The sequence below is a fragment of the Synchiropus splendidus genome, chromosome 9, assembly GCF_027744825.2.
Source record: "Synchiropus splendidus isolate RoL2022-P1 chromosome 9, RoL_Sspl_1.0, whole genome shotgun sequence".
Classification (NCBI taxonomy): Eukaryota; Metazoa; Chordata; class Actinopteri; order Syngnathiformes; family Callionymidae; genus Synchiropus; species Synchiropus splendidus.
The window spans coordinates 14,769,313-14,878,722 of record NC_071342.1 but is presented as its reverse complement, the minus strand read 5'-3'; the positions used below and the strand labels follow the sequence as shown (position 1 = coordinate 14,878,722).

Sequence of the window (109,410 nt, the reverse complement as noted above, 5' to 3'; positions counted from 1 at the left end):
CGAGGAAGACGTCATATGCTGCGACTACAAATTGGTTCACATATAGACGCAAATGTTTATTTCTATTTTAGGCTCTTATTAAAAGCTGTCAGTCACATCTAAAAAATAAAAATAAAAATAAAAATAAAAATAAAACAGTTATTTACTGCAGTACATTTGTACGACTAATTGAAAAGAATGGAGGAATTCGAACCCCTGACCTTTCCGCAGCTCCTTGCCATAATGAAACAGTGAGTGAGGCTGCTGACCTGACGACCTAACCCACTTCTGGACCAGCAGTCCACTTCAAAGAGCAAGCTGGTGCTAGCACCTAGCTAACTAGGCAGGAACAGCGCTCTCTCCAGCCCAAGACAAATGAAGCAGTATGTCTGTTAATCGTCTGAATAAACCAGGATTACTAAAGACCTCTCAACTAGGTGGGTCACTTACACACTCTCATAAAGCTTCATTCCGAAAGCCTCGGTTTAAGACAACATGCATTTGTGTTCTGCCGAAGCCTGTGACGGCTCCGCTTCATCAAAAACAACTGATAGAATCTTTAATAATTTTTTTCATCATGTGGGTTTTGTGTGGTCTTCTGCACCCTCTGACCCCGCGTGTTCAAATCCCTGCCAACGAAAGGTCATCCAGTGTGCCTGGCTTTAAAACCTGGCTGATCTAAGCTCAGCTTCTGTGCGTGTTCACGCTCCACCTTCCGTATATATTTAAACCATCATCTCTTTGAGAGATTATAACAAACACTTGTAGCACTTGTAATAGTTTATAGATGAAAGAAATCAGGCATCTGAACCTCATTTCAGATCAACCTGAACCTTTCCACCAAACATTTCGGACCAATGGAAGAGAAGATTTATAAGCAAGAGCAGCGTTTTTCAACCATTGAGATTGTTAAGTGTGCCGTGGGAAAATCCAGTTTTACCTAATATTTCCAAGATGATGACATACAATTATGGGCAATCTGAAGGTGTGGACAATTAAAAAAAGTGAGGCGGTTACATGAATTTGGTCACATTTTTTCTATACACTATAGATCTATGCTGACGCGTCGATTGGTCCATAGCTCTCCCCTCACGCTCACAGAGAAGAAGCCGGTCAAATGTGCAGCGTCAAGCTGTTTTTAAAGCTGATGCGCCTCTAACTTGACCACACATCTTCACGGCAGAATGATGGAGTTGGAACCGCGACACCAAAGTCTGTTGCTAACAATGCTAGCGGCTGAGGTGACAAAACTTTATTGACACTTGTTTCAAACAGAGGTGCTGATCATCATCTCAACAGCCTCATGGTTGGAAACAAGCAGAGCATAGTGAAGGTCAAGGACAATTGGAGCAGCAAAATCACTTTTATGCCATAAAACTATAAGATGTCTTAAGTGTAAAAATGAATAAATAAAAACTTGCCTAAGACTGTCACGCCCTCCAATAGTGGGCACACAAGACACACAGAGATGGTCATAGGAAGCGACATATGAACCTATTTTACACTTCCTGTGTAAAATGTCTCACACTAACAATGACACAATAAAGCATCACTGAATAAAACATATACAGCTGGATTCCCTGGGTGAATATTTGCATACTCGAGATGATTTAGCACTTTACACATTTTCCCTGTTTCCCAAGATTCCTGATCTTATAATCCCTCGACTGCGACAGACTTTAGCAACACAATATCATGCTTGTTCCCAATCCAAAGCTTTGGCATGAAAAGCTGCAGGTGATGTTGCAACTGCAGCGTGACAAACCAAGTGTGGGCTCAAGATGACGGCAGGATTTCATGCAATTCACACAGAGCTGACCCGACAGGTCAACAACGCAGAGGAGTCCTCTTATCTCAAACAAGTAACTGTTTGTTATCTTTAAAAAAAAAAAGAAGTCAGCGCAAAAATGAACATTAACTGGGTCAAAACAGAGGTACACGCTCTTGTTTACGTTCTCCTGATATTGATGACTCCAGAACCGAACCAAGTCTGAATCTTGTCATGTGTTGCACACATGGGCTTGTCTCGTTTTTATTCTACCGCCATGTCTCTTGTCCCATGCCAAAGCTTTTTGAGAGGATGTTTGTCTTGGGTGCAGCAAACAAATTCAAATAACAATGTTTGTTAACACAATGGTTTAGAAACTACATAGGAGCTTGATAGGTGCTGGCTACAGTTGACCTCTAGTCCTAATCATTTGGGTGTTTGGACAGTTGTGTGTTATCTGGAAATAAAAAATAAATTAAAAAAAAAAAAAGTCAAATTAAAGAGCCGTGGAGCACATCTATCGTAACCTCCGACAACAGCACTGCAACATCTTAGCTCTCGCAACATTTAAATAGACAAACAGTTGAAACCAAATTTGTCTTCAGCTTCATGACTGCGGTCCAATGTTATCAGACAAGAACGGTCTGTGGAACCACCTGCTCGTCTGCACACCAGACCACACAACACACTGGAGCTTCTGAAGGAGAGAAACACAGCCATTTTCCCAAGTCATCTCAAAAGATTTTACACTTTTGAACCAGAGACACTGTTGACATTTTCATTTGGGTCGTATTACAGGTTTAAGAGCTGCCACTCGTGTGTCAATAATGGAGTCAACTTGTGACACAGCCGCAGTTTGGAATGGCGGCGACAGTATAGTGTTTGACTACTGGGGTGTTAACTAGACTTGACTATATTTAGTTTATATTTACACCACCTGCATGGCTTGATGGCGAATGTTCTAATAGTTAGTAGAGAACAGAAAAACATGAGGGAAAAGACCTTAACTTATTTATACTGTCAACATAGCTCCAAAACATGATTAGTCAACATTAGTCATCTGAATTGTTAATAAGTTATTCAAGGAATTCAAATGACATTTACTGGGAAAAAAAAGATCAAATGAGTTGAAACCACTTTTTAATGGTTTTGTGCAAACAAAAAGTATGTTTCAATGTAAACACAGCCCATTTCACCACACAGTATAGTTCAGTTAATATTGTGTCGCATGTGTGTAAAGATTTCAGTATTGTGTATGTAGGCAAAGACTCTTGAGTGTCCCTCTGAACAGCTGCGTTACTGGGACACACACTGAAGGTGAGTTGCTGACAAAAGAAGCTCGACTAAACACACTGACTAGACTAAGCTAAAGAGAAACTCATTCATTCCCTGCTCAGATTTGCACAAGTTTTAGTGGATTCTCAATGTAAATCAACCTAAGTGTAGTACTACAACTTCACTGGTCTTCGTTGCCACTCAGTGTTCTAGCCAATCCCATGACAGTATAGTGGCGTAGCGTTTAGTATAGTGTAACAGTGTATAGTATAGTATAGTATAGTATAGTATAGTATAGAATTTAGAGTTTTAGAGTTTTGTACAGTTTACAGTTTTGTATAGTTTCATACACTAGTAAAGTGAAGTATATTATTGTAGAGTACAGTATTTTATTGCACTGTATAGTATAGTATAGTATAGTATAGTTTTATACAGTAGTAAAGTGAAGTATATTATTGTATAGTATTGTATTGCACTGTATAGTATAGTATAGTATAGTATAGTATAGTATAGTATTGTATTGTATTGTATTGTTTTGTACAGTATACAGTTTTGTATAGTTTTTTACAGTAGTAAAGTGAAGTACAGTACGGTACAGTACTATAGTATATTATAGAATCGTATAGGACAATACAGTTCAGCATTGTACTACATTGTATTCTGTAGAGCAGTATAGCATAGTACAGTACGGGAACATAGTAGAGTTGAGTTGAGGATAGTATAGTAAAGTCGTTGCATAGTAGTATAGTCGAGTAAAGTGCAAGTGAGAGTCCATCACAGTAGAGTTTAGGAAATGGCAGCATAGCACAGATGTGTATAGGACAGTTGCCACTGTGTTTTCACTGTGTTTTTCCCAGACTCCACCATGGGGACTGGGCAGATGGGTCCCTGAGGAGAAGGTGTGTGGGATGAGGGCGCAGACGTCAATCATGGTCAGCCCCTCTCACCCCCGACCCGAGACAGAGGGGGTCTTTAAGTGGCTCCTTCAGCAACAACCTGCTGCTCCTATTGTGCAGAACCCAGCCTCCATCACAGCAGCCACTCTCAGTGTGTGTTCAGCAGTAGGGACGGGACCTGCTCTGAGCAACCATCAGTGTAGAAGTGCACATTATACACCAGACTCATTTCAGCCAGAGCATCATTTCCTTCGGCGTGAGTGTGAAGTATATGACTGGTTGAGAGCCATGGTGGAATGGAGTGAAAGGTTGTGAAGAGCGATTGACGATAACAGTCGGAGAATCCAAAAAATGCCGAGTGTAATCCCTATCATAGATCCAGACCTCCAGTTCCTCATGCGCTGTATGGAAATGCTCCTTTCATAGAGATGCACTCTGCTTTTGTCTCCTTCTTGTACGCCAGGTCACGTGACCCCAAAGCCCGAACAGACGGAGAGCAGCAGCTTTATCTCCACATCCCTCGATGCTTGGTCACACTCAGGTTAAAGTGAACGTTTCCACCTGCCCTTCCAGAGAGAATCACCTGGACCAGTCTGCGCGGGTCGGGACTGACGCTGACAAGCGCAGGTCGCGCGGACACCTGTTGTGTTTCTTTAACCGGAGCAGCATCATCCCGCGTGTCGCCGCCTGACATCAGCAGCGACACACACACAAAGGCTTGTTGTGTAACTAATTGAAGGGGCTTTGCTGTTGCGGTGCGCAAATACGCTTTAAGGGGGCTGCGTCGTTGCGTGTGTGTGTGTGTGTGTGTGTGGTTATGTTCATTAAGACATTCCTGCTCGGATTGGGGGGGGGGATTTACATAATAAACTGCGCGCCTTTCACGTGAAATGTCCCTTTAATAAGCGCGCTGCGACCACGCACAATTTAGGGCCATAAACGAGCGGAGAGAGAGACGAGTGTCAGCAGCCGCACTGTGCTATCGGCGTCAGGATGGTGTCCTCTTACCCTCTACCGGAGGGCTTCTCCGAGTTTGACGTCTTCTCCCTGGGATCGTGTCTGCTGGTCGAGGGTGAGTCTGTCCGTTTGGTCGCGCTGAAGCAGCCTCCATATTGACGAGCCCTCGTTCCCCGTGCAGGTCTGCTGGGCTTCTTTTTAAACGCGGTGACGGTGGTCGCCTTCCTCAAAGTGAGGGAGCTGAGGACCCCCAGCAATTTCCTCGTCTTCAGTTTAGCGCTGGCTGACATGGGCATCTCCATGAACGCCACTGTCGCAGCTTTCTCCAGCTTCCTGAGGTGAGTCACCCCGCGGCGAGAAGAATATCGGGGGCAAATAATAGGCATCAGCAACTGTGATCGTGACCGGAGTGGGGCCACCGGGGACCCCAGACTCCGACACCGTGCCCTTAACGCGCCACTTACCTATAGCTGAGGTGCTGTGATACTAAATAACGCGTCTGCAACTCTTAAAAAATACCTGTAACAGAGGTTAGTTTGTCGGTGTCTGCAAACGCTCTCATAGAACACGGGTTACTTTCATAACTGTAGCAGTCAGAAACATAAACACACACAAGAAGGTCACCAGGAAGCAAACACAACTACATGATGGCATTGTGTATTCAAGTGTTTCTGACGAGTACAGTGTGCTACAGTCATGTTATGATCAACATAACATTGCTGGGATCAGGATATAACATATCACTGATCCATTTTCTCTTTATTGTGATTTGATCATCATCAGGAGAGTCACCCACATCTACAGGTGGCTGTGGAGCTGCGGGGTTGGTTTGGTTCTCCAATCCCTGTAGGTGCCCACGTATCAAATACACGTTAGGGGCCTACAGTATTTTGAGGGGGAAAATAATCCTTTTTAACAATATGACTATTCATAGCCATATGCATGGGGGGAATTAATAAAAAAAACGTATACTGTAGGAAATAGTTCGATGCCTTCGCCGTTAACTCTTCCTACCACTTGTGTCCGTTGTTCCAGGTGGTTGTCAATAAAGAAGCTTCAACATGTTCTCCTTTTTGGTCGGGTCAGCGGGTCATCCTGAGTGCAGACGTTTGTTTCTCCATCGATTAGTCAACTTCTGCAAATCTGTAAATAATTCTGCACACGCTGCAAACGTTTGATTAAGACATACTCACGTTGCAGAGACACGTGCACCATGTGTCCCCTGTACTTCATTAGTATCACACAATATAATCAATCTATTCCCTTTAATACCAAAAAAGAAATAAAATAAATAATATAATAATAATAATAAAAAATATTATATATATTTCACATTTGTTTCTTTTTTTTGAGAGCATATTAGTAGTTAACATACAGTGTTATTACTGGTGAACCATCGTACCCAAGGATGAAGCCCTGACTTTAAACTGCAGACACTTGAAGCTATCATGAGGAGCAACCTTCAGATTCAAGACCCTCACCCCCAAAACCTTCTCTGCTTCCTCATCCCTGCTCCAGCTTGTCATCACTCAGTTGAGCTCGCTCACAACATACATAGTCATGTGAGCCGAAAATGAAGCTGCTCATCAGGGCCTTGCATATTAGGAGGAAATTACTTAAACTAACTCCCAAAGGGAAAATGAGAGTCAAATATTTTGCTGCCATGACAACCTCATTGGTATTTAGAGCTGCTTTCTCCATGATTTGGATTGTCTTTCACCCCGTGCACCTTCAGCCTGGCTGCCACTGCTCATTGTCACTGCTGGCTCGACATACTGCGCCCTTGCTGTTATTTTCCAACATCCCATCTGAGCAACCTATTATTGGGGGTGGCCCTTGACCACGTTGAACCGCACGGATCAATGACATCTGGAAATCCAGCGCGACGCAGCCCCGGCCTGTCGATGTGAGACGAGGGATTAATAGATAACGTCGATAGATGGATCAGCGCAGGAAGTGGGGGGAGGTCATCGCTCAGCCACTGTTGTCATAAACTGAGGATTTTCTAGCAGTAATCAGTTGATCGAGGAAGCCGCTCGCGGAGGGCTACATCTCCATGGTGACTGTTCCACCAGAGCAAGCTCCGACTGGGCTTCGTCAGCTGTTTTAAAATGCACTTCTGGACTAGTCTGTGCCCAAAGCTGTTCCAGATATATCGACTTTCTGACCAGGCTCGCTTGATCAACGTGCCTCTGTTTTAAAAGTTTATGTCCTGTGTAGAATAAACCTCAGTTTTCCTTTAAAGTGCCAAAGCTTATAAAATGCCATATAAAACAACAGCTTAATCTCCCTGCAGCAATAGCTTTTAGCAACAAACAAAATCTTCTGCCACATGTTTAGAACTTCCTGGCTGCTCTTAATCAAACTGACTCTTTGATTTAAGGACATGTGACTGGGGAAGTAAATGACTCACTCCATTGATAGATAGCTCCTCTTCATCAGATGCCAGAATTAATAAATCTAGCAATTGAGCTTTGATTTTTTATTTTGCATTGTTTTGGCTTGGAGGACAGATTCCGACTGCTTCCCACTCTGTTTTCGTGGTTGCAGGTATTGGCCATATGGCTCTGAGGGATGCCAGACTCACGGATTCCAGGGATTTGTCACCGCTCTTGCTAGCATCCACTTCATTGCCTCCATCGCCTGGGACAGATACCACCAGTACTGCACCCGTAAGCTTCATCTGGAACAGCAAAGCAGTTGTTGTCCAAGTTAAGACTGACCATCCTCCCCGCCTGCGTAGGAACTAAGTTGCAGTGGAGCAGCGCCATCACCCTGGCTATCTTCATCTGGCTCTTCACTGCCTTCTGGTCTGCTATGCCTCTGATCGGCTGGGGCGAGTACGACTATGAGCCTCTCAGGACCTGCTGCACTCTGGACTACACCAAGGGAGACAGGTAGAGGATCGAAGCTGTCAGGGGAGTAGACAACAGGTTGTGGAGCTCTTCTCTCTCTCTACACAGGAACTACACCTCCTACTTGATCCCCATGGCCATCTTCAACATGTTCATCCAAGTGTTTGTCGTCATGTCCTCCTACCAGTCCATCGGAGAGAAGTTCAAGAAGACAGGAAACTACAAGGTGAGTGTTTCTGTCTGTGGACAAGCGACTGTATCTCAGCCTAGTTTTTATGAGGAGGAAAATCGCATTATTTTTAGTAATGGATTAAACTTAAGGTGCCACTTCTGGGGAGATCGTTGGTTGCAAGAAACAGGACAAAAGTCATTCCTAGTGGACAGTCCATGTCGGTCTTCATGAGCTGAAACAAAATATGTCACATATTAAACCATATTCAAGTGTACATTTTTATTTTTCATTCAATGTATATTTTCTGAATTCTAATTTAATACTCTAAAGTTATATATGGAGAGAGAGAGAGAAAGAGAGATAATAATAATATTATTATTATTATTATTAATAATGATATTATTAATAACAACAATAATAATAATAATAACAATAGCAATAATAATAATAATAATCTCCAGATTTAAAAACAATTAAAATGATATATTCTGAATTTTTTTTTTTCAGTATCTCTCTAGAATATAGCAAATGTGCACCAAAACTGAAGGAACATGATGACGAAAAAGTATGCAGTTTTGAATTGGAAAATGTGGCATCAATTGCCTAACTGTGCTCCTTTCATTTAAAAGAAATCTTGAAAATGATGGCAGCTTCTTAAGGAAGCAGGAGCAGCGAGCAGTGGTTAAATGCGCAACAGTGTGTGCACTGGGACGAAATCCTGGTGAAAACGGTTGGTTATAGCAAAGCTCATGTTTCAGTTAATCTACCCTAAAATCATGTGCACTCTCCCTGATAAACCGGTTAAATTCCCAGTGCTCAAATCCTTGTAGTACAAAGTCCACGTCCCTGCTTTGAAGTTGCGGAGGGATTTTTAGGTACATCTGAGTAATCTCTGCGTGGTGTTAGCACAAATTCCTCATGTGGTCCGTATTCTGACCCGCACATATGTAGGTCATCGCTGCAGGCGTGAGCTCCTGTTTCACATCACTACAGTAGCCAGAGTGCTGTTTTTCTTTTTTTTTGTAAAGAAAATGCTGTATGGACATGAAGCATGCTGAATAGCCAAGCACAGCTGAGATTCAGTCTCCTGGTCTCTGTTACGTAAGACCATTACTTCCAGTCATCTGAGTTGGCTGGCACTTTCATGACAAGCAGAGAAAGCTGCTGTGATAAAACCAGCCTGTTGAGTAATTTAATAAACCAATCAAATGCTCCCAACTTGAAAATCACAGACTTGAGGCTTCATTCTTAAAAGAGTTTTGATCTACTGTACAGTTGCTGGTAAAGATATGGGACATCTAGTGGAGAATGAGGACATTGCACCCAAATAAATATCTTGTTATGTCTATTCGAAAAGCGGCGCTACAGACCCACTGTGCATTTATTAATAAAACATACATCATAAACACAATCAAGAACATTAAAAACAGCCACTAATCACAAGGATGGATCAATGATAAACCTGTTTGGTCAGCAGTGAATATGAATTATACATCCTGCTTTTAAATATGGAGCGTTAAAGGACAAGGACAATTAAATCTTTACATTTTGTCATATTCTATACTCTAGAATAATAAAGAACAATGACAAAAAGTTCGGCGAGCATTTGGGTGACACATTCAATTGTGAAAAAAGCTACACACTTTTTTCACATATATTTTAAGAAACATCCTCATTAAAATAGCAGATGAAGGTTGGAGTAAGTGAAACATGCATTTGAATCTTACCTGTTTAAGCAAGGATGTGTTTCTTAATGTTTAGATTCAGTGTTGCCGTTGGACTATAATGTCTGAATAGCTTTCAGAGAACAAATCATTTCGGTCACGATTTAGACTAGGAATCATTAGATTTTTATAAGATTCAAAAGAATCCCTGTCAGAAAAAAATGAAATCAAAAGTCTTGAGATTCTTTAAAGATGTTTTTAGCATTAGCTAGCTCGCATGAGTTTGTGATGTGAATCATGCAGCATGGACTGCTGGATTACAGCCTCTTTACTGGACTGTGGTTCTGTGGTTTTAGTGAAGCTGAAACTGTTTCTCCTGCAGACTTTATCCCTGACATGTGACTCGCCCTCACATGGAAAGCCACGTCACTTATTACATAGTTGCAGGTGGGACCTGTTATTGACACGCTCTAAATGTGCCGTTTTGTCTGCAGTTCAACCCCAACACTCCTCTGAAGACTATGCTGCTCTGCTGGGGCCCCTATGGACTCCTGTCTTTCTACGCTGTGGTCGAGAACGCAGCCCTGGTGTCACCAAAACTCAGGATGGTGAGGACACCAATATTATCAAAGTGCTTTGATGAACTATGGAGAGAAACACTCTTTTTGAAAGTATTTTAGAACCAGCAATAGCATGAAAAATTGTTGCATATTCAGGGTGAGATTTATAACAAGAAAGGAACAGAAAACGTTTTTTTAAATAATAATAATAATCGTAATTGTTGCCAAAATGATTCATAAAAATGTTAATGAAGGGTTTGCTGTATTGAAACTGTATATTGCATGAAAATTTATTAATATCAAACAATAAATTTGAAAAATATAACAATTATTAATCAAAACATTTGGAGGGAGATGATGAAGTAAACATTTTTTGCATATTTTTGCCCTACATCTGAATTGTCCCTTCATTAAAAAGTTGGAGGTATATCTACTAAATTTAAATTTGAATTCTGTAAAATCTGAATGCATAATTTTCAAATAAAAATATGAAATGCATTTATATCATGCAGATAGTGCGTTAATTTTACCAAATATAATTTTCTAGTATATTGAGTATTTTTATTTTAAAAAAAAATAGCAAAGCCAGCTAAAAAAGTGCCATAGTATTTTTGGGGACTTACCACTTGTTTTCATTCCAGATGGCACCAATCCTGGCAAAGACCTCCCCCACCATCAACTTCTTCCTGTACTGTTTGGGAAATGAGAACTACAGAGGAGGCATCTGGCAGTTGCTCACTGGGGAAAAGATTGAAGTGCCTCAAATTGAGAACAAGTCCAAATAAACTAAGCATGCAAAGTTACCCTCATATTCTGTTGTGGTGCTTTCTGCAGGTACCTCTGTGTTTGTGTGTGTCGGTGTTGTCTCTTCAGCGTTGGTTGTGGCGTCTGCAGTCAGCTGTGGTGAAACTGTGGAGTCACCTTTAACTGTTGTTCATGTCGGTCAGCAGAATTCATCTGGTTTTTAGAAGCAAAGCAGTTGTTTGGGCATGTTTGATGTCACATTATAGTCAGAATCTGAAGCACCTCACTGGTCTCTGGTAGATGACAAAATACCTCACCCTTTCTCTAAGGGAGATTCCAACCTCTTGCCTCAACCTTTTTTGCCTTTTAGTCAGGAGTTCAGGTGAGGAAGAGAAGAGAAAACTATCCTAGAATATCACACATGCAGTCAATAAGTATGTCTGAGTGTGCACCTCCATGTTTGAAGTGTGTTCTGAATTGTTTTGTGTGAAGATCTGTGTCGCTTGTATCATGTGAGGAGGATGACTTTTAAAGCTTCTGCATGACATTTCCTGTCCTCAACTGCACAGCACTTCTGTCAATAACATCAGACGTCCTTAACGTAATGAAACTAAAGTCAAGCCAGTGTTTGGATTTTAATCTTGTGACTAAAACCATGACTCAATACTAGCCAACTCCAAAATCAAATCTTTGTCACGATATTTAAAGAGCTGCTCCAATTTATCCTTGAAAATTCAATTATATCGGGTCCCGTTTGCGTCCAGTTACTCCTGACCGGTCAGTGCGTGGGTCTGGACGTGCTCCATAAAGCTGCAACTGATCTCCACTGTACTAATCCCACAAACAACAGCACTATTCTTCGTTCTCAGCCCCCACGACAAGTTAGAGATTAGTCGGAGGTTATAGATTAAGTGGACACACTTGCTACACAGAATAAGAGCCTTTTCATGTCGTCATCATCCAAACTTTTGCTCTTCTGTGACCTAGACCAGCCGTATCATTATGACCATCTGCTTATGTTGTGTAGGTCACACCTGCAGTCTGCAGTAAACATACCAACATCAGATGATGTCTATCAGCAACAACACTTCCTGGTTTACACTTGACAGAAGCTAACTGTGCGCCGTGTGGTCCCATCACACCTGATGCTGAAACTATGGAGGCCATTATGCACATCTGTAACAATTCAGTAGCGCTAGAGTCAGCTTACTTTCACACTGATATAAACTCAGAATTATTACTGTTACATATTCAATATAGCGAACATGAAAGGACGATTGTCTAAATCACGTTTTTCATGACGGTAACATTCAGATCATTCATTTACATGCATTTTTAGATCAGTATTGCCATCAGATGAACTCTAAACTCTGAATTCTGGATCATTTCAAATCAATAAATATCTTTTCCAATGAATAGTAACTTGGTAGTTACAGTTCCCTGTCTCTGGATTAGCTGCCGCTCCATGTCGTGAAATAAATTGACTGTACATTTTTTTTTTTGCACATCTACCGTTACATGCTCATTTTAAAAAGATCACTTGATCCATGGGAAAGAAATACAATGATCACTTTTGAGGATTATGTTTTTGGGGTTAATGATCTAAAAAATTTGATCTGAACAATGAATTAGCTTTGCAGTTTTGACACGTCAAACAAGCGTTGCATCAAAGATATGGTTATGAAATCAACATATTGCAAAGCAATTGTTTCATTTCTTGTATGTTTTTTTTTTTTTTTTGAGAAACTGTGTTTATCATGAACAAGACTGTGTTCAATGTGATTCTGTCCATGACTATGTGAAATTGTCTCTTATTGGTGTTGAACGATAAAAAAAAATCACATAAATAAATTACCTTATAAAATTGTTTTTTTTTTGGAGATTCTATAAGAACGGTCCACAGAGAGTCTGTCGACACCATCGCAGGGTGGTTGATGACAAAGACGGTCCCACCCTGATTGGTGTTAAGCAGATTAATACACCCCAGTCCGTCAGGAGAACAGACTGTTGCACCATAGCCTGGTGGTGACACGTGGGTGGAGGTCCAACACAACCTCTGTCAGATAATTCATTCCCTACGTGTGATCCAGATTACACATTCAGACATCAGGGGAGCCTGTATATGTATTGTAACAACTGCTCATGCATCATGACTTCACCAGATGGACCTACAGTACAGTATGTTGTTGTCATTTGCTGTTGAACTGCTTCTTACAGCAACACACGATCAACTGCAAAGGCATAATTTCTATGAATAGTGACATCAAGTTTGAAGTCAAACGTGGCTTCCAAGTGTCTTCTCGCTTCACTGACCTTGTGGTGAGAGTGTAGCACTTACACCAGAACTTTACAACCTCAACATCGCTGCAGGACCCAGACAGGAACTTAAAAACTGGAGAAAGGTCGATGCGACGTTTCATGGCTGTCAGATGTGCCTCCATCACACCAAACAGATGTCTGGTACGGTCACAGTCACAACTGTCAAATCAACAACACAAGAGCTCATTTGAATTACAGTCAGAATTACAGTGGGATTATTGCGTCACTGCTTTAATTCAATAGAATGTACAGCAGGGAACTAAAATAAAACCTAATGGCGGCTAAAGATGGAGAACCTATTGCAGGACTAATGGTGTCAGAAGTGGGATGGCCGAGTATTTGGCCGAGAATTTTATTTTTTTTTTAAGTTTAATTTATTTATCTTTGCTGCAATGGCGACACCATCTGCATACTGACCTAACAAAACAGCTCCTAAACAACAGCTTCCGTCGATGTTCTTCATATTCGTGATGGCACAATGAGAAGACGATTAACTGTGACCAAAGGTCACATGCTCTTATTTATAGAGCAGATTGAATGCCAGCAAATGTCTACTAAAGGTCACACATGTGCATTTCGGCCGCCGTAGTATGTTCACATGCAATCTCATCCACATGAGCTGCTGTGGCAGCTGCACACTTGCTTGATTAAATGGACACAATTGACACATGGGGAGGACGTTGCTGTTAATCTGGTCAGACACATGGATTATGGTTATCAATCAAGGTGCCTTGGGTCAGCACAAGTGAGGGAGGGGCCGAACCCAGGGGCCGTTTTCAAGTCAGCAGTGGTAGGCAATTACAATTGCCCAAATTTCAGGTTAAATAAATCTAGCCTAGTAATACTTTATTTTTTAATAACAATTGGGGTTATCTGCAAGTTTTATTTTGCTTATACTGAAATTCATTTTATTTATTAAAATAATATTTAACATCCCCACACATCTTTATTTGCTACCCAAATCTTGTGTTTTTCACCAATAATAATGGATAAATTAATAGATATAGTTTGGTTAAACATTTTCCCCAACATAAATTAAAGTAAATTAATTTGATCAAATGTTATTTAAAATTCTTAGATATTTAGTTACAGTTGGTTGTAAATAGCACCCATATTCAACTGAATAATCTGAAAGATTTAGGAGTTATGCCTGTACTTTCATGGAGTCTGCTCTATATTATACGATGATATGTTCCTCTATGTGCACATCTGTGACAAACAAATATCATTTTGAACTCAATAACTTTCTGTTTTTGATGAGACAAAAGACAGTTACAGGGTTTAAGATTCAGCGTCTACATTTGTTTGTCACCAAAAACCGACTTTCTAGTTTGTGAATGAGGTTATAATAGTGCAACTAGTGATAACCTCATCTCTGGGTATTTGGGTATTTGGCCCCAGTCGCCCAGGATTTTACTTGCGTGGTGAGACATTAATACTTTGGCAGCCGAACAAGATTACATGGTGAACTTGTACCTCCTGGTTTCCAATTAGATCGGAGATGAGTTGCTTTATGAAACCAGCACAAAAATGTTCAGGGGCGAGGACTGATCAGACCCCAGACAACATTATTTTTAGAGCAGGGACAAGGGGGCGGCTGTGCACAGAGTCATGCTTTGAGTTCATGTATGAGAGAGAGGGGGAGAGAGAGTCTCCTGGGTGAAGCAAAAGCTGATAGTTCCGGCCTCCGTGCCTCTGCTTAACCTCCGCAGCTACAAAATGTTCAGCGAGGGAAATAAATGTGATTATTGAAAGCTGTTCTTTTACAAATGTGACGTAACAGTGGGTCTAAAAATACAACTGAAAATGTTGAGCCCTCGTTTTGAATGGATTCCAAACATTCATTGCCCTGATTTAGCCCTCGAACAAAAGCTCTGGAGGGTCACGGCTGCCTGAAAAAAAAAAAAAAAACTTGTTTTCCGAGTTTGCAAAATCTAATCATCTCCCACTCACTCTGTGTGAGTTGATCCAAGAAATCCTGGATGTTTCGTCTGGTATTGAAGCATGACTACAAAGGTTTAAGGATTTATGTGTCTCTCAAAGGAAACATCCATGTGTAACATAGCTTTGCTCAAATTGATCAGAAGTAATACTGAATATTCTGTAACTGTACAGATCAGTGTGTAATAGAGCACTCCTAATGTATGGTTTGATTTTGATGCAAAGGTTCTTCATATTATTAATGCACTTCTAATTCACGATTATTCAGTCGACAGCATTTACTTTTCCACTCCTTCTCCAACCATACAAATATGATATTTATTTATAGATTGCACGTCACTACATAACCAGAAAACATTGCAGCACTGATGCGTTGTTTTTATTATAATAAAAAGATGTCGGGATCCTCAAAGGGCTCACAACTTTAAGGTATTCATTTTCAACACCTCTATATGGTTGCATTGATTAAAACGTATTTCCTTTTTTTTACTTATTTTTATGATAGTTTTTGTAGTTTTTAATTCCAGTATTTGCTCCCTGGGGTTTAGAGATGATGTGATACCATCTGCCGGTAGAAAGAAGCAACGACGCATCAGGATTAATACTCGTTTGGTGACTTCAACGTTTCCTTAAAGACGCGACTTTGTTTTATGTGCCTGTATTTTGGTCCGAGTGTCCACAACAAGCCCCGCGCTTGCCACAATTGGGACACGAGACTTTATGAACACGTCTAAACTACGTTTGGAAGTCATGCCATTTGACGGAAGAGTGGTGTTTGTTTGTTTTTTTAAACACCACAGATGGAACCCAGAACATGTCTTAATTTATAACATTTAAAATACGTATCTATTTCCCATCTTCAGGATTTTTTTTTCAGTTCTCGCGAGACTTTCTGCCAGTCTAAACGGCGCTAACCTCTTTATACCGCTAGAGAGCAGCAGTGTTCCGTTTCAGGTTTCATATTGGTGCTGAATAATGTGTGATATATTACAGGAAATGGCACTAAAGTACAAAGCTCTGTATCCATCCAACAAAACTTTAAATGTACTAATTTGCCGTTACAGATCTGCCCCATCTATTTCCAAATTCACTATAGCACGATCTAATTCAGGGCAACACAAAGAAAATATTAACTTATATTAACATTTGGAAGCAAAAATAAATGAAAATGTATTAATGTATATCATGTTATAGGAGCATAAATTGTAACCATTAAAAGTATAATTAATCATAGATTTATCAGTTTTCTTCAATGAGTTTATTTTTGTTTCCAAATCACTGGTTGAAACTAATGCGCAAATAATCAATACTACGTGAAACCAACGTATTGTAAAGTGTCCATTATTATTTCTAACTTGTAACGTCAAACATTTTAATTTTGTAGCCCAAAAATGACGCGCACAGAAAGAATAATGTGAATACACGGACAGCATTGGGAAATTGTGTTTTTAAAAGAACAACAGTTATTTTTAATCACTATTCTTCCTGCTTCTATGGTGACTGTGTCAACGTTAAATGATAATTTAGTAAGTGGCTTTAGTAACTGAATGAAATCTGTTTTTGCTGTGTGCGTAATGTTCCGTTTCCTGACGCCAAAAAATGTGGAAAATAAGTGACAGACTTCGGTTATCGCAGTTAGCTGTATTCGCTTGTCACATGTGCAACGATGATCTGATTCGGAAAAAGAGAGGAAACATCTGTTCACGTGGATTTGGAAGAACTTTCTCGGCAATACATGGCGGAGCTGTCCCCTCAGTGTGGTGCTGAAATGTCGCGCTTAAAAACGCGCGCTGTCTGTGCTGACTGTCGCCTGGGACGTTTAACCAAAACACAAGCCTTAAAAGTGAACCTGTTGGAGTGTGACAGCGGCTGAGAACGCATAAGTGCGCGCTGGGGGTTTGCGTTTAATTAGCATAAAAAAAGTGCTGGAGACTGTGCGTCACAGCCCCCAGTGAAGGTGGGAGGAGGGGGGCACCTAGGGGAGTCAACAAGCTGCAGCGTGTTTTCCATCAGCGACTGACAAAAAGCAGCGGGGCAGATGAGGAATGATGACTTAGCTCGCTGCGTTCCAGGTGACCGGAGACAGACGGAGAGGACGCCCATGGATCCGCCGCCACTGTGAGAGCCCGAGCCCGCAGGTGCTGTCCGGGACCCTGAAAGACCAGAGATGAGGCAAGTAAGCAGAGCAAAGACGGAACCTGAAGTGGAGTGAGCGCGATGTCGGAGCGGAGAGGCTGAAGTTTCCCAGAAGAGCAGGTGGACACCGAGCGCGTTCTTTCCAAGTGATTCACCTTTTTTCCACAACAAAACCGACACCATGGAGCCGGAGGGAACCAAAGAGGGACACGTGAATAGTATGGCGAAAACCGCCGCCGCCAAACTCTCCCAGATGGGCGAAAGAACTAAGCAACTTGTCATCCAAGACCCAGCGCGCCAGAACCGGATCATAATGGTGATAGTGTGCGTGGTTCTTCTGCTGGACAACATGCTGTACATGGTGATCGTGCCGATCATACCCGACTACCTGGCGGAGCTGCAGAAAAAAGCGGCACAGGCTTCGGGTCTGGCGGCGCACGGCAACTCATCCAACGCCTCCGTTGCCGACAAGAGCAACTACGACCTCCAGATCGGTGTCCTGTTCGCCTCAAAAGCCATAGTCCAGCTCCTGGTCAACCCGCTCAGCGGAACTTTTATAGACAGGGTGGGCTACGACATCCCGCTCTTCATTGGCCTCAGCGTCATGTTCCTGTCCACAATGACCTTTGCCTTCGCGGAGAACTACACCACGCTGTTCCTGGCGCGCAGCATGCAGGGGGTGGGCTCGGCCTTCGCCGACACGTCCGGGATCGCCCTGATCGCGGACCGCTACACCGAAGAGGCCGAGAGGAGCAAAGCGCTCGGTATTGCCTTAGCCTTCATCTCATTTGGGTGCCTGGTGGCGCCCCCTTTCGGCGGGGTCCTCTACGAGTTTGCAGGGAAGCGGGTCCCGTTCTTGATCTTGGCCTGCGTGTGTCTGGCGGACGGGATCATGTGCCTGACGGTGCTGAAGCCCTTCTCCAGGGCGGAGAGAGCGAACATGCCGGTGGGCACCCCCATCAACAAGCTCATGCTTGACCCTTACATCGCCGTGGTGGCGGGGGCTCTGATCATCTGCAACATCCCGCTGGCCTTCCTGGAGCCCACCATCGCCAACTGGATGGAGGAGAACATGCACTCCAACCAGTGGGAGATCGGCATGACCTGGTTCCCCGCCTTCTTCCCCCACGTCTTAGGCGTGTTTGTCACCGTCAAACTGGCCGCCAAGTACCCGCACCTGCAGTGGTTCTACGGGGCCATAGGCATGGTCTTCATAGGGGCCAGCTCCTGCACGGTCCCCGCCTGTAAGAACTTCGGGCAGCTCATGATCCCACTGTGCGGCATCTGCTTCGGCATGGCCTGCGTGGACACGGCGCTGCTGCCCACGCTCGGCTTCCTGGTGGATGTCCGTCACGTGTCCGTGTATGGGAGCGTGTACGCCATTGCGGACATCTCATACTGTGTTGCCTACGCCATGGGGCCAATAGTGGCGGGCCAGATCGTCCACAGTCTGGGCTTTGTCCAGCTCAACCTAGGAATGGGCCTCGCCAACGTACTTTACGCACCGGCACTGCTTCTCCTTAAGAACGTGTCGCAGATGAAACCGTCCTACTCGGAGCGGAACATGCTGCTGGAGGACGGGCCCACCGGCCTGTATGACACTATTAAAATGGAGCAGCGAGAGAAAAAGAGGAAGGGCTTGTGCACGACCATAGACGAGAACGGCATTGAGACTTTTGCGCAGCGCTCCTGCTCGGAGGAGGAATCCTCCGGGGGCGAGTACGCGTGAAATCCTGCACCGTTCATCCCTCCAGAGCGATCACGCCATTTTATCATAGGAGCCCGCGGAAAACCCAATCAACGACGTTAAACTGAAAGATGCAACTTTAACACACGCCCTTGAAATGAAGTTTAAAACAAACTCTTCAGATGGCGTTTAATGACTTAAATTCACCCGTATCATGCAGCGCAAAACACTCAAAAACCAGTATTTACATCGGTGCGCTCTATTAGAAGGCTTTGAATAAATTATTTAACAAATTGTTGTCTTTTCAACAACAAATTGAGAAATAAATACTATCAACTTCCCAAATAAATAAGGTAACATAACCTGAATTGTAATGGAAGTCATAATTCCGGCACCTCATGAATGCACCAAAAACATAGAGAGTACGATTTTGATGCTATCAGTAATGCCAATTTCCTGCGACCATTTTGACATATGAATTAATAAAAAATATATATTTTTATTCTATTGCAAATATTCAGTTCCAAAAACAAAATGGCCAAAGTGAACACAGCCAGTTACAATGGACGGCCAGTTTACTGTGTTCTTGAGTTGCAAAACGAAAAAAGCCCCTTGGCTCCTGTGATCATAACCATGTAACAATTCCATTGACGTCCAATCAACTCGCTTGAAGCTTGTGCCGTCGAAACGCGTTTCTTTTCAGTGCGTTGTCAACATCGATGTCCATCCACTAACAGTATTTATGAGATCATATTCAGGGAGTAGATATAATGACAGGTCTTTTTTCGTGAAATTTGTGTTGACGTCATTTGCCAGAGTTGCACCGCTGTCGACTAAATATGCAATACTGTGCTGAAAGATAAGACATGAGGTTTGATGTGTGCGTCTCGTGTGTGTGTTTATTTTTGATGATGTAACCATGGAATGCATATAGCCTCCGTGTATGACGTGAGACTGTAAATACATGTATATTCATGTACATAATTAAATGACTATCGAGTGCAAAGTTTGGGTGACATCTCATTTTTGGCCACAGATGGGTTCCTCCAATCTGGGATAAGCTTCAATACTTGTTTTTCAATGCGATTTCACTGCTCTGTCATTTCTGTTAATGTATTTATTTTCGATCGTGTTCCACGCACCAAAGAGAGAAAATGAGATGCCAAACTTGTCACCAAATGGTTGGACTTCTGGGAGGAGCCTGGTTACCGGGGTAGGAGTGGGTGAGGAGGAGGAGGAGGAGGAGGGGGTCTCAACATCCTTCCTGAGCTGGCGAGTTATTCTCTGGAACTGCGGAGGATTGATTATACACCAAAATGAGAAAGGAAGTCAAATTCAATGGGATTACACTCAGAAACTTTTTGTGATTAAAGTTCCAGAGTCTCTTCTCCGGTGAGTACTGCACTTCATTCTCCTTATTATCTGTTATCAACTATCATCATTTTAAACCCATATTTTCCAGCCATTAAAAGCCTGTCACTCTTCTAAGAGTCACAGTTGACTTGTTCCTCCATACTAGTCTTCTGTCAGAATAATGACTCAAAGTTGATTTTAAAAACGCCTTGATATTTATTTGACATTGGTCGATTTGCTTAAATGTCAAACCTGATGTAGTGTAAATGCACTGCAGCTAAAATATGCATTCATGCCATTTCAGGCACCAAATGTGCAAATATTTATATAATATATTCTGGAGCTTGCAGGGTTTTTTAATTCATAACACCGTTGGACATTAACCAGCAGCGTGCTTGAAATGCTCACCTACCTTTCCTATAACTATTTTACTGGTGTTTATTTTAAGGGAATCAAGACTGCCATCCCTGCACGGCAACATGCTCGGCACAGAGCCCTCCACAGGTTCAGGAGATGGAGACGTAAATATCATTTTCATGATAACTATTTATCCAACTTATCAGAGTGGACTACTTGTCTACTAGTTATTATATATATATTAGATAAATATTCCTCTCTATTTCAAGTTAAAAAAGTGCCACATCTGTTGGGTTTATTCTACAATGCATGAATACTAGCCTCTTCACAAAACACTCTCAACAGTGTACTAGGATGTGTTTCATGAATATCTGTCCAGAGCCTGCCCAAGCTTCCGCTGCCGGACCTGGCAGACACACTGGACCTGTACCTGAGGAGCATGAAACACCTGCTGACAGAGGAGCAGTTCTCCAAAACCCAGAAAGCAGTGAAGCAGTTTGCAGCACCAGGAGGAGTCGGGGAGCTTCTGCAGAACAAGCTGAAAGAGAAGAGAGAGAGCAAAGCAAATTGGGTAAAATATTTAGACATAGACCACAACCATTGGTTCATTCCAGTGCTCAGATTTACCATGGTCTTTCCAGAACGCTTGTGTCAATGTGAAACAGCTCCAGCTCCTATGTAAGTCCCAGTCACACCTTTGTCAGACTTTGATACGGAAGAGGATTAGGGCCAGTGAAGAAAAAAAATAATTGGCAGAATTCTGACGTTAATCTTAGAATTCTGACTTTAAAGTGAGAACTTGAGATGTAACTAATAATGAAGGCCACTGTCTTCGTTTAACGGCAGATTTGCACTTTAGAAACATCCATATTTATGTTCCAGATTTTTAAATTAGAACTGATTTCTCACTTAAATAAACCATCCTCAACAGTCTCAGAGTTAGAGGTGCTGATCCTCATCTCTGTCCTTAGAAAACATCTTTAAAAGACACTTCCAAAATCCCACTGGGCTGATGAGAAGGAGATATTTTTGCTCCACTCTGGCTGTGAAACATCTAGGGAACAAGTCTGAAGCAAAAGACGTGGTTTACAGGGTCACAGAAGCTCAGACGTTACATTTGTGACCATGCAGCATGTCAGAGCCCTGTCATGTGCTGCTCCACAGGTGTACGACTACTGGTTGAACGACATGTACCTCAACAACAGACTGGCACTGCCCGTCAACTCCAGCCCGGCCATGGTTTTCCCGCTGCAGAACTTCAAAGCGCCCATCGATTCCTTGAGGCAAGAGACAAAAGCCGTTAACCTGGATCTTTTGTTTCAGATGTTGATCAATAGACAGCAGCGTTTAGGTAACTGATGACCAACACAAACCCTCTGGAGGTGGAACTTATCAATTACTATGACTGGACTTCCTTCCACCACACCATGACGTATGAGGTCATTACGTAGACGGATAAGAGGTCGGGACTCTGGTGAGAGGGTTAACCAGCATCTATGACTGCACGTTCGACCCAAGTGATCGCAGGCGCTTCTTAACCACGATCAATTAGAAATACCAAAGGCTCCTGCAGAACTGTTGAAGCAGCTCCTGGATGCTTTGGATTATGGCCTGCTTTACTCTCCCAGGTTTGCTGCTCACCTGATCTCTGGTGTGTTGGAGTACAAGACTCTTCTGGACGCGTAAGTACACAATATAAATTAGTCAGTTGTCATACATAACTCTAACCTCATACCAGGAAGTGAGTCCATCAAACATGCATGCTACAGTTCATTAAAGCTAGAGCAGCTGATCCTGAAAAAGAAGGAACTGAGTTTGATAGACACATCGGCGAAAATGACTGTACGTTCCCCAGGTGACACCAAACTTTAGATTAAATTAGATGTCCTTTATAATGGGGGGTTTTGAAGAGTATGGCACAGTATGGCTTGAATGTTGTGTTACTAATGCACCTCTTCACTTGCCTCCTTTGGTGGGTGCTGGCAACATTCATCGACCAGTACAGAACATCAATGGCAGCTCCCTGCAGCTTTGAAACTATATGTAATTCATGAATGAATTTTAAATCCATACATTCATGTATTATGCCTCCACTGTAGTTACCCTATTTATTGGTTTCAATTATGAACTATTACATTGTAGTACACATTCACACTGCACTTATGATCATCAATAACTGATGACCGCTAAATGCACAGTATACAGTATTACTAATGGGTGGGTAGTTAATGATCAAGTCAGTTGTGTTTGTGAAATCTATTCCCAGCAATAGGTCAGATTAATTAGGTTTGGGAAGACCTGGGCAAAGTACGGCCCGGGGGCCACTAGCAGCCCCTTGCCTTTATTACCAGTCCTCATGAGGTCTGAGCAAAAATTGCTCATTGTTATTTTTAGGTCTTCTATAGACCTAAAATAACTCATGAGTGTATTTTTGCTTCCCTCAGATCTACTTACTATTATGTTGAAATATTAAATTAATAAGAGTAAATTAATAAAAGTACTAACAAATGAACAGTACCTAAAATATAATATACATAGAATACATACAATAAATAGGAATAAAAAGGCTTCATATCTTATATGCTTCAACCACAATTCTGCATGATCTGTATTGACGATTAAATGTATGTAAGCTAAAGTATATATCATTAAATCCTTTTAATTTTACCTTGTTTGGTAATGCTTTACTCACAAAAAAAAAAAAGCGTCCTTCTGTCTTCTGGTGTGAATGTGGCCCCTCAGGGAATTTAATTGCTGGCCCCTGGGGGTAGAGCAAATATTTTCAAGTCTGAGCTAGGCTTATGGAGCTAAGTCATCTCTCAGATACTCAAAGTAGAGCAAGTATTTTTCAGGTTCCAAATGTCCTGCAGGTAGACAATGAAAGAGACTAACTCATGTCATATCACTGGGTCTTCCTGCGTCATACTCAACAGACTAAAAATTAAACTACATCTTTGTGTCTCGGTAGACATGCGCTGCCAGTGGACTACGCTCGGGGTCAGCTGGCAGGAACTCCCCTCTGCATGGAGCAGTACTACCGCCTCTTCACGTCCTACCGACTCCCAGGACACCAGAGAGACACGCTTGTGGCCCAAGAGAGTAGCGTGATGCCAGAACCAGAACACATCATCGTCGCTTGTCGAAACCAGGTCAGACACGCTGACAGAACAATGCAGAGTCTTATCAGTCATGTGACGAAGTCAGCTTCATCATAAACGGGAATGTCTGTATAGTTCACCGTGAGAGTGAATTTTCATAAATGATCTCATGTGACTCAGATCAGTGGTGAACTCTCCTGTTTTAGTGTATTATTCTGACGGAGTAACAGTGTTCATGTCCATCTAATGAGCCAAACAGGGATGGATGAAGTCAGACAAGCTAATGGCACGTCAACAATATCAACTTGATCTGCAGTGATACATATGGGGCTGCTATTACGGACGAATAGATCATCACTCCTGTGTGTCACGCACGGCAATAAGATATTAACTTGAGTAATTAACACCAGTGGAAAATTGACACCAGCTCTCCGTTAAGTTAATTAGCTGGAGTATGTTTGCTGTTCAGATGAAACCGTCGACAGTTATATTATATTATATTATATTAGATTACATTAGATTGCCTTTTTAAGCAAAAATAAATAAAAGTAAAACAAAATCATGCGAACAAAATGCTAAAATTTGCTTTTAGTTGTACTCTTGTTCACAATGTTAACAAATTTAAAGAGAAAATGAGACCATCTATTCAATCAACTTGTGTTTGATGGGCAGTTTTTCGTGCTGGATGTGGTAATCAACTTTCGGCGACTCAACGAAAGAGACCTGCTGACTCAGCTTCAGAGAATCACCAAGATGGCAGACGGCGACGAGGAAAAGCAGCCACCTGTCGGCCTCCTCACCTCAGACGGCCGGACAGAGTGGGCCGTGTCGCGCAGCGTGCTTATGAGAGGTGAGCTCGAATGATGGGGTCTAGCGGTTCATATTCCATTGATTGTTTTCTTATTTCCTGCCTCAGAGTCGACCAACAGGGACTCCTTGGACATGATCGAGCGTTGTCTGTGTTTGGTGTGTCTGGATGACTCCTGTGGGGCGGAGCTTAGCGAGACCACGCGGGCTACGATGATGCTGCATGGAGGTGGAGTTGCCAAAAATGGGGGTAACCGCTGGTACGACAAGCCCATGCAGGTGAGGGGGCCAATCTGGTGCTGGTCTTAAGAGACAAACACAATAGGAATAGTGATCTGAACTGTCTATACTGTATCCAGATAAACTAGACCAACTTTGTGAAGGGGAACATTTGGGGATGTTGTTGTGCCTGCAGCCATATGGTCGCGCAAATACATCTGGTACATTAAGAACTTAATGTGCTGAAAATTATCCTTAAGATTAAGACTGGCAGTATTCACGCAGGAAAGAAAGACATTTCTAGCAGCTCAAATGATTCCATGCTTATTGATACATAAATACAGATACTTTTCCAGAAGCCGGGATTGAACTCAGCCTTGTGTTTTAGCACAGTATGTGATCTAGACTTTCCCTCTGAAAATAGCGTGACTGTGTCAGTTAGTCGTAGGAGCAGGTGGCTGCTGCGGAGTCGTTTGTGAACATTCGCCGTTCGAAGGAATCGTCCTGGTGCAGTGTACAGAGTATCTGCTCAAATACATGTAAGAGCATAACACTGGAAATACATGAATTGCTGAAGACACCTGTCACATAGGTTTATTCTGCATCCTAGGATTGGCAGCCCGTCGAAGCTGGTCAGGGCAGCAAGTGTGAGTGAACTCCCAGCACCGAGGAGACTTCGCTGGAAGTGCACACCAGAAATTCACAAACTTCTCAACTCCTCAGCTGAAAAACTTCAGAGGTATGACTTAGAAATACTTAGAATAATATAGTATAATGGGGTCAACATTCAACTTGTGGAATCAAAATGCCCATGAGCTTTTGCCCTCTCTGGCCAGGCTGGTTAAGAATCTGGACATGAACGTCTATAAGTTCTGCGACTATGGCAAGGAGTTCATCAAGAAGCAGAAGATGAGTCCAGATGCCTACATGCAGGTGGCTCTTCAGCTGGCTTACTACAGGTAAGAAGAAAGCTGCGGTGCAACCAACTGCACTAGCAGAAAAACCATTCCACCTTCGTCCCTCTAGATGTCATGGGAGGCCAGTTTCCACCTACGAGAGCGCCTCTATCAGAAGATTTAAGCAAGGCAGAGTGGACAACATCCGGTCTGCCACACCAGAAGCCTTGGACTTTGTCAGAGCGATGAGTGGCGAGAAATTAGGAGCATGTGTACGGTGTCAAGTGATCTTAAACAGAGTTTGCAGTTTTCATTTGTGTAAATGTAGACTGTGACTTAACAGGGCACAGAGAAGATGGAGAAGCTAAAAGGCGCCATCACAGCTCAAACCAAGTACACTATTCTGGTGAGAGACCCCACTATTACTGTCATTTCCAATGATGTGGTTTTGATGACATCATACGAACTGAACCTTTAACAAAATTGAGTTGTGTGCAGAAGCGTGTGTGAATCTTTCCCTTCACCAAGATGAGATTTTGTTTTCACGTCTAATACGAGTGCCATCAAACCAGCAAGCATCTGTGGTTGAGCAAACTCAATAGAGCACCGAAATGATTCACTTCATTTCAGGCCATCACCGGGATGGCGATTGATAATCATCTACTGGGATTGCGTGAACTTGCTGCAGAGCTCAAGATGGAGAAGCCAGAGATGTTTGCAGACGAAGCCTATCGGATCAGTAATCAGTTCATCCTCTCCACAAGCCAGGTATGAATCTGTTGCGTGCTAATCTCAACAGCCTGATGGAGCATCTCACGACTCTCGCAGGTCCCCACTACAGTCGAGATGTTCTGCTGTTACGGACCTGTGGTGCCGAATGGATACGGAGCGTGCTACAACCCCCAGGCAGACCACATTATCTTCTGCGTGTCGAGCTTCCGCGAGAGTCCGGAGACATGTTCAGCCGAGTTTGTCAAGTGTCTGGTGCAGGGGCTGAGGGATATGAGGGATTTATGTGATAAATACAACACCATCTCCAGTCCAGCCAAGCAGAGACCAGCTCAGACGCTGGAGAGCCACACACAAACGGGCAGGAAGTGGCAGAGCAAAGCACAGCCGTCTAATCCCACCAAGAACCTGCAGACGCCGCCACAAGTCCTGATGAGGACTCCAGACCAGACTCAAGTGGAAGCTCACACACAAACAAACTTGACAAAGGGAGGCATCCAAGCATGGAAAAACGGAAATGAAATATAGGAGTAGGAATGTTTTTCAAAGTCTGGTAAGAACCTGAAGTGGATGGAGCAGAAATAAAATCCCAAGGAACAGTTTCACTGCAGAGTATGATGAGATGGATTATGAAAATTAAATAGTTCAATTTCAGGGAACAGTGAGAAATAAGAAGAGAAGTAGTGATGAGTGACAAAATGAAAACCTTATTATGGGATCAAAGTTTAAATGATAGGAAAGAAGCTGTGGAAGAAATCCTAACTAAGCTATGCAACAATGGACGCATCTATTAAGCTACATTCAACATGAGCAAGACAAAATTATGCGTCATTACTAGGTTAGATGCCAGATTAATTCTTGTGGATGTTTTAAAATCTATATTAAAACCAAAGCCACCTACGTCACCTGATAACTGAAGTGTCGTGTAACAACCAGTGTGTATCAATGTTTTTGTGTGTTTTTTTGCTTATTCACCTGCAGAGGGCCCTAAAATGAACCAGACGGTAATTTGACGTGTTATTGTAGTGTTTTCTAATTTTCAGGTGCTTCAGGGAGATACAACCGTGTCACCTGTGTCACCAGAAGAGCAAACTGTACTGTACTGTAGAAGTCATTGTTATTTTGCACCAAATAGAAATGTATCAGGCTTTGATTTGTTTATCTGGCCGTGGTCAGTGTGTTCTCGTTTGCTTCCAGTGACAGACACACACTTGTTACCCGTGTGCCTGTCAACCAGGGTAAAGTAGGTGTCATGTGACTATGATGATGAGTGACAGATACTCTCGTGATGTGTCAACATGTAAATTGCACGCTGCTATCAGAGATAGATGATGCGACGTCTTAAACCCACCTCTTCCTGAATCATCTGTTCCCAAAGTGTATTTCTGTCGACTATCATTGCACACACTAGTAGAATGAGTAAAGAGAAACATATTTATTTGATTTAAATTTCATAAATGACATGTATTTGTAAATGATTATGCAGAGTATTTGTTTTTTATTTTTGCATCATACAGCTAAGCGTGAATGTATATCATAAGAGAGGTGTTTTCAATGTGAAAAAAATAATCTGAAAGGTGTAATAAATATGAATATAAGGACAACATTTTTTGACATTTTTGCTTTCATATTAATGGAAGACAGAAGTAATTCATTTCACATTCACGATATAGTACCATGGTCATTGATAACATGAGTGGCATGTAAAAGTGCTATTAATATGTTAGACATATTTCTTATTTATATGTATAGATTTAAATCATCACTTAACTTATCACTTGCGAGTTGGCAGGTTGAAGACGTCGCTCCGCAGCTCAAATAATCTGGCAAATTTAGCAGACTCTCATTTGCACCCACAATGGAGCAGTTATCACTCGGCTTGGGCTTCTGTCTATTCCACTATTGTCTCCTCTGATCTGCTGGAAAACACTAAACAAAGATGTCATCACAGGTGTTGGAAATACTGTACTTCAAAACAAAGACATCAAGTGCCAAGCATACAAAACTTCAAATTAAAGGATGTAGTACAAATGAAAACATCATTATTGTGCTTATATGGCTTCTTCTTTAACTTTTTATGATAAAGAAAATCTTGAATACATTGAGAACCGTGATAAGCATTATTTTAAACAAATTAAAACTTAGCAACTGAATTGGTATCTGTATCTGAATTTGTTTGTGATAACTAACACATTTGTATAGTTGACTTTTATACAACGGAGTCCATGTCCAGTCCAATGAACCAGTCCACATATGGAGTGGACCAAAAGCTAAATTTAAACAACTTAACTATTTTCAAGTTAACTCTCTCTCTCCGGTTCGTAGGAGGGAAGAGGGTTAGGGCCAATAAAAAAAGGTGGCCACACTTTAAAGTCTGACTATTATACGGTAATTCTTAATTTAATCTCAAAACTCACTTTCATCTCATAATTCTGAATTATTATTATTATTATTTAATCTCATAGTTCTCACTTAAATCTCAGAAGTCTTTTTTTCTTCTTGTTCTTCACTCTGCTCTTGCATAAATTTGCTCACAATTAAAAAGGTTTGTTTTGAACCTTGTGAAGAGTTGGCATAACAAAAAGTACTGTACATGGAGGATTCCAAAAAAACATCAAGATACCTTGTGGACATTTCACAATATATATTATGCTTGAAGGTTTTTTGCTCAAGATGTCTGCACAGAAGAACTACCTGACACTGAAAAAAACTACAAATTTGAGCCCAGTTGAACTTTCTATGCACAACAGAAACGTTTATACCCCGCGTGTTCAAAGCTCAGTCCATTGCTGTATATTTAAAATCCAATTCATGCACAACAAAGCTCAGCTCAACATTATCACCTAATGCTGAAATTCATAAGTCAATCTGCTCCATATTCATATTATTCAGTTTTATTAAAACTGTATTTGAATTCTCTTTCAATCGCCGGGATGCAAGTGCAAAAGGTAAGACATAAAGTGGGGAGAAGGAGGGGAGACTACTGACAGCATTTCTTAAAAGATTACTCAATCGTCGAGGGAATTCATTACAAAGAAGCTTCAACATTCCCCGGGATGAATCCAAAGCTTTGCCGTGTCCAAGTGTTGTTCTCAATCTCCAAAGACGAATCGGCGCCTTATGCCCAAAATATGAACGGCGGCGGGAGTCTCTGTGCCAGCTGGCTCACGTCATCTGATTTAGTGAAGTGTGACAGTAAACACTGACTCATTCACCGGCAGAGAGGAACTCCAAACCAAAACCTACTGAAGTGCTCAGGAGCAGTTGTGCCACCTCTCAGTTTTATATTCTCCATTTGGACATTTCTTTCACAGCCCTCACTTTAAAATCCTGAAAATGAAACGTGCATCTTAAACAGTCATTACTACATAGCACATTCAATTCAACTGATTAATGATGGTCGTGGAAGACGACATCCCTCTCATGACATCCCCATGAGACAGAAGCAAAGTAGCAGCTCTCTGATGCATGACTTCACCCCTCGACAATAGCGACGTCACCTTCTGTTATTTAGCTGCAGTCCACTGATCGTTAAAGGTCAGCAGCAGATGACGCTAACAGCACTATTTCATCTACCCACAGTGACTTTTCAGATGTCACCCTTATCAAAAAGACGTTTATTCAAATGTATGAGAATTGTTATTTTATACTAAAATATGAGGAAATAGCTCTAAGTTATTTCATACAAAAATATGGGGAAATAAAAAAAAATAGAAAAAGTTTTAAATTAAACCTATGCATAATTATAAGTTTACTACTGAGATACTACATTTGAAATACTACATAAGTAGCACACTGAAGTATACTTGTACCTATACTCATATACTGCTTTTTTCAAGTATATTACTGAGGCGATCCCGAAGAAAACTGTGCAAAGGATCATGGGAGTGTGCAACCCTCTGCTGTCAACATAGGCGGTATATACTGTCATCTTTAGTCATTAGTTGCAGATGTAATAGGATGATAAGTATAAGTATGGCCAACTGTACACACCTGAGAGGTAAATGTGTACTCAATGGGATAATGTACGCGTTCAACAGAGTTTTTGACTATAAAAAGTGGCGACTTTAAATACACGTTGATTATTATAAATGTGTATATACAGAGTACACTAGTAGTGTAATTCTTGTATACCTGTAAGTATACCTGAAAGTATACATTATTAGACTCAAAATATTCCAATTTAGTCCAAAGAAGTATAAAATTTGTATAATTTCTAGAACACTACAAGTATATGGTTTGGAGTACACTTATAGAGCAAGTATACTCAATTAAATGAACTTCAAGTATAAAAGTTTTTGCTAAGGGAGACGTCTCAAATTGAGACCTATCTGCTTAAGATTAGGAAGTCATCGTAACAACATGGTCTTCAAGAAGACAAAAAAACTGCCCAAAAACTGAACTGCCCCATCCCGGTTTCATAAGTCAGTGGAACACCCTCAGATTAAAAGCTGTGTCAATAAATTTCTTGAGCTCATTGAGGTGTGTTGATTTGTTTCCTGTCGCTGGAGCAGCAGCCGGACCTCTTCCGACATACCTGGGAAATACAGAAATATTTATGGAACCCTCCATATACTGTATATCCTCTGTAATATAAATGACAGTCTAAAAATGAAATGGAATACCAAACAGGTTTCTTGTTGTCCACCAGGGTGAGAAAGCGTGGCCTAACATAGTCGTAGTAGCCCATGTTCTTGTGTTCCTCCTGACACCACACCAGCTCTGCGTTAGTGTATTTCTCAACTTGCTCTCGAACCAGGTCAAATGGGAATGGAGAGATCTGCGCCACAAATAAACACCCCTTACTGTGAAAATACTTTGAGACAGCTGTGTGTGAATAATCACCTGTTCAAGTCTGATGAGCGCGACGTCTTCGTCCAGATTCCGCTGTTTCCGCTCTTTGGCCAGTTCGTAGTAAACTTTTCCGGTGCAGAAAATTATTCTTTTCACATGACTATGATCTTGAGTTCTACTGTCTGGTATCAGCCTCTTAAATCTTGTGCCTGGGGACATTTAACGCAGTCAGTTTCCCGGTAACGTCATGACACATGGATCCAATGTCAAACACACCTTCAGTCAGATCATCAAAACTGGACCTCGCATCTGGGTGCCTCAGCAGAGACTTGGGAGTGAAAATAATCAGCTGCAGAATGGAGAGATTCAGCTTAACAAACACAACAGATTGCAACCATCCTCCAAATCTTCAGTGAGTTAATTTGTAGCTGTCGTATAATACGCAACACTGGCGGTAGGAAAAATACAAAATAAAAAAACATTCCTTTAACAATCAAATAAACAAAAACCCTTCTGATTCAGTCAACCAAGGCCACACTACTCCACAAAAAATGTTCCCCTGTTGGTACCCATGCTAATTTGCTCAGGAAGTCATTTTCTCATGCTCCACAAAGCGTTGCATTTATGTGCGCCGAGGGATCACTTAAGATATTCACTCTGCCTGAAAACCGAAGAAGCTTCTATTATGACAAAAACTTTTTGACACTATTCTGATTTAGGATATAAAGGCTTGAGGTGTACTGTATATGAGTGGTACTACTGATGTTGAAGCAGCAGCAGGATTATAAAAATAATACAAGGATATGTGTCCATCCTGTGTGGCATTCAGACTTCAAATGAATGCCTCATAATGCAAAACCTCTGAACAACTTTCTTTAATATAGTAGCAGACATTCATCAACAGACCGAGCAGCCATAATAACAAATACAAAATTTAACTCAAAACTGGGTCATAAATCAATATAAGTGATCTGTTTATCTATAACAAAGCTCGGTAAGCTTGTGGATCATCTGTTGACCACAGTTTGAAACACTTTAGATCATATAAATGACAATATTGACAACAAAATGAATAGATATAAGGTACTTTAGCTGGAGTTCTATTTTGAGGGAAAATATTCCTGCAGTCTTGAACTCGGCGAAGTCAGATGAAAGATTTCCAGAAAAATCTAATCACAGATGCAACATTATTCATGGAGTTGTGAGCCTTACTGGCTTCCTGAACGGCAGCAGAATCTGTCGTCTGAGCACATGACAGTAGTTGGCAGGCGTGGAGCAGTTCACCACAATCCAGTTACACTCAAGCAGCTGCCGGACTTCGAAGTCTCCGCTGCATTCCTTAATAGAGGAAGGAAGCATTAAACAAGTTGATACATTTTTTTCAAATTCATCCCATGGCAGTCATCCCTGCACAGCAATGACACACATGCACAGACACCCATACATCCCAAAGGGGGCGTTAATCTCTAATAGGTGGATCAATATCCCATCTGTGGATTAATTTGGTCAGACACTGCTGAGTCAGCAGGCTGTAGGCCCCACTCTGACTGAAATGCTTCACCTCTTCATGCTGGATATCAACACCTTTATGTCGTAAAGCAGAGAGTTTTTAGCTGCAGAGGACATGCAATAATCATTTGTGTCTTACAGTAAGTGGTCTTGGTGGTAGAGATGCCAGATCAGCAAGAAGTGTCGTTTAACATGTGAAGTCATTTGAAATCAAAGTTACTTTCCTTTTATCAATGCTGGAACAGCTTAAATGGACTCACCGGGAAGTGATCCGGGTCATCATTGCTCATCTGCAGGAAGCGCTCGGGCCGAGCTGATGAATGTTCGGGACCCTGAGGGAAAATTAAAACAGATATACACAGTCAGTTAAGTAATGCCAAATCCAAAGATGAAAGCAGGTTTCATCTCTTCACATAAATATCTCTTAGTTCATCTGGACAATTTATTTTCATTTGCGTTGAATATCACTGTCACGAAGATTCATTTATAAATGATTTTCTAACCATTCCTTCCATCCCATGTGGCAAGAGCAGGACGATGCCGTTGTTACGAACCCACTTGGCCTGACCCGAGCTGATGAACTGGTCGATGATACACTGGGCAGTGTTGTGGAAGTCACCAAACTGGGCTTCCCAGAGAACCAGAGCGTTCGGACTGGCCATAGCAAACCCCAGCTCAAAACCTAAAACCACACAGAGTTGAAACAAAAAAATAGAAATAAAAAGATATAGAATTGTTTCATTCTTACCAAGAACTCCATATTCTGATAAAGAGCTGTTGCATACGGTGTAAAGAGCCTGGTGGTCCCAAAGGTGGTTCATGGGTACACAGGTACGTTTGTCTACCCTCTGATCATGCAGAACATGATGTCGGTGGCTGCAATGAAACTATATCCATTATCATGATAGTCTTCTTTTGCCTTCCAGAAAAAAAATTAAAATGTCAATCCTTCGTGCCTCATACAGACATATATATACTTTCAGCAAAGTTCTTCAAGGAAGAGTGGCCTGCTATTCTCTCTCAGTCAGTGTGAGGTTCAACTCGAGCTGATAAGAGAAGCCAACCGTTAACAAGTTCTCCCAGTGTACCAAGTGGAATTCAAAACCGAAAGCGACAATCACTTTAAGCCCTTCAAATCACTCTAATGACATACACATGCGAGTACTAGAGTAACACACAAGGTTATGTAACAATAGCCAGGCGGAGGAACTGCAGGAATCAGCGAAAGCTATAGAGATCTATCTGAAACGGTATATAGCGTGTTTCCCCCAAGACGAGACCTAGTTCCAAATGAAAGCCTGTGACTAAAGGCACCACTAATTACAGACCATTTAGATCATGTGATTTATAATTGCATTGTTTGATCCTTGCTCTATATTTGTGGGAATATTAATTCCCATTCTTTGGAGAAAAGGGAAACCAAGAGGAGATTTCATTCATCAAGGAAATATTTGAGTCATATATAGCAGCGCAGCCACTTTGACTTCCATACTTCGGTGTTTCATATCTGCATACGACAACATAAATACCTGGTGGGGAATAATAGGAAACAAAACTGGTAAAACTCAAACCAACAAATGGTAAGGAAGCCTGCCGATGACCGAATCCATCCAAGCGTAACACACCAATATGCTCAGCTTTTGAAGTCTTTGAAGGAAATCACAGAAGTGGGGGATGAAGGAAGAAGAGAAGAGATAAGCCACATGTCGGTGGAATAAGTGGAATGTCCTATTACCCAATTATTATCGTTTCCTGTTTGTGTCTGTTTATAAACTTACATGGAAAATAGTGTCAAGGTTGGGATCCATCTTGTTACTGCAATATTTTAATTTTAAACAACTTTAAACAATGACAATTGCAGGTTCAGTTGTGGATTTGAAGGTTTTAGTTCACATAGATGTCTATTGATGAGATGCTGCGTATTGCTGTGTGATAATAAAATATATTACAGTTAAAGTAATGGGCAGCGACTGTCATAAATATTGGTAAACAAAACATTTTAATTGCATTCATAGACAAACTCAAGCATCTTTCAGCTCAGCACTGCACCTGAGCCGCCCTTGGGGAAGGCAAATGTGATTTGTAAAAAAAAGAAAAAAAAAGATCCCTGTATCCATTGGTTAGTTAATGTGATGTATGTCACTGTTATCTTAAAGAGAGGGAGGGGCGGTGTCAGTGGGGATGGGCTGAAGCAGAAATGACACGGGACAGATGAGACAGGAGCAGTGAGAGGGGAGCTGGTTTTAGTTCATGTGTCACTCGCTTCCTCTCTACCGTGACAGCACCATGTGGTTTTTACAGATCCCAGGTGGGTTGATTTTCTGTTTGACAGACTGCATGTGCGTCTAAACACCATCAATGATCGATGATTAAATTAACAGTTCCAGTGATAGTGGTTCTGTCCGGCTTTTTCTGAATTTAAATCCAAACCTAAATACAGATGACACCTTGACACAGCCATAAATTCTAGGCACATTATGCAGGCATTGTTCATACCTACTGTACATACAAAGCAATTTTGTATGCATGACAAATATTTCAATTCCAGTTTCACTCAAGTTTCACTGCCCTAATACAGCAGACATAGATCACCATATACGCAGCACGTCACTAAACCAAGAACATTTCAATTTCTTTTTTTTTATTTCAAACAAACAAAAACGTACCTAAAAGTGCCTCTTTCTACATCTTGCCCACTGAGTCGAACATGCATCCCTTCATTTAAGAGTGAGCCAAAAGCCATGTACTCTCCCAGAGCCCAGTCCATCTGACGCTTCTTCACCAAGTCGGCTCGGCCTTTCAGAATACGTGAAACACCTGGTGGAGACAAACACATCATGAGCATTTCATGAGACTTTCATATCAAAGCATGAACTCCATACTTGGACAAACCTATATGTTTCGTATTTACCATTAGAATTTAACTCACCAGGATGTATTTTAAAGTCTTCAAGAGGAACATCACTGGCTCTCTCGCCAATATGCTGCAGAATCTCCTCATCTAAGCCTGTCGGGGGACAGCTCAGGCTTTTGGGCTCGCCCTCGGCTGTAAAGAAATCTACAGGGGAGGAAGGCATCACTTAACCTAAAGTTTTCATTGAACTGAAGAAATGAAAAGCAAGCCAACCTGCCCATGGAGAGTCAAGCCAGTGTCTGATGTGTAAGATCTTCTCATCCTTGGAGCTGGTGTATGCTTCCTCACATATTTTGTCATATTTGGCCACTTCTTCCTGTACACACATACATTTAGAAGAATATAACTATCAAAATCAAAATGTTTGATTTACTTGTATGTATGTAGATGCACTGTATATAGAGTGTAATTTTGGATTCCATGACTACACTGGTTGGGGCAAAAGGAGAGTTGCACCGATAACTCATAAAACACTCAACACTATTCAGTGAGTTAGAGATCAGGTGATTGAACTGTGCCAGTAAATTGAAAGTCAAATACAGCAATTCAAAAGCCACATAATTCCCACAGGCTGGGAACCAAAAATAAGCAGCAGCAGCCAATATGCAGTTTATTTAACAGGTTGCATGAATTTACAAACCTCAAACTCCTGAAGTGTCACCACTCCCTCCGCAATCAGCATGTCAGAGTATTTTTTCAAGATGTGCTCCTGCTGACAGACCCGTTTATACATGAGTGGCTGAGTAAACATGGGTTCGTCCATTTCATTGTGGCCAAACCTTCTGTAGCAAACCTGGGAGAGACATGTCTGAGTGAACTGATATGCAAATGAGGATGCAAATGAAAGAACGCAAGCGATAAAATACACAATTGTTAAGAAATATTTTCTTCAGTATCTTTCATCCTTTTACATAAGTTATGCTTACTTCCACTCAGGAATTATTCTAGTTAGTATTCATAAATGTTGAGGGTTAGGGTTGGGCTCTGACTGTGACTAACCAAGTCGATGACCACATCCTTGTTGAAGGTGGACCTCCACTCTGCAGCCACACGACACACATAGATGACAGCCTCAGGGTCGTCTGCATTCACATGAAAGATGGGTGCGTTTACAACTCGAGCCACATCAGTTGGATGATGAGACGAGCGGGCCACTCGTGGATCTGTGGTGAAGCCAATCTGCGTAGCAAAGCAAGGCTTAAAATGTATTTTAAAAATAGGCTAACCACAGTAGATAAGAGTTCAGTGGGGATCATACCTGATTGTTGACCACCACATGGATCGTGCCATGAGTGGTGTAAGAAGGGAGTTCGCTGAGGTGGAAAGTTTCATAAACAACTCCTTGACCCACAAAAGCGGCATCACCGTGCATCAAAATGGACATCACCTATAACATCAGTAGATTCAAGTCATTATCATTTCATTTGGGAAATTCTATTCCATCACATAAGCATCTTTGCTAACAACACTCATATAAGACCAACAATCCCAAACTCAGCGCAGTACAAATGGCAGACATGAAAGACAACCCACTCAACCTAGCAATGTTAGCTTCACCTTCATTCCACGTGAGTCTCCTCTATAGAACTGCTCAGCTTTAGTCTTTCCCTGGACCACAGGATCCACCGCCTCCAGGTGGGACGGGTTTGCCATGAGTGATAGGGTGACGTTCTTATTTGTCTCACGGTTTATTCTTTCATGGTACATACCAAGATGGTATTTGACATCCCCGGAACCCTAAAAGGTGGATAAGACATCACACAAAGAACATTTGCACAGCTACGTATTTCAAACATTAGCATCATTACCTCATCAGCCGCCTCTAGTTTGGGGTCAAACTGGCAGAAGATCTGGTCCAGATCCTTACGAATCACATTAGCCAAAACGTTAAGGCGACCCCTAAAAATTGTAAATGCATGTAAATAACATAAAGTAAAGCAATGAATGGGTGAAAATTACCGATGCGGCATTCCCATTATGACGCTGTCTATGCCAGCTGCACTCGAGGTGTCGATGATGGTTTTTAAAGCTGGGATGAGAACCTCACAGCCTTCCAGGCCAAAACGTTTTTCCGATGACCACTTCCGAGCCAGGAAATCTTCAAACCTAAAAGTTGCACATTTCAGAGGTTGATCCATCAGTAGAGCCTTCTGGCTACTTCAGCACCTCAAGATCTAACTGCGAGAACACAACTTAAGTTTTGGGTCTCATCTTTTACTCTGAAATTGTGAAGACAGACTCTGCAGAAACTATACATTCTCTTCATTTAACAAGCTCATACTCTCTAACCGAAGCCGCTCACCTTTAACCTGACATTAACTTGGAAGTCCTGACCGACAGCACGACTGACCATTTTCTGCACAGTATATGTGATAGAGACAACTCGGCACCCTTAGAACTATGGGCTGCTTTATACGACGAATCAATCTGAATTATTAGAAATCAAGAGCCCACAAAACTGCTTCACAAAATACAGCTGTGCTCAGAAGTTAATATCCATAACTGTCTTCTAAAGTGATTCATGAAGATTAATAAATGAGCAGATGCGGAAACTCAGCTCATGTGACTCATCCCAAAATATGAAGTGCAAGTTTGTCATCTCAGCCCTGCGATATAAAACCATTATTCATAATCTCATGAGGACATTAATTCATCGCTGACCGTGTAGATCGGATCAGACGGGCGAGCAGAGTTCTCTTCTCAGCGTTTGTAAACTGCATGATTCCGGGGCTCTCAAATTTTTGCCGAATCCACTGACACTGCTCCACGTTGTTGATGAACATGAACTCGACACCTATGTGTCCACAATAGGCTGTCTGAAAGTAAATGAGGACGACAGTCAAAGTCTCATTATCGATGAGTGTTAAAGAGGCCAGTACCTCCAGCCTGCGAATGACCTCTCGGAGCGGTAGAGTGGTCTCCCCTCCACCAATGAATGATGTAGCTGGGAGTTGAAAGCTTCTCTCCAAGTCTCCTTCATCGAGCCCATAAAGACCTTCAAATAAAAGTCAGTGTTAACGTCGGTGCACTGAAGACTTCATTCTGGAGGTCTCTGGTCGAGGACAATTTGATATTTGGCATTTGATCCTGGATTGACAGCTTTCATCTGTGGAGTCAGGATGAGCGGTAGGTGCCTCCCTGGACCGGACACCAATCATTGTTTGGACTGTGGGAAGAAATATGTAACTATCTCGAACCGAAAGCTTTGGCTACACTTTAGAATAGGGAACATACATTATCATGAATAAACTGCCATCCTTATGTTTATTATCAGCATATTAGCTGGTAACGTAATGAACATATTTTCCTCTGGAATGGTCACTGAAAGTTCTCTCTTATAAAACACCAAAATCACTGATTATACGCTACTAGATTTTTTTGATTGCCCTGTGTACTTTTAATGAGGAAAGTTCAATGCAATAAAATATTTCAGGGACTGCATCTGGGTAGACTGTAAACTCACAAAATAAATGTTGCTGCTTTTAATAACAAATGTCACATGACCGTATTACACTGTAGTTAAAGCACAAGCAGAATCAAGTCGCCAAAAACCCAGTACGGTGTCAACAACAACAAACAAAGGGCATGCAGAGTCAAAAGACCTCATGATGAACATGACTGTGGGGGACCTTTACAACATTTGGAAAGTGTGCTTGATGCGGATGCAGTATGTGAGCTGGTATTGATTGAATGAGGAATCACATCAGTGTCTTTCTTATTTGTCTTCATGCTGACAAAACCCACCTGAGAGCTGCTCAGGCTCATGGTAACAAGCTGCATAAGAGGAGACAGGTGCAAATCACATTAAGAAGACAGCAAAGACAAACTGAACCAGGAATAGACCTACAGACTATGCGCTGACCAAATAAGAGGACACAGCTACTGTCATTAGCTTTCATTAAGAAGCAATACGCCTGGTGACAAAACATGACGCAGTGACCTGACACACACTGATCGCCAATATCTGGCAGTGTCTCCTTTACCTGCCTTTACTTAAGACGTTAACTTTCCCATGTCTTCACAGACTCTCAGACCACTGAGTGAGGAGATTAGCGTTAAGCCTACTTCTGAGACTGAGTGCAGGTCTCTGATAGAGAAGTGCCACTAGGGTCCGAGAGGTTACATCACAATGCCTGTTCCATGGACATGCACATGAATGTACAGTACAAATCATGCACAGCAATTATTCCATCATTATCTAAATACGAGTTGCCAGAGAAGCTTTTGAAGTGTGTGAGAAAAGGGTGGTTAAAGAGGATAATCCTTCACATGGAGCAGAATCAGGGGTTAATAGAAAGGAGGACATCCATAGGTCATCTGCAGATAAATACTCCCACCAAAAATAAGAGAGAGCTACAGCAGAAATGTATGCAGCGAAACTGACCACGGTTAATCAGACAAACTGTCATGGCTCCGGTTCCAGGCTCAGAGTCCTGGTTTTGCTTCTCTCCCTCTGCTCCTTTGGCACACGGCTGGAGCCCATTACACCCTGATTACTGTCTTCAAAAACACCTGGGCTCCAGCAACGTGTGCCAGATCGTTGTGTCTTTGTTTCCTGCCACTTCTCCTAGTCCCTGTGTGTCTCCACGTTCCCTGTGGTGATTCCTGTGATTTTGGACTCCTCTCGATCCCCTGTGGTAACTCCCGGTTCTCGCGTCTCTCCCTGTGTTCGGCTTCTGCGGTTCTCGTGTCTCTCCCTGTGTTTGGCTTCTGCGGTTCTTGTGTCGCTCTCCCTGTGTTCGGCTTTTACTTCTGTGCGCTTGCTAGTTCTTTTGTTACATTGTTTAACCCTGCTATCCTGAGTTAGTGTTTTTGGTTTCTTGCTATTTGCCGCGTGTTCCTTGGTTTTCTTTTGTAGTTTATTCTCGGTTTCATTTGTGATTTAAGTTCTTTTAACTCCCGGTTCGGTGACGCTTTCTGTTTTGACTTTTTACTAATTTTTGTGCACTTCTGTTAGTTTCATTACTGTTTTTACACTCTGCGTTTGCTCTGTTTCTTCCTGGTTCGGTGACGCTTTCTGTTCTATTTTAGTTTGTTTAACTATTAAATATTATTTATAATTCCCTCCTGCCTCCTGTGCCTATAACCACTTGCACTTGGGTCCTACACCACGTCCTCCTACGTGGCTTTAGCTCCCTCGTCCCTTCGTCCTGTGACAGAAACGATCTGGCCATTAACATGGACCCAGCAGTGGTGAAAGGCTGGCAGGAGGAACTAGACGCTCAGGCCACCAGTATAGGTAATATGGAGAGGATGACTCTGTCCATTTTTGAGATGTTGGACTCCATGTCTGAGGCGGTCACGCGGCTTTCCTCCCGCTCTGCTCTGTCCGGTGTTCCACTTGCTTCTTCTGCTCTTCCGTCGGAGCCAATTCTGTCGGTTCCTGCCCGTCATTTTTTTTTTTCCTGACTCTTGTGTTTCCCCGTCTTCGCCTCCCGTGGACACCGGCGCGGCTCTCAAGCCGCCTCCTCCCGTGGTCTCCGGCGCAGCTCTCAAGCCGGCGTCTCCCGTGGTCTCCGGCGCAGCTCTCAAGCCGGCGTCTCCCGTGGTCTCCGGCGCTGCTCTCAAGCCGGCGCCTCCCCTGGTCTCCGGCGCTGCTCTCAAGCCGGCGCCTCCCCTGGTCTCCGGCGCTGCTCTCAAGCCGGCGCCTCCCCTGGTCTCCGGCGCGGCTCCCCAGCCGGCGCCTCCCCTGGTCTCCGGCGCGGCTCCCCAGCCGGGCCGTCTCCTCCCGAGGGCCCCTACGCGGCTCCCGGGCCGTCTCCTCCCGAGGGCCCCTACGCGGCTCCCGGGCCGTCTCCTCCCGAGGGCCCCTACGCGGCTCCCAAGCCGCTGTCTCCTCCCGAGGGCCCCTACGCGGCTCCCAAGCCGCTGTCTCCTCCCGAGGGCCCCTACGCGGCTCCCAAGCCGCTGTCTCCTCCCGAGGGCCCCTACGCGGCTCCCAAGCCGCTGTCTCCTCCCGATGGCCCCTACGCGGCTCCCAAGCCGCTGTCTCCTCCCGACGTCTCCAGCGTGGCTCCCAAGCCGCTGTCTCCTCCCGACGTCTCCAGCGTGGCTCCCAAGCCGCTGTCTCCTCCCGACGTCTCCAGCGTGGCTCCCAAGCCGCTGTCGCCGCGGCCTCCCGACGTCTCCAGCGTGGCTCCCAAGCCGCCGCCGCCGCGGCCTCCCGACGTCTCCAGCGTGGCTCCCAAGCCGCCGCCGCCGCGGCCTCCCGACGTCTCCAGCGTGGCTCCCAAGCCGCCGCCGCCGCGGCCTCCCGACGTCTCCAGCGTGGCTCCCCAGTCGCCGCCGCCGCGGCCTCCCGACGTCTCCAGCGTGGCTCCCAAGCCGCCGCCGCCGCGGCCTCCCGACGTCTCCAGCGTGGCTCCCCAGTCGCCGCCGCCGCGGCCTCCCGACGTCTCCAGCGTGGCTCCCCAGTCGCCGCCGCCGCGGCCTCCCGACGTCTCCAGCGTGGCTCCCCAGTCGCCGCCGCCGCGGCCTCCCGACGTCTCCAGCGTGGCTCCCCAGTCGCCGCCGCCGCGGCCTCCCGACGTCTCCAGCGTGGCTCCCCAGTCGCCGCCGCCGCGGCCTCCCGACGTCTCCAGCGTGGCTCCCCAGTCGCCGCCGCCGCGGCCTCCCGACGTCTCCAGCGTGGCTCCCCAGTCGCCGCCGCCGCGGCCTCCCGACGTCTCCAGCGTGGCTCCCCAGTCGCCGCCGCCGCGGCCTCCCGACGTCTCCAGCGTGGCTCCCCAGTCGCCGCCGCCGCGGCCTCCCGACGTCTCCAGCGTGGCTCCCCAGTCGCCGCCGCCGCGGCCTCCCGACGTCTCCAGCGTGGCTCCCAAGCCGCCGCCGCCGCCTCCCGACGTCTCCAGCGTGGCTCCCAAGCCGCCGCCGCCGCTTCCCGACGTCTCCAGCGTGGCTCCCAAGCCGCCGCCGCCGCTTCCCGACGTCTTCAGCGTGGCTCCCAAGCCGCCGCCGCCGCTTCCCGACGTCCTCAGCGTGGCTCCCAAGCCGCCGCCGCCGCTTCCCGACGTCCTCAGCGTGGCTCCCAAGCCGCCGCCGCGGCCTCCCCACGTCTTCAGCGTGGCTCCCAAGCCGCCGCCGCGGCCTCCCGAAGACGCCAGCCGCAACTTCCCACCCGCCACCTCCCCAGTACCCCAGCTTGTCTTCCGGGTCGCTGCAGCCCGGGGGGGGTACTGTCATGGCTCCGGTTCCAGGCTCAGAGTCCTGGTTTTGCTTCTCTCCCTCTGCTCCTTTGGCACACGGCTGGAGCCCATTACACCCTGATTACTGTCTTCAAAAACACCTGGGCTCCAGCAACGTGTGCCAGATCGTTGTGTCTTTGTTTCCTGCCACTTCTCCTAGTCCCTGTGTGTCTCCACGTTCCCTGTGGTGATTCCTGTGATTTTGGACTCCTCTCGATCCCCTGTGGTAACTCCCGGTTCTCGCGTCTCTCCCTGTGTTCGGCTTCTGCGGTTCTCGTGTCTCTCCCTGTGTTTGGCTTCTGCGGTTCTTGTGTCGCTCTCCCTGTGTTCGGCTTTTACTTCTGTGCGCTTGCTAGTTCTTTTGTTACATTGTTTAACCCTGCTATCCTGAGTTAGTGTTTTTGGTTTCTTGCTATTTGCCGCGTGTTCCTTGGTTTTCTTTTGTAGTTTATTCTCGGTTTCATTTGTGATTTAAGTTCTTTTAACTCCCGGTTCGGTGACGCTTTCTGTTTTGACTTTTTACTAATTTTTGTGCACTTCTGTTAGTTTCATTACTGTTTTTACACTCTGCGTTTGCTCTGTTTCTTCCTGGTTCGGTGACGCTTTCTGTTCTATTTTAGTTTGTTTAACTATTAAATATTATTTATAATTCCCTCCTGCCTCCTGTGCCTATAACCACTTGCACTTGGGTCCTACACCACGTCCTCCTACGTGGCTTTAGCTCCCTCGTCCCTTCGTCCTGTGACACAAACACTAGTCTCTAGTATATCACTAGTAGTAAACACTAGTATATCAACCATTGTGAGAGCTGCAGTTACGCTGTGCAGCTTTAGCAGGAATCACTTCGTAATAGCATTCATTCATTCATGCTTTCATCATTGTTATCTTAATGTATTCACCAATCTTGTGTTTGTAAACAGCAAATGGTTGTGAATGGATAGAGGGGAAAAAAAATTGGTGGCATTCAGTACTTCCATGTACATCAGTACATGAGTTTTGCTTTGTAGGACTCCTGATTTTATAATTTATATCGCTTAATTCAGTAGCAAATACAATGCTTTTGTATAATACAACAACAAATAAAATGTATACAAATTAAGTACATATCAACCCAAATTTATGGAGGTAAAAAACATATCTTTTCTCAATACTGCATCATACATAAATTAACAACAGCCAAACAATTTAAACTCCATGAAAAGTAACTTAAAAAGTGATATAAGCAGTAAGACTAGTTAAGTCCATGATCTACGCAGTTCACCAGATATGTCGGCTTATATTGAAATCAAGACACTTTTCAAACATTTTAGTCATTTTCCATGAGAACCTCTAGAGAAGGAGGAGGAGAAGTAGAGAACTGCAAAAAATTGAACCCCCCCCAAAAAAATCAGTTTTCCTCTAACTGTGGTGACAAATGGTGCCGTTAATAGGGAGGCGCTGAAAGCTGACACTTGACCTACAGTAACTAAATAAATGAGACAGTGCTTTTATGCGAACAGGTTGAGTTTTTGTTCTGAACTGACACAATTATTGAAAGTATAAATTTGTTTTGCTGACTGAACTTAATTAGCGTTTTTCCGTAGTCACATGAAATGTGGTCCATGGAAGGAAGTATGCGCTGTCACACAGTGCTCTTCAAGTTCTACAAAGGGCACATGCAGAACAAATCACAGAAACTACCATTCATGGACAATCTGTATATGACTGTGAGGGAGGAAAACAAAGTGCAGAATGATTCACTCCAGTTGCCTCAAGCTGCAATTGAACCCACAACACTAACTTTGGCTTCCCTTCTAAAACTGACAAACAATGAAGCAGAGTTTACCTAATTTATCAATACTGGTGATCAGGTCTGAGGGAACCAGGTTCGATTCCATGATTCCAAGAGGGTCCAAACGAGCAATATGATGACCACGAATCTACAGGAAGAAGGAAGATCAGCGTCACGGGAAACCGAAGCAGGAGGATTGAGTGTGAAACGTACTTTCAGAACTCTTACAGGAAAACAGGGCTGTCGTGTTTCTGAGCAAACACAGCTTGAGCCGCCAACACTCACTTACAGGTCGAACTCACGAAGGAAAGAGTCCGCTTTGAATGCTTTTGTGTACAAACACACACAAACCCGCCAGGGTTGTATCAAGCTGGGAATAAAAAGAAGCCGTTGCCAAAAGATGGAATTTAATAAATCCCTCGGATCATTTCTGGAATTAATTAGCAAGGAGCACCTGTTTTGTTTAAGTAGTCTCTTTGATATGAGCGCTTTCACCCAGCAACCCAGGGTAAGTGGGTTACAGTAATCTTCCTATTTACATAACCCTTTGCAACGGAAAAACACAAGGACCATAAGTATAAATTTATCGCATTGCTACTTACATGAATTAATGAGAAAGAGTGTGTGTGTTTATTAAGATTGGGGTTTTAAGTAAATCCTCGGTGAAGACGGTGGTGGAGAAGAACCCAACTGTTATCGGCTCTGGACATGCTCTAAATGAACGGTATGTTCATGTTCATATATATATATATATATATATATATATATATATATATGAACATGAACATGAACATACCGTTCATTTAGAGCATGTCCAGAGCCGATAACAGTATATATATATATATATATATATATATGGGAATGAAATACCTGGTAGGCTCTAATGAGCGTGTGCACTGCCAGGTGGTCCTCTACCACTTTCTGTGCCGCTTCTGGTGAGTGGGACAGTGCTCGGCCCTGCAGCAGAGCAGAGGGGCGTCTCCCGCCTGCCTCCACAGACGGACTGGTGGCCTGGAGATGGCGGAAAAAAGCATCCCAGGACTGGAGAACAGGGACACGGACAGATTGAGATGAGAAAAACAAGTTCACAGGAAACATGGACCCATGATTTCCACAGTGGTGTTAGAACTAAACAGTCAAGCTGCTTTGGCATGAGCACCAGATAGACTCCAGTGGGGCACAAAGTCAAGAAATTAGTTGGTTTGTATAGAAAATAGACCTTTGGATATTTGCAAAGATGATGATGAGTGAATCAGAGAGGCGGCGCAAAGACGTTTGTCAACAAGGTTAGTAGTGTTTGGACAGAGGAGAGGCATGTTGGATAAAGAATGAAGGAGATGGAGACCGCAGGAGGAAAGAGACGAAGACAAACAATGAGGTTAACGTCTGCGTTGAATGAGGCATGAAGAGGATAGGTGTGACTAGATTAGATTAATTGGATGCTCAAGACAGGTTAAGGCGGAGAAGGCTAACCTTCGAGTAGACGATGACAGATGACAGAACCAGTTCACACCACAGAGTTTACATAAGTGAGAGTGTCACCTCATGGACATTTTTAGGATCCTTCAGCCAGGATAAGTACATCTCCTCCATGTAACTGGGGCTACTGGTCACAGTTGGCCCAGGATTAGCGCCAGAGATCCACCTTCTCCTCCGATTAAGCATCATTTTGGATTGTGCTTTACATATTTGCATCCATCTATTCCTTTCAACCCATCCGCCTCTTAAGAGAGATGATATTATCCGGAACTGACTCATGACTGAAAAGAGAAAAAACATGTAAAACAACACCAACGAGACAAGAAAAATACATAGCATTTTAATGTATGCTGTGCTATGCGTATACTACGCTATATTCGTGCAAAGTTCGTAGTTTTTTAGAAGTAAAAAATAAACGCAAAAATGTCATTAATTTTTCATTTTTATTCCAAAAGCAACCGTATTACACAATTATGAAAAAGTGCATTTCACAGCTCAACCTGCGCTGCGTTGTTACTGGCAGCTAAAATGCTAATGCTACTCAAGACACCATAATAATGTTGATATTTGTTTTTCGGAAACATTGTAATAGACTGGGTGTTTCTGTATCCTCTTACTGTCGTTGCAGTAGGTTTCAAATCTCGTTAAACAGTGTTTAAAAACGATGACTATTACGTAATATGGAACGCGTAAAAGATGGCGGCAGCTTCACAAGTCCTCGGAATATCGAGTCATATCAGTTTGAAACTTCTGTCCAGGTAATAAAACACTGCTAAATACATATATTCACCTTCAAAGGAAAGCTTTCAGCGCCGTAAGAACAAAGTGGCCTCGTGTCATCAGAAGCGAGAGCATAAATACCGTGACGTAAGGCGACACCTTCTCACCTGTCAGCGCTCCTCTGCTTCTCTGCGCGTTCGCTTCATCTGGGTCACAACTCTGTCAACCTCTAATCCCCGCCTCATAAATCCTCATAATCTGACCTCGCCTGTGTCATTGGTGGGCAAACTCCGGTATAGATCGAATAAATTACATTTACTTTTGGTCGCTTAGGTTGAATTCATGTGTGTTTTGCTCTGCATATTTTCAGATGTGGGGTGACACCGATCCTGGTCCAGTTTGACACGCCCCCAAGTGTCGGTCGGGTGGTCTACAGCAGTTCTGAGATCCATCTGGATGGTGTTTAGAAACGTATTTCTGCTATAAAGCTAAGTCATATTGTTGTTGAAACCGATTCATTCAACAATTTAATTGGACTAGAACCCACAAAATATGCCTGATTTAATTTCGACAACAATTGATGTTTTCAAAACACCTTGGCACCACCTGTCACTTATTTGAGGTCACAGGGCAAGAATCTGGGTGAAAGATGTAAAGCTGCCTGTGTGCCCTGGGTCTGACCTGGGGTCTCTTCCCAGTTGCACACCCAAAACACAGGGAGGAATCCAGGGGTTATCCCGACGAGATTCTTTGCAGTGGACCATTGAAAATAAAGGTACAGTAAGTTTATGGAATGTTGCTGTGTCAGCATTGACTGGGCTCAGAATCAGAATCAGAATTTAATTTAATTTATTGCCATGGTCAGTGGCGAGCCCACCAACTAGGAAAGTGTTTTGGAATAAAGTGCTGACAGACAAAATAAAATAAAATGAAATAAAATAAAATAAACAACAAAGGCTGTTCGCGAATTCAACAGTCTGACGGCCGAGGGGAAGAAGCTGTTCCTGTGACGGGAGGTTTTGGTCTGGATCGACCGTTGCCTTCAGCCAGAGAGAAGAGGGACAAACAGTCCATGTCCAGGGTGAGAAGGGTCGACTCTGATCCGACCTGCACGTCTCTGGGTCCTGGAGACATACAGGTCCTGAAGAGGTGGCAGGCTACTCCAAACGTTACCGTGAAGCTTTGCTCTTTCCATCCACGAGCTCCACTTCCCAACTCGAGTCCTTCGCCTACTGCCAAAGAGATGATGTCCATCCACAGGGCCATAATTAAAGAAGCCAATGAAACTTTTATAAAGGCAGGACGTGGGTCGTTTGCGGAAGTGCTTTCAGATTGATGGGCCCCAGCTTGAGTGGGTTAAACAGTAAAATAATTGGCCCTTCCAGGCTCTCCACTTCCCCTCCATATCTCCTCATCGTCTAGATTCCCATCACTCATTTTTGCTGGCACAGAGATGACCAAGATTATCAATCACACACAGCATAAGGGAAAATGAGATGGATGGGAATTTTTTTTTTTAATTCCCACAAAACCAAGCCATAGCTAGGGTCAAAAACTTGCTTTTTTTTTTTTTTTAACTTTGTCCAGTTTAGCTCAAATACTTAGAATCGTTCAGCAATCCTCCAAAACACAAGAGCACTTTTGTTGTTGTGAGCCGTTTCCTAGGTGACCAGGGGAAGGCAGGGTCAGGCAATTATGAACTGAAATGCCATTTTGTTGTTGTGACTCTTTTGCTTGACAAAGATGGAGCGAAGACCATTTTCTTCGTGGCATTTTATTAATAGTGTTCATCGACGAAAAGACCTGCGCCGCCGGGCAACACCTCGACCTCGCTCCTCGATTACATCCAGTTAAGAATCATTTCATCACCACGTGGAAACAAAACTGACCCAGGCGTGCGAGGAGGACTTGAATTTTTTTTAAAGCCATGTTCATGACATAAAATCAAGCTGCTATTTTTATTCATTTCTAGCAAAAATTCTTGAAAAATTCAAGTGGACTCAGGTAGGTTGGGCTCAGTGCAGCGATGGGGAGAAGCAGATAGCATGTAATCCACTTAGCATGACAAAGCAGGACACACTTTATGGAATTCCACGTCAGTGGGTCATTTCGGAGCCGCGAGCCATCTGATAAAGCTTGTTTGAAGGCGAAATTCAATTTCCTCGATGGTTACACAGGTGATTACCAAAATCAATCATTAAATAATGTATGATTTTATTACCTCAAATGTGATGCCAAGACAGATTTAAAGTGCCGCGCAGGAACGAGAAGCCGCCACTTCTTATTGATATATGAATAATTCAACGTGGGAGAATATACACGACGCGGGTGCCGCTGCAGGAACGGCCACTCGGCTTTTCATTTGGGTTTAAGTGATACAGGCTTGTGACACATTGTTGGGGTTAACTCATCCAGCAGCTCAGAGTTAACTATTAATGCAGTATAGCTAAAGGGTTTTCTTCCAGAGAACAAGTAAAACTAGGTTAAGTTGAACTACAGGACATTACGTATGCTAATGCTACATCTATAGTTAGACATTAGAGGGTCAAACTCACGACCTGGGGGCCAAATACAGCCCATTATATGATATAATGTGACCCACACAAGTCTGAAATGCATGTTTTTGATCTAGTTTTGATGCTTTGAATCTATAGTAACTCTCCACTGTTGTGAGGCAGAGTTAAAAAAAAACTTCAAAATAAGTTAAGAAATGTCCAAAAGGGGAACAACTGATAAAGAAAAGGGATGGGAAGGCAAATTTGCCCGTGATTGTTTTTGGACAATGTGTGAATCTGTCATGGTGTTATGGTGAAGAGAGGCAGACGTAATTGGGCAAAAAATTATTCATCTCATTCCACTTAGTCCCCCATTTGGAATTCACTTTTGTACATTTTGCACAGTGGGAGGAAACTGGAGTGCCTGGAACAAACTCAGATTTCCTCCCACGGTCTAAAAACGTACAGTTGTTGAACCCACGACCCTCCTACCAACCCAATATCCTACTGTCTGGTCCGCTACAAGTATTGTCTGGTCAGATGAAAGACTCCCCCCGCCCCGCCAAAAAAACTCTTATTACTTACTCTCTTATTAGCCACTTTATTCTGCCATCTTTTCTGAAGTTCCCCAGCCAGTGTGCAGATAGACTTCCTTACCTCCACCCGGGTGCGACCTGTGGTCACCTCCCGTCCGGACAAGCCTGGAAAACACCTCAACAGCTGCTGTTTTCATTCAATAAAACGTTTATTTTAACATTTTTAATTAAGAATTATTGATATAAACAGTACAACAAAAAACTGGAGTGCAATACAATGCAGTACAGAGTCAGGCTTCTGTTTCAATAAGGGACATTTGTACTCCTGTACTTTTAGGAGTAATTGCAGGGATAATCTGCTTCTTACTATTTCTCTATCTTCTCAACTCTTAAGCACTGCCATCATTTATAGGTGGATAAATAACTTCTGAGATGATTTCTCACCACAGATGGTTGACTCTGTGCAAGTCTAGAAGAAGAGCAGCAAATAAAAACGATAAATGAGCAGCACCTATTTGACACAGTGTGTGATAAATGTTAACCATGCATAGACTATAGGCCGGCGACTCCTCCGTCCTCACAGACTGTATATGATAGACTGAACTCAGTTCAAACAAACATGCACACGATTATTGTTTTGGCCACAAATATCTAAGGTCAAAATTATAGAAGTCACTTTTCGATCAAAAAAAGGCCAGACAGCAACCAGGATTTAACTATTGCTATGAACATCACACTCCCAGAACCTCAAGCATTAGGAAGGCAAAGGTGTGTTTGTCTAGTTGAACCAACTTCGAAGGATGTGTGAGAGACCATACTCGTGAGTCTAACCCTGGAGGGAGGTCTTTTCGGGGTCCCTGCTTCTTGTTAATGACCTTCTGAGGCTGCAGGTGACATCACAGAGTTCCCGGCCTTGCCCGAGGACACCGGGTCGGAGAAACTCCCGTAGATGAAAGAATAGAGGCTGACGCCGGGCTTCGATGAGCGGCAGTTCTTACAAACCATACTGTAGTACTGATTGAGAAGGTAGTAGAGCCGTCCTGTAAGAAGGAGACCAGGGGTGCAATGACTACAATGTGATTAAACAAAGAGGCACAACATTGTAAAAGGAGACGTAGAAGACAGGATTGTTTATGAAACAAACATACGCACACAAAAGCTGCGCTTATAGAAATGGATGGCTGGAGGGGGATTTGTCTGAAAGACCTCAATAAATGTCAGTAAGAAAAGGAAAGAGGGGGAGGTGCAGGGGTCACACCAGCCTGTAATCCACTCAGACGGTTGTACAGGGGGAATAACAACATTCATATGCAGCATTGCATTACTGTGCCGCTGGTTGATAGTGTCAACATCCCATAATGCAGATAGGGAGATGTTTTTTTTTGTTTGTTTTTTTTTTACTTTTTAATTGACTGGAATGATGTCACTTCCTGGTTGACATGTTAATGAGCATCCTTGAAGTGACATCGCTTCCTCACATGCTTTCAACAACAGCTGAGGCTAGTTACTTTAGCTTGTTACTATAAGCAGATGCAAAACACGAAAGTGCGGGTAAAACTTGCAAGGACAGTGTTGCCAGGCTGGACGTGAAGGATTTTGGGGTGAAATAGCAGCAATAACAAGTCTAGTGATGCGTTACAGCCAAATTTGAAAAATGAAAAATGTACACACACTGCGTTTAACAGCTGTGGTTAGACGGGCGTAATATTACTTATACATCATAGAGAGGGCCAAATGATCGTTACAATACGATGCTAATTTACATCTGGCAACACTGTTATGAACCACTATGAATACATATAGCTGAAATTCTAAACAAATGTTCAGTGCACCGAGGGTGGGCCATTTCTGGGGGGGTCACTCTTTTTATAAAATTACGGAAAGTTCAAGTGCATTTATATGCTTAAAATATGCTATTTGATTATATATTGTTTCATTTCATTCAAAGATTTTCAATATAAATTATGAAAGTGGTAGTGGAGTAGCTTCTTGGCAACAGAATTTTGGGTAACACATGTAAATATGACACATTTCTATTTATTTTGAGGGACAAAAATGCTGTGAAAATGAGCATTACTCAGTAAAACAATAAAATTCAGAAAGGGAATTAAACTTCTCAAAAATAATAAAGATACTAATAATGATTAAAAAACAAAACAAAAATAAGTTCACTCTGACTTCATGAGGGCCGCAGGAATATAGGCAAAAGGCCGTGTACTTTCATATATATTTATATACAAGGCATTGGCACAGACATAATCTTTAACCACCGTCAGTCATGTTGACTTTATTCTTACCCACTGTGACTTGGTTCTCTGTGAGAAAAGTGTGCATTTGGTGAACATCCCTCATAAGCGACCACTCGCCAAACGTGAAGTACGCCACATCCCTGCCCGCCTCCGCCGCTGCCATCAACTGAATCAGCGCTGAGCGAGAAAGAACAAGGCTGCCATGAGTCAAAAGCAGGCATCACTTACACACGGCACAAGCTGTACCAGAACTACGGCTTTGTTTCAGGATGAAAACGTGAGGTGAACATCAGGACAGCTATAAGAAGCAGGAGGCGATACGGCTCCTAGTAAAATGCGGCTGAAATGACAGGCGTATTAAGGGAGCGAACGATCGACAATTAGATCGACATATTTCATATCCAGCTCTCAATCATGAAGTGCTTAAGACATTTAAATATTTAACCAAATGGGTATAACATTTTAGATTAATGGAGGCTTAGAACTAAGCCATCAATTGAAAGTCGGAAATCTTGCGAGGCTTGTTGGAGCTCTGGGGATTGTACGCAGAATTGCTATTTGAGGTATCTAGTATTTTTCCGGAGTCACTAAGTTACTTATAATAATAGTTATTTACATGATACTATGAAAATTACAGCATGACAATCAATCAATCAATTTGTGCACTCAGTGACTGTAGTAGCATTAATAACCAGAGATGTTCTCTATTTGCTTTGCAGACAAGATGCAATATACAAATAAACCAAAAATATACTTTTCATGGTATGTGTTTGACGTATGACGTACTTAGCGCGGGTTCACCAGGGAGCGGCAAAAACTGCTGCTTATGAAGAGTGATTTTGTTTGATAACGCACTGGGGACCTTGGATTTATAGAGTCCCGTCCTTGTAATCAATCGGCCTTTTAATGGAAAACATAAATGTGTGTCAGCTGATCAATACAGTGAGGGAAGAATCCGGAGAGTGACACCCAGGGAGAGCCGCTAATTGACCAGACTGTTTCAAAGGGGGTGGGAGGGCGTTTGTGGGTAGTGACTGGAGAGTAAGCAGGAACTCCAGGGTTCCATTCAGTGGGTTAAAATCCTGGTCGCATCATCAGCAGGACGGTGGCTTTACAAGTGATCAGAAGCTAGACGGCATGTCTTCACAAGGCATTTGTGATGGCAGCCATCATACCTTTCAGTCGTGTGTCTCCGCCAAACGCTCCACAGCCCCAGTTGCCTGTCGCGATTGCAGACAAGTGTTCAGATTTGATGCCACTTCGGGAGAAACCACAGTAGGCCTGAGCACAGGCAGGAATAAGAGAGTTAAAATAGTTAGATTTACATAGTAGAACATACAACAAAACTATACATCCATGTTCATGAGTGGACTACATTACACATATATTTAAAAACTATTTATTATTTAAATAAAACTTATAATACATATTATAGAGTATAGTTCACGAATGTTGTCTAATTTGCCCTGTTTTTATTTTACAATTAATTTATTACACTAAATAAACTACTTATTCATATGTGTATTGATGTGAATAGTGATTTTACCCTGGAATAGTCAACAAAAGTTCACCCTAAACAACACCGTAATTACCAAATATTAACCGTAAAAAACAAGTAATTCGTTTATTAACAGCTAATATGCGTTTCCCAATCAGAAGTGTTACCAAAATATTTCTAGATTTTTTGTGTGTTCCCTCCCTTTATTCTAATTTCTCTTGAACAATTTTAGCAATACGCAATGATGAGATAACAACAAATGCCAAGTGAACTAAACTATTTTCATAAATATCTGATCTTTAAGTCGATAGCCTTAAGCAAAATACAATGAGAGCACAGTTCACTGAGTATTTAATTTAAACCATCAGAGGAGTCTCTGAACAATATGTCAGAGTTCAGCGTTTAAAAACCAACCCCATAATCCAATACTTCCTCATTGATTTATTCACTCTCTCTCCCCCTCTGTTTATTTTCATTTTCAAAAAGGGCATCACCTTGTTGAGTTCTCTGGTCATCTTCTCAGGGAAGAACTGCTCAGAGAAGTGTCGGTATTTAAGAGCATCGATGGCGACAATCTCCACACACCGTCTTTGCCAGTCGTCCCTGGATGTAAAACAAAAGCAGAAGCTGATGACTCCATGGAAAATGAGGACTAAACTCTGTAAACTGTAAGACTTTACCTGGGAGTCTCATCGTTGTAGCTTTCCTTCCATTTGTAACCGTCAGAATAGCCGGTATATTTACTGTACTGTTCAGCACCTTCACAGCGAGAAAGACGAAAAACAAAGAAAGTCAGCATTTGTAAGTCAGAGCACGCAGTGGGTCTAAATCTGTTTCAGCGTCTTATTTGTTAAATCAAATTAAGTGCTTTTAGGCTCCTGATGTGAGTGCACAGTATCAGCTAGTATTGGATCGCCATAAATAAAGCCCATTAATCTAAAACGTAATCTACTTTCGGGTTAGAAATGAAAAGCTTTCGGCCGTAATGGGGAAAAAACTGTACAAATGGAAGACATTTAGTTTGAACTAAACCATATCGTGAAGAAAGGAGCCGGGTCCTGGATTGGATGGACCATGATGGACCACGCCACAATGCTAACCTTTATTGTCATGCTTTATTTATTTGAGCGCAATGACGGTCCAACAGGCTGAAGAGGTACTTTTGGCAGCTGCCCCAGCTAGTCAGATAAAGTGGTTCCTACAACGCAGCAACCCGTATGATGGATTTCTCCTTCACCTTGATCCTTTTATCCGGGCAACCACCCACGACATCATCCTGGCAAACAAGATTCCATCATTAGATTACATCTAGGGCTCCTACCATCCGGTCTGACAACGCCCACCTAACCGATACCACCGCACTGGAGACCCACGTCGCAACACTTGATCCGGCCAAGAACGACCCGACTCAACAAAACATGAGGGGAAAAAAATGAAAGAAATACAAAGCAGACTTGCAGGGCCAAGACTTCGTGCAAAGAATATTGCCGGATTTTAATGAATCTATGGCGTCACTGGTCCATTCCATTAGTGGAGCGACGACCTTAGTTGGGTAATAAATTCTTTTCTGTCCAAATGTAATAAAGTTAAGTGGAGAGGAGGCGGAGGGAAAGGGGGAGGAAGGCAAGATGACGAGATGCAGGGAGGAGGACTGCCACTTACAAGTGAAGGTGACTTGGAAAATATGAAGGTTTGGAAGACAATACGGCGCCACTGTATGGCCTGCTGTGGTATTTCATTAGAGGGTCAATCGACACGTTAAGTCATATTTGTTTTTTTAAATAATTGATGAAATCGTAAACATTAAAAGCTGGCAACGGAACAGCATGTGACTGCAGGACATGTCACGCTAAAATATGTTACGGCCACAGTGGCCATCCATAACGCTTGTTGGGTGACCTTTTGACCTTTGTCACTGCCATACACAGGAGGTGTGATGCAAAACCAGCTCCATTGCATGAACACATCTCGTGTTTAAGAGTCATGAAAGGCCAGTACCTGTGATGATGAGGCATTCGTTGGGTTCAAGGGCTTCCGTGAAAAGGCGTGAGACGATGAGCTCAGGGTTTATGATGAACCTGATTTCTTCCTGGACAAGACCATTGCCTGTGACCCCTCCACCTACATATCTGTTTGCAAAGTCAACCTAGAAAACAAAGAGTTCCAGGCTTAACCCAAAGTGCACCTTATGTCAAAGTTTCTAATCATATCATGTTTTGTTTAGAGTTGGCTTTTAAGGCTTCCAAGGAACACTACAAAGTCATTTAATTAATGCAATTTAAAAATGACTTTATGGTGGGGGTCATGCAACATTGAATAGGTGAGTCATAAGATTAGATATGGAGGTGAGTGAGCATTAGTTTGGTCATGTAAACATACAAGAAGTCAATTTCTGGTAACATCAAACAAAAAGATACCAGAAACCCACAGATGAGTAGATCAACTTGACTATGAAGTCTTGGGAGTTGTTTTCACCTCCTTATTACAACTGAAAAGTGACACGTGTGCCAAGGCCATACATGATAGATCGCAAATATTTTGATGTTTCAGGTTCTATAATATTTCTGAGGAAATGCATTGCAATATTTACATCGGAAATCCATGAAATTGATTATTTGGGGGGTATCGTTAAATATACAAAGAAGAATTAAAATGTAACATTGCAGTTCAATGTCAGCCATCTTTTTATTGTTGTGGCATGGATAAAAGGACGGTCGACTCCATCGCTGTGCTGCTATTTAAACCGTCAGTCTGGGGTGAGGGTTCTGCTCACTGGCCCACAGCCACGTCAATCTGTGTGGCAGCAAACGTGTTTGTATGTGCATATGTTTATGCTTGCAAGCCCGGTCTTATCAAGTCCCCCCCCTCCTTTGCTGGTTCGACCCCCCCTTGCCTTTCAAGCTCACCTCCTGACAGAATGACAGCCCACTCTGCCCTATCCAAACATCTAGTGCCCAGCCTGTTGATGACTCTGGACCCACTGGATCACCCCGCTGAGATGGCTCACCCTTGTCATTTTTTTACATCCAACCCCACACCCCAGGGCCATCCATCCCGTACCCCCCTGCCTTTCTGAGCTACTCATGTGGATACATCAACTGTCAACAGAAGAACGAAAACAAACCTCTAAGCAACTCCGAAGCAAGCATTTTACTGCCTCAGTGGAGGAAAAGGGTGTATGTCTTGAAAAGGTAAAGCGATTTATACACACAGATTAATCCTTAAGATGAAGATAACTAAGCCTTATAATCACCACATTCAGATTTTGTCAGGTGTCGAATTTTCACTGACTGTGTCAGACTAGTCCCGGAAAAATATAGTGAAAGAAATTTGGTGATTTGTCTCTTGATCAGGTGTGTTAGATGCATTCTGTTTCCGGGTTTGCCTCAAGCATGACTTAACCAAAAACGCTTCTTTAGCTCATTAAGTCAAGGAAAACTCAAGTTAAATGACAATGAATCAAATTATTGAAGCAAAATCCCAAATAATGAAGAGCAAGGACCATTTCTCTTCTTTGAATAAGCATTTGCAACATCTGTAATCACTTAGAAACTTTGAAAACACTTCCCAGCAGAACATCTCTCGCCTCCTCTCAGCCCACCCTAAAGGTGACCTGTGATTAACACGGCTGGTTTCGCAAAGAAAAATGGAAGTTGAAATTGACTTGCTAATTTAGAAAAGTAAACAGGCATGTTCACTATTGGGAAGGCTTTCAATAAAAGACATAGTTTTTGCAGATTATAATCATCTGCAAACCTATTAACCAGCTCAACCAACAAACTTTGTTTTTTTCTTTATTTTTAAGGTAAATAAACCAGTTTAATGACAAAGATAAAATGTTATATACAGGTTTGCTGCTTGAATATTAGCTTAAAGCTACCTCTCCCTCAGGGCACATGGGCACCAGTATTTTCTACCTACTGTCAGTTTGTTAGTGTACATGAGAAAATTGTAGTGCAGTAAAACTGGTAATTACCTGCAGCATTCCGTAGCCATCGTCCTCAATCGTTCCATCACACGTGATATGTAATTTGGTGATTGTAGCTTGTGAGCTGAAATGTAAAACATCCATTTTGAATCTTAAATATACACATAAACTTAGAGGTAAAAATATTATTCTCAGATTCCCCTATACTTTAATTTCATTGAAAATAAATGCATAAATGGAAAGCAATTGAAAATCATCTCATCCCATTATTGCCCACAGAATGCAAAAAGAAAAAGCAATAAATAAAACGCATACTTCGGCCAGTCTGGAGAATGGAGCGAAGATTGTCTGGTGAACGTCACAAGTCCCTTTGGTTCTGAAAAAAAGAGAACCAAAATGAACACTGAGCCGGTTACGTGACGTAAAATGACGGTGCTTCTATAGAAGACTTACTCGTCGCTGTCACTCTTCTGAAGTAGCAGAATAGTGTCTTCAACTTCTCAATTTTTCTTGATGTACTTCCCTCGAACAACCTAGAAAACAAAAATGCGTATGTATCAACCAAATGAATGTGCTTATATCTCATCCAGGAGTAGCAGCCAGGGGCTTTTACACCAAACTCAATTTCACCTCAACATAAAAACGACAAGAGGTTTTGGGGCAACGGTGTCAGTTTGTGTTAAAAATAAGGTCAGGTTTGACAGAGTAGAAAGGAGTCTGTTCTGAGAGCGAGTAGCCTGGTTTACACTGCTCAGCCGAGACGGCGGGTCTGACAGAGGTGGCTGAAGACACCAATGAGAGAATTAGAATTATTAGTGGCACCATTAATGATGTCCCCAGATGAGCAGTTGAGTGTCAGTTGGTCACATATTACAAAGACAAAGACAAAGGAAGCTACGATACAAAATACTGTTTGGGCTCAGTACTGATCACTGACTGTCAACATTCCATATCCCATATACCCATATCCCATTATTGTCACAAGTGTATTGCGTTCTTTAATTTTTAAAAAACTGTCGGTTTGAGTTAATCCAGTCACCAAATCTTATTGTGAACCATTTGTGGTTACCCTAATATACTGTGATACATAACTAGCATGCAAATAAGCTCCAGCCCCGCGACCTTGACAAGACAATAAGCTATAGTATGAATGAACATTGTGCCTGACAAATATGCCTATTTGATGAACGTAAGATATACATTTAAGTGTTATTTAGCCTCATTTCACACAAAATTTTGGGTTGCCTACAGCAGCATCAAAAAGGCACTAAAGAGATTATTAAAAAAATACATGCGATCCCCTGATCATGTTTTATATACCTGAACTTTTACTTCATTACCACATGTTTATACCAAGACAAAAGCAGATGAAGGTCTTAATAACCTACTTCCACTGTTGTCTGAACTGTACGAGTGGTCTAAATTCCTCCTGGAGCAGGGACAGCAGTACCAGCAAAAGAGATCGGTCTCTGCCTTCCTTCCTCCCTCTCAAATCTATCCATCACTGCAGAGAGGACAAACCTCGACAGTTCTGCCAAAACAGCAATCAGCAGATTGCTTGCAGCTCTGCTTGTCCAAGACAGAGCGCTACTGTAGCCGATAAGTAAAGTGACAGACACTCCCTCAATTACAGGGAGAAGGGAGGGCCGGTAACGATCGGCTGCCTGTTTTAGACTGCGCTGGTCGTCATGTCTTGTCTCATCTACTCCAAAAATCAGAGGCTAATTCCTGTATTTTGCTGTGGGCAGAAATGCTGATAGTGAAAGCAGGAGCAAGCGTCTGCGACCGAGCCCTGACATGGCTCACAAACTGCCTGCCCAGCAACTGGAATCAATGCTTACGTTATTACACTGCCTGTTCTGCTCCACATTCCAAAATAAGGTAGAGATTGACGAGACATGCGACAAATTGCTAAAATGATATTAGGATTCAGATAAATCAATGTTTGAAAAGGTAAAGGACCTAGACATGGTCAACATGTTGCAATGTTTTTACTCACCGCCAACAGCAGATATACATGTATATGGGTTATTAAAATCAAATTAGATAGGGTAAATCTATCATTCACAGAGGAAATTGTTAAAAATGTTGCAACACAGCCCTACTGTTTATTACAAAGAACACTTCATATATGGTTTTTTCATTAATACCCTTCACAGCAAGGCTAAAAATGGCCGGTTGCCGACACAGAGTGCTGCCAAGAAACACATTAGCGCTGCAGTATCACTGCAAATCTATCTTGTTATAACCTCTAAAATTTAAGAACAAAAAAGAATTGCCTCACAAATGCATGACTTTGCAAAAACAAGTTGAAAGTTTTGCTGAGGATTTTTCAGCTGTACGTTTTGATTAACTCTGTTGTACATCTAACGCCTGTAACACCAGAATTCTGTTTGGTAAGGAGTCATCTAATCACCTTATTCAAGTCAGCTACAGTCAAGACAACAAGCAGATGAGTGGATTAAACAGACTACTGTGGCTCGTGGACACCTTGGAATAAAGATGTTTCTTAATAAAATGTGACAGATGCGCTCGACCTCAGACTTAGTAGAGACAGCGGTGAGACAGTTGGAGAGAGAAAAGACTCAGCAGTTGCTGTGCGTGTACGTGTGCGGTCTGGGTCCAGGATTCAGAGATTACAGAGAAAAACAAGCTATGTTTTCACTACTGTAGAATGTGACCCAGCATGTACGTAATTAATTTAAATTGTCACTAATTCATTAGAAAAAAAGGAGAAAATGTGGATTTCAAAATGTATGCCATGACATTAACTTTAAAAAATTCTTCAATTATACTATATTATTAATTATTATATTAGAATTATTATGTTTTATGTAAATACATTTTAATCTCAAAATAAACCATGAAGAGTAGAAATTCTTTTGAAGTGTGAATATTTTGGAAACAGAACTTGGATATTTTATATATATATATATTGAGGCGAAAGGTTTTTAGTGAAAATGAGCATTGCTTATTAGAAGAATCTGATATAATTTAACATTTTGACAAATTTACTAATAGCTTTGAAGGAAGGAAAATAAACACATGAAATATATACTCAGTTTTTTTAGATATTCATTTCTCATGAAAAAAATAATGAATAAAAAATAGCTATTAGACTAATTACATTAAGAATTAAATTACTAATGAATGACAAAAAATAAGTTTGTTGTAGTTGCAGTAGCGCTCTGACCTCATGAGGCTACATAAATCAGGGCAAAGGGCCGTATGTGGCATCTCGGCAACACTTGAACAATAAAAAAAAATGAACGCAGTCATTTTGTAGGCCTTCATTAATTACTTTGTGCATTATGGCTTGTTTGATTTCCTGTCTCCTGTTGCAGCCTGTTTTCGCCCGCTGACAGGAGGACTCACTCCGCATCAATCTTAGATGCATCTCCAGCACATGCAATGGACAAACTGAACAGTCCTGTCTGTCATGTCAGTCAGTCCTCTCATGATGAAATCAGAGTTAAAGCAGCAGCCAGCTTGTTGCGAAACTCGAGAGGAGAAACACATGACAATGCTGTAGATATAAAGGGAAGAAAAAGACTCCGGTGTGAGAACATTTTGGCTTCAAACCGACAAAACCAACGTGGATGAGTTAGTTTTTCAAATCTGTTCTCATGTGGTGAAAGCAACTGAGCAACACATCAAACATGGATGCCCTCCAAGTTGTCTTATTTAGTAGCAACACATTTTCTAAATTCTAGCTGAATTATTATGATCATTTTTAAGGATATTTGTTATTTTTAAGGAGTTATTTAACATACTTTTTGTTAACAATCGTAAAATACTGATAATATTTTTTTTTTAAATGAATTAATGAATTAAAAAAGAATTGCATTTAAAAATGTGGTTCTGTTGTTATTCATATATTATCAGTAATTTAGTGGTTTATCGGCAATACTTAATCGACCAGTAAAATCTGATGCCGTATTGGTTAATATTTTTTCACCACTTAACTGAGGAAAAAAACAAAAATCATCATACTGTGAGTTGATATCATGATGGGATATGTTGTGACGCTAACTGAACAAGAGATTGTCTTTACCTGCAAAAGTTGATTTCAGGAAAGTTACTGTACTCCGTCTTACGGGAGTTGCGTTTCGGGAATGTGCAGAAGAAGGCATTGGCCAGCAGACAGGCGATTTGCTCCTGAGACAGCGTCAGAGAGTGATTCGTCCTCGACTTAAGTAGCGGAATTGGCTAAAGAGGGAAATAAAGGACAACATCATTAAGAATGAGTGGAGCAAAGCAAAGAAGCGGTGGCAAATAAATACCGCAGATTAGACTGGGAAATATGCAAACTCAGGGAGACGCATCAGAAAACCACACAAGGTTACGCGGGTGCTTCTTCGGCTCTGAAGGCTAATGGTGATAGATAATTGGTTTAGCAATCCAGCGAGCAGAAGAGGCAGGGCGGCTTCCATTAAGTAAATGGGGGGCAGTAATTAAGGTCCTGGTTTTCTTGCGCTCCTACTGGTTCACTCTGTCAGACACACGGGTCTCATCCATCCTCAGTGATTAGAGCTAAAGAGCCTCCCAAGGCTGCCCAGTTAGCAGATCAATACCTGTGCTAATAACACACACACTCAAATATTACGCTTCTTACTGCAATACCACACACAGGGAGTCCGAAAGCTGCATTGCCTGTCTGCAACTGGTGATGCTTTCAGTGGTCCAAGCTCACAGAGAAATCCTGTGACATCTAACCATTAAAATGTAGGAAACTGAATAGAATGAAAGCTGCACCGAGTCACATAACTATATTAGATAAATACCAAACTCAGAGTTTTTATTTAGACTGATGACTTTGACATTTAAAAGGCTCCATCAGTTCCATCGATCCTGTCAGGAATGAAACCACATTACCCAAAATACATTTCTTACTGTATTTTACAACAGGATTTGACAAGCGGTAAGTCAATAGAGAAGAGGGGATTTTAGCTGTATGACCAGCCCTGGGTTAGTGGAGTGAAAAAGTAAGAGGAATATCCCAAATTGAAGAAGTGCTTCACATGAGCTGTGAGATTCAGACCTTTTTCTAACAAGGCAGTGCTTGAAAGGTTTCCAAAATTGTTCCTTATTAAGGACTAGGGCATGATTTTAGGGATTTTACAAGGTGATTTAAAGGCACGTGCGGCAACCATGCAGGCTGCAGCACGTGCGCTGTCTCTGAAGAAACACAGCAATCAATTTTAGGCTCATCTCAAAGTCTGTATTTTAGCTTTTGGAAATTATAAACTGACCCTACGCTGGCAACAAAACATCAGACGCTGGCTACATTTATGTAGTTTATAATGTTTCAATAAGTGAGTCCAATGGATGCTCCATCCAGTCTGACACACAATACACTCAGTAGCTTTGTGGTTTATTGAATTGGGTTAGATTACATTGGACTGCCTTTATTAGTTACACAATTCAAAATATTTCTAAAAAAAAAAACATTTTCCTGGTGGCAGTTAAAAAAAAAAAGAGACTCACCTTGGTGCAGAGGGTCGGGGCACTGAGTGCCAGTTCCACCATTTTTGGAAGCACAACTTCTAAATGGTGTTTCGCCTCTGAAAGCTCCATGTGCTAGAGAAAAACAACATCTTGTTAGAGGTCTCTAATTCCAGTCACAGTTAAGATACTAAACAATTTCCTGCCGAAGATCAGTTACTCAAGTATTACACTTTAAATAAGGTTAGTGTAATAAGAGCTCTTGAAGTGCAAAATAACAATGTGCGAGGACAACTCTGTAGAACATGACGTGATGTCAGACTGGGTTTTATTTTGCCTCAGTGCGGCTGAGTAGTTTACAAATATGATCCCAAAATAAAGGTTGGTAGAATTTGATTTTTTATTTTAGCAAAAATCCTCATTTTAATCTCAGAATTCTGACTTTCACTTGAAAGTCAAAACTGAGCACAAATTCTCACAGTTAACCTCAGAACTGTGTCATTCACTTTAAAGTGACTTCAATCCCAGAATTCACACTTTGTGCCGTCAATCTGCAGGGTCTCAGCCAGGACTTTTTTGAAACATGGAAGAGAAGGCTGCCAGTCAAGAAGTGATAGAGAAACAAGGAAGCAGATAAGAAAGCTTCGGCTTTCATCTCTCTCCAATCGGCAGCGGTCCATCTCTTCATATGTCCAGTTGGAATGCACCATTTGAGTTCCGCGAGCAAAGGATCAGTCATTAAAAGGTTTCTTTCAGGATTTTTCCATTAATAACTGCCATAATCATGTGACCACTGTGATGTGTTATCCACTTGTTTCGATGTTTCCACTTTGTTTTAATACTTAGGATCTCTTGAGATTTCATCTTTAATAGTGACCATTTTTCTGAAGGCGTGGCGGCTCTCATTTAAACAACCGCTTACATGTAGCGGAAACCCTGGAATTCCAGGAAAATGAGTTGTAAAAATGAGTTATGAAATTCATAGATCAACGTCACATAATGCTAGCTTTAATTCTGAGATTCAACAGCGAATTCAGACTCCGAACTATTACACAATTACATTGATATTTTGATCACTGACTATGAAACAAGATAACCAAGTGGGACACGTGATCCTGGCGGGTGTACAGGTGAGCGGCCATTATTTCACGTTTACCTCATGTAAATGCATTCTTAAATCCGTTCCCACCAGTCCATCAAAAAGGTAAAAAAGTGCTCAGAAATAGAACTAAAGAGAGCTAAACTAAAGCCGAGCTAAAGTACAGTCAACAAACAACTTGGGTGTCGACTACCGATAACACGCAGCACAAAGGCACACAGAAACGTACGAGAAACATCCCGGAAACTGAAAAATTTCCAATAAAAGTCTGACAGCTAGTACGAGCTCACAACCTAATAACAGAACACATATACGGCCGGTTCGCTCCCTCATATGAAACTGTGGCCATTAATGACGGTTTCTTGCTCTGAGATGAACTGCGAGTCGGAGAAGTCAATAGTTCCACTATTGTGTCTTATATAAAGAGAAAATCCTGCAGCGATGCTACACACTGCCAGCCACAGGAAAAGGTTCCCATCAATCTGTGGCTGAGCCTGCACAGCCAAAGTATCCATACCTCAGCCTTCAGCTTACCTCAGCATCCATCTGCAATTCCCTCTAAAATAAACACCCAGTTATTCCATCATACAGCCAGATTTACAACGCAATCACTTACGAGTCCATTGGCTTCGAATGTCACCGTTATCAATCACTTGCCTTCCTCCATCAAGGTAAGCAAGAGTGCTTGAGCTGATTAAATGGGGCCTTCTGGAGCAAATGCAAATGACCAATTGTGGAGGGAGTGGCAGGGTGGCTCCAATTTCCACAGGAAGTCTTTGGGTGATTTGGTCGGAGGCGTTTATATGGCTGCAGAGCTGCTCTGACTAAATGCTGTCAGAAGTAATGACCTGGCAGGAATCATAAAACGCTCCTGTGGGACTAATAGAGGATAGTAGGGTGGCTGTGGGGTGAAATATGATGGGTCCAAAGCGACACATGCAGACCTCTCAACTCCAGCACACAAGTTTGGATACACAAATATAAATCAGAACAGTCAATAAACAAATCTGTCCACTGCAGAGCAATAAATGCTCAGCTTTCGCTTCGGCTTCTGGAGAGACATTTTAGGGCGTTAGCATCACGCGTTTGATATTTATTTATTTATTTATTCACTTTTTAGTTTGTGATGCAAAATCTTTGTCAGTGGTTCCCTGACGCAAAAACTCACTGATACAGCAGCTGGACTCGTTCCCGAGCAGGTTTCGTGCTGAGCTCTCAGACAGAAAGTGACATAGTTGACAGTTTCATTTGGCGGGAGAGACAGACAGTTTATAGACAAGTCCTAATTTGGACCACTTTTTTTATTTTCCCTCGCCGGCGTTGAAGGATCTGAATATTGTCAATCACAGAGACAGAGAAATAAATCCAGCTGGTGGAATGAAATGTAGTGGCCAGATTAATTGTAGAGCTGCAGAAGAGAAGAAACCCAGTGCACAGCTACAGTAGACAAACAGAGGATACGGAGATCATTCTCAGCTATTTAGCCAGTCAGAAGCATCTCTTTAGCCAGTAATTATGCTCATGTAATTCTTCCGGACTCTTGACTCTGTATCTCAAACATTAACGTCCTCAGTGTGTGCAGCGGAATCAGCATCTGCAACTTCTGCTTAGAAGGCTTGATATGAAAATTAAACTTAAGAGTTGAGGGAAGGCAAAATTCAGTTTCAATTTAGTACGCTATAACAGGGGTGGCCAACCAGTCAGAGGCTAAGAGCCATATTGTTTTACTGTGTTGCTGAAAAGAGCCACATCCTACAAATATGTAAGGCTATAAGGCTCACCTGAACAGCTGGTCATACGACTTAGCGGCAGTATAGCGGTTAAAGCACATCCCTGTGTGTCACAAGGTTGCTGGTTCATGTCCGGTGTATGTCTCTTGTGCATGTATTTTTTAAATTAATAAATTTTACTATGATCCTCCTCGAAATATCAAGCAGTGTAGATAGAAATGTGTGTGCAATTTATTTTACTTATACATATATATTTTTACGTGGCTCGTGCACCAATAATGTGGCCGCAGTCTGTGTGTGTGAGCAACGCTGCAGACTGGAGCGTCTCATCTTCATTCCACTGAATTAAACAGACTCCACGACGATCAACAATGAATAATAGGTGAAACACATGATATATGTTTAGTTTAGGGAATGACAAAGTGAAACATCGAACAAAGTAATGTAAATTGTGTTGACCGTGGATCTGATGGCGGACCGCGACTCACATCGGCATTGAATGAGTGCTCCAAGCTTTGGAGCACGTGCGGTGAGGTTTATTGTTTATGTTTCAAAATTAAATGCAAGTCAAAGTCTTTGAACAATATTTTGATATTTTGCCAGAATATGTCTTACTTTTTCATCTTATTTCCTGTATAAACAATCATCTCAACAGCAACTTGACCAATATTGCAGCCAGTTTGGTGACTCATTTGGTGAAAGCCACATGCCGCTCGGGAGCTGCGGGTTGGCCAGGCCTGCGCTACAGTATAAGAAAGTTTCAGTTGTCCTGACCAAAAAGGAGCGGACACCGCAGCTTCACTTTGTCACTCTCCTTATAAAGCTTTGGGACATATTTAATGGGACTTTTTAATTAAAGTGCACAGTGAAATGGCTCCGGCAGGTATTGATCCATCAAGCCTGACGCCATTCTCCAAGGAAATATTGAAAAGGCCCTTTGGACTGAGGCGCGCATTAAATTAAGCTGAGTAATAAGTGATGAATGACAAAGAGCAAAGTCACTAAATTAGCTGTCATTCATTAAAATTAAATTATAATCAGTTGGTTAGAAGGTTTTTCACAAAAGGCAGCTGTGACTGAAAAACATGTCCTGTATAGGATTGGTCAACGCTAACCTGTTAACCTGTTGATTCACAGTGAACCTGCGCTGTGCAATTTAATTTCATGACCCCTTGATCTTTATTTTTTTTAATCATTTTCCTCAGTTTGAAGAGACAAAGAGTGCTCCAAGGGCTCCTGGAGGAGAAAAAAAATGTGAGCCTCTCAAGCTATTTTCTGGGGATACGGCAGTCATCTGAGGAAACCCATTTCAGTAGGATGTGACCAAGACTTCATGATCATTTCAGTGAGAAAACAGCACTTCAACAAAACCGTATTCCACTTGATGTGATGAACAGAAGTTAACAGCGGCCTAGTGGTTAGGCCGCTTATAATGTGGCCTCTAGGCCACATTCCCCTTGGAGCAAGAGGGCTGCAGGGTCAACTCCCGGGTCGGACTAGTGGCCTTTCTCCCTGTGAGTAAATGGACTTCTCCAGGTTGTCCAGTTTCCTCCCACAGTCCAAATGTTCAGGTTAATTGAGCACTACAAACACTTTTTTGTGTGTTGCCCTGTGATGAACTGGCGGCACAAGCAGAATAGAAGATGTATGTAAGTTTGGTGACATTCCAGAGTTGGAGGTAAAAAGATCCTACTCAGTTCCTGGTTCCCTTTGAACATGTACTGGAACCTGAAAGCCTAATGTCATTCCAAGAACATATTCCCTCACTGATATGGTCATTTCGCTCAATTTTTTTCTATGTTTCTGATTTTTTTTTATACAGTACGTGCTGCTAATCTGTTGTGGGTTGGTCCTTATTATTGGTTTGATATTTTACAACAGGCTCCTCCATCGGCGGAAGTGCCTGCATCATCAGAAATTAAGCAAGAATTCAAAGGTTGATTTTGAAAACTCTACCAGTGGGCAGATGTATAATATTTATATTCAAGTTCATAGATTTGACATTTCTAAACTACGTAATAAATTCATCGTGAAGTTTTGAAAAGTTAGGACTGGTGAACTGCTTCATTTAAAACTTGAGACTTTTTTGACACTTACTCTTAAAATAATCTGAATCAAGACTCAAAACAAGGAATCAGAATTGTTCAAGTTCAAACAATGCTGAACATTAAGCATCAACTGCTATCTGTTTAAGTAATCACACACAAATGCTAAAACATGAACCTGACCTTCAACTTGAATGTCCCACCACAGATGCCACACTTCATAGGTTTCCCTTTCCAGGGTCGTCAATCGACACCAAATTTTCCAAGATCGGGTTTTGATCTCACACTTGAGGGGCGGAGAAAGTTGGAATGGTAAACCTCGCAGCAACATCCTCCCTGCTGAAGTCTGGACTTGCACATAATGCAGGTGTGGTTTCCACAAACCGAATGTGAAACCTACTTGAAGAATCTACTTGATCAAGGATCCAACAGTCCAGTAACATATTAAGCCTTCAACGCATCTGGTCTTATTTCTCATCTTTAGGGATTCGATATATATCTGATCCACTTTGATGGACAAGAATTTAAAAAATAATGATCAAAAACAGAGGACATGTCAGTCATCACCCCACAAGAGAACATTTTCTCAACTCAAAAGGTATCTGATGACAGTTGCAACCTGTCACAAGACAACATTTAGGAGTTTTGAAGAGAGCAGGGAGACAAAAAGAAAGCGAGCCAATCCCCTGACTCACCTGAAACATCTGCCGCTGCTATGCTCGCTGCGCTTACTGGGTGTGTCAGTCTGAGCATGTGTGTCTGTGAGTTTGTGCGGTAAATATTTTCTCACATTGTAATGGGAATGACGTGAAAAGATTTTCGGTTGAGCTTACCTCAGTGAAGAGAAGGTTCAGGGCAGTGAAGTCCCATTTCTTTGCTTGTGGAGCATGGTATCTCAAAATAGCATCCTGAAGGAAGTGCAGGGTATTTTGATTACAAAAACATCTCTGTGCTTGTTTCACAAGATATTCAAATTCAAAGGTAGCTGTTGTGTATCCTTGAAGGCAGTTCAGGTCACGTCTTAAAAATAAATGAATATATATATATATATATATATATATATATATATATATATATATATATATATATATATATATATATATATATGCATAAATGTAATCGATTTAAGTAAAACACTACTTTGCAATGAACAAATCAAAGGGAAAATGTCATATTTTATTTGTGGACAGAATTAAATGAATGCCACTTTCACATCATCCCATAAAATTATAACATTTTGGGGGACACAGAAAGGCAGTTTAGAAAAACGAAGGATGAGAAAAAGTGATTGGCAGCATATTTGCTTTTCAATCCAACAGACCAGCAGCGTGTCCATGAAAAGCGGTTCAGGTTGTAAATCCTGCCACCTAGTGGTCATTATTGGGATTAAATACAATACTAACATCCAGTGCGAGCGGAAAACACGTTTTGGTTCATTAGCACTTATTTTTTAAGCTTGAATATTGTTTAAAGTAGCGTGGAAAACTGTCAGTATTTGATGTGCACACACTCAAGACATAGCGACAAAAACTGAGTTTAGCTAAGCTCTAAGCAGCTGTTCACTACAGATGTTTCACTTTTTAAAAAAACTATATATACTTGCAGTTGTTTGTGCAAGTGCGTAAGAAGAGAAGAAAATGTGGCACTCCTGTTAGGACATATATTTGAGTGAGAAATCCAACCAGCCATGCTCACGGAATCCCTCTTACCCTCACATCCAAGGAACTCGTAAAACCCTTCAGCAAAGAAGAGCGGATCAAATCCCACCGACTTTGCAAAGCTCCTTCCTGAAAGGGACAGAAACAAAAATATTTCTCTGAATAATATGGATGATCAGTTGATGATCTGTTCTCTGCTATGCACAAGCCATCCAGGTCTGAACTCTCCAACTTTATCAACAAACTTCGCCATGTGAATGTGCTTCCAGGTCACTCACCTGAGCAGCTTCAACTCTATAATTTCTACCTCTGCTTCTCTCATTTACACACAAGTATTCAGTGTTGGTTGTACAGCGCTTCATTCCTCTCTTCTCCAGTGCATAAGTTCACCACTGAGCTTTTCCCCCAACTCAAATGTACCGTTATTACAGACCACTAAATCATCAGCAAACATCATGGTCCATGGAGCCACCTCCTCGTCTGTCCATAACAATAACAAACATGTGATCCCTGAGCTGATCCCTCATTCCTACAGCACACCTCGCCACCTTCTCACTGTCCTTACTCTCATATATTTCCTCTCTCAGATCACTGTCTTAGGCTTCTGCTAATATTCTCCTGCTAATGTGTTTGAACAGATGGGGATCCTCACATGATGCTGTCGTACCTCAGCCTCTATGGGGAACACGTTCTTCTCGGAGCACGGCATCTTCACAAACTGATCATCCCAGGCATCCTTGAACCTGCTGGGATGCGGAACGGGCCTCTCGTCCTCCCGGAGCAGATCTGTCTGTATCAAAAATTAGACCAAAATGAGTATATGGCATGAATAAATCTCTCAATAACTTTATTATTTCTTCCATTTACCAGGATACCATAACATAATTGATGAAATAAAATGCATCACACAAAAGTTTACTTTGCATCACTCTGGTCCCCAAGTGGCAAACAAAAAAGTTCAATTAAAGACAGTTGTTTACTCGACGGCTGACTGACCAACTGATTTTAACAGCAATTAGAAAGATCAATTAAAACTCAGTATCTCTGATCTTATTAAACTGACAGAGACTCCATAGTTAAGACTCCAGATATGAGGAAAAAGTAACAGCCATGAAGCAGCTGTGGCAGCAGTCCTCTGGGATGTGGAGGACACTGTCTGACAGGAGACCCTGTGGGTATAGTGGGACTTCGCTCCTCTGAATGCAGTCTTTGTTTTCCCCACTTCCAATGTTAACACTCAACACTATTTTCAGACAGGATTGCGGGAAAATGAATTTTAAGATCAATTTAATCTGTTATCATATCTATCAGTGGAAGAACACACCTTCAGATATAACCAACCCTTAAGTCTAGCACAGAACTGTCCAGACCTGCTCTGATTTGGGCGACAGAAAACCACCGTTGACTCACCCTGACTGTGATTGTGTGGTGAGGCACTACTTTCAGGTGAGACAGTGGTGGGGCACACTGAGGCATTCGGTTCAGATCATCTATAGGAGTCCCAAGCCACCTTCACCCCATGGTTTGCAATGTGAAGAAAACACAATTTATTACATTGTTAGCAGCTGCAGACAACATGATAGAACAGTATCTCACATACCTTTCAGATGTTGCCTCTGAATGGCTCATATCAAGTGAGCTACTGCACTCTGCAGCCTGGCTGCTGCCTGGTGGCGCTTTGACAGGACACTGTGTATCTTTGGTTGACTGACCAGATTCTGACGGTTCGGCCTGCTGTTGAGAACTGGGAGAAGCATCAGCAGCTCCACTGTCCACAGAGTCTTGAACAGTCTCGTGATTGAACACCATGTTCTTGTCAACGGGACTGATGGGACTCAGCATCTCCACATCACTTGTTGTATTCACACACTTCTTTGGACTACCACGGCAGCCAGGTTTAAAACCAGGCCCGGGAGAACTGATACTCCTGGGGAAGTATGTCGGACTACCCCTCTCATCACGTCCAATTCCACCCCCCAAGTCCATAGATGTCTGAGAGGCTGACTCATCTTGGCTGCTCCCCCCCACTGTACAGTCCATGTCCAAATTTTGTGAGTCAGATGGACATCCCTGTTGTTGATCAGCAGTATTTGACTGCTCAGCACCTCCTGGACTGCCATCACCAGGCACACTGTCATAGAAGTGAAAGACGAGATTAGATTAGAGTTAAGAACAAATATATATTTTTGTCAAATGCAAACAAAACGATCAAGATTTTTTTTTACCTTTTCTGCAACTCCTTGTCCATGTTTGAGATCTGACCAGACACCTTGACAGCAATACTAGAGAAAGATCACATTCCAATTTGAATGACCAAATAAACAACAAGGTTTAGTTTTAAAAAATGTGTGCAAGACTAGAAAGAAAGTTATTTGGTGATGACAAAAATTATTTCTTCCTTGATCACTTCACATAGTTCAATCTGAAGATGATAGTGACAGAGACTGGAGAAGTAGTCTCAATGCTAGACCTTGTTATTACTGCAGGTCTTGTTATGGCTGCAAGTGGCATGAATGCAACAATGTGAGGCACATAATAATGGAGGCAAGCCAGGAGACACTGTTCCAAATGTTTAAACAACTGTTTCAGGGTTCTGGGCAAAAAAGTGGTCCGATTTAAGTGTGTGTGTATCTCTGATTTCAGCAATCCAAATTGAAACCTTGAGACTGTAAGAAGAACACCTTATTGATATTTGTGGATTTCTTTCAGAAAGACAGAAGGACACATTGCTTTATTTTGATGATGAATTCAAGCTTGCTTCAGTGATATTTACTTTAAAAGCCATACAGAAAGTAAAAGGCTTTGACTCGCATTCGTTAAGGAGGAACCATCTTCACCAGCTTTCTGTCAACTACAAGGCATTGATCAGTGGGGCAAAGTTTCTGTTATAAGCAAGTGACCAGCGGAATTTGGAACCATAGATAAGATATGATTGTAATGCAACACCGGAAAAATCAAGAAAACAATACGCCCGAGTGGGGATTGCATTAATGTTAAAGGTAAATGAGCACTAAATCGTGTTCCTGGCATGAATACTTAGACTTCAAGGCGTCGTTATTACATGATAGGATGTAAGATGAGTGAGCAGTGACATTGGCTAACAAGTAAACAAACGATCAATGCGCAAAACTCCGTCTAGTCCGGAGGACATAACGTTTAACGAAAGAGCTGCAGCTCGACATATCATGCGCATACGTGTTTGTGTTACCAAAAACTATATGTTGCACTTTAATAACTCATGAAATGTATCTGGTAATTACCAATCAATTACGAGTCCATCCTGATACAGTAAAAGCATCTTGTGCTAACAGTGACTTAGCAAAGAGGCTGCCGTAAAGCAAAGAAACAACTTACCTGAAAGGTTCCTTGTGGGCGACAACACCTGGTTAGTTGCGTTACATGATTCTCTATGTATCGTGGTATACAAGTGCAAAAGAAGTTCTGGACAACTGGTTTTATCCAGATTAGAGTTCACTCTCTCTTCTTCCCTCAGAGACTGGTTTGCGACAGCGGCTCAACTTGACGGCTTTGCGGGTCGGGACCAATCAAATGAGGATCTGGTGAAGAGGGGCGGGCTATGGGGTTGTATCCTAGCAACAGCGTCAATGGCTAAAAATGTCGGAATGGTGTTTTAGTGAAGAAAATGCTCTATGTTCAGTACAATGGATACGTGCGACGCCCTCTAACGGGCTTGACGAAGAACTGGTGTGTAACTCAGGATCTTTAATGGACGTGGCGTATCCCGGCTTTCAAATATACTCAGTTCGAGAACATAACACTGGCGTATTAATCTTCCAAAACACGATAATCGAAGCAATACGTCAACGTGATGTTCATCAGCACCTAAATCTATTTACAAGAAAGTAAACTAAATCACCAACTATTTTATGTTAACAGGAAAACAGACAGAAAAACACAACATGAAAATAATTTATTTAATTTACATTTGGAAGTTTGCATTGCTCACTGCTAACATTTAAAAGATGTACTGCAAAAAAGGAATGAAGTAAAAATAGTGCAAAATATTTAAGTGCTGCAGAGAGAAAGAATGCTCAAAACTCCTGGTGGTGGGATTTTTAACCCCCCAGGTCAGGGAATATTTCTGCACCAGACAAATCTGATCTATATGACTGGAGAAACAGATGAGGAGGACACAAGACAGAACAATATGGAATGTGTTGACTTTGCCTTTGGAATGTTTCTTAAGAGAATGGCTTGATGATTTTCATTGAGATGTAATTCTGCAGAAATAAAAGAGACCGTCAGTATGGTTTGACAAAATATACAATTGTGCATACAAATTCATGCATGTATTCTCACAGGAAGAGAGTAGAACAGGATCCCGAGGAACAGGACCACCAGCAAGAGAAGAACTCCACCAATAAAGAGCCACTTGAATCGCCGCCAGACAATGAATTTCATAGTCTTGCAGGGGTTTGTGAACCAGAGGAAGGACGTGTCCGGCCGACTGTGGAGAGTAGATGTTAAATAGTGCTCACAAAAAATGTGACTTGTTTAGGAACTAGGTTGGTTACTTTGGTGCGTCCAGTTTTGGGTTCATGTTGGGCTCGTCCCGTCCTTTCCCAGCAGGTCTTTCCTCCATCTCCTTCTCTTCAACAATCTCCAATGTCATCTCTACTTTTCCCTGCACATATTTCACTGTCAACAAAAAGGCGACTAGAAAGAAAACAGATCAGAACTTAACTTACGCCAAGAATGTGCTTCCCATCCTGTTCCATCACACATGGCCACCAGCCTCGTACGGACTTTTGGGAGAAGAGAGAGTTCGGCACAAGTTTGCGTGAGGGAGAGGATCCCGTCAGTCCTGGCAACATTTTCAGGCTGCACTTGTCGGAACTCTTCGCAGGAGGTATGAGATTCAGAAGGTCCAACTCAACAGAACCTGAGGAGCACAGATGCAGATAAGTTCACAGCTTCTTTTCCATGCCTTGTAAACTTAGATAATGGATCATTACCCAGGTAGTCATCCAAGGAGAATTTGTCATTGTCCCAAATCTGCACAACAAACTTGGGGGGAATTCTGAATTCAGTTTTGTCCAGATTCCAGAAGTGTTCCTTGGAGCAAAGAGGTAAAGTTGCTGGTCAACAAAGTCATCCAGTGAAGTGAAATGTCAAGTAGAGCTCAGAAACACCTTCACCCATTAAAGAGCTGCAGAGTCATTTCTACATCTATGTGCGTGGGATGCATGTATAAAAGTGGATAAAATACAATGTAATAAATTAAAGTTTTCAGGGGAAACAGACTTTCTAAAATGTACCTGACACTATCAACCAACCACTTCCCTGTTTTTTTAGAAACATATTGAAAAGACAAATGTGCACTTGTTCACTTTTCTTATCACCATAAAATGACCAATATTATAATATTATGGCTTATAATAAGCATTCTTTCCTTTCCCTCCAAATATTTGTAGCAGGAGAATGCATTTAACATAATAAAAGACCTGAAGCAAAGACAGAAGGGATTTATAGGAAGAGATGCAACTAACCTTTCTGGACACAACACACATTTGTTCTGCAGGAAGGTAGTCAAAGCCAAAGATGAACCTCCAATTGAAATTTCCATCCCCATCCAGCGACCTGTAATGAACATCGGTCTTCTGCTTGTCCTCCTCCATTCCCGACATCCACCTCGAATGAAAGACACCATGAGAATGACTAAAAGTCGACAGGAACTACTGAGATTTAACAGGGATCAGTCCAATACCCTTTGACATAGATGTCACTCATGCTCTCGCCAGTGATGCTTGTTTCGTCCATGATGACTTCGCTCGTGTTCCAAATGATGGCCCGCAAGTAGTATCTGTGTTAAAGACAGAGCATCAGATCTGACCTGCTGCTCAGTGGTTGATTTTGTCAAGAGTTACTTTTTTGCTACACGCGGGGCGACTTGGCTTGGTGGTCCTGGCAGCCCGAGGCCTTTGGGGAAAATGTCCACCCACATTTGGATGCGCCCCTGGATATGTGAGACACAAAGTCACCTATAAATACTAGCAGAATACAGATGCAGGCGTGGACGGATGAGCTCACCTGGGAGAGATTTGGCTGGTGGGAGCTGCACAGGGTTCGGGTCTCAACATGTTCAGGTACCAATCCTTGATTTCTGAGCACGTGAAGGGCAAGTCTCTCGCTGGCTGGGCCATGGTGTTTTTGGATCATGGTGTTTGCCTCTGAAGAGGACATGAGTTAAGTGAATCGAAGTGTGGTGCAGTACTAACAGTGCTAACAACTATTCTTCTTGAACTGCATTTTCTTGCACATTGTTCACGTGGTTTCTAAGCTCTTTAGTATAGCTTTTTTGCACTTTATAATATTATTTATTTTTAATTTATTGTGATATGTTGAGCACAGACCATGTTATGAACATAATTTCCCTTGGGATTAATCAAGCGTTTCTGATTCTCATTCTGAACTCAGTGTTACCAAAGTCGTGCAGGAAGTATTGCCGTCCTGAGAAAGTCAGTGAGATCCCATCTCCCTCTACAGTTGGTGGCGGAACACCTCTCATGCGGGCCACGTTCTGGAGAATCTGAGATGGTTTGATCTGGTCCCTCCACTGGTTTATCCCAGAGCTGCAACATACACCAAAACAATCTTGATTTAATGATTCTTTTTAATGATTTCTTGTAAAGAAATTGGGCTCAATAGCACCTTGGAGCAAGAACTGAGTCTGTACTCACACACAGTAGGTCTGAGGTAGACCACAGCAGGCTCTGAATCGGGACAGAAGCCGGTTCTCCAAATCAATGACGGTCTCGCCAACTTTCTCGTCTCGGCTCAGGAGGTCATAGTCGTAAATTGCAATTTTCAGATCTTTGTCTTGAGGCAGGAAGCAGGACATCTCAAACATTCTGAGCGGAAATATCCAGACACTCATGAGATGAACAGACGCTGACAGTGTAACCCACAAAATGTCCCGTTCAATCATACCTCCCAAACTCTGGACTGAGTGTATTTGGTTTGTAGTGATCTCGGTCATCCACTGTTTTGCGGCCTAGTGTGAGCTTAATGTATGGATCGCACTGAGATGAGGGAAGAGATTGAAGTGTTTTCAAGTTAAATCATCTCAAAGATTTGATCTCCAGCAATCGATGGTTTAAACCCACCATTCCATTCACATCTTTGGGCTGCAGATCGATACACCGAACTACATAAATCCTAACCAGACACTCCTGGGGTGTACTCTCGGGAAGCTCCCTGAATTGTCGAGGAGGAGCCGAAACATTCGGGTCGTCGGGAAGCGGGTAAATCTTGAATGATCCCTGTCCATAAACATTGAAGTGGATAAGTTGATTTTCACAACTTCATTACACATTTACTTACTTATTATTGTGATTATTTAACATATTGTGAAAAGTAAGTGAGTAAAACCAAACGTGTATTAAAGGGTCTAAGGAAATGTAACTATAAAATAATGAAAAATACATATAAATATGTGTAAAGGTTAAATTATATGTACTAAAATGTAACTGTTTTTTTCATTTAAACTGCAATGTACTGAAAACAAATGAAGCAGCTGAACAAAGTAATAATACATAGTTGTATTTAATGGTCTAAAATTTCAACAGTTTATCAATAATACTGCACCATGAACCATAAATAACAACACAAATCTAAATTTAATAATAAACTACATGTTGAACTAATACAAAATACAATTAATTCAAATTATTATAAATCAATAAGTCAGATTTAATCATGTTCAGTATATCCGCGGATGTGTCTTAGTTAAGTATCTTAAGTATCCAACAGAGGGCAGCAAAGAAAATGGAATCGCAAATCACCTTGAACTCTCCCACGACAGACGGATCGTCGTCATCGTCGTCATCATCCTTCCCTCGCTGAAGCCTGAAGGTGCTGCAGAAATCTGTCAGCCCCTGAAATTCCTCCACCTGCTCGAGCTCAGAGTCGTACACCTGAGAACAGGTGACACCCATGGAGGACAATTGGAAACTGAGCCAGTGACATTCACCTGCTTGCACTCACAACCACATTCCTTCTATTGTACCGTAATCTGTCTCGAAAAAACACTGAAAAGTTGCGTATTTCAACTGACTAATTCAGAACTTAAACTTACATCATCTTGAATATCTAGAATATAATTTAGATCGGGATAATAATTGCATTACTCACGATGATATTCTCAGACCTTAAAGCTGTATTTATAAATGTGATGGGACGAGTCTGTACATAAAGCCTCTGTGTCACAGCTCACTGACTGCAGCTAGTAAAACCACCTACCGCACAAACACGCATCAGCTGTTGGGTAACTGAACAGATAGTGATGACAGTGATTTTACCTGTAGCGTGTCATACCCCTTCTTCATGTACGGCCCGCATTTGTCATCTTGGCCAACAGAGGCGTAGAACTTACTCCACCAGTCGACCGCCTCCTCTTCCTACAATACAATACATGCTGTTTTAGAGCAGGAACCTCATCAGCAGCACTGAAAGTTTCACTTACTTTATCAGCTTGACCCTGGAAGAGACACAGAGGATGCACCAGTTAAAGAAAGACTAACAATGGTTCTCTCAGAGAGACGATACTTACCTCACTCTTCAAGAGTTGTCCGTCCTCCACATTGATAATGGCGTCTCCTTGTGCTGCGTTGATCATTGCAACTGCAAATATTAACATTCAGAATAATATTTATGAGACATAAAAAAAAACAATACTCAAGCAATATTTTGTTTTTTAAGAGACAAAATATGTATATTATGAAGAATTTTATACTTTTATCACTTGTTCAACAGGTCTGTACTGTAGGGGACTTGAATGTCTGATTTTTACTCTGGTGACTAGTATTTCAAGAAAATAGCAGCATTTTGGGTTAAATGTTAATAAATAAATATTTAAATCCCTTTTCTTTAATGAAACATGTCTGTAACGTTGCATAGTTGTTGATTTTCTGTTGCTAAAAATGCTTTACATTTATTTAAACATTTATTCTGGTAGTAACAGTCTGTGCAAAGAGACTAAAACACTTTTCATTGACTACAACTCGAGCCATGGATGACTCCGACTTCTCGAGGACAAAAAGAATATGACTATAATCAATACCGGCGTAAGCGACTTGTCCCACAAGACTATACGAAAAGCAAAATTGAAAAAAGGCCACGTGAATACAACAACTAAAATGTTCTCATCATATTATCTCCTATTATTATTTCTTCTTGGACTGTTTTCACAATTTAATGAAGCTTCATTTCTGCGCATGTTTCTCTTCGGTTTAGCAAAAGACTGCGGCTGAGATTTGTGTGGGTCACCTCGAGCAGACATGCAGACTTCACTGTTGATGCGATACGGGTCACAGCGGAACTCCTCCAAGCAGTCGATGGTGCACTGACCCACGACGGGCTTCCTCCCAAACGGTCTGTGGTCGACAACCTTCAGGACGATGGGCGGGGTGTACATTTCTTCTTTGGGAAGAAGCTGCGACAAACAAGTGTGTTAACTTCCAAAAAACAAAGTTTATTTTGGGGCGAGTCAGAGACATGAGAGGACTCTAGCCAGTACCACTTTAAGGAGCAATATGGATCCGGGAAAGTTGGGATTCTTCTTGAAGTTTTTGATTGCGGATGTTTGGACGATTTCACCGCCACATTCCACAATCAGACTGGGAGAGGAAACAGCGGCCAGTTGATACGTCTTCATGTTCCTCAGGCCCCACGTCAAGACCTGTGGGTGAGTGGATGAGCTCAGAGACTGTAATCCGTTGGAAAAGAATGGTTTCATACCTCGATGGCAGTGAGCTGCACGACAGGCCTGATTCCCTGCGGAACCATATAGAGGTTCTCCCCTCTCCGAGGTGGAACCAAAGGAAGCTCTGCCTCACTCGCCTGAAGTCAAAGCACAAATTGGGGAACACCTGCTTCCAATGCTCAATAAAAACTCTCATCCTTATTACCTTGTCCTTCAGCAGCAGCTCAGCAGCCATTAGCACCTCTCCAGCACTGCACCCCTTTTTCGTGACTGGGTACCACAGTAATTTTGGACTCAAAGCCCCACCGGGGTTCAGTTTGACCACAGGGCGGCAGGTACAGCGACCCATTGGCTCGTCTTTCCCCTGACAGATGAATCAGGTCGGACGTCATCACGAGAGCAGGAGCTCAGTTTAACAATACATACCACTTGGTCACTGTCGTACAGCTCCAGAACCACATCTGGGGGGTTGTGGTTGATGGTCTGAGGGTCTCCGTAGATCTCAATGTCATCAAAGATGAGAGTCTGATCCCACGTGGGGTTCAAAGTGCTGCCGATGACCTCAGTGGTTTTACTGACATGCAGGAACGACACATGGGCGTATGGATCTGGATCAGATAAAACGTTAGATAACATCTTTATGGAACTGTTTAAGACCCTTTAGATATTACTGAGTGAGGAAACGGTACAGGTGTTAACTTTCATGATGGATAAGACCGGCAGTGACATTGCAGGGGTTATTTTGGGGTTGAGTTTTTGTTTTATTATTATTTATTTATTTTAACTTTGTAATTGTATTTTGATCGTTTTTTATTATTATTCTATTTTACTTATTGTGAGTTGTGGAAAAAAGCATTACTTCCACAGTTACTGCAAGCACATCTGCCTTTTTGTATATCGTACACACAAAAAGATTGTGTCTTGTGTTTTTTGTACTCAAAAAACTATTAATACCCAATAAAAATATTTTGAAAAAAAAAGAAAGTGATACAGGATGAAACTCCTCTGACGTGCTCCTCACCTGAGAAGCTGTCTGAGTCCATGGCGCAGAGGTTCCGGGCCTGGTAGACGTAAACCCTTAGGTGGAACATGTAGGAGCCTGGATGAAGAATAGCAATGTTACACTCCTCTGCGAGGAAGTTTCATTCTTTTCATCAGCATTGTTTCAAAAAGAAACCATATCCCACATGATTACTTACGGCTGAAGTGGCAGGAAACAGTGGGAGTGTTGGCACCAAACCGTTTGGGTCCTTCCGTTTTGCTGCTTTTTTCATCAATGTCAACTCCCTGATAAGAAAATGAACGTGAACTATTCACCACGACAGAATAACATGTAAACTGAACCTCTAGGTGCCGGGAAAAGGCATGTGATGAAGAATAATAAGAGGATGTGACTCAGAGGAAAACTCTAATTGGGGTGCTGGACTTTATTAGAAGAAGTGGACAAAGAGGAACTTTCATTTTGACTCACTAATGCTCCCTCCAGTTTGAAGATGGCAGAGGCACCGATGCAGTCAGATGGAACCATCTTCCTCCTCCAGCGGCGCCGGCGGACTGAGTCAGAAGCGCGTTCTTTTCTGTGGAACTTCCAGCCAATCAGTGAGGAATATTCCCAGCCTTCACCTGTCTCTCGTTTCTGAGGAAGAAATCAAAGGATGCGTCAGGGACACACTGACTCATACTTAGGTCAACAAGAACCGTACTATATTGGAATGGATGTGAACTAAATATAAAAAAAAAGATTGTTAATGCACCCTATAACACATACTAGCATCAATAAATGACTTATTATTCATATCTGTATTAGCAACATAATACCTGGTGTTCATTATCAAGTTCTGATCATTATCAAGTACTGAATGGTCACTGAAAGTTCATTCAAAAACAACAATTATTAATATGATTATTAACAGTATGTTAACGAGTATCTCTCAAGAATCTGTTATTTATAAAATAAAAATAAAAATAAAAATAAAAATAAAAATAAAAATAAAAATAAAAATAAAAATAATGTGGAATGTTTTAGATGAAATTCAGATGAATCCCTGTGATCTCTTTAAAAAAACATTTATGTACCTCAGATGATGTTTTATCAGCAATCTTCTTCCTCTTTCTTATAAGCCTCTTCCTGCGATGGATGTGGTACATCTTCTCAGCAGCAACCCAGGATTTGGGCTTATCATCCGGGGGAATAGTAACGCCGTACTCCCAACCTTGCGTGATAAAGAGACAAAAAGTGCATTTCCACCAGAAAACAGACTTAGGTGTCCTCATAACCAAATACTACAGCATAGTCAAACAAGATTTTTTTAAATTGTTGAGTCATGAATACTAATCTGATGTAAACATCAGACTCTACCTTTCTCATCGACAGCTCTGTTGGTGTCAAAAGTCCAGTCGTCTTCCCACCTCCATCCAGATGGACACTCGAACTCCCCAGGACTTAGAGCTTTTTCTCCATTCTATATGAACAATTACAATTAGACGTATGGCAGAATATTTAATTCCATTTTAAATCAAATGAATCCCTAAACAACTTGAGTAACAAAAGCTGTTTACTGCACGTTGATACTTTTAATCTTTGCAGTGAATTTGTACAAAAACTATAATGATTTTTCAAGTGGGGATTGTGTAACTGGCAGAGAAAGTGTGCCAGCTTCATGCTGGTTTTGCTACATATTCCACGTTATTCTGACAACCTGAGCGCTTGCATGGACCATTTAGACCAAACAATAATCAAAATGACGTTCAAGGGAAAGACAAGTTGTTTCAAATGTCGTGTTAAATCCCCGCGGGTTTGTCCGGAACTGAAAACAATAGAAAGAGACTTGAATACACAAGCTTTTGTTGAGTTATCAGCAGCTACATTTTTCACATAGTGACTGGCTATTTGTGTGTGTCATGTGTTAGTGAGATCATGATGCCTCACCACATCAGTGTAAGACTCTGTAGCAGGTTTCCACTCTCCGCCAGGGAAACGGGTCTCATTCTGATAAACCTCGTCTGTGAACTCTGTGTGTCCTGCGTCGGCTTCTGTCAACAGGCTGGAAAAAAGAGGCGGATCAGAGGCTTTGTGACTCAGATGGAGCGTCACGATAAACAGAGCGGCAGGAACCCATCAGAAAATCACTTAGATGGGCCCCTGCGTGAGAATGGTAGACACCCCCTTTAACCAAAACACAGGCTCAGGCCGAAATTCCTCTAGATGCCCTGTGATTAGGCTCTGAGTCAAGTTGACACAGTGGCTGGTACACACTTGTATAAGCACCTCTGCTTAATACCTGGGACCTCCAGCTACAGAGATATTTCACAATATATATGATTTTGACACAGATTCAGCAAGCTCCATGCAACACAGTCATTGACTCTAAAATGCAATATTACTGTTTTTAAGGTTGATTGACTACATTTGTTAGACCATGTTTCAAGGCTATATGTACAGACTATATAAGAATATGAGAACAGCATAAAAGAAATTACAGATTAGATTGGGGAACACATAACAACTAGTAATAGACTAGTTGTTGTTTATTTACTGAGAATACTAGGTAATAATGGTGTGGGCTTTTGGTGCCTATTCCAGAACAACATCTAGACAGTCTTAACAAGACGCCAGTCAATATTTTATAATGATTAATATTCTACGAAACAAACACATGAATAAGTAATAAATGTTCCCTCCATATCACTTTAGATTAGGTGAAAAAAATAAATATAAATCACATTTGAAAAGTACATTTTGAAAATACAGTACAATTGAGAAGATGAAGCTTAGCTAAACTTACAATTAATGGAAGAATTATTTTGGCTATGTCTTTAATAGTTTAACCTACATAATTATGTACAAATCAAAAGTATTGATAAAGCAGGATGGAGTATTTAAACATGGACCATTCAATCCCACACTTGGAAGAGTAATGCCGCAGTTATGGAACCGACAAAAAGACTGCTTTTTATATTTGAAATGAACGGTAAAATATCAGAGACATGACCGTTGGCCCCAAGTTAACTAGAGTATCACTATTTAAGCAGACAAAAGGCTTTATCTTGCTCTGCCATAATCTCACTGCTGTGCCTCTGAGAGTACATAATACCTCTGATCTGCGATAACATATTGTTTTAATACAAGTCGTCCATAAGATGCCACACTATATATGAGACAGATCTGATGTGTACCATTGCCCTCGAGTAAAGATAGTGATAGACTATGTCTTGGTAAACATGATTACCAACACATAGTAATACAGAATGCATGCAAACTATGAAGAATGCATTTATGTATTGCACAAAACTGCTTTGACTCCTTTGAATTCTCCAGATAACAGTGACTTTTGGCGAAATGAGGGTGCTCTTAGAGGACATCTGCACATATGGACTTACCATCGCTCCGGGTCCACAAACCAGTCTCCCTGCCACTCCCAACTTTTCGGGGGAAGGAACCTCTCCTGTTTCAGTTTGATTTTCCCGGTCACATCAGAGCACTTGTGACGACCAACAAGGCCTGTGTTGCCCCACTTCCCGAACACCCTGGCCTGGTTTTCATACTGCAGAGACAAGACTTGGCGTTAATTCAATCCCACTTTCACCAGTGGTGGTGATGAATGGAAAGAGCAGTACCATTTCGGCATAGACACTGAAGTTGCCTTCTGAGTAAGTGTTGAACTTTTTCTCATGAGTCGAGAGGCCGAGCCACATGTTGACCCGCAACTGGACCGGGATTTTCACCCCTTTGTTTTTGTCCATGGGGTACTGACAGGAAGACAGACAAATAGAATTCATATTTTACTTACCCTGCTGAATATAAGGGTCAGAGTACACATGAAGAACAATAAACTTCATAATCAGCTTGTTGAACAACAGTCCTCAAAAAAACTATTCAGTACGGTTGAATCTTACCTGCATGAAGATGGTCTGGGGGCGTCCACAGTGTTGGCCGCAGGCTTGCTCGCTGAAGTTGGAATAGAGAATCTGATTGGCTGGAATTCGAGCAAAAGCCACTCGCTTCTCTCCTTTTAACATCCAGATGATCACATCCGGCATGCTGTTCTGGGGCTGTTCAAAAAACAAATGTTTTAGTTCCAAATGATGAAAAATAATTGCAAGAACAGAAGATCTGGAGTCCCTGTCACCTGTTTTCTGTCACCAGTTGAAACGGACACAAAAATAGGCTAAACATGAAGGTCAGTTCAAGTTTAGGTTTCATTAGGAGTGGCTTTTGATATACTGTGTTTTTGAACGTCATTTCAGGCAATGTATTCTTAAGTGAAGGGTGCGGTGCGGCACGTCAATGTAACAGCTCAGTGAATTCTGACCTCTTCAGCTAGCTGCTTGATTCTCTCCAACCAGTCTTCGATGTCACCAATAGAGGCCTTCACGTCTGCAACTTCTTCCATCATCCGACAGGCCATCTGCCTCAGACTGACCATGGCGGCATCGCGAAGGGTTTTAAATTGAAGATCCAGCGAGGTCAGGTTCGGTTTTCCCTCGAGCTCAGGCAGCTGGAAACTTTCAAATAATGTTTTTTTAAGCGACATTCGATGGCAAGTGCACAATGAAGACATGATCCGACTTCATTCCAAACAGCTTACACTTGGTAATATTATGTCAGAGAATACCACTACACAATTCACCCTTACCTATTCAGGTCCTCAATCATGTGGTGGATGAGTTTGTGCCAAATCTCTGTCAGCTGTGCCTCAGGCACTTTTGCAAAAATGGCTGTTTTTAACAAGTTAAGGTTGGACTCCTGGAATTAAATTAATTAATTAATGCATGTGTCACTTGTTTTTGTCAAAAGTGCCATGAAGTCCCACCAGTCTCTGTGCTATGAAAAGAAGAATGTTGGTTGACTCCAGGCGATGGTTGATGTCTTCCCAGTATGAAGTCAGTATAACTACAGGCTTGGTGTCGGCCCAGGGGAGGTAGTAGTAGTGATTACCTGAGGGATACAAAATAAACACACTCCGTCATGATAAACACAAGTTGAGATCCACCTGTCAGCTACTTCTTAATCTTGCTGACAGTGAATCATGCAGGCTGAGTCGAGGAGAAAGTAATAGAAACTAAAACTTTAAATAGTTATGAATAAAACCAGAAATAGCATATTAATGCCCAGATTACTTTTAGAATTAACTTTGTTTGTCAATCTAATAAGAATTTATCCTTCTTCATTTTAGGCCGCTTAATCAACACATGATGGCAAGATCCATCAGATACCCATTCCTCAGGTAAAAAATAAATAAATATGGGCTACGTTTTCTGCTTTGTTTTTCTGTCCCACGCTGTTATGTGGGGTCGTGAGTTGCGGCCAGATTGATACTTTCAACAATATAGACTAAATTTACTCCACTATTTTATTAGGTTTAGGGCAGCATAGGTCAGGTAGTCGAGCAGTTGGCCTTTGACTGAGAGGCTGCCAGTTCCCCAGACCCCAGCTCCTGATCTCCTTGTGCCCACAAGCAAGACACCCGATTGAACATGAGTCAGATGGCTTGTTGTGTAACAGCCTACAGGCATCAGAGGTTCTGGACATCTGGGTTTTTTTTCAACCATCTCCAGGCAACACTAGGGCCTTTGGCATGGCCTGTTTTGATTGTTTGACCACCTGGTTTAACCAAGTGCAAGAGGAAATTGTGGCGGACACTACTTACCGTCAAAGACAGCAAAGCTGTACTGGGTGGTGGATGCCAGGGGCTTGCAGGTGGTGTCCATTTTGTTGCCGTAATTCCCAATGCTGACTTCAAACTGGATCGGCTCGCCAGGTTCTTGGAGCATGCAAGCGCTGTGGAACACAGCACAAAGAGAGAACTTCCTCCTCCGCTGGTATTTCTGCATGAGGGATAAAAGGCAACTTTAAATTGACTCACACTGCTTTTATGAAACATCATAAAGAATATGATTGTTTCACCTGTATCACTAACACAAAGTACAAATTGTGTCATAGAATGGTTCTGTACAGTATACCTGAACAACCAGGATATCATCACTGGAGATGTCATCCACGGTCTTCTCAGTCTTTTCATCCAGCTGTGTGGAGAGTTCAAGAAGGATCCGACCTCTGTAGGCCACGCCCTCCCCCTGTGACGTTAAAGCAGATCAACATCACACACCTATGGAAGATCTATGCATCATATTGAGCTACCTTGCCAACATTGAGCTCCTCGTATGGATCACTGAGGCCGCTGAACTCTCGCAGGCTTCCATAGAGGTTCACAAAACAAGGCCCGAATGTTGGGAGAAAGCCAACTTCACTGCCTGCGGCACTCACTGAAACACAAACACAATACTTTAATTAAAATCAAACTTGGCGTGAGTCACTGGTTCTAATTCATTCCATGGAGATCTGGTTCAGGAGTCCTTGCAGAGAGGAAGAGGGACTGTGAGATAACATTCTGAATATCTTGTGGTATTTGTGCTTTGGAAAGTAGATCAGATTATTTTCACTCTTTTGACATCTGCATGTGGAATAAAGAAACAAGATAAGGACTGGAATCCAAAGTGACTTTGTCCTTGCAGTCTCAAAAACTAAACTAAATACCGGTCTATAAGCCAAGAGTGCAGTGGCGCTGTCTTCAACATAAAAAGGACAGTGGTGTACCCGGCTTAAAAATGTATGTGGGTCACTTCTAGTTTGGAAAACGGGGTCCAGCATTGAGACTGACTCATGAAAGAAACATGTCAGTGTTTTGAACTTGAATCATGAACTCTTCACATCTTTTATTTACATTAAAACTCTAAAAATGTGCTGTTTTCGCTCGAATGTCCAAAGTTCCGACACTGCAGCCGGTCTCAGCCGCTGCTTCTCGTCTCTAGTCCTCCTGGAGTTCAGCTTCAGGAGTTCGGAGCTGCGGACACGCGGGTGAATTTGAGCGCTTTAAGGTCAATAAAACGCCTGCAATTTTATTGGTTTGGTGACAAGGCTCAGTATGTTGGCTGCATGAGCGCTCTTAAGCCTGTAAAAATCCACATATTAGCCGCCTCGTTGTATAAGCCGCAGGGCTCAGACCATGAGAAAAAAGTAGCAGCCTATAGTCCAGAAATTATTTATCTTTTTAAGCCATGTTGCAACCAGAATTAGCTAATACTACAGAAAGCGACACATATTTATGAACAAAAAAATGAAATGAAATTGTGAAATTATTATTATCGTGAGCAAAACAACAGTTTCATCATATTTTTACAGTGAAATTATGCATGCATTATTTGAACAGACACATGCAGTGGATTTAGGAATCACCGCTGGACCATTGCTTACGTACTTTCAGAAGTTGTGTTGGAATTTTCTGCCTGTGTTTCTGTCAACAAAATGAAAAAAATCAAATCATAATTGGTAGCAAAAGGACATGTACTCTGCAGATGGGTCAAAATGCCGCCAAATTACATACATTTTGGGTTGTTTCCTGCTTAGGAAGAGTTTTATTTTACCTTCAATTTCTCCTCCTGATGAGGACATTTTGCTGAGATTCAAAAATGTTGTTCCGATGGCATCATCCTTGCTGACACGATCCCTGTGAGGAAATACGTATAACCCCCAATATATTTACATTTAAATGCTTACAGAGAGAATTTATGTATATATGAAACCTATAAACCATAGTGTTAGTGAGCATTCTTCAATAATGTAAAACAGGAAATCATATTTCAAAATCTCATTGCAAAATTGTTGTGTGTTTGAGTATAATATTCTCTTACCAGTCAAACACTGTCAACTTGATGCGCTCACACATGGATGGAAACTGCAAAGATGAAAGTAAAGCCAGATTATAAGTTATAATTCATCGCCACAACTGGAGTTCTACCTTCACTTGGATGTTGATGAGTTGATTCCATTCTGGATTAGCATTTCTCTGTATGATCTTGGTGCACATCTGGAAGAAAGGCACCTTCAGTACATCCCAAGAAACTCCTCTAGTCAATATACTCATGATAGAAATACCTTTTTGCCTGCAAAACTGACTTCCAAATATGGATCCACCAAGTTCTTCTTGTCTCCATCCCCTCCGAAAACTTGTTTGATGTTTTGAACAAAAGCGTCATCCACTGCAATGGAAAGAGATGAGAGGCTGCTTCGGAGGTCCACTGGTTACTCTGGCATGCTGGCTTACTCTGAGGCATGTCTTCGGCTCGATACACTTTAAGGCAGAGCGTGGCAGAACGTGTGGCAACTCCCGCTGGCACCAAGAGATTGCTCTCTATGTCGTCCTGCTCTTCACTCACATTCTTTCTGTCATTCTGGAGGACATATTTTTGATGAAATGTGGAATCTCGCATTACAAAGCCAATCTGATGTCTTCATACCGGCGGTTCCTCTCCAGTCACAACAACAATGATGCTGACTTTCAGGTAACCCTTCGCTCCGGAGCTGGAGTCATCAGGATCACTCAGCAGGAGCCATTTCCTCAAAATGGCATGAGCTGCACAAAGTAAACAATGGTAAGGAGGATGCTTTTCTCATGAAAAGAACAATAAAATTACTCACAAGGCTCATCGAAAATATAGCCAACATCCAACTGATGAAGAAAGAAGAAAAAGGTCAGCTTTTCCCTGAAAAATGAGAATCCTTCCATCCATTTTGATGGTGAATTAATCATGAAGACAGGCTCCGCCAAAACCAACTAACAAATTTGCAAGTCAGAACCAGGTAAAATGGGGAAGAGAAAGTTAACCACTGGTGCTCACGGACGTCATAAATGAGGACATAGAGGGAACGAGTGTGACAAAGGAGGGCAAGACGGGTTAAGGTGGAGGAGGCTGACTGGCAACTCTCATGGGAAAAGCCAAAGGAGGAACTATGAATTTTTTTTTAATCATCATTGAACCGAGAAGTGAAACACAATGTTTCTGCTATTTATAGGAATATTTGTCACAGTGTTTTAGTTGAGTGGCATCTGTCTTTTGTCAACTAACTAAAGAAGAATGCAAGAATTAAGAACAAATTCTGCAACTCTTTTTTTTAAAGATGGTATTGGTGCTAAATACATGATGAACTATTAACAGAGTCAAGGCAGAGCTGATTCAGTGCAGATTTAGACATCTCCGGCCCATAAAAATTAAAATAAATAAATAAATGTAACCTGGCAAGGTTGCTTCTCAGGCTTCCTAACTGCCACCGCTATGGTGAGGACCAAGAATTTGCCATACAGTGTTTTTAGTGGAATTTTGCTGGGTTCATTCCTCGACCATAGCCTGGTCTGGTTTTCACCCAAATATTTTTGCCTTTCCTGACTTAGACTGAACGTTTCCTTGACATCTAAACACAAATTTGGATGTCATCCTTACCGGATTTGTATCCGGTGTGTACAAACATTATTGATAAAATGCAGATGCACCACAAAGTACCTTGAATTCTCCCATCAGACTGTCAGACCTCATAGAAAAAGAGTCATAGACCTGCAAATGAAACACATTTCCCGTCAACACAAGCTGGAGGGACTTGTATTCTTAATTTAGGATCCAGCTCATCTGAAATATTTTGGCACATACCCGAAGACTGATGTTCTCATCAAACAGCTCAGAGGGGAGCATGTTGACGTTGTAGAAAAACATCTGGAAGACAGAAACAAAGAAGAATTAATGAAGACACCATTTGGGGTCAGCAATGATTCGGCTCACTTACAGATCAAGAGAGTCTTTTGGTTGAGCAGAAAAGATCAGATTAAAGGAAAAGTTTAAATCAGAGAAATGTGAACTGAACATGAGTAAAAGAGAATTTAAACCATCGACAACAATGGATGCTAGACTAACTACCTCATCAAAGAATGGATTATTCCCACGTTTGATTCTGGTTCTGTGCGTCTGACCACAAACGTTGACCTTCACCACAGGTTTGACGTTGTTACCGGGCAGCTGTCGACACTCAATGACCCGAACACGAATCTGCAGGAAGCAAGCCAATAGAATTCTACAGTCGTCCTGTCCAGACTTGAATATAATAATCACTGAATACAACTGCATTATGAGCAGCCTTATAAAATGATTAGATTCAATTACAACTTGTCACCTGAAAATCTTGAACTTTGTTAGCAAGCGCTCGGTGCCTCTTACGCCTCAGACTGACTCTGTTTTTGTTTGATTTGTTTAGAGGGGTTGCAGCTCCACCAGTTCCCTCCTGCCCTCCACTGTCGGTGTCCCCCTCGCCTCCTTCCACATCACTGGCATCTGTAGAAGACAATATTTTAATATGAGCGCTCTGTTTCCTGAGAAATGATAATCACATTGAATGACGTTTTCCCATATACAGGTTTATCAATTATGACACTGGAATATCACATTTTGGGATAGGTTTGGACCATATATGAATAATGCAGTTGAATTAAATTTTTTATTTTATACAGACCAAATTCCTGTTGGACCTTTAACCAGAATCAGGATTAGAATCAGATTTATTGCCATGGTCAGTGGGGATCCCACCAACTAGGAAAGAGCTTTGGAAAACGTGCAGTCAAAAACATAATAGTAAAAATATAAATAAAATAAAACAGAAAAACTAATAAACAAATAACCCACAGTCATTAACTGATAACTAATATTATATTATAATATTATAATATGTATATAATATTGTAATATTACTAATCACTGAAAGCATTAAACAACGAACAGGCCAACGCATCTACTCACCAATATCCAAGTGAGACATGTCACTATCCGGCTGATCAGTTGAGTTCGCTGAGGCAGGTGGCTCATACGTGATCATCAAATTAATGGTCGCCTGCCAAGAAAAGACGTTAACAACGTCACAAAAGAGGAAGCGTAAGCAGTCAAATGGAGGTGATGATTTTACCCCGATAGCCTGCTGTTTTTCATTGACCAGTGGGATGTTTTTGGATGGCAGTGATTTCAAACCACTAGACAAGTCCTTCAGGGAGATTTTGGCAGAACCAATGAGCCTGAAAAGGACAATGAAAATGACAAAAGGTGCACAAAAATGCATTGACATGAATCACAGACTGAGACTTGCAACAATGACTTCAGAGCTAAAAATTAGTCATGCATGTTGAACTACACAACAGGTTACCTGTGAATACTCGAGGGAAAGGAACTCTGTGTGTCACATCAAAATACAGATTTGTGATGATTACTATACCAAATCATACCTGTTTTTTAAAAGTGTAACTATCCATAGATGCAAACAGAAGTTAGCAACCTGAGAACTAAGTCATTTATCAGTCAGTTTGTACCTATTTAAAGTTTTACTCAGCTAAGAATTAACAAGGAAAAAGTTTTCTTCAGTGACAAGCACAAGTACCAACGGGCTTTCCAGATCTAGAAAGGCTCTAAAGATGGAAACAATTTTCTGCCACCACAGGAATCTGCTCGGCGTTCTGTGTCCAGTTGAATCATTTAAAGCTTCTAACCTATGAATCATGAAATCTCACTGCTCTATTCTCTTTCCTAATGTTCTGGTGAGTTAAAAGAGTTAGAAACAACAATTCTGATGGAGATTTGTAATAAAATGTTACCTCTGTTGTTGTGTGTCCCAAAGCAAGAAGAGAAAATCCTCTCTTACTTGAAGTATGCTCAGCTCTCCTCGCTGTTTTCTCTTCCCAAAACTAAAACAGGACTCAGCCACCAGATGCAGAACGCCACAGCCCCCACCCCAACTCGGACTGGCCTCAAGAAGGAACTGTGCCTATTACTCATATCTGTTCCTAAATTGACTCAAATTTGTATCATACATATATTTCCTTAGCAACTGAGGGAATCAATGGTGAGTGTGGAGGAGTGAAAGACCCAAAATGTTTTTTTTTCCATATAAGGGAACGATTCTTGCAGTGTCCTAAGAGAGACAACGCTCTGTCTTTTCTAACTGCAAGTCCAAACATGGTGGCAGTGTTTACATGGTTACTCATCTCAGAGGGGTCAGAACATGCCTTTGCTATGGAACAACGATAAAAAAAAAGTTTAAACAGCAGCTCTGGCGTCACAATTCCCAAACTTGATACAAGTTTGAGTCTGTTAGAGCTTGCTGAAAGTAGGGAAGTCACCTTCAGTCATCATTACCGACATACCTCATGTTTGGAGACTGGACTTTGTGGTGCTCATAACCAATAATAAAGATAGCTATACTATGTATTATTTAAAAGATGAACATGCGTATTAACCAGGTCAATCAAATGAACTTACTTGTGCTTGCCGATTGTTTCATAATCTTTAACAATCACATCTATGAATGAAGTTGCGTCCAATGAAGCTCCCTTGAGGTCAAACTCAAGTGCCTGGACACATAAATAATAATAAAAAAATAACATTAAAACTAGATTGATAAGTTTATAAAGACCTACTCTCATTGAGTACTGCACTTACTTCATTCCAAACTGGGTTCAATTCACTGTTTACAGCTTTAGTTTTCTTCTTTTCACCTGCATTTAGAGCAGAAGACTGAATGTATCCATAATATTCACAGTGTAAAACACAGACACAGACAAATATCATACTGTGAATGAATGTCTTACGTGTGACGCAGCAAAACACATTACAATTAGATATGTTTCTCGCCTATAAACGGTGTCCTCTCACCTTTAAATACAACTGTGGCGATTGGATCTGGATTTCCAAGTTTCTTTTTAGGTATCCCACTCGCTGACTCCACAAGAATCCGCAACATTTTCAGATTAAAGTGAAAATGACTCCAAACGATGAAGCATATTCCCTGACGGAGAGGAATTGATGTGAGAAGCGACGAGGTCCACCTCAGCCGCGCGACAGCGCCATGAAGAGGAAGCAGGTCTGTGTTGTTATAAAGAACTCAAGCACAGATTTTGATTCAGGCGCAGACTTGGTGATGGCGACCATCCTCCTCTGTGCTGTCCGTGACTGCCCCCTACTGTTGTACTGGGGAAGTAGCGAACCCACATGTGCACTTTTTTTTTAGGTGGACAGCGGTCTACTTGAGATAAAACACCCGAGATTTGTCGGAAAATATCGATTGCTTTTATAATTTCACTATCTACCAAGGGTGAGTATGCAGCCATTCACCGGTTTATTTCTTCTTAGGTCTAAACTTCCTGCTTTAAAATGCTAGTAAGCTAACGGTGAAGTGTTGCTAACGTAACTTCACCTGTCTCTTATATGTAAAAATTAAAGTCTATTTTAATTAGAATGTGGTTATTTTAACATTTATTAGCTTGAACTGTATTATTTTTGCTGTCTTTGAACAATTAATTTCTCATTTATTAAGTTAGTATATACAGTATATACATATATATAGTATAAAGTCCAACTATTCACTGATGCAAATTTATTGAAAAAAGTAGTAGTATGCTTTGAAAAAGGGGGGAAATAAGTGAACTGGGCTATGTTTTAAGAACGCTGCGTGAGAACAAGGCTCAAAGAACAAAGCTGTGAAGCTGAAGTCACAAGAAGCAGAGCATGAAATAATGTCTATGATCTTTTACCCTCAGACCAGTTGCTCTTTGTTCAGGGTACTTTCATGAAAGAGCTCTACTTACTACATTCGACATTCGTAGGACAGAGGATAGAATGAGCTCCAAGTATCAGACTTCCCCTCATGGAACTAAAATCCTGAGTCCTTCTGATGAAGACGGCGACATCAGGGCAGAGAATGTTTATCTTAAGACGCTCCTCCTTGATTTATCCCATCAGCATACAAGGCAGAGCAAGCTCATGGAGGTAAAGCAATGAGAAATCTTAACTTAACTAAACTTTGTGAAGCTGACAACATGTTGCCATTCACAGAAACTCCTCTACTTTGGACCTGTGAGTTCGCAAAACCCACAGTTGCTTTCAGATGAAGATGCAACCAAAACTCAACCACAGAAGAAGGACGAAGGGCAGATGAACGGCAGAGCCAGTGGCCAAGACACACCCAATAACACCACGCCGAATGAAGAATCCACAGATTTGCATGTGAACACCTCGGCCCAGTGTGAAGAGGAAAAGGTTAAGGAGAAGGTTAGTACCAACATATCTGATGCCTTTTTAATGACGCTAATATCAGAGATACAGTGGTACCTCGGTTTTCAAACGTTCCGGATTTCAAACAAATCGGAGTTTGAACAAAAAATTGTTTGCGTTTTTTTTTTGCTTCGGATTTCGAACGAAAATCCAGAAGTTGAATGCCCCCGAAAAAAGCCGGATAGATATAACATATATAACATTCGCGGACCAATCAGCTGACCCACGAGGCGCTTTGTTATTGTGTATAACACAGCCGCACTGGACCATGGTAGAGTGTCACAGGGGAGGTGCTCGCTCTCGACACCTCTGAGGCTGGAGCGAGCACTCCAGGGTTTGATGTTCTGTTGTCGGCTGGAGCTGGGACAGGGATGAGGCAAGTCTGGGACAGAGCGTGACTTGGCTTATGACTTTGTCACAGCCAAACTGCACAGAAGCGCACATTCAGAGCTGGACACGCACCGGGCACCTCTTCACTTCTGGAGAGACGTCACTCACTCAGCAACCCCTCCCACATGCAGCGGCCACACACATAGAGGAACAGCGCACCTGCAGCAGACACTCTACATTCACTCCTACAAAAGACTATTTTAAGGCTTGGAACGCATTATTTCTTTTTCCATTCATTGTAATGGGAAAAACTGATTCAGATTTCAAACAAATCGCTACTCGAACGGCCGTCTGGAACGGATTGTGGTCAAGAACTGAGGTACCACTGTACATGTTTGTTATTTTTCATACTATAAGTCACTCCAGAATATAAGTCACACCAGTCAAAAATGTTTCATAAGGAAGAAAATCCAGCTTATAGCCCATTTTCGCAGGAAAATTGTTCAACAAAATCCATTCATATTCATCTACTACTAACTTCATCTACCGGCACAGAGAAACTAGGAAGCATATGGCAAAATTTGACCTTCATTGGTAAAGATTCTCATCACTTATCTGCAGTTGCGTTCACCTGTTCTCTCTGTCCAGGTATCCGGGCTGTAGAGGCACGCTTTAGTTCTGCGAGTCTTCCTGTCATTTTGTTATGTTCCTCTAGGATTTTCCTTTCAAAAACAATATAACCATGTACATTCATCTGATACGTTTTGTGTTTTCCTGTCGTGGTGTTGCTTCATTTCAAGAACAACTTTCATTGGTGGTGGGACAGAATTGAGATTATCAGGGCGCATCATGGGAATGTTATGGACTTTGATATCAAATTGTTTGCTTTGAACCTCTGGGTGGGATTGGACGTAGGGGCGAGGTTGGACCTGGTGCAGCACCACCCATTGGTTCTACAGCGTCAAGCATTGGGTATGGTGGTCCCGAAGGGCAAATGAAAAGTACGACCAAAAAGCACATTTACAAAATGGAATCGCAATCACAAAATCTATTCTCAATCAATTCAACTCATTCTGATGTTGTTGTCTGTTTCTAAAATATCAGCGATCACTTGGTAAATGTCCAGCATTAAAATACTCCTCAATAAAAGCAAGAGTTACATCTACAAAATGCAATGATGTTCTTGTGCAATTTGTCCAATCAACAACGCGCTTTTTAAAATCCATGGTTTGCAACAACAAGGGATTTTGTTTTCATAACTGTGTTACTGTTTTAGGGTTGCGATTTTGATTCTGCGATTGTGACTCCGTTTTTTTTTTTTTTTTTGTAAATGAGCTTTTTGGTTTGTGGTCCAACTTCTCTTTTGTGTTTGTCATTTGCCCTACGGGGCCACCATACTTGGTGGCGGGGGGAAAATAACTGCATCTTATAATACCTTCCCACAAAGGCGATTCGGTCAATCCCGATATATACCACTAGATGGCAGCAGTGATGTTTGAAGCAAACTATTGGCTATCGAAAGACCACATGATCATAGGGGTTGCTAACTTTATGTAGACAAACACACTCCCTCAGCATGATACAAATGAGGCCTACAAAGATTGTCATGCTTCATCAAAAGATCAGACATATACAATCCACGAAACATTTATCGGAATGTTTTACAAGTCATCTCTTTGCTATTTTGTGTTCCTCTCCTCCCCCAAGGACTTGAAGGAGAGCAATCATAGGGGAAAATACGACCAGGAGCGAGAGGCCTACTCGAGGGAGATGATGGGCAGAATGTTGTGGCTGGAGCGTCAGCTGATAGAAGCCAGACGAGCTGTGACTGAGGAGGGTAGGATTTTCCACGAGGACAAGCTTGCGATGAATCAGTGAAGGCTTCATGCTTACGTTAAACCTCATGTTAAATCACCAGGTGGGGTGAATGTGTGGGTATCATGAGCCCGGAACAAATATTTTACTCAACTTGTTTTTTGGCGTTTTTTATTTTTGTTTAAGCCTTTCAAGCCTGGTGAGTCATGTAATTGACCAACATTTTAAGGATTTCTCTTTATGTTTGTGATGTTTTGGTGGGTTGCCATTCTGAGCTGGAGTCAAGTGAAGATGAAGGGACTAGAGAGGGTGGAAACTGATGCAGACATGAAGAGGATGAGGTTGACTAGGGAGGATGTACAGTGGGGTTTCATGCATCTGTTGTCTTCAACAGATGAAGACAAAGTCTTTCAGATGAAGGAGTACTATGAGAATCTCCTGGAAAAATCCAAAAATGCTCTGGATGAACTTCGCCTGCGCCTGGATGTAACCCAGAATGATTTCATGGTCAGCCAGAAGTGGTAGGTTTGAGAGTATTCTGAGAGGCACAAGCGTGAATCATGAGTTTGATAAGTCGCACATGCAGGTGTTTGAAAACCGAGGCAGAGGTGCAAAAGCTCAAGCAGGAGCTTAGAACTCAAAAGATATTTTATGAAACTGAAGCCCAAGACCTTCAGGACAAGACTGAAGAGCTGATGGCTGAATTGGAGGAGGAGCGTGCTCGGTCCGCCAATTGGGAGCAGCAGGTAGTGCATTTTTATATCATTTGGGAAGCCATAAAGAAACAAGAGCTGTAAAGGGGAAAACTCTCTCTCAGGCCATTGAGACTCAGAAGCAAATTGCTGATCTTCACTTCACCAACCTGAAGAAAACTGATGAGTTGGAGCGACAGGTACTTGAAATACATTTACCACTACATTTCCATCAACATTTGATTTTTAACCAAAAGAATGTGACCATAGATTGCTATCCTTTCACGGGAGCTGGAGGATGAACATGAAGATTGTTCTTCTCTCAAGAGCAAGATGGTTAAAATAGTGAAGGTACTTAAGGGACAGGATGGCCACAAGAGCACCTTCTGAAGGTAAAGATGGTGTTGAGCTTTTGACTCTCATCACCGTCTTCACCTTTCAGCTTCCAATGGAACTGTTCAATAAATAGAAAGACTATTTATCCCATCAATTCTATCACTGTTCTTCACCCCCCTTCATCTCCAAGTCTTACGTTCCCAACATTATCGGCGTGCACTTTCTCTGCCTGCACTTGCTTCATCTCCAGCCTGCCAGACTCGACATTGCTTCACCTCAACACGTGAGCTTTCTGTCCCTCAAACCTTCACCTCTCAAGTCAGTTCTTCTTTTTTCAGCTGCATATTTGTCTGTGTGATGTTTCCATGCCCTCACTGGGATTGTTTGTTCTTCACAGCAACTTCTGTCTGATAGCTGTATCAACATGTCCCAAAAGAAGAACAGTCATAATCTATTATTGCCGACCGATTTAGAGCCGCTCCTTAAAAATGTTGAGGCTTTAAACATTGAGATTTCTTCACTAAATTGAATTCATTTGTTTCACAGGGTCTCCACGGATTTGAGGTTCCGTGAAGCGTCATCCACCACCCACACCATGGTTAGTTTAACGCCACTTCCTGCAGTTTGAGGTGACCTCATGTCGCCACGGCTCCTCTATGAAGTCAGGTGCTATTTCTTGATCTATAGACTGTATATAAATATTCCAAAGTCTTATGTTTGATTAAAGTTGATGCATTAGACATGCGTTTCATGTTCTGGTCCTGTGCTCTCTCGACCAGCAGATCATACAAACAGCTTGACAAAGATAATCTCTTCTGGGTGCTATTTTAAGACAAGGATAAGTATTGCTAGCCAACGCTTCCTCAGTGAGAAGTTCTGCACTGGCTTTAATAGAGAACCTGAGATAAAGTGTTGAGCTTCTGAGCCGTAATATAAACTCTATATGACTTCATCTTATCAAGCTTTTTGAGGAACGTTGCTTGAAGAACATGATGATGTAATAAGAGTTGTTGGATCATTCTTACCATTAAGAGTTGAACTTTTTTTGTGTTGAATCCTGAAAGGTTATTAAAAAATTTAACAGTCCAGAAAATCCAAAATGGATTACTGTGGTATTCCCCCAGGATGTGGATTTACAATATTGCTGAGAGAAAATACAATGTATGATCTCTGTTTTCATATAATAATGACTTCATTTTGGCCGTACAAGGGTCGTAATAAGATGGTGCGTGTCTGCCAACAGAAGTAATTAAACTCCCAACAGCAGTTTCAAATCCCACTTAATCCTGTCAGAAGTTAATTCTCCCCGTGGCTGCGAGCCAACGTCATATTTTCTAAGACTATGCTAGAATGGAACTGGTGACCGCAAGTGAATAAAACAGTCAAAGTGCATCAGTGGCTTTGACACTGCTGGTTCCGTCCTCCAACAAGTGAGTCAGGTCTGGATGAGACTATTACAAGGTCCAGCCCCACTGTCTTGGTCACAAGCTCATCAATATCAAATCTGTTCATGTCGACATCAAAACTAAGACCCCGATCAGACTCAGAATCATTGACATTGTCTCTTTTCTACACATTCTCAACCTATTCTTCTTCACATAAATCAGTTTGACCTCTGATTCTTATTATATTTTATCATTTAAATTATGAATTAGTCAACGGATCATCTCAGGCACGATAAGACATTTAAACACATCTGTTATTAAGTGTTCAGTCGCCCTTCTGAGCAGGGTGATAGTATTATCCCCTTCCATCTTTAAAGCCTTTTGAAATCATAATACAACAGCTATAATGTTGGAGCATTTCAAATGTCACCTTCCTGTGACTGCGGTTAGTGTTATGAAAATAAATCTGGGGTTATTGTTTGACTTTTTTATATTTGCCCTCTAGCTGTGTGAGTCTTCCATATAGCAGCCACCTGAGAGGATTTGTGGCGACTAAAATGACAGGTTGCTGGATTTACATCTTAAGGAAGCTCATAGGTATTATGGCCCTTACGTCACAGTTATTAGTGCCCTTTGGATCCCCTTAGTCAGTAAGCCACTCTCTTCATTCCGTTCCCTCGAGAGAGGGCTGATTCCCAGCAAGCGGCTGGACATCTAGATGATGATTCTCTGAGAAGGGCGAGTGCACACGCTCATCTTCCTAACAGCTTCATCGAGGAGCCTTTCACCTCATCCTTGAAGGAAATGGCAGACAAAGACTCTGTGGAGAAGTTTCTGGACAACAACCCGGCGTTTGCGAAGGAGTACTATGAAAAGAAAGTCAAGGCGGATGTTATCGCCGCAGCCTTTGATAACCAGGTGCAGGTGAAAGATCCAGCCTCTTACAATGAGGTGACCACCATCCAGGAGGCCGAGTTCATATTCGAGCTGGTGAAGGAGATGAAGGGCAGCGAGCAGTTGGAGAAGTCCCTTCATAAGGTTCTGCAGAGGATCGCTCTGATGATCAAGGCCGACCGCTGCAGCTACTTTGGCTACCGAGCTCGTAACGGAACCCCCGAGTTGTCCACCATCCTCTTCGATGTGACCTACAATTCTCCATTCGAGAAAAACCTCGTGAACCCCAACGTAGAGATCGTGTTTCCCACTGACATGGGGATTGTGGGATGGACGGCGCACTCCAAAAAACCCCAGAATATTGCAGACGTGAAGAAGGTGAGCCATCTGTTTCTCTTCAGTCCAGAGAACTAATGAAGTGATTTCTCTTTGCTTCACAGGATTCTCATTTCAGCGACTTTGTGGACAAGCAGACCAAGTACACAACGAAGTGTGTACTCACAGCTCCCATCATGAGTGGAAAAGAACCCATCGGTGTGGTTATGGCTCTCAACAAACAGGGAGCAGAAGAATTCTCCAAGAGTGACCAGGAGGTGAGGAAAACGCTTTTATTGTCCTCTACTGCTTAGCAATCCCGTGCGACCTTGGCCTTTCTGGACCCCTAGTAAACAGGGATTTGATAAATAAACACACAGGTCCAGAAGCGCTACTTTAGCTTATCAATAGCTTATCTAGATTTCTATTCTGCTTGTCTTTAACAAAATATATATATTAAAAAATAAAAATAAACTGACTTTTAATGTACATTCATTTTTTTATGTACTGATTTATATATTTGTGTTCATAATATTACATATAAAATGTAATGGATAAAGGTTTGGAACAAACATCTCAGGTGTATTTCATCCTGCCTAAGTTAAGCCCACCAGCTTCTGTGACCTGTATATGAAGCAACTTAAAACAGTTATGGGAAATGCCATGGCATTTTTATCTTTGACCTTTCCTGTGTTCATTAAATTTTTTTTAACTTAACTTTTTTTTCTCTCTTTTTTTTGTCTGTGCAGCTTTTTAATAAATACATGACCTTTGCTACTGCGGTCGCCCTTCAAGGTCACAATGCATACATGTGGGATGTGGAGTCCAGGAGGAGCCAGGTAAACGCTGCATCATAAAGAATGTGAAACAAAATAATAATAGGTTCTAGTTGACAGTAAACACTCAATGTGACTATGGTTACGGCTGAAGAGTGAACTTTATAATTCACTCCATAATTCCACTTAAAAATGTACTTAAAATAATATATGTACTTATAAATAAAAAAGTTCTAATAATGTTCTTTACTTTAGTAATTTAACTTTTATATATTACTCTGCATGATTTTATGTTATTTCCATTATTTTTACATATTTATATTAATATTTGATAAATATTGTTCATATCCAGTCATTGATAGGAACTTTTTCTGTGCCTGCAGGTTTTGTTGTGGTCAGCCAGCAAAGTCTTTGAAGAACTGACGGACATTGAGCGACAGTTTCACAAAGCATTGTACACAGTGAGGACCTACATCAAGTGTGAGAGATACTCCGTCGGCCTGCTGGACATGACTAAAGAGAAGGTCTTCACTAAACGTTTTTTTTTTCACCATGGAATCTCATGCTGATTCAGTTTTAAACACAATGACACTATTTCCTGCAGGAATTCTTTGATGAGTGGCCGATCAAGTTAGGAGAGCAAGAACCATACAAGGGTCCCAAAACACCAGACGGCAGAGTAAGTGCCTGAAATGTATCATATTCCTGGAGTCAAGACTACGCTTGATAAACTGCACGAGTTACCATGGAAATGCAAATCTTCACTGAAAAGTGGTTTAAAATGAAGCTTTTTTTCAACAGGAAATTAACTTTTACAAGATCATCGACTACCTGCTGGAAGATAAGGAGGAGATCAAAGTCATTCCGTGAGTGTTCTGAGTTTATGTTTGCAAAATGAGCCTTCCTCTAACTGCCATCTTTGCCTCACAGAGGCCCCCCTGCTGACCACTGGGCCCTAGTCAGTGGGCTCCCCTCATATGTAGCAGAAAATGGATTTGTAAGTTTCAGGTTTACTGAAGTGCAGGTGAGATGTTCAGTGTCAGTTATTGATCTGGGTCCTTCCACAGATCTGCAACATGATGAACGCGCCTGCGGACGAGTATTTTCAATTTCAGGTGAGAGGACAATTACTTGAGTATATTTAATACATATATATATACATATATATAGGCTGAATATATATTTTTTCTTTGGTGGGATTTGACAGAAAGAGGCAGTGGATGAGACGGGATGGAAAATCAAGAACGTCCTGTCGCTCCCTATCGTGAACAAGAAGGAAGAAATTGTGGGCGTGGCCACATTCTTCAATAGGAGAGATGGCAAACCATTTGAAGAGAGCGATGAGCAGATAACTGAGGTACGCCCGAGCTGTAACTGCAAACGAAAGATAGGCTGAGGATGACATTGTTATCATTCTGTTGGTGTACCTAGACCAACGTTTTCATATATATATATATATATATATATATATATATATATATAGTCATAAAATATCCATGCTGTGATTTATCTACTCACAAAAGTGAGCTGTGGATTCAGACGGTGCTGACACTCTCTCCCCTGTGTCTCCAGGCTCTGACCCAGTTCTTGGGCTGGTCCACCCTCAACAGTGACACGTACGACAAGCTGAACAGAACAGAGTGGAGGAAAGACGTTGCTCAGGAAATGTTGATGTACCAGACAAAGGCCACGCTCAGTGACGTGCAGACCATCCTGGTATGATCCCCCACATCTACTCTGACATCAGTGCGTTCATGTATTTTGAGCTAAGAAGCTATAAAAAACAAAATGTTAAGTGTGTATAGATTTGTTATTACAGTGAGTCTGGATTAATAATTATAATTCACTGAAGATTCACTAAGATGCTGCATTTAAAGTCCCAATAAAAGAAGGACGTGCCAGCCCACTGACGCCCATATGGGCCCACCATGAACCATGACCGTAGAAATGTAGCTGGAACAATGAAGATGAGTGTTGTTGTTTTGTCCCAGAACACTCAAGAGAAGTTTGGCTCAGCACCAGAAGACTGTGACCAGAAGGAGATGTACAAACTGCTGGTATGTGTCCCCTGCCGCTTCATCTGCTGACATGGAAGCGTTTTGATGACACTGGTTTTTCACTACAGAGATCAACCATCCCGGAGTCTAAGAACGTGGAGCTGCTCGAGTTTCGCTTCAGCGACTTCCCCCTGTCGGAGTTCGAACTCATCAAATGTGGCATTCGCTGCTTTTTTGAGTTGGGGGTGGTAGAGAAGTTCAAAGTCCCAGCAGAGGTATTGACACAGCAGATTGTAAAATGATTGCCAACGTCTAAACCCCCTTCACCGCCTGGCAGACCCTGACCAGGTGGATGTACACAGTTCGGAGAGGCTACCGTGACATCACTTACCACAACTGGCGCCACGGCTTCAACGTCGGACAGACCATGTTTACTCTGCTGCTGGTAAGTCTCACATCAACGCTGTCAGTTTCTGCCTCTTCTTTACTCCCTAATCTCTTCGTCCACAAACAGACTGGAAAACTGAAGAAGTACTACTCTGACCTGGAGGCCTTTGCGATGGTTGCTGCTGGATTCTGCCACGACATTGACCACAGAGGAACAAACAATCTCTACCAGACCAAGTGAGCCCACCAATGTCAGGCTCGACAAACTTTTGCCAGATTGTGAGCCAAATGTTTTCATTGTTGTTCCCAAATTTCCTTCTGCGCATGTGACTTCCTTCACTAATGGATCATCATCTTCTTCGTGCTACATTTGTCCTGTGACATGAGCATCTACAGTATGACAACCACCCTCTTTTTACAGCAGTGGTTGATATGCAGATATACATTATTCTTCATAAAATTAAGAAAAAAACACTTCAGGTCTAATGGTGAGAGTAGACCATTTGAAATTGAAAGGCCACTTGAAATTTGAGTCATATGACCTAAGACAAATCCCAGCAAGGACACACAAGGTAAAGACAAAAGCTAAACATGCTCCATGCTCATATGCCTTTTCTAATCACAACACTCACAGAGTCGCCCAGAAGTTGTCTTGGGAATTAACAGTGAGACCCAGACAGTCCCTCAGCAGTCTTCTTCTGGAGTGTTAGACCAGCACACCCTCAGAGAGGGTTACTGCCGAGGCAGATGGTGGATTAGCTGACCGCTATAACAGCCTGAGCTGAGATGCAATTCATCAGAAAATGTGACAAATCTGTCTCAAGTCAAGATATTTTCAACCATTTCAACCCTCATCTTTGCAGGAGCGCATCTCCACTGGCCAAGCTGCACAGCTCCTCTGTGATGGAGCGACATCACCTGGAGTACAGTAAGACCCTGATGGAGAATGAGGTGAAGACTCTTTTTTTCTTTTTCCTTTTTTTTTTAAATTCTGGACTGTTGGATCAACGCAATACTTTCTTTTCTGTCATCTGCAGGACTTGAACATATTCCAAAACCTACAGAAGCGGCAGTTTGAGTCAGTTCAGCACCTGTTTGAAGTTTGCATCATCGCCACTGACCTGGCCCTTTATTTTAAGTACGGGAACAATGGCATATTGTTATGCAAACCGCCTGCTTTTCACCTGTTTCTTAATGTGCTTCAATACAGCTGAAGATAGAACTGTTTTCTTTAGTGACCGATTTTTAATCAGACCATTAGCTTGCACAAGGCTTGCATTGTGTAGTGAAAAACATCCCTGAACAAAAGCAAAGAGATGCTTTTGTTTGCTTTTGTTCAGGGATTCCTCCATGTTTGTTGTTGTTGTTATCATCCTAGCTGCCACGTGTCTTGTGCATCAGTGTGATCAGTAGGAAGTCCTGCACTTACAAAGGTTCCCTGTTGTCTGGAGTGCAAGCTGCTAAATTAAATGATTTTTTTGTTGTAATTAATTAAACGTAATAATGTTGTTACTAATTAATCGCAAGTAACTCGTTAAAGTCCCACCACTAGTTTTTATAAATATTAATTTCTGACCAAATAAAATATGAAATGAATATTCTGTCTTACTCCTCGTAACGTGAGGTTCCTCATTCATAAATTCGATTTTCAGTTTTTGTTTCAGGACTGTTTTTATGACTTTACTGTCTCATTGCTTTTTCAGTTCATATTTTTAGCGTATGACCTTATATTATTACTTGTGATTTGTTTTTCAAATCATGACTGAAGTGCATGAATTTTCTCCTTGATCATGGTGATTCTCTTATGATCAATTCCTCCACGTCGCAGGAAAAGGACGATGTTCCAGAAGATTGTCGATTCTGTCGAGGGAATCGCAGATGAGAAGGAAAAAGTCGGATACGTCTCCAACAATGCAACCAGGAAGGAAATCATCATGTAAGAAAATGTTGTTTTCCCTCCACATATCTATGTTCTTTTATGTTTCTGTTGAAGGCTTGTGCCTCTCTCCCCAGGGCGATGATGATGACCGCCTGTGATTTGTCGGCCATCACAAAGCCGTGGGAGGTTCAGAGCAAGGTGGGTCGACACGTTGGGGTGTAAAGCGGAGTCTTAAACCGTTGCAGAGAAGTCTGTCTTGAGCTGAATTTTAAAATGATGCCATTATATTGGAAGGTTACAATTCAGCAGATATTGTTAAACAATGTTGAGTTCATGGTCTTAATTCTGTCTGTAGGTGGCGTTGATGGTGGCAGCTGAGTTCTGGGAACAGGGCGATCTGGAAAGGACAGTTCTGGAACAACAACCAATTGTAAGATATCTGAGTGGCGTCGCAAACTAAATTCCAGTCGAGCCATTTTCCCACATGCTTATAATCCGCTGCTCCTTTTCCTCCCCAGCCAATGATGGACAGAAACCACGCGGACGAGCTTCCCAAAATGCAGTGCGGTTTCATCGATTTCGTCTGCTCCTTCGTCTACAAGGTGGGACAGTGCCCTCACACAACGCAGAGGAATGGTTTTGAAGAACAAAGCGGCTTGTGTTTGCAGGAGTTTGCGCGCTTCCACACGGAGATCACTCCCATGTTTGACGGCATGAACAACAACAGGAAAGAGTGGCGAGCGCTCGCCGACGTGCATGAGGCCAAAATTAAGGCTCTGGAGGACGAGAAGAAAAAGCTTGAGGGGGGAGACCAACCAGGTGAGGGGGGGAAATATCCTTGGAAGTTTCCTGGCAAATGATTTTGTTCTGACTAAAGCTTTAATCCTGTTTTTGCAGAAGGGGGCGGAAAGTCAAAGACATGTGTTGTCTGCTGAAAATATAAAGGTCCGGATCACACATGATCTCCGACCTTTAAAACAAAACAATGACCTTATTTATACCTCTATACTTATGTATAGGTTCAGACATCCCATGAACCAAATTTCATCCAATATTTAACACAGTTAAGAAGTATAATATCCCTGATATTATTGATCTGAAGTCTTCATATGGGAAACAGTAATGTACATTGTTGTAATGTAATGTACTGGCTGTCTGCTCATGTAGCCGTGTTAAGTTACTCTGCGTGCCGCACCTACGTCAGACCATGCCATCGTCTCTGTCCACGATGTTTATGCTCTAAACTAGCGCTCCACATCCTTAGCCCACAAGCCAGTGGATACCACGGCTATACAGTATGCTGCGCCACCATATACTGAGCTGAACATAAAGAAAGAGACTACCTCAACCTCTAAATCATAATGATACCAGTGGCAAGAGGTGTTTTATTTATAAATGTGGAGTATACATGTATTTTAAAAAAGGGTCTGTTTGAGAGAGAGAGTGGATATTATTTTTGTATGTACTGTACAAGTGGTCAAGCTGTGCTCTCAAGGAAGCAGGTGAGAGATGTAAGAAGATTTGGCCAAATTGGATTCAGTTATAAGCGCGTTGGAGCATAGAGGCTTTTCCATTTTAAATCTCCTGCTTACATAAAGTAAAATGCTGTGGCCGTCCTGACAAGTTCGGCGTCAACTGCGCAAGGACGGGAGGATGGCGCAGTGACCTGTGCAGTAAAGTGGAATTTACTGTGACGTTAATGTATGATCGCAATTTTTATGTAGCCGCTGTGTATTTCAAATAGAGAGTCCATCTCATCTGTGTTTGTATATAGTTCTGTACATAGCCTTAAGATGATAAATAAATGAAGTTTATTTTCAAATCAAAATTCCTTTGTGGCGTTTGACTACTAGTTTGTAGCCTCTTCCTCTATGTGAAGTTGCTTCACCTTATGTTGAGGATTAGATAAATAGTTTGAGCTGAAACAAAGTGATTCAAGTTTGGCTGGAGTTTCTGTGGAGTTGGTTTGTTGTCAGTGGTGATGTAGTCAAGGATATGAGTGGTTCTCCAGAGTGATGCTGTGTATTTGCCAAGGATGTGGCACAGTTGCTGTTCTGTGATTTTAACCCTTGAACCATTGTGTTTGACTTCACATATGTATTTTTTTTTTCAGATAATATCCATTACTAAAGCTATGGGTATTGATTCAAAGCAGTTTGATTTGAGTGAATTCATTTCATTTCATTTAAGATTTTCTGAGAACTGGCCCAATTTTGGGCCATGCAGAGAAAAATTCATTCAGATCACTCGATAGTTTCAAAAAAATGTTTAACCCAGCCCGACACGTCAAGCGAACGATGGCTATGGCTCACTTTGGCTGAAGTTCAGACCTCCTGACTTCAAAGAGCTCTACCAATTGTTCAAGCTGATCACCAACCACATGGTCACTTTGTTCGAAGAAAACAATTTGTTAAAATTATTAAATTACATCCAACTATCATGAGGAGCTTTAAGACCTGTCAGACCTACACAAAAGAGCCAATGGGCAAGACATTGCTTCAATCTGTCCTCAAGTACTAGACTTTGGTCACAGTTTAGAAAAATGTTAAGTTCAATTTTAAGGACAAACTCTATTCTCATTTTATTAAATAATAATAATAGCTATTTCCTTTACAGCGGCATGTACCACCGCTGCAGTATTTATGAACTCAGGTTTTAGGTGGTTTTCATGCTGGTAGACACTTTTGGATGACCTTTCTTTCAACTAGTGACGCACTGAACTTTTCCAGCGCACGTGTCAACATTCCACCTCAGCTGAGTCGACCGCCCTTCTGCTATGATTACCAGGACCAACAGATGGTGTATCATAGTTCATAGTAGAAACCAGGGTCATCTCAGTTTCAGAAGCTCTGGAGTCGCGTCATCAGAGGTAAGCCAGCTTTGTCCGCTGGAAACTTAAGACCACATGCCCGTCCAAAGGTCAACTGGCGACTAGCTGGAATCAGTGCTCTCAACCCTCAGGGACGAGACGTGTTCGCTATGAGGACTGCAATTGTTTTTTATATTTGTTTTTTGTCTGACCTCATTTTGGTATGAAATGTGTGCATTTTTTCAATAGGTGTAACTGTTCTCTGATCAATAATTTCACAACATATTTCCTCTTTTTTGCTAAAGGTCAAGTGACTTAACATTTGTTTTTATGTCTTAAATATTTTGACTTAATTGTTGATTTTTTTCAAATGTAGACATTTATTGACTATCAATATTTTGTTTTTCCATGTGTTTGTGAATACAAAGTGTGGTTACTCTCAACTTTTAGCTCTCACAGTACCTTCTCAAAACAACATAATACATCTAATCTGATCTTATCTTCTAGAAGATGTTATGAATGTTAATAATCATGTATGGCAAGGTTTTTACGGGTATAATAAGGTCAAGAACCCCTAAATGTCACCAGAACCTAACTATTATCGTGTTATTACGAATAACTACTCTTTTGAATTCTGTCCCGTACAATACTTAAGAATCATTGTTATAAGTTGTCATGCATGATTTTCATGTTCAATAACATCTTCCATAAAGATTTACAAATTCATTTTTAGATTTAGATTTTCTGGATATTCTTGTAGTTTGTTTTCTGCAGGATGTATTTGTGTTTAACATGTTTATGATCACCGTCGCTGTGACATAGTTTTGCTCATATTTCTTATACTCTTTTAAATATTGCAAACTACTGGACATATTTTCCGTGAATAACTGGCCGCTCATATTGTACCAACAAGCCGCCTATCAAGGTCAGAGACGATTCCTGCATCTACATCTTGCCACAACTTCCCACAGTTGAAACCAGTATTCCCAAACTGAGAGGTCAGGCCGCAAGAATCCGGATACATTTTCTCTTGTATTGATCATTGTGGTCGAGTACGGACGCGGCGTTCCGAGGATGAATGCTGCCATTTATCAAACACAATCAAATCCAGTGTTCTCCTTCTCTCAAGAAGCTGCTTATTGCAAATGACATGTGTTTCTCTCTGTTTTCTCCTGTCTCTAAATAGTCGGGGGAATTCTGGGGAAAGCTGTTCTTCAGAAAGAGCTGACCACAAATGAGCTACACTGGCTGTGCTCTGTTGACAGGTCCATTACAGACACTGTCAACGGGATATGCATCAGTTCAATTAGCAGGATGGGCAATTTACAACAGAACAAAAGTCTGACATGAAACTTGTATTTTGTGACTTCAGTATTACAAAATAGGGAAACGTGTGACATTATATGCATTATTTGGTCAAAACATATTATTTGATGTATATTCTTCCATTTTATTTAACAATTCTGAACGTAAATCAGAAACAATGAGTTCTTCATAAGTGGTCAATGTAAATATGATTTAAAAAGGCCTCTTTTTTTTTTTTTTACAAGATATTCTCTCCAATATCTACTTATATCTATCCATCTATTTTATTGAATTACTGTGAGAGACAAAAAATACTGGTGAAATGACTCACTCACTCATTAAAAGAATGCAATTCCGAAAGGAAAAAAGGGTATAAATGTGAAGAAA

General features: G+C 41.9%; 8 protein-coding genes across 23 annotated transcripts; 5 read left to right on the top strand and 3 right to left on the bottom strand.

Annotated features, from left to right (window-relative positions):
* Positions 1-4,798: 4,798 nt before the first annotated feature.
* On the top strand, positions 4,799-10,935 carry rgra (retinal G protein coupled receptor a). Its single transcript, XM_053874263.1, has 7 exons — positions 4,799-4,990; positions 5,057-5,213; positions 7,426-7,547; positions 7,619-7,772; positions 7,839-7,956; positions 10,061-10,174; positions 10,768-10,935. Exons 1-7 carry the CDS (start codon positions 4,912-4,914, stop codon positions 10,909-10,911), a joined length of 888 nt encoding a protein of 295 aa, XP_053730238.1. The 5' UTR covers positions 4,799-4,911; the 3' UTR covers positions 10,912-10,935.
* ogdhl (oxoglutarate dehydrogenase L) lies at positions 8,302-47,123 on the bottom strand. 9 transcript variants are annotated; one of them, XM_053874257.1, is made up of 26 exons: positions 46,851-46,954; positions 46,124-46,341; positions 45,452-45,622; positions 44,636-44,729; positions 38,509-38,624; positions 38,291-38,445; positions 37,589-37,735; positions 37,438-37,528; positions 37,187-37,366; positions 36,888-37,016; positions 36,629-36,808; positions 36,270-36,422; positions 35,843-35,945; positions 35,645-35,773; positions 35,382-35,532; positions 33,464-33,591; positions 33,219-33,397; positions 32,976-33,047; positions 32,419-32,544; positions 31,483-31,555; positions 31,258-31,415; positions 31,038-31,192; positions 21,858-30,949; positions 21,094-21,201; positions 20,163-20,243; positions 8,302-17,283 (listed from the first exon to the last, which is right to left on the bottom strand). In XM_053874257.1, the coding sequence occupies exons 2-23, from the start codon at positions 46,337-46,339 to the stop codon at positions 30,838-30,840; spliced, it is 3,018 nt and encodes a 1,005-aa protein (XP_053730232.1). In that variant the 5' UTR covers positions 46,340-46,341; positions 46,851-46,954; the 3' UTR covers positions 8,302-17,283; positions 20,163-20,243; positions 21,094-21,201; positions 21,858-30,837. The 9 variants fall into 9 exon arrangements, with proteins under 9 accessions (XP_053730232.1, XP_053730227.1, XP_053730230.1 ...); XM_053874252.1 differs by having other exon boundaries at positions 20,163-21,201; XM_053874256.1 differs by lacking the exon at positions 8,302-17,283 and having other exon boundaries at positions 18,891-20,243.
* slc18a3a (solute carrier family 18 member 3a) lies at positions 17,094-20,171 on the top strand. Its single transcript, XM_053874262.1, has one exon. The coding sequence runs from the start codon at positions 17,448-17,450 to the stop codon at positions 18,993-18,995; it is 1,548 nt and encodes a 515-aa protein (XP_053730237.1). The 5' UTR covers positions 17,094-17,447; the 3' UTR covers positions 18,996-20,171.
* Positions 20,213-28,485, top strand: chata (choline O-acetyltransferase a). Its single transcript, XM_053874261.1, has 15 exons — positions 20,213-20,345; positions 20,755-20,827; positions 21,043-21,234; positions 21,828-21,946; positions 22,292-22,345; positions 23,632-23,812; positions 24,434-24,611; positions 24,678-24,847; positions 25,226-25,326; positions 25,398-25,526; positions 25,624-25,746; positions 25,814-25,955; positions 26,027-26,089; positions 26,314-26,451; positions 26,512-28,485. Exons 2-15 carry the CDS (start codon positions 20,786-20,788, stop codon positions 26,938-26,940), a joined length of 2,061 nt encoding a protein of 686 aa, XP_053730236.1. The 5' UTR covers positions 20,213-20,345; positions 20,755-20,785; the 3' UTR covers positions 26,941-28,485.
* Positions 47,124-49,782: 2,659 nt separating the features above from the next.
* Positions 49,783-72,977, bottom strand: parga (poly (ADP-ribose) glycohydrolase a). Of its 2 annotated transcripts, none has more exons than XM_053876018.1 (18): positions 72,818-72,977; positions 71,689-71,745; positions 71,064-71,594; positions 70,874-70,973; positions 70,116-70,253; positions 69,515-69,592; positions 68,639-68,713; positions 62,974-63,066; positions 61,541-61,695; positions 57,940-58,019; positions 57,802-57,862; positions 57,535-57,610; positions 55,557-55,704; positions 54,239-54,317; positions 54,053-54,161; positions 53,236-53,341; positions 52,109-52,237; positions 49,783-50,851 (listed from the first exon to the last, which is right to left on the bottom strand). In XM_053876018.1, the coding sequence occupies exons 2-18, from the start codon at positions 71,709-71,711 to the stop codon at positions 50,679-50,681; spliced, it is 2,154 nt and encodes a 717-aa protein (XP_053731993.1). In that variant the 5' UTR covers positions 71,712-71,745; positions 72,818-72,977; the 3' UTR covers positions 49,783-50,678. The 2 variants fall into 2 exon arrangements, with proteins under 2 accessions (XP_053731993.1, XP_053731994.1); XM_053876019.1 differs by having other exon boundaries at positions 49,786-50,851; positions 70,131-70,253.
* A 398-nt stretch (positions 72,978-73,375) lies between these two features.
* Positions 73,376-93,010, bottom strand: myofl (myoferlin like). 2 transcript variants are annotated; one of them, XM_053874240.1, is made up of 54 exons: positions 92,706-93,010; positions 92,493-92,548; positions 92,313-92,404; positions 90,970-91,075; positions 90,807-90,897; positions 90,187-90,344; positions 89,934-90,062; positions 89,670-89,732; positions 89,526-89,576; positions 88,666-88,696; positions 88,485-88,600; positions 88,292-88,418; positions 88,123-88,226; positions 87,986-88,054; positions 87,879-87,922; positions 87,612-87,694; positions 87,446-87,481; positions 86,329-86,453; positions 86,151-86,264; positions 85,838-86,015; positions 85,001-85,125; positions 84,824-84,933; positions 84,500-84,692; positions 84,084-84,239; positions 83,805-83,936; positions 83,568-83,731; positions 82,117-82,231; positions 81,547-81,649; positions 81,264-81,400; positions 80,659-80,823; positions 80,387-80,474; positions 80,209-80,286; positions 79,614-79,795; positions 79,393-79,551; positions 79,223-79,324; positions 79,002-79,163; positions 78,752-78,917; positions 78,036-78,106; positions 77,949-77,963; positions 77,785-77,883; positions 77,269-77,400; positions 76,591-76,746; positions 76,415-76,506; positions 76,165-76,335; positions 75,908-76,056; positions 75,515-75,654; positions 75,352-75,440; positions 75,192-75,287; positions 74,974-75,115; positions 74,440-74,539; positions 74,173-74,366; positions 73,999-74,108; positions 73,784-73,931; positions 73,376-73,704 (listed from the first exon to the last, which is right to left on the bottom strand). In XM_053874240.1, exons 1-54 carry the CDS (start codon positions 92,791-92,793, stop codon positions 73,666-73,668), a joined length of 6,141 nt encoding a protein of 2,046 aa, XP_053730215.1. In that variant the 5' UTR covers positions 92,794-93,010; the 3' UTR covers positions 73,376-73,665. The 2 variants fall into 2 exon arrangements, with proteins under 2 accessions (XP_053730215.1, XP_053730216.1); XM_053874241.1 differs by lacking the exons at positions 92,313-92,404; positions 92,493-92,548; positions 92,706-93,010 and adding an exon at positions 91,649-92,116.
* On the top strand, positions 93,008-97,970 carry LOC128764496 (ERC protein 2-like). Of its 6 annotated transcripts, none has more exons than XM_053874249.1 (9): positions 93,008-93,144; positions 93,590-93,818; positions 93,885-94,100; positions 96,141-96,270; positions 96,643-96,769; positions 96,823-96,994; positions 97,066-97,140; positions 97,211-97,291; positions 97,823-97,970. In XM_053874249.1, exons 2-9 carry the CDS (start codon positions 93,669-93,671, stop codon positions 97,847-97,849), a joined length of 978 nt encoding a protein of 325 aa, XP_053730224.1. In that variant the 5' UTR covers positions 93,008-93,144; positions 93,590-93,668; the 3' UTR covers positions 97,850-97,970. The 6 variants fall into 6 exon arrangements, with proteins under 6 accessions (XP_053730224.1, XP_053730219.1, XP_053730225.1 ...); XM_053874244.1 differs by having other exon boundaries at positions 93,009-93,144; positions 97,211-97,332; XM_053874247.1 differs by having other exon boundaries at positions 93,013-93,144; positions 96,835-96,994; positions 97,211-97,332.
* A 1,485-nt stretch (positions 97,971-99,455) lies between these two features.
* Positions 99,456-107,366, top strand: LOC128764494 (cone cGMP-specific 3',5'-cyclic phosphodiesterase subunit alpha'-like). The gene is made up of 22 exons (XM_053874242.1): positions 99,456-99,933; positions 99,996-100,148; positions 100,620-100,709; positions 101,030-101,170; positions 101,251-101,325; positions 101,448-101,512; positions 101,577-101,643; positions 101,714-101,761; positions 101,854-102,003; positions 102,219-102,362; positions 102,638-102,703; positions 102,772-102,918; positions 102,981-103,088; positions 103,158-103,267; positions 103,894-103,981; positions 104,068-104,168; positions 104,859-104,966; positions 105,044-105,107; positions 105,265-105,339; positions 105,428-105,511; positions 105,578-105,728; positions 105,807-107,366. Exons 1-22 carry the CDS (start codon positions 99,466-99,468, stop codon positions 105,842-105,844), a joined length of 2,541 nt encoding a protein of 846 aa, XP_053730217.1. The 5' UTR covers positions 99,456-99,465; the 3' UTR covers positions 105,845-107,366.
* Positions 107,367-109,410: the final 2,044 nt, after the last annotated feature.

Excerpts from the sequence above, each read along its gene's own strand:
- rgra (XM_053874263.1), top strand. The coding sequence starts at position 4,912 with ATGGTGTCCTCTTACCCTCTACCGGAGGGCTTCTCCGAGTTTGACGTC. Across the intron at positions 7,773-7,838 it reads GACTACACCAAGGGAGACAG|GAACTACACCTCCTACTTGA; the intron begins GTAGAGGATCGA and ends CTCTCTACACAG. Across the intron at positions 10,175-10,767 it reads TGTCACCAAAACTCAGGATG|ATGGCACCAATCCTGGCAAA; the intron begins GTGAGGACACCA and ends TTTTCATTCCAG.
- slc18a3a (XM_053874262.1), top strand. The coding sequence starts at position 17,448 with ATGGAGCCGGAGGGAACCAAAGAGGGACACGTGAATAGTATGGCGAAA.
- chata (XM_053874261.1), top strand. The coding sequence starts at position 20,786 with ATGCTCGGCACAGAGCCCTCCACAGGTTCAGGAGATGGAGAC. Across the intron at positions 25,527-25,623 it reads TCAGCTGAAAAACTTCAGAG|GCTGGTTAAGAATCTGGACA; the intron begins GTATGACTTAGA and ends CTCTCTGGCCAG. Across the intron at positions 25,747-25,813 it reads CTTCAGCTGGCTTACTACAG|ATGTCATGGGAGGCCAGTTT; the intron begins GTAAGAAGAAAG and ends TCGTCCCTCTAG.
- ogdhl (XM_053874255.1), bottom strand. The coding sequence starts at position 46,339 with ATGAGTCAGTTCCGGATAATATCATCTCTCTTAAGAGGCGGATGGGTT. Across the intron at positions 35,533-35,644 it reads AGACTTTAAAATACATCCTG|GTGTTTCACGTATTCTGAAA; the intron begins GTGAGTTAAATT and ends TGTCTCCACCAG. Across the intron at positions 30,950-31,037 it reads GACAACAAGAAACCTGTTTG|GTATGTCGGAAGAGGTCCGG; the intron begins GTATTCCATTTC and ends TGTATTTCCCAG.
- parga (XM_053876018.1), bottom strand. The coding sequence starts at position 71,711 with ATGGACAAGGAGTTGCAGAAAAG. Across the intron at positions 69,593-70,115 it reads CTGAGGTACGACAGCATCAT|GAAGGAGCTTTGCAAAGTCG; the intron begins GTGAGGATCCCC and ends TGTCCCTTTCAG. Across the intron at positions 63,067-68,638 it reads TGAACCTTCTCTTCACTGAG|CACATGGAGCTTTCAGAGGC; the intron begins GTAAGCTCAACC and ends GTTTTTCTCTAG.
- myofl (XM_053874240.1), bottom strand. The coding sequence starts at position 92,793 with ATGTTGCGGATTCTTGTGGAGTCAGCGAGTGGGATACCTAAAAAGAAA. Across the intron at positions 86,454-87,445 it reads TTCCAACACAACTTCTGAAA|TGAGTGCCGCAGGCAGTGAA; the intron begins GTACGTAAGCAA and ends TTTGTGTTTCAG. Across the intron at positions 79,552-79,613 it reads TGTACGACAGTGACCAAGTG|GGGAAAGACGAGCCAATGGG; the intron begins GTATGTATTGTT and ends TTCATCTGTCAG.
- LOC128764496 (XM_053874244.1), top strand. The coding sequence starts at position 93,669 with ATGAGCTCCAAGTATCAGACTTCCCCTCATGGAACTAAAATCCTGAGT. Across the intron at positions 94,101-96,140 it reads AGGAAAAGGTTAAGGAGAAG|GACTTGAAGGAGAGCAATCA; the intron begins GTTAGTACCAAC and ends TCCTCCCCCAAG. Across the intron at positions 96,271-96,642 it reads ACGAGCTGTGACTGAGGAGG|ATGAAGACAAAGTCTTTCAG; the intron begins GTAGGATTTTCC and ends TGTCTTCAACAG.
- LOC128764494 (XM_053874242.1), top strand. The coding sequence starts at position 99,466 with ATGGCAGACAAAGACTCTGTGGAGAAGTTTCTGGACAACAACCCGGCG. Across the intron at positions 101,171-101,250 it reads TGGACATGACTAAAGAGAAG|GAATTCTTTGATGAGTGGCC; the intron begins GTCTTCACTAAA and ends TATTTCCTGCAG. Across the intron at positions 102,363-102,637 it reads GTGACGTGCAGACCATCCTG|AACACTCAAGAGAAGTTTGG; the intron begins GTATGATCCCCC and ends GTTTTGTCCCAG.